Consider the following 121,896-nt stretch of genomic DNA (forward strand, 5'->3'; position numbering starts at 1 on the left):
CAGAGGGCTGAGGAAGCTCAGTCATTGAGTTTGTTCAAGGCAGAGATCGATAGATTTCTAGATAGTAAAGATATCAAGGGACGTAGGGATAGTGCAGGAAAATGGCACTGAGGTAGATCAGCCATGATCTAGTTGAATGGTGGAGCAGGCTTGAGGGGTCAAATGGCCTACTCCTGCTCCTATTTCCTATGTTCCCATGTTCCTAACCTGACTGGACTAAAGGAGAAACAATGACTGTGTGCTAAGATTGAAAAAATATTCCAAATCTAACAACCAGGATTAAAATAAACCCTTTCAGTTATAATCAAATGCTTTAGAGATACATTCAAGGATTTGATTAACCTGGTTGATAGTATCTTCACGCTGACTGGATCCGGTGCCAAGCTTTTACACGATTACTATCCAATCAATGCAACAATTGGCATTAGTGGACTATTTCAAATAAAGTAAATCAAATGGCCTGTTTCACCATTCCCCAAATATTTCACTTCCACATGATGCTCGATGATTCAATTTAGAATTGACAAAGTACAAGTATCTGAAACAAATGAACAGCTTCAGCTACCAGGCTTCCTTCAGAAGCCGCAAAATGAATGCAACATCTTGCTCACTGAAGCAATACCACAGTCTGGAGAAAGTCTGCTGTCCTGAAATAGTTTTATGGAAATTGTGCTGTAATTAATGTAGTGATGTACAGATATGGTTGCTGTGGACCATCTTTGGACCAAATGCATTTCCTGAAAGATATTTTAGATTATTTTACTCGACCCTGAGAGAAAAGTTTGGAGGCAAGAAGTCAAGGGGACAAACAAACTTAAGAGAAAAATGCGCTGGGCTGGTCTGCCAATGTTGTTCCCACCTCTGACCATTTTTCCCAGGAGCAGGCTGAGTTTGGCTTTGGGAACCTGCTTGGCAGCAAAGGGAAGCCAGTTCTGAGGTGGATAATTAGGCAATTAACTGCAATCTTCCACCGACATTGCAATTTTTCCAGTGTTGGCAACTCAGAGGAGGCAGCTGCACAATAGAAGTCAGCGCGGTATGAGAGTTAAGACTTTCTCATTTTTATTTTCAAAAAATGGCAAGGCTGATGTCTTCCACATGCAGAAACATGTCATCGTGTAAGGAGATCCTGGAGACTGATTACTCCAATAGTGCTGAAGACTGTGCCATGGCAGCCGCTCCCATCATTTTGATCGTGCCTCCTCTGTGTCTTTCCTGCTCCTGATGCATTTCCTTCAGCAGCACTCTCATTATGGACACACTAAAGGCTGCCAATTGCCCTTGCAACAGGCCGCGCTGAATCAACTTCCCACCTCCACAGGCCGCCTTCTGAAAGACTGAACCGAAGACGTGCTGCTACTGCAAATTGGGTTGGGATTCAAAAATGCTGGAAATTTTGCTGGAAATTTTCTAACATGGAAAATGCTGCCCAGTATCACTTTTAACTGAGGGTGATCTAATTCTTGTTCACTTTTAATGAAAAGTAGAGTGCTTTTAAATTTACATTTTAATATATCACTGGGTGTTTAAATTTTACAACAACAAACTGCTATTAAAATTAAATTGACTCATTGGCAGCAGCTTTATTGCTTTGCATTAGATTAATTGGAAAAAGAATTTGAGAGTAGTGGTTTTATATCAGTCGTGTTACAAACTGCAATATTGGTCCCACTCTAGGTAAACAAGCCCGTCATGAAGATGTAAAAGAGCTAACGAGTTAAACTTACCTGTTAACATTTCTCCCTGGATTTGATGAACTTATCCCATAATATTTCTGTACATATGCAAAAATATCACGTGCACAGCAATGATGTGAGCCAATTTAAAATCTCAAGGAAAAGGTGACTATTTGGGGCATAGTACAAAAAGTACAAACAGGAAGAAGAAATGCTGACAGCTCGCTCAAAAAGCAAGTCATTGTCAATATGCATCCCATCCATCTATGCATCCAACTGTCAGCACCCAGCTGGTATCAACTAACTTAGACTTTTACTGACAGCAAATATTGAAGAGAGTGAGCAGTTGGAATGAGTGCTTCAGTCTGTTTCACTGCTTTTCAGACAACAGGACTTTGAGCTGTGCTTGTTTGTGGACAAGCCTAAGTTCAAAGCTTTGTTATTTCTTGGGGAACTAGAATTGGCATTGCTGAAGGATGCTGGAAATATTGAAAACCAAACTAAGCCTAGGAAATAGAAGAAAGCAGAATGCTCATAGCAACAAGAAAAGGTCATTAGGCCCAAACAAGCTCCTCCCTTTTTGCTAATCAACTTTTTAAACCACTTTTCTCAACATATCATTCTATCACTTTCTTTCCAGAAACAGATCTTGTTGTGTCTTGAACTCATTCATGCTATCCTCCCTTGATAGGCTTCCATTTTTTTTTATTCATGGGATATGGGTTTCACTGGCTGGGCCAGCATTTATTGCCCATCCCTATTTGCCCTTGAGAAGTTAGTGGTGAGCTGCCATCTTGAGCAGCTGCAGTCCATGCGGTGTAGGTACACCCACAGTGCTGTTATGAAGGGAGTTCCAGGATTTTGACCCAGCGACAGTGAAGGAACGGCAATATATTTCCAAGTCACAATGGTGAGTGACTTGGAGGGGAACTTCCAGGTGGTGGTGTTCGCAGCTATCTGCTGCCCTTGTCCTTCTAGATGGTAGTGGTCGTGGGTTTGGAAGGTGCTGTCTAAGGAGCCTTGGTGAATCCCTGCAGTGCATCTTGTAGGTGATACACGCTGCTGCCACTGTGCGTCGGTGGTGGAGGGAGTGAATGTTTGTGGATGTGCTGCCAATCAAACAGGTTGCTTTGTCCTGGATGGTGTCAGGCTTCTTCAGTGATGTGGGAGCTGCACTCATCCAGGCAAGTGGGGAGTATTGCATCACACTCCTGACTTGTGCCTTGTAGATGGTGGACAGGCTTTGGGGAATCAGGGGGTGAGTTACTTGTCGCAGGATTCCTAGCCTCTGGCCTGCTCTTGTAGCCACAGTATTTAAATGGCTAGTCCAGTTCAGTTTTTGGTCAATGGTACCCCCAATTTGTTAATAGTGGGGGATTCAGCAGTGGCAATGCCATTGAACATCAACATCAACAGGCAATGGCTGGATTCTCTCTTGCTGGAGATGATCATTGCCTGACATTTGCGCAAATACTACTTGCCACTTGACAGCCCGAGCCTGGATATTGTTCAGGTCTTGCTGCATTTGGACATGGACTGCTTCAGTATCTGAGAAGCCACGAATGGTGCTGAACATTGTGCAATCATCAGCCAACATTCCCACTTCTAACCTTATGATGGGAGGAAGGTCATTGATGAAGCAGCTGTAGATAGTTGCGTCTAGGACACTACCCTGAGGAACTCCTGGGCTGATGTCCTGCAGCTGAGATGACTGACCTCCAACAACCTCAACCGACTTCCTTTGTGCTAGGTATGACTCTTAGCCAGTGGAGAGTTTTCCCCCAGATTCCCATTGACTCCAGTTTTGCTAGGGCGCCTTGATGCCATACTCTGTCAAATGCGGCCTTGATGTCAAGGGCAGTCGCTTTCACCTCATCTCAGGAGTTTAGCTCTTTTGTCCATATTTGAACCATGGACCCTGTAAAATTGAACCCTGTAAAATTATTTATACATCAGGTCAAAACCTTTTTTCTCTCAACTTCCCCTCTTACTCCTAACTTACTAATTTTTAAATTAACGTTTGGACCCTTCAGTTGCAGTGAGCAACTTTCTTGAATCATTATTTCCAGCTCCTGAAAACTTCAATTAGGTCCCCTTAAAGTCCCCACTTCTCCGAAAGCAAAATCCTTCAGTTTTCCCCACAACTTCTCGAATTCCTGGTACCTGAAACATATTTGTTAATCATCACCATAACTCCCCATGCGACCCCGCAACCCCGCCCCCACCCCCGACCCCACCCCACCCCACCCCCCGACCCCACCCCACTCCACCCATCAAGGGGAATGTTATCCTGATGTAGTAACCTATTACTCTTTGAGAGTGATCAGGCATCGTGTCCTACAAACTTGATTCTTGGCTTGGGGAATTGGAGGAGGAGACAAGCTATGTGCTTTCTACCATAAAGCTATCCTAGTGTTAATAACTGACAAGGAAGCTGAATTAACCTTGGTTTTAGGAAATACTGACTACAATACCGGATAATCTGTTTCCTACCTGCCCAGGGATGACAGATGGTTGCTCAACCTATTAGCTGTTATTTAAAGATATGATATAAATACTTGGCTCTTGGTGCACAGCAACTGAAAAGCTGTCAGTAATCACAGGAAAATCTCCTCACAAATACACACAAAGCTGCATGATTTAATAACCGTACCATCTGATAACTCCAGCTCAAACATTAAATTACCAACACACAACATTCACTACACGCTGCTTCCCCGTGTGATTTATTGACCAATTCATAGACTCAGTTCTTCTGCTTTCCCAATGATTGAGTAAAGGTAATGCGCAACTTCTCTACATGTGCTGAGTCGGTGACCACAGTCAGAGTCAGGTGCACTGCATTTAGTATCAAGGTCCCTCAGGTGATAGGAGAAACATCAACCAGTGACCCCGCTCCTGATCATCGTCCAGTGAGCCCTACTGAAAAGTAAACATGTGTGGATCTTGGATGAGGAAATGACTGGGCTCAACTTGTGTCCCTACCAGAATTGAATAGAGCGAAGACGCTCACTACCTAGTAGAGCTGATGACTTGGATTAGAGTCAAATTCTTTTTGACTTGTGACTTGACTTTGGCAAAACTGATTTGGTGATATTCCTCAACAACTGGCTGAGCAGCTTGTCAATCAGGTCTAAGTGCCAGATTCCCCATTCCCTCCTTTCTCACTGATCTCGTGTGAGGAGAGGTCTGTTTGTTGGCATCAGTTGAAACACCCGGAGGTGGAGGATGCAACTCCAATTCATGAGATAAATAAAGGACTTCAACCTGGTTCCCGCCAGCACACGTTACCCACCCTAAAGCCCAAACACAAAAGCTTTCCATCACCGCCCCCAATCCAACATTTCCATGGCCATCCCCGGCCTGACCCATGGCTGCCTCATGGCTGAGATGACACTAGTTTCTAGTGCTTTAAAATGACTACTCCATGCTTCAGCTCTGGCTTCCTTTTCCCTGAGTCCACACCCAGGCTTAACCAATCGATTATCCAGTCACTAATTTCAGAAGTTCATCCAACAACAGGATTAGGCCTCAGCCTATCCCTAGGATTATTATTGCTCAGTCAACAAATGGAACAGAGTAAAGGCTTCTTCAACTTCCATGTTGCTTTTTAATGCCTATCAGGTTTGCAGAGTACGATGAAATAAAACAAAAAGAGTTAGAGGACATGTTACTGATTTCCACTTTTAAAAGAAAGATCTGTGACGACTTGAGAGAAAATAACTTGTGACTTGTGTGATGAAACCTATTCTTAGTCTGAAGTTCAGAGGTCAGAAACTCTGATTCCCGATGATCCTCAGACCTTTCGCGCATGCACCTGCCAGGAACTAGCCGTACATGCGCAGTTCAATTATTTTATGTTCTGCCGGCCGAGGATCGGCGCTGCGTGCCTGCGCAGAAGGAAAAGAGAATGGTGCGAAAGGACAAGTCAGGTGACCTGGAAGAAAGCACAATTTGTTGACTGAGTATCCCAGGGAGTGGGAGAGGGTGCGATCCTAAACCTGGGAGGAGACATGGACAGGTCTCAAAAAGATGTCCCAGGCAAGGGACAATGATATGGAACAGAAATAGGTCCTGTTAAGCTAAGTTAAAAGAAAGCAGCAGAGTAAAAGGCTCTGAATTCAAGAACGAGCTGCAGGTAGCAGACTTTAAGCGCAGTGGGCACAAGAGAAGCCCTGAATATCCAAGAAGGCAGCTGAAGGTTGGTGACTCCATGCTGCGGGCCATGGGGTCAAAGGTACTCCTTTGGAGCAGTGGAGTTCTGCCTGGCACAGCTGAAGATCTGAAATTGTGCTTGTAAGGTGATGCTTGATTGTATTTGGAAATCCAGGTGAAAGGAATTTCGGAAGGCGAGATTAAAACTCTTGCGAGGCTGGTCAGTGTTGAAGCTGTCTGAGTGGGAGAGGCTTTTGGAAAGAATTCCAAGGTAGGATCTTCAATGGTGGGGATTGGAAGCCCTCATGAGAAAGACAAAGTTTCAGTGAGATTGGTTGGCTCACAATGTGAGGTGGTTGTTAAGAAATCCATGGAATCTGTTTTGGTCGCACCTGTCATCTATTGTGCATCTATGGTGTGTTCAACTACAGTTCATCTGTTAATTCACATGTACCTCATACTTACCCTGAATGTTAGAGTAGAAGATAGATATTGTAAATTGTTTTACCTTTCTGAATTTGTATAGGAACGTTTATTTTTGTTTTAGTCAAAACCCGTGGAACCCTGTGGCTTTATTCACTTAGTAAGTATCTTGAATCTCAAACTTTATCTACTTTAAAGAAAATGTTATTGGTCCCTAACCAGATCTCCCTGCCCCCATGACCCGGGGTTTGGCCAAGATCATAACACTTCAGAAAAAATGACTTGTGACTTGACTTGGGGAAAAATTGATTTGGTTACTATTGTATTGCCCAGGTGCTTGTGAAATTACAACTAAACAAGAATTTGTGACTTAAGGAGAGGAGAGCAGGAAATTGGGCATATTTAATTCTCTCGTAACACATTATCTGTTCCACATGTTTCCATGTGTAAACCAATAGCCATTCCCTGTGCAACTTCCATTCACTCCTTATAATGTTCTGTACAATCCTTTGGAATAATGGCTGTCTGATGCTGGTAATCAACAACAACTTACATTTATAAATCTCTATTTACATACTAAAACATCCCAAGACACATCACTGGAGCAAGCAACATAAGGACAGACAGAGAGATAGGTTTTTAAGGAATGCCTTAATGGAGGAGAGAGAAGCAGAGAGGTTTAGGGAGGGAATTTCAGAGCTTAGGGTTTGGGCAGCTGAATGTTTAGCTGCCAATAGTAGAGAGATTAAAATCAGGGATGTGCAAGAGGCCATAGTTGGACAAGTGCAGAGAACTCAGGCGGTTGTTGGATTGGAGGAGGTTACAGAGATAGGGAGGGGTGTTAACAATTCCAGCTAATATGGGAACGAACAAGAGAAATTGGGTGATTAGTAGTTTAGTGGGCATAGGTCAAGAGGGCAAGAGCAGTGTCTGATGGACAAGATGTGCTTGGAGAGGACATACAACAGATTGAAGATGAATGAGAGAGAGATGCGAGTTCAGGGCTAGGGTGGGGTGGGTGGGGGTTGGGCAAACCTTAGGAGAAGGCTGCCTCGGTTGGTTAGGAGAAGGGATGGAAGGGGCAGAGACAAATGAACAGATGGTCTTAGCCTTAGTGACAAAGAAATCATGCACTCCTCACATTTATTGTTGGAATTGAGGGTGGAAGAGGCTAGGGGGAGGAGTTTAAGACGACAGTTCATCATAGAGAAGAGAAACCAAATCAGAGATGGTTAAAACTTTTGTCTCTGTTGCTCTCTTGCAGCTCTCCAACAAGATGTGATCCCTACTTTCATATCTGGAGGCTCTTCTGTCACATTCCTGAACATGATATAAGAAAAAGCTTGTCTGATGGGCCATACTGCTTTCTCATTTAATTGATGCAACTATGATTGGTACTTCTTTGAGCTTTCCTTTCTTATTCTCCTAAATGTTCTCACACACTCTTCCCCTTCACCATCCTCACTATGTTCAAATCATGATTCATCACATTGCTTCCTGCTCCAATTCATTCTTTCACAGGATGCCTAAACTCTGGAACTCTTATTCTCCCTCAAACTATTCCTTCTCCAGCAATCTGCAACCTTTCAAAACTACAGATCATATCACCAGACTATATCCTAATTTACCTTGTATTCTCCTCTATTTCCATTGTTGCCCTTGATCTGTTCCATGACCTTTGCCTTTTCAGGTTGGTTTTGCAATTTAAAAAGATGCTTGACTTGACGAGTTTTTGCTTGAGCTCCTGGGTATTGTCTGATTGTCATATGTAGCATTGTATTCAGCACCATCAGCAAACAGCATCTCCTAGCAATTTACAATTGTCGTTGGATCAGTTTATATTGCAGGATATTTAATAAATCCCCATGCTTACAATGTGCTTGAATGTTCCAGCTCATGAATGAAAGGTGTCACGTACAAACTGCAACACTAATCTCACAGTATGTGCTTGCCAAATATGTTCTACGTCTGTTCTCTCATTATTTCCACAATTATTTCAATAAAAGCTCTTAATGGGTTGGGATATTATGTTGTGCATCATCATGTCCCATCTAATGACACCGTCATTGTTTACTGAAACTTCTTCTATGGGTGGTGCAAACCTAAAGATGCAGAGAGCAGGATAACACAAGGCAACAGAGTACTTGCACCTGGACCTGCTCCTGGTACATCTTTAAGCCCAATTTCAGCACTTACTATTCTGAAAGTAATCAGGGCATCTTTTGTTTGAAAGGCCTTTTTCAGCTTAGCTGTAACACACAGGCCAGGAGGGCCACAGATATGATCCTTACTGTGCTGAATTAGCTTAAGATCACCCTGATCTTAGGTAATAGGGGTGCCATAATTGTCCTTAGCATTCCTGGGTTTGGGGGGAGGCAAAACAGTCAGTTCCCAATCCTGAGCAACCTCCAGTGGCTCCTGCTGGAAAGTTAATGTGTGGGTTTTGGGTGTATTTGCCTGACTTTCTTCCCCCCAGGGAATACTCATTTCCAATAATGCAAAGGTCAAGAAACAGAAACAATGACCTGTTTTATTGACTTTCTGCCCATTTTATATTGTCCTGGGCTTCCTAACATGGCAAGGCATGGCTACAGCTGCAGAGGGTACAGGCCCATTGCATGCAAGTAAGGCTGTTCCTTCCTACGTCATTTTCTTGTCTGGGAGCAACTGGTTTGCACGAATGATTTGGGGCGGAATCGTCCCAGATTTGCACTAAGTGCAGTAGCAGGCGGATAAAACAACATTTTACCCACCGGCTGCAATGGCAGATTTTCACGCCATATCATCCCAAACCCGTCACATTAGTTATGCATTCCCAGGAAATATGCAGTTTCCATGGCGAGCGTGCTCCCATTCGCCCGCCATACCATCACCTCACCACTTCGTCACGCTGGGCACCATATTTAAAATCCAGCCATGCACACACATCTCAGTGCTTCCAGCCCACGACTACTGTAGGGAAAATGCCCATGAAAGGCAAAAAGACTGGGGTTGAAATTTACCTCGAGGGTGCTCACTTGTCAGGGTCAGTGGAACCAAGGTGAGTGGACACTTCTTCAAAGGAGTGCGCTTGCTTCTGTCCAGCCAAAGGAACGTACATATTCACTCGGTGAAGCAGCCTGTACCCCAAGTGGCTGATGAGATGGAGCAAGTGGCCTAGCACAGGCTCCTTGACCCCCAAGATCTCCAGCTGAAAATCTGGGGCTAGCAAGATAGTCACCCAGCCTGAATTGGAGGCAAGGTAGACCCCTCTTTGCCACTCCAGAAGCCACGTAGTTTGTCTACTGAAATAATGTGGGTTTCCTACAGGAAGCACACCGCATGCTTCCCCTCCTTAAGGAGCACAAAGTTGAGAAATCTATGGTATGCAGCTTTGCTGCTATTGATGTTGAGGCTGACCATGGTTAACTCCATGGCAAGAGTATAGTGCAACCATCACCAACACCCTATTGTGGGGAGAGATTGAAGTCACCCGTGATCCTCCACACCCTCAGCAGCCCTATGAGGAACATCTTGAAAAGCTTGAGTAGGCCCATGTCCTTGCTCATTGCGGTTTTTAGACAGAGCAGACGAACCTGACAAGCAGTACCACCTCCAACCACCAGGCAAGGCCCAGCTGGACTTTGTCACAGTTACCCATTCTGTCAGCAATAAATTCCCACAAGGTGGATGAGGGGAGACTCGGCAGGGGTCAGGAGGGTATCCACTCCCTCACTGGCGATGGGCTATAAATCATCCTTAGTGCCCTCCACTGAGCCCCTCTCCACCTCCAGGTCATCCCCGTCAACGACCAACCCGCCCGCTGCACAAGGAAAAACTCTGACTCCAGTGCCTGTGCGCCTGGCATTAAAGTCAGAGATGGAGAATAGGGTCTTCCGCTCCCTTACCACTGTCCTGTTACCCAGCATGTGGGGCCAATCTGGCTGAGTCTTCAACCAGGTCAAGCAGGTCTTGGAGGCTATCTGCAAGTGTCTGAGCAGTCTCAGCCTCAACGACCTTGCCCAGCTTGGTCGCCAGGACACCTGACCCTGTTTCGGTGATTGGGCCATACTAGCTGGATCATCCGCCCCCATCCCAGGCAGGAACAGGCCCTGCCAACACTCTATGATAGCAGGACAATGTCGGATCCATTAGGTATACCAACTCCTCCACCGAGGTACAACCCTTCTCTGGTCTCCCAAGAAGTGGCAACTCTTTTCCGTGAGGGATGCAGGAAGAGGGAGACATTCATGTCAGATGAGGCCTTTGGCTGCATGCCCTCTCTCTCTCCCTTGCTCTCACACCTGGGGCTGGCCACGTAATGTACAAGTCCTGCCAAAGTGGGCATGGCCCCAGGCTCGGGTGCAGTTGCAGAGTTGCAACTAACATCACTCGCAAGCACGGGGAAACACACGGGTTTGCTTGCAGGCAGTTATGAGGTGGGCTCAACTCGATGTTGTTAAATATTCGTCCTTCCGTGTGGCTGCTCACCACCAGTAAACCACCACCACCCCACCCCCCTCTCTCTCTCACTCTCTCATGCACCGGCGAGTCCATAGAGCTGGGGAGGGGATGCAATTGATAATCATTAACTCAGTAAGAGAATTTCCCAACTACAAACTGTGCCCTTCGCAATACTCCACTTATAATATACTTTATTTACAGTCTGCCTCCTCAACCCCATTGCCACTCTGAACTCTGTTCCCTCAAAACTCCACGCTGCTCCCTTGACAGCCCACACTGCACCCCAACACACAAACACTCTGCCCAATCCCGTCCCTCCCACTCACTCAGCAGCCCCTCTCCCCAAACTCCTGGCGCTGCCACCTACCCAGCCCGAGACATGGACCTGCCAGAACCCGGCCCGAGACCAGGGCCTGCTGGACCATCCCCAGGGCCTGCTAGACCAGCCTCCACCTGACACCAGGGCCTGCTAGACCAGCCTCCACCCAAGACCAGGGCCTGCTAGACCAGCCTCCACCCGAGGCAAGGGTCTGCTAGGCCAGCCTCCTCCCGAGACCAGAGCCTGCTGGACCAGTCTCCACCCAAGACCAGGGCCTGCTAGGCCAACCCCAGGGCCTGCTGGACCAGCCTCCACCCGAGACCAGGGCCTGCTGGGCTAACCCCAGGGCCTGCTAGATCAGCCTCTACCCAAGACCAGGGCCTGCTAGACCAGCCTCCACCCGAGACTCAGGCGTGCCAAACCCAGTTGGCCAGCAACCTTCCCCAACCCCAGAGACTCGGCCCCCACCGCTCTCACCTCAAGCCCCACCCAGCCACTCATCTGCCAAACTCAGTGCCATTGGCAACAACTTAACTTTCATTTGAGACACTTACAGAGAGAGTGCCTGCCTGCTGGCCGGCCTCTTGCAGACGGATCTGAGTGGGCAGTACATGCGCAGAAGCACAATGCACATGCGCAGATACTAAAGCTACTAGGGCAGTGGCAAGGGGGGACTCCCCAGCATATTCTGGAGAAATATGGCATCCTGGAAAGCCAATTTGCAGGACGCAGAACAAAACGTAAAATTACCAGACGAGCGCATAAAATATAGGTCAGTTGGTCATCCTGAATTATGCAGGCAAGCACCTACGCTTTTAGAGGCACAAAAAAACGAGTCGACTCTAACTGTCCCCTGAAGTGGCCGAACAAGCTCTTCAGCTCAGGGCAACTATGGATGGACAATAAATGCTGGCCTTGCTAGAAACGCCCAAATCCTGAGAGTGATCTAAATCACTGGGGAAGTTAGAGAAGAAATTCTAGCATCTCATGAATTTCCAAATTGCAGCTGGAATCATGCCAGTTTTCTTAAAGTGAATGCTGGACACGTTATTGCTTTCAAAATGGAAAAGAATTAATATTTGAAAAGGAAAAATTCTAAAAAGATGTGATGAAAGGGGCTAAATGGATAGCTTTTTCAGAGGGTCAGCACAAGTACGATGGGCAGAATGACTTTCTTCAACGCTCCAAAATTCTATGATTCTATTCAATGGTTTTAAACCAAGACACAAGGAAGTGAATTGAAGGTTAGATGAGTTGACAATGAAGTAATTAAGAGGGCTGTGTCTGAATGATTAATGCTGCTTTACAATAACTGGAAAGTACAATAGAGCTTGTATTTGCAGCTCAAATCCCTGTGATGCCCCAGTGGGCATTGTTGTGTTCTAATCATATCCGTGAAGTCAAATCCTGAAATGAACGCCAAATGGATATCATAGCAGTGATCCATGAATATTTAACCACATCAGCAAACATTTTCTTAGACCAAAGATTCAGTACCGAAGCACTGAGACCTGTATTTAATGATTGCATGAGCTCCTCAAAAATGAGGAGTGCCATTAAGTATGACTGATGTCATCATTGCTTCAACTGTGGTTCAGTTTGTAACGATCTCATCTCTGAGTCAGAAGCTCGTAGGCTCAAACCCCACTCCAGAGACTTGAGTTCAAAATCTAGGCTGACATTCCAGTGAAATACTGAGTTAAAGCTGCACTGTCAGAAGTGTCATCTTTTGGATGAAACTTTAAACCCAGGCCTCATCTGCCCTCGGAGGTGGATGTTAAGGATCCCATGGCACTATTTTGAAGAACAGGGAAGTTCTCCCAGCGTCCTGCCTAATATTTATCCTTCAACTAACATCAATAATAATAAAACAGATTGTCATCATATTATACTTTGTGGGAGCTTGCTGTACGTTAATTGACTGCCACGCTTCTAATATTACAACAGTGACTACACTTCAAAAGCACATAATTAACTCTAAAATCCTTTGCGACATCCTGAGGTCGTGAAAGGCTATATAAATACAACTCCTTCCTCTTCAGTATAGAGTTCCTTGTCAATTTTCTGCTGTTCTCTCATAAAAGCCTTCTTTTCTTAGGCACAGATCCACAGGCCTCATTGAACTTCATCAGTAAACCAGCACAATGAATGTTGGCAGAGTATCCAACCATAGCCAATTTCTTTCCAGCAAGACTACTGGAGTGGGAACCCTGTTTGACTCTTTTCCTTCCTAGCTCATGAACACTGAGGCTAATTGTAGCATCTCAAATGCTGTTTGTGTTGCATAGCCAACTTAGCCCAGAGCTAGGATCAAATCTGGAATCATCTGAGTTGAGTGGTTGAGCACCACCAGGAGCTGCATTTATCCATTCAGCCCAGAGCACCACAGTCCAATATTCAACATTAATTATGCAAAAGTATTGCAGGCAAGAAAATATGGCAAAAATAAACTGGTTTCCATCATTAAGCATTATTAGAAATTTTTGAAATCTTCGATCTCTGTCATACTAGGAACATTTGACTGAAGACAATATGATTTTCCTACAATTTCCTCTCACATTAGGAATCACTGCTAAATTCTCTTTTGTGATTATGGTTTAGCGCATGAAGGAAATTGCGGTTCCCTTAACATGAATGAAAGAGTCCAACAAGATGTGAAAATTCTGGGACTTTGCTCCCTCCATAACAAGTTCCAGGACCTCACTACAGAAGCTTGAGAGTGAGAACAGCCTCTGGTGGAAGGAGTTACAGGTTAGGTGTTTGGGCTGGAGGGTAAACCGCGGTAGAGGAGTGGCCAGGGAGATGTTAATAGAATAGGAACGAGAGAGACATTGGGAAACAAGGCAGGGAGGAGAGAAACTGAGGTTTCGTCTGATTTTGCAAATCTGATAATGGAGTTGAGTTACACCAGAAAGAAAGGAGGCAGGCCAGCCAAGGTTTGTAATTGGAATCTCTTCTCATAATCTGAATATGTTAATGGCACATGAAAAGCTTGCCTAAAAGACTTAGTCTGTAACAACAAAAACAGAATTACCTGGAAAAACTCAGCAGGTCTGGCAGCATCGGTGGAGAAGAAAAGAGTCAACGTTTCGGGTCCACACGACCCTTCAACAGAACTGAGTGAAGTTAGGAGAGGGGTGAAATATAAGCTGGTTTAAGGTGGGGGGCGGGGGGAGAGAAGTTGAGGGTGGGGTGGTTGTAGGGACAAGCAAGCAGTGATAGGAGCAGAGAATCAAAAGATGTCACAGACAAAAGGATCAAAGAGGTGTTGAAGGTGGTGATATTATCTAAGAAATGTGCTAATTAAGAATGGAAGGCAGGACACTCAAGGTACAGCTCTAGTGGGGGTGGGGTGGAAAGACTGACAAGGTATTAGTTGTAGATTTAAAAATAATGGAAATAGGTGGGAAAAGAAAAATCTATATAAATTATTGAAAAAAAAACAAAACAAAAGGGAGGGGGAGGAAACGGGGTGGGGATGGGGGGATGGGGAGTTTAAGATCTGAAGTTGTTCAATTCAATATTTAGCCCGGAAGGCTGTAAAGTGCCTAGTCGGAAGATGAGGTGCTGTTCCTCCAGTTTGCGTTGGGCTTGGAACAATGCAGCAAGCCAAAGACAGACATGTGGGCAAGAGAGCAGGGTGGATGTGTTAAAATGGCAAGCGACAGGGAGGTTTGGGTCTTTCTTGCGGACAGACCGCAGGTGTTCTGCAAAGCGGTCGCCCAGTTTGCGTTTGGTCTCTCCAATGTAGAGGAGACCGCATTGGGAGCAACGAATGCAGTAGACTAAGTTAGGGGAAATACAAGTGAAATGCTGCCTCACTTGAAAGGAGTGTTTAGGCCCTTGGACGGTGAGGAGAAAGGAAGTGAAGGGGCAGGTGTTGCATCTTCTGCGTGGGCATGGGGAGGTGCCATAGGTGGGGGTTGAGGAGTAGGGGGTGATGGAGGAGTGGACCAGGGTGTCCCGGAGGGAACGATCCCTACGGAATGCCGCCGGGGGTGTGAAGGGAAGATGTGTTTGGTGGTGGCATCATGCTGGAGTTGGCGGAAATGGCGGAGGATGATCCTTTGAATGCGGAGGCTGGTGGGGTAATAAGTGAGGACAAGGGGGACCCTATCATGTTTCTGGGAAGGAGGAGAAGGCGTGAGGGTGGATGCGCGGGAGATGGGCCGGACACGGTTGAGGGCCCTGTCAACGACCGTGGGTGGAAAACCTCGGTTAAGGAAGAAGGAGGACATGTCAGAGGAACTGTTTTTGAAGGTAGCGTCATCAGAACAGATGCGACGGAGGCGAAGGAACTGAGAGAATGGGATGGAGTCCTTACAGGAAGCGGGGTGTGAGGAGCTGTAGTCGAGGTAGCTGTGGGAGTTGGTAGGCTTGTAATGGATATTGGTGGACAGTCTATCATCAGAAATTGAGACAGAGAGGTCAAGGAAGGGAAGAGAAGTGTCAGAGACGGACCATGTGAAAATGATGGAGGGGTGGAGATTGGAAGCAAAATTAATAAATTTTTCCAGGTCCTGACGAGAGCATGAAGCAGCACCGAAGTAATCATCGATGTACCGGAGAAAGAGTTGTGGGAGGGGGCCGGAGTAGGACTGGAACAAGGAATGTTCCACATACCCCATAAAGAGACAGGCATAGCTGGGGCCCATGCGGGTACCCATAGCCACACCTTTTATTTGGAGGAAGTGAGAGGAGTTAAAGGAGAAATTGTTCAGTGTGAGAACAAGTTCAGCCAGACGGAGGAGAGTAGTGGTGGATGGGGATTGTTGGGGCCTCTGTTCAAGGAAGAAGCTAAGGGCCCTCAGACCATCCTGGTGGGGGATGGAGGTGTAGAGGGATTGGACATCCATGGTGAAGAGGAAGCGGTTGGGGCCAGGGAACTGGAAATTGTTGTTGTGACGTAAGGTGTCAGAGGAATCATGGATGTAGGTGGGAAGGGACTGGACAAGGGGAGAGAGAAGGGAGTCAAGATAACGAGAAATGAGTTCCATGGGGCAGGAACAGGCTGACACGACCCGCATGGGCCCCAGCTACGCCTGTCTCTTTATGGGGTATGTGGAACATTCCTTGTTCCAGTCCTACTCCGGCCCCCTCCCACAACTCTTTCTCCGGTACATCGATGATTACTTCGGTGCTGCTTCATGCTCTCGTCAGGACCTGGAAAAATTTATTAATTTTGCTTCCAATCTCCACCCCTCCATCATTTTCACATGGTCCGTCTCTGACACTTCTCTTCCCTTCCTTGACCTCTCTGTCTCAATTTCTGGTGATAGACTGTCCACCAATATCCATTACAAGCCTACCAACTCCCACAGCTACCTCGACTACAGCTCCTCACACCCCGCTTCCTGTAAGGACTCCATCCCATTCTCTCAGTTCCTTCGCCTCCGTCGCATCTGTTCTGATGACGCTACCTTCAAAAACAGTTCCTCTGACATGTCCTCCTTCTTCCTTAACCGAGGTTTTCCACCCACGGTCGTTGACAGGGCCCTCAACCGTGTCCGGCCCATCTCCCGCGCATCCACCCTCACGCCTTCTCCTCCCTCCCAGAAACATGATAGGGTCCCCCTTGTCCTCACTTATCACCCCACCAGCCTCCGCATTCAAAGGATCATCCTCCGCCATTTCCGCCAACTCCAGCATGATGCCACCACCAAACACATCTTCCCTTCACCCACCCGGCGGCATTCCGTAGGGATCGTTCCCTCCAGGACATCCTGGTCCACTCCTCCATCACCCCCTACTCCTCAACCCCCACCTATGGCACCTCCCCATGCCCACGCAGAAGATGCAACACCTGCCCCTTCACTTCCTCTCTCCTCACCGTCCAAGGGCCCAAACGCTCCTTTCAAGTGAGGCAGCATTTCACTTGTATTTCCCCTAACTTAGTCTACTGCATTCGTTGCTCCCAATGCCGTCTCCTCTACATTGGAGAGACCAAACGCAAACTGGGCGACCACTTTGCAGAACACCTGCGGTCTGTCCGCAAGAAAGACCCAAACCTCCCTGTCGCTTGCCATTTTAACACTCCACCCTGCTCTCTTGCCCACATGTCTGTCCTTGGCTTGCTGCATTGTTCCAGTGAAGCCCAACGCAAACTGGAGGAACAGCACCTCATCTTCCGACTAGGCACTTTACAGCCTTCCGGGCTGAATATTGAATTCAACAACTTTAGATCTTAAACTCCCCCCTCCCATCATCCCCACCCCGTTTCCTCCCCGTCCCTTTTGTTTTGTTTTTTTTTCAATAATTTATATAGATTTTTCTTTTCCCACCTATTTCCATTATTTTTAAATCTACAACTAATATCTTGTCAGTCTTTCCACCCCACCCCCACTAGAGCTGTACCTTGAGTGTCCTGCCTTCCATTCTTAATTAGCACATTTCTTAGATAATATCACCACCTTCAACACCTCTTTGATCCTTTTGTCTGTGACATCTTTTGATTCTCTGCTCCTATCACTGCTTGCTTGTCCCTACAACCACCCCACCCTCAACTTCTCTCCCCCCGCCCCCCACCTTAAACCAGCTTATATTTCACCCCTCTCCTAACTATACTTCAGTTCTGTTGAAGGGTCATGTGGACCCGAAACGTCGGCTCTTTTCTTCTCCACCGATGCTGCCAGACCTGCTGAGTTTTTCCAGGTAATTCTGTTTTTGTTTTGGATTTCCAGCATCCGCAGTAGTTTTTTGTTTTTAGACTTAGTCTGTAGTATGCTTCGCAGACAGCAAGCAACACAGTAAGAGGGAAGCTGTGAGAGCCACAATAAAGTGACTAATTGTTCACAATGACACAGCGGAGACCTGTACATAACAGGGAAGACTGACTATTCTTGAAAAGAGAAAACAGTGTAATATGATAAAGGTTTTAAAATTATGAAAAGTTTAAACAAACTGGATAGAAGTAAGCATTTCTGTCATATACAAAATTTAGGCACAAGGGAGTTACACTTACAAACTGTCAGCAGAAAATAATACGGGAGGAACCTTTTTGTATCAAAAGGGTGATAAGTAAATGGAACATATTACCAGCACAGGTGATGAAACCAGAAACTTTAGTGGATTTTAAGAAGGAAATAGATATTTTCTCATCAAGAAATAGCTAGGATTCCTAGCTTATTCCTAGAGTTATTTAAAATACATCAAAAGGGGGAAATCAGCCAAACTGGTCACTGCCTAATTTCACTCTCCATTATGCTTCATCAGTTTGCAGGATGTAACAGATATTAAAATTGGTGTGCATGGGAAAGAAAAAGTGAGAACAAGTGTGTGCATGCGTTTATGTTAGAGAATCTGAGGAGGTATGTAATGATGTGAATGCATGAGAATGTGTCTATGCAAAGAGACTGTGTCTTTGTGGACACGGTGTATATGAGAGATTGAGATTCTGCATCTGCGAGATTCTCAATTTCAGGCTGTTTACATGCATGTATTTTATTAATCGACCAGTCAAACTGAAAGACAACAGGCAGGTATTATTACTGAGGTTGAAATTAGAAGATGAATTGGGGAGCATTTGTTCAGTTACAACTCTTGAGTTTAAAAGCCTGCAGCTTTTAAGAGGAAGGGAAGACAGAAAGGCAAGGAGTTCTACAGTTTTGAGATTTTGAGAAATAATGAGTTACAGTAGTAGACAGTGCAGATAGCCTTGATTCAACGTAGTGAGGAAGTAAGAAGGAAGAAGATTGCATAGAATTATATACTTAGAGCTTGGGATGTACAAGAGGGGAAAATTCAGATTCCATACTAGTATCAATAAAACAGAAAAACAGTTTAGATTGGAGGATATCAATGAGAAATGACTCATGACAATACCCAACTAGATTGTTATTGCATTTTGTCCAGGAGTATTAGAATGAGACATTAGCGAAATCTCCCCAGGTGCAGAACTTAGGTTTTATCAAATGCTAAGTTCAAACACAGTCTAGACAATGGAACAAAGGACTAACTATAATAATTCTTAGGACTCCTGTGGAAATTGAATTTGTGTAGTCTTTATTTAATAAATTAAAAAATGGCAAATGGAATTCAATGAGAAGTGTGAAGTAACATTTTTGGGGAGACCAAACAAGGCAGGGTACAAGAGATGGTAGGTCATGGAAAGGTTTAGAGGAACAGAGGAACATCAGTGTGAATGTCCATAAATCCCTGAAGAAAGCAGGAAAAGATAAGGTGGTTAAGACGACCTTTGGGGTACTTTCCTTTATTAGCCAAAGCATAGAATATAAGAACAGGGAGGTTATGTTAAAACTGTATAAAATACTAGGTCACAGCTAGTACACTACGCACAGTGCAGGTCATCATATTACAGGAAGGATGTAAACACACTAAAGGCGAAGCTATTAAGAAGATATTGCCAGGACTGAAGAATTTTAGCTATGAAGAAAGATTGAATAGGGCAAGTTCATGTTCTTTGGAACAGAGGAGGCTGAAAAGAGATTTAACTTAGCTGCATAAAATTATGAGGGAGAGAGTGGACAGAAGGACCTATTTGCTTCAGCAGAGAGACCTATAACAAGGGGCACAGTTTTAAATTAATTGGTAGAAGGATCAGAGGGGAGTAAAGGAGGAACATTTTTATCCAAAGGGTGGTGGGGTTCTGGAACTCACTGCCCGGGGGGATTGTAAAGGCAGAAACCCTTAATCCTTAAAATGTACTTAGATATGCACTTGAAAGTTCCGTAATGTACAAGACGGACCAAGAGCTGGAAAGTGGATTTCAACGAGATAGCTCTTTTTCGGCCATCATGGACACAATGGACCAAATAGCTTCCTTCTATGCCATAAATTTATATCACATTATGATTCTATAAAATCCAGCATAAAATTGACCTGAATTGTGCATAAAACTAGAAAGCCCAGGAAATGGAAATGTAATACAGATATATTAGGTCTACATCCTCCACATTTTCAGTAGCTGGACAGAAAAGGCAGTTGATTGTAGCAGCTGGTGTTCAATGCACAGCCATTTTCTACATTTGTGCAGCCCCCTCAGGCAACCCCGAGTTAACATCCACTGAGTATATCAACCACAGAACAGCAGTGGGAGTTTCCTTTACCATTAATAGTTAAACCTACAAATAAACAGCATCACCATTAGCAACTTATTTGCCTGTAGCGACAGCTGGAATTTAATAACAATTGGGAATGTCAAACCATATTATGTGTGTCTTCATTCACAGCATTGCTGCACCTGAGGTATTGTACACTACAGTAAGCTTTTCACACAAGAATGACACAGGATCTTCTGTTTCTTTGAAACAAGTGATGGCCAATATGTTCAAAATGAGCACCCAATGCCTGAAGAGATCCCACAAGGATCTGTCTCTTCAGATAGTAGTTCACTCTTCACCTCTGACTGACAGAACTAAAGCTTCACAAAGAACATAATGGAAACCTACACATATTTACAAGTTCATTGAGCATAATTGCTCGGTCATTCATTTTAGATTTCTTCCCGTTTCCCTACATATTTTATTGGTTTTGATTCGTAGCTTTCTGTGGGAGCTCACCGAAACTTTATAAGCAGAAGTAAAAGTCCCCTTTCAATCAATTCTTTGTCATACTAATCAAATTCAGTAGGCTTATAAAACTATAGCCGATAAAAGAGTATTGCTGTCGAAACTTTACATCTTGCACTCATCAGGACAGATGCAAGAATACCAAACTTCCAAGGGAGCAACAATGCATGCTACATGAGAAAAGGGTGCTGATTGGTTGGCAAGTCAACTCTGATTGGTCAAGAGGTTTCCATGAGGAATGCACTAGGGAACTGTTGTTTTTGCTTATTTGAAAAAAGGCGCAATGCCTGGATATATTCTTTCCGTTTGCAGAAGACAGGGCTTTGCGTATGAATATATGTAGAGACTAGCAATTATAAGTGAGCCACATTGTGAGCCTGACTGATAAGCTTAAATTGGTTGTAAGTGCACTTCTGTAAGTAATGTCCCTTTATGTCCTATCTTATCGACGACCTGCTTGGCACAACATGAATTGGCCAAATGGTTGAGTGAGCTGCTACAACCAGTTCTGAATGAGTTTATCACATACATGATGAAGGATTGTTTCACCCTCTGGAAGACCATGCAAGACATGCATATCATTAGCAATGCTGTGTCTATGTCCTCATTCGACATTGTTAGCCTATTCACTAATGCGCCTCTCAAGGAAGTCATAGACATTTGCGCCGTGTTACTATATCATGGCAATCTAGGTGTGCCACCATTTTCTGAATCTGTATTCATTGAACTTATAAATTTAACAACTCGAGCATGTTCAGCTTTAATGGCACCATGTATGCCCAAATAATAATGTTGCCATGCGATTCCCCTTTAGGCCCAGTTCTCACTAACATTTTGTCAATTTCCATAAGATATGCGTTTTTGATTAAATGACTCATAACCTCCTATCCCTTGCATATTTCCGATATGCAGATGATACGTTCCCTATATTTGAATCTGGAGCTGCATGTATGAATTCCTTACACATCTTAATGCACTCCACCCCATGTTCAAATTCACCTTTGAAATGGAGTGTCTAACAAGCTTTCTTTGATGTGCTAGTTGAGAAATCCACTAATGGGTTCTCTACTACTGTCTACTGTAGGCCTACCTTCATTGGTCAATTTACGTGTTGGGATTCCTGCAGCTCCACACACCATAAGACTGAGCCATTTTCTCACCATGCTGAAAATAGGGTGCAACAAAACTATCTTGCGGCATAATGGCTACCCCAATTAGATCATTGTTCACTGTATATCGCACAAACTCATGAATGGACCTAAGGCCACCACTTTCGGTCCTGAAAAGTGCCATCTACCACAGATTACCTTGAAAGGTTAATGCATCTCAAAACTTTGAGCAACAGGTGAAGCAAGTCATTTGACATTGCGACTATACAGTAGCAACATGAGTGGTATTCTCCACTAATAGGATGCTGCCAACAAGCCAAAAAGATGCTCTGCTTACCACACAAATGAGTAATGTGGTATATGAATTTCAATGCTGGTGTGATGTCAGGTATATAGGCTATATGCCTAAATGACTGATGGATAGTATCAAACAGCATGTCCCTTCAGCTGTTCACAACAGGCAGAGTACTGACTGTACTCAACCAGCCTGTGCTTACAAAACTCAATGTCTAACATTAGATGCTATTCCCTTATTAGACAACATTTATTGAACAATTCAGATTGTGCTAAGAATTATACTAACAACCAATTTAAGATTATTAGTTGGGCTTGCAATGTGGCTCACTTATGCTTGCTAGGAGCTTCTGTAAACAGAAAGAATATACCCAGGCATTGTGCCATTTTCAATTAAACAAAAGCATGGGGGACAATGGTTCCCTAGTGCAATCCTCATTGCAGCCCCTTGACCAGAGTCGACATGCCTTTTTTGAATTTAAGCAAAATCTTGGGTGTTCACTGTTCCTGGAGCACCTCCATGGCAATGGCTTGACCATAGTCCACTTGCCAACCATGCAGCACTCTTTTTTCATGCAGTATAAATTGTTATTTAAGGTGCCTTTATGATTGTTGGATTAATGCCCCATATCAGAATACCAATTCTATATGTCTTCAGCTGAAAAAAAAAATCAGATAAAACACTGATGCCAGTGCATCATTATAATGCAACCCATTCCACGTGAAACTCCTCTTGGAGAATGAGGCAGTCCAACAATCCCACATATCAGACATTATATACTCCCTCCATATGTCAGTCTGAAATCCATAATCCACAAAACCAAGAACCTCACAAAAACATTTTGTGCACATTCTACAAGATAATAAACAGATAGAGGATACAATTTTAAAATTGCGAAATCATGAATGGTGTGAGATCGTGACAAGTGTAGAATTCCATCCCTGGGCTAGACTGGTCAAAATGGTGCTAGTGATTATTCAATTGGTAGTATTAGTTGTGGCATTGATCATGATGTGCCTGTTGTGAAAGAGCACCCTGAGAAGTAAAAGCTTTCAGAAATGAGAATCGGAAAGCCAAGGCAGTACAAAACTGTATCCAAAATGGAGCAGCAGACAAGGAAAGGATAGATTCAATTGCTGATTAATTACCTATGCTCAAAACAAATTATAAGTTAAGAATGTTGAAATATGGAAGGTACGAGTGTGTTAGCCTGGCAACAATTGGGTGGATTAATTGCAGTTATAAAAACACAAAACCTAGGTGATTGGATTAATTGCAATACAAAGTCAGAAAGCTACTCATGATGAAAGGTAAATCTAGACATGAAGGAAAACTACAAAAGGGGAAGCGCCACATGAACTTGTGTGGCAAAAGGAACCAACAGGGGAGAACAGGGGATTGGGCAGAAATCATTAATGTGTAGATAGGCTGCAATATTTAGATTTTAGCAGTGCAATACCCAAAGATGTGCCTGGTGCAATACCTGAAGAGTGTCCAAATCTGATGAGTGCAAGACTATGTTTGATTATACCTATGCTTACTATGCTTCAGTTCTGCCGAAGGGTCATGAAGACCCGAAACGTTAACTGATTTCTTCTCCACCGATGCTGCCAGACCTGCTGAGTTTTTCCAGGTAATTCTGTTTTTGTTTTTGATTATACCCAGCCTGTTATGAGCTCAAAGACTACAGTCTTTCTAATGTAATGCCTTTATTGAACTGAATGTAACATGGCTGCCCCCAGGCATTCTCTCATGGCAGAGGTAACATGAATATCTCAAGCCAAGTAGGACACTTAGTAATGTTTGCATTTCAAAACCCAGACTTCCCCCTTTCCATACAAACAACGGACAACTTTACATGCATTATCAAGTAACCCACTACACCACAATTGTTCTCATGCAATAACAAACTGTTCATTGCTCTTGTCAGTCTCTGCACATGCATTGCACACATAGTCATTAAATCATGCAGGTCTTTTAACGCGTGCGCATTGTCATTGACTGTTCGTCTGGATGATGTTCCTTCTCCGGGGAGTACTTGTTACCATGGTAACTGTTGTTGTTCCCCTTCCGTTGTTGGGGACCAGCGGACCTCTGGAACTGATGGTCGTTCTGTACTCTGTGCAGCTGTTATGATCCCATCTTCCTGGTCAGCCGCCTGCAATGAAGGAACAACTTTTCTAGTTGTGCTTATATGCTTGCAGTTGCGCTGGTCTATTTGGTTCTTCGCTTCTACCGCATACGATTGAGGTGACAACTGCTTTATGCATGCCCCAAGTTACCATGTGGGCTGACTCCTGAAGGTTTGCACCCTGATGGGCTCTCCAATGCTCAAATCTGGTAATGGTTTGGCAGTCTTGTCAAAATGAAAATTGGTTTTCTGCCGTTTCGCCTTGATTTTTTTTCACTCATGCCTGTTACTACTTCCGGCTTTAGTAGCTTTTTTGCTATTGGAAGAGTAGTTTGGGTGCAGTGTGACATTAGTCTTTGGACTGGACTACTTTCCATGCCTCCAGTCCGAGTGTTTCTCCACTCAAAGACTGCCTTGTATACATCCGTGCTAGATTTGCTTGATTTCATGATGATTCCTTTGGCATTTTTCACTGTCGCCTCAGCCTTTCCATTCCACTGCAGATAGTGTGAATATGATGAATAGTGTTGAATTTCCCAATCCTTTAGGAAGCAGCTGAACTCTTCACTCACGAACTGAGGGCCATTGTCACTCGTCACTATGTCTGGAATGCTGTAAGGACTAAAATGTGCTTTCAGGCATTCTACTATCTCTCCTGTCATCAATGAAGTCAGCTGGTCTAACTCCCAGTATTCAGAATAGTGGTCTACAGTGACAAGATAATCAGTTCCTGCTATAATGAAGAGGTCTACTCCCAGCTTCATCCATGGTGCGTCTGGGATGTCATGTGTCATCAATGGCTTTCTAGCTTGTTTAGCTTGGGACTCATTACAAGCACCACACTGGCCAATGTGGTCTTCAATTTCATTGCTCATGTTTGTCCAGTAAAGCACTTCTCTTGCCTTTCTCAGACTCGATTCAATTCCTTGACGGCTTGCATGGATGCACTTCAGCATCTCTCCTCTCATCTCCTTCGGGATGAAGACTCTATTTCCTTTTTACAAAATGCCATTTTGGGCTGTCACTTCATCTCAGTATGCCCAATATGCTCTTGTGACCAAAGGTGTGTGTCTTTGATGCTCTCAGGCCGTCCTTCCATCACTACTTCTTGGAGAGTTGCATCTTGTTGGGCAGTTCGCTTGATTTGAGGAAGGCGCTTGTCTGTCAGATTCAATGTCTTTGCTGGCTTGATGATTTCAAGAGCATGTCGAGTTGCTGCCTCACATTGAATCTGAAAGATTTAACATTCTTTGTAACATCCTCAACTTTCTTCATGAGGAGTGCTGCTCTTGAAAGCTTGTCAGTGATGTACATCTGTTTCCCTCGCTTGTGTGACACATCCAGATGTTATCTCTGTAAACAAAGTAACATTCTTTGCAGACTCTTTGGAGCAGATATAGCGGCTTGAGAAAAATGCTTTGAAGTGGCTTGTGGTCGGACTCCACTGTTATTTTGTCTCTTCCAAGCAGGTATTGATGAAAATGCTCACAAGCAAAAACAATAGCCAGACACTCTTTCTCAATCTGAGCGTAACATCTTTCAGCTTGCCTTAATGCCCTGGTTGTCCTTGCTGCATTAGGTTGCTCCAAGACCTGCCTCGCTGGCTTCACACTGCAAGGTGACTTCATCATTGACGTCATAGTACTTCAGCGCTGGCATTGTTGTCACCAGCTGTTTGATTTTAGTGAACGCTGCTTGACAAGTTGAGAGCTGTAGCAGTGATGCAGCGACCAACAGATGTGAAAGCAACGCAATAATTTGTTGGATTTGTGAATTATTTAGCAAATTTTTGGCTTAATTTGGTGTCGGGAGTGTGAAACATTATGCAAGCTCACTGCCAAAGATGTGCATTTGCATTGGGGCACAGAACAAGATCTAGGTGAAGGCCTTTTGCTCTCAGTACATGACCTATGTACTTGACTTCAGGTATCTTCAATTGCAATTTTTTCTTGTTCAGCTTCAGGTTCATCTGATGAGCTCTCTCTAGCAGTCGTATTAATTTCTGCTCATGGTCAGCTATAACTTCTTCCATTGTGTTGTGTCTCCACATCCATACACGAGCAGATCATCCGCTATGGCTTCCACTCCAGGAAGATCACCAACTATCTCACGCTGTCTGTGTTGATACTCTTGTGGGGCCATGGAAATGCCAAACGGCAGACGCAATCATCTGTATCTCCCAGACGGTGTCCAGAATATAGTAAGAAAGCTGCTGCTTTCATCCAGCTTCACTTGCCTCTAACCGTCCTTCATATCTAAGGTAGTAAAGATCTTTGCCTTGGCAGGTTGTGGCAAAATCCCTTTCATGTTTGGCATGGGGCAGTGAGATCCCTTCAGCACTTTGTTTAGATTCTTTGGGTCTAAGCATACTCTCAGCCTTTTCAGTTGTTTCACTGCTACCACGCTGCTAATCCAGTCTGTAGGAGTTGTCACTTTCTTGATTACTCCCTTCTTTTCCAGCTCTTCTGTCTTTTTTTTAGGCTTGACTTGAGGGCAACTGGAACTCTTCTTGGCAGATGCTGAATTGGTTTTACGCTCTCATCTACTTCTGGATGATATTCTCCAGGTAGACATCCAAATCCTGCAAATCCTAGAGGAGTACATCTTTGTACTCCTTTAGGATCTGTTCAGCAGTCAATGGTTTTGTGTGCTTTGACACATTGTAAATCTCTGTTGGCAAGTTTAGGGTTACCAGTCCAAGCTTTAGGCTTGATCCAGGTGAGCTGGGTGGCTGTTGTGTACCATCTATGATCTGGAACTCCAGATCTTCATTCTTGCCATTGCATTGGGCTCTCAGGCTAATTTGTCTTCCCGGTATGAGTATCATGCCATCATATAGCCTCAACCTTACTTTTGAGGGCTTCATTTTTGGATCACCACGTTGAGCCACTTTGCACAGATCCGTGACGATCATGGTGTTACATGACACACCAGTGTCTGGCACTCATTGTTCACTTGATGCTCTCCTTCTGCGGTCACCATTCTAATAGTCACAAACAATTTGGGGGAGACGATGGCGTAGTAATATTGTCACTGGGCTAGTAATTCAGGGACCCAGGGTAATACTCTGGAGACCTGAGTTCGAATCCCACCATGGCAGATTGTGGAATTTGAAGTCTAATGATGACCATGAAACCATTGTCAATTGTTGTAAAAACCCATCTAGTTCACTAATGTCCTTTAGAGAAAGAAATCTGCCATCCTTACCTGGTCTGGCCCATATGTGACTCCAGGCCCACAGCAATGTGGTTGACTCTTACATGCCCTCTGAACAAGGGCAATTAGGGATGGGCAATAAATGCTGACCTAGCCAGTGATGCCCACATCCCATGAATGAATAAAATAAAATTAATTAATTTATCACCTGTAGACTTGACAAAACCAACCTGTTGTATGCTGTACATTGCTTCGTCAGACTCTTCAGCTGATATCGCTCCAGTGGCCATCTGTATAGGCTTGTTTTGCTTCTTTCTAACCAAACACTTGTGTGCAAAATGATTTGGCTTCTTGCATTTAAAACACTGATTGCCTCACACTGGACAATCCTTCTTTTCCTTTGTATGATATCCTCCGCAGTATTTGCATCCTGTCTTTTGCCTGTGATTTCTCTGCTCTTTCAGCCTGGAATGTGCCTCAGCATAATGTATCTCCTGGTCTGTTCTGCCGTACATGTGCTCTGTCTGACATTTTACAATGTCATTTCTGCACGTCTATAGCTTTCTTGAGAGTACGTTTCTCCTCTCTCAGTAGACTTTCTCTCACTGTTGGATCTATTATGCCTAAGACAATTCCATCTTTAATGAGATCATCTTTTAGTTGCCCAAAGTCACATGATTCTGCGAGCTGTATTCCTGCAGTCACATACTGAACAATTGACTCTCTTTCACCTTGAGCCCTAATTTGAACACACACTGTTTGTAAGTTATGTTCACTTGGGGTTCAAAGCCTTCAAGGCTTTCAAAATTCCTGCCGTGTTTTTTTTTCTGTTCTTCGGATAGATTTAGGGCAGAATACAATTTGTAGCAGTCTCTCCCTAGCAGTGTTAAAGGTGTTGCTACTTGTATCAGCTCTGGCTTGTTCATTTCATCTGTTGCACTCACGTAGTTTTGCCATTGCAAGTGGAAAAATTGCTAGTTCTGCCACATATCTCCTTTCATTTTTACAGGAGCTGAGAATGGAAAATTTATAACCATTTTGTCTCACTCGATATTTTACTTGCAGCCTTCAACTTGTGTTAGCTTTTCCTTGTCTGTGTTTTTTTACCCCAGCAGCGTTTAGCAGGTTGAACATTTCAGTGGACCTTTTTCAGTCGCTATGGCTTCTCTTCCAGCTTTTCAAAACTCAATCTCAGCTCCACTTCTGGCACCATGTTATGAGCTCAAAGACTACAGTCTTTCTAGTATAATGTCTTTATTGAACTGAATGTATCATGGCTGCCCTCAGACATTCCCTCATGGCAGAGGTCACATGACTATAGCAAGCCAGGTAATCACTTAGTAATGATTGCATTTCAAAACCCAAACATTGCCTAGGTAATTTCCCTAAAGCTAAGCTTAATAAGGACAAAACAAAACTTTGCTTTCTAAAACCCATACTCAATTCAAGTTCATAAGTAATGAATAATTCAACAGTTGTATAGTCATAATCTGGACAATCAACATTTTTAGTCTTCTTCTAGTTCAGTAATTGATGAAATAAAGTCAGAATGTGTGTGTGAAAGATTTGTAATTTTGTCATCAGCTACCTATGAACTCCCTATTTGTCCATCTCAAACTGAGAAGGATGCAGATGTGTCCAGGCTCCCTCCTCTGCATTTGTCAGGCAGACTATTTGTGGCAGGCCACCTCCAGTCCTGTCCCCCTCCTTTGGATTTTGCTCTCTGCTTTTACAAAGTGCAAAAAAACAAACCTGCAAGTCTGTGAAGGTCATGTGCTACCACCTCCCCCCGATCGATGCAATACATTCAGTGAGAAGGGTGCATCACATTTCATTTAGATTTGGATAAGAGGCAACAGTGGGTGAACAGATGATGAAGTGCATAGAAAGTGAAGGCTGGATGTTGCTGGAAATTGAGTCGGTGATATGATGGAGAATGCTTAGCAAGACCGAGTGAAGTGAGGCAGGGTTTAAACCATAAGATCAGATGAATTCAGCAAATGTATTCACTTTTCCTGACCTGGTTAGGTCATTAAACAGCTTCCTCCATTGCATCCAAGAAGTGGGTCTAATGCTCCTGCTGCTCACTTCCTCAACTACTCCAACCACGCCTTCTTGGAAAGGCCTGTAGGTTTCTCCCCTACATTACTGAGGTGAAATGCATCTTCCCCTCCTCCTGGTTGCACCCAGCAGTAACTCCGGGTGCTTACTGTATATAAACTTCCATCATGAAGACCTCCAATTTCTATTTGAGCATTGTCCCTTTAAATGCAGCTGAGATCGCATCATGCAGGCCTGCAGCACATGTGCTGTGCAGCTTTGAGACACAAAACATGGAAGTCAAAATTAACTGATTCCATTAAGTTGCGATCTCAGATTCCAACCCAGAACAGATTTCCAGAGTTCGTCCATGCAAATCTGCCACCTGCACCCCTACTCAGAAGCCGCCTTCAGATTAATATTGGGGCCAGTGTACTTCCAGAAAGTTCTATTTCGGTTTCACTTTTCTTGTGATCTTTCTTCCATTTTACAATATCAACAGCTGTTTAACATCAGGTAGAAACCTAACTCCATTCACCTCAACAGCACTTTCATCTTCCAGGATCTTTTGATTTTAAGATCAATAGATGAACGTCCTCTTACATGTCACTTCATGAAAGGGTTTTGGAAATGTAATTATTCCAGACCTATGCTCATACCCATCTCACCATATTGATCTATGGGTTTTATAACTGTGTTGCTTTTTTTCTGAAGAGTGGTCGAAATCCAGGCACTATCCATTTACCAAACTAAGTTAACCTGGCATTGTGACTGAGGAGCGTTTAAAATAATTGGCCATATGAAATACATTAGATGATTCTGAGAGATATAAATCTTGTTAACTTAAACACCACACTGCAATTCAACTCTACAGAACCAAGGGGATGTGTTGGATCCTATACCCTGATTTGTTGGGGCTTAAGGATCTGGATTGCACGCTTGTTTCGAGATGACCGAGTTGGTACCAAAAACAGAGAAGATCAGCAGATTGTTCTTAGAAGAAACACATTCTGTTTATTTACAAAAGGAACTCAGCAGCTACACTTGTGTGCTTACAACTCAAAACTGTGTCTTTACACTTCAGACTCTAACTCAAGACTACTGACTACAGAGATAGCCTGTGCTACTCTGCTATTAGATGCCAAGATCATGTGATTTTCCATTACAACATTCGTTTTAAAGGTGTTTTACACATCAGATTACTACAGGATGCCTTTCTAACACAACATAATTCATCATGCCCAAGCCAACACAGCACAACTCTGCACATCTCAGTTCTAAACTTTCCTAATACAACACATGAAACATAATGCAACTTGTTACATTCTAGTTGTGTACAACCTAACGTACCCCAACACTACAGATTAAATTCAGGAAAGCCATTTTATTTGCTTGCGTCCTTTTATCCACAAGGACTAAATCACCGTTCTTGGAGAGAACCTGGATTTTTTTTAATGCTTGCAGGATATTGACTGAGCTTCACATAAACAGATGTAAGGGTGAGGCATTTCAAATGATGCTCAGCTTTAACTGAAGTCATGGAAAATATGAGATGTTTAATTAAAGATGATATGATAGACTGGGCGCTTTGTGATGCAGATAAACAAGGTGGATGTTGAAAGGTTAATGAAATGGAAAACTCGGTCAAAGATAAAGAATTTCAACAACAGTGCGGGATTGTTATTCAGGTACGAAGGGTAGGGGGGAGGAAGAGACCCATCATTCTGAAGTGGCACTAGCCAAAAATTAGAAGAGACAGAATTCTGAACTGAGATGGCTAACACTGAGCAGAAGTCACATTCTGAACCAAGAGAAGCTGACCATGAGGGGACGAGGCATTTTAAACAAATGCTGGCTAATGGTAATGAGAGAGGGCTTTCAGAACTGAGACGGTCTGACAGTGAGAAGATGGGGGATTCTGAATTGAGGCATCAGACTCCAAGAGAATGCAGTAGTGCAAGTGGTCAGCGGTTGGGGGATGTGCAGTGCATGAGAGTTGGATTTTCAAACATTGAAAATATCACTGGAAACTGATTGAAAAATATCTTCGACTGTAAGGGTAATTTTAGCAGTATTACTATTACTCAAATTCTCGATATGGGTTAAGCTAGTAAGGAATGCTTCCTGCTAATGCACGAATATAGTACACTCAATTATCAAAGCTGGACTTTGACAGTTAGTCTGCAATTTACCAATTTAAATTCTTACACCACCAGTACTGTAAGATACAAACTGACTATGTGTTAATACTGTTCAATATTTTTTAATGTAATTGTTTTCAAAGTTTAAGTTTGAAGTGTGAGAGATTTGACCTTAGTGCGAATGCCATTTTCTGGCTTTGTTGTTTGGCCAGTGTTTTAACAAAAAGAGAGATTATCCCTTTGTACGATCTTCCTCATTCTTTGATTGCATCCTTTGCATACCAGTGCTATTAAGTTAATTTGGATCATAGCATGGAATACAGGGTAGGAAGGCCAGCCAATTAGTACTGGGAGTGGGATTTCCACACCCAATCAGGCGCATAGGGCAGGACATTTGGCGGGAACAGGGTTATGTTGTGAACTGGAAATCAGCCACTGCCATCCATGTAAAGACCTCCCCTTGATGAAACCATGCTGACTTTGCCCGATTTTACAATGCACTTCCAAGTATTCTGAAATCTCATCTTTAATAATGGACCATAAGACCATAAGACATAGGAGCAGAAATTAGGCCATTTGGCCCATCGAATCTGCTCCGCCATTCAATCATGGCTGATAAGTTTCTCAACCCCATTCTCCCGCCTTCTCCCTGTAACCTTTGATCCCCTTACCAATCAAGAACCTATATATCTCAGTCTTAAATACACTCAATGACCTGGCCTCCACAGCCTTCTGTGGCAATGAATTCCAGAGATTCACCACTCTCTGGCTAAAGAAGTTTCTCCTCATCTCTGTTCTAAAATGTCTTCCCTTTACTCTGAGGCTGTGCCCTCGGGTCCTAGTCTCTCCTACCAATGGAAACATCTTCCCCACGTCCACTCTGTCCAGGCCTTTCAGTATTCTGTAAGTTTTAATCAGATCCCCCCTCATCCTTCTAAACTCCATCGAGTATAGACCCAGAGCTCAAACTTTCCTCATATGTTAAGCCTTTCATTCCTGGGATCGTTCTCGTGAACATCCTCTAGACCCTCTCCAGGGCCAGAACATCCTTTCTGAGATACGGGGCCCAAAATTGCTCACAATATTCTAAATGTGGTCTGACCAGAGCCTTATAAAGCCTCAGCTGCACATCCCTGCTTTTATATTCTAGTCCTCTCGAAATAAATGCCAACATTGCATTTGCCTTCCTAACTACCAACTCAACCTGCAAGTTAATCTTAAGAGAATCCTGGACTAGTACTCCCAAGTCCCTTTGCACTCCAGATTTCTGAATTCTCTCCCCATTTAGAAAATAGTCTATGCCTCTATTCTTCCTACCAAAGTGCATGACCTCACACTTCCCCATGTTGTATTCCATCTGCCACTTCTTTGCCCATTCTCCTAACCTGTCCAAATCCTTCTGCAGCCTCCCCACCTCCTCAATACTACCTGTCCCTCCACCTATCTTTGTATCATCTGCAAACTTCACCAGGATGACCTCAGTTCCTTCATCTAGATCATTAATGTATAAAGTGAAAAGTTGTGGTCCCAACACTGACCCCTGCGGAACTTCACTAGTCACCGGCCGCCATCCTGAGAAGGACCCCCTTATCCCGACTCTCTGTCTCCTGCCAGACAGCCAATCTTCTATCCATGCTAGTATCTTGCCTCTAACACCATGGGCTCTTATCTTACTGAGCAGCCTCCTGTGCGGCACCTTGTCAAAGGCCTTCTGGAAGTCCAAGTAGATAACATCCATTGGCTCTCCTTTGTCTAACCTACTCGTTACCTCCTCAAAGAATTCTAACAGATTTGTCAGGCATGACCTCCCCTTGATGAAACCATGCTGACTTTGCCCGATTTTACAATGCACTTCCAAGTATTCTGAAATCACATCCTTAATAATGGACCCTAAAATCTTACCAACGACCAAGGTCAGGCTAATCGGCCTGTAATTTCCCATCTTTTGCTTCACTCCCTTCTTAAACAGGGGGGTTACATTAGCGATTTTCCAGTGCTCTGGGACCCTCCCTGACTCAAGTGATTCCTGAAAGATCACCACTAACACCTCCACTATCTCTTCAGCTATCTCCTTCAGAACTCTGGGGTGTAATCCATCTGGTCCAGGTGGACCTTTCAGTTTTCATAGCACCTTCTCCTTGGTAATGGCCACCATACTCACCTCTGTCCCCCGACTCTCTTGAACTTTGGGGATGTTACTCGTGTCTTCCACCATGAAGACTGACGCAAAGTACCTATTCAGTTCCTCCGCCATTTCTTTTTTCCCCACTACTACTTCTCCAGCGTCATTTTCCAGTGGCCCAATGTCCACTTTTGCCTCTCTCTTACCCTTTATATATCTAAAAAAATTCTGTTGGTAACAGAATCATGAGAAATTTACTTTTGGTGACAGCGTTCTTTGAAGAGGGCAGCAACCTTAGCGACACTGAAGCAGTGGAGCAGCAGCAGGTGAGAGCATGTTTTTCCATTCTGTGGTCTGGTGTGCCAGTAATGTTTCATTCAGTATCCTTGCCAGGGAGGAAATAATATCTGAACACACCAGTCCCACTCCCCGTCTGAATAATAAGCGTTCAGAAAAAAAGTAATATTCTACCCTTTAACTCTGTTTGTCTCTTGATAGAGTCTGAAAAACAACCTATTTCCAGCACTTTCTGCCTTGAATCCTCAGCACCTCTTGCAGCTGCCAGACCAAAATATGGGGCTCAGATCACGGACAGCCTACAATTTGACAATGACTTTCTGCTTGTCCTCAGACCTGTCCTGAGATTCATTGTCAGAGAATGCAGCTAGCTCCATTAGATCATCAGAGAGGCCTTCCCTCTCTGGAGTGCCAGGTTGTGTAATGCGCAGCAGACCACAATGATTAGTGAGACATGATCCAGAGAATGTTAGAGAGAGCTGTCTGCACAGCCCAAACATCGACAACTTATTTTGAGCATCTCAGCCTCTGTCCCTGGATTTCTCAATGGAATTATTAGCCATCTCTTCAACAGGTATCCCTTGTCTCCAAGAAGCCAACTTTCAAGTGGCTCTGGTGGACAGAAAATCTGTGGCACCTGTGAGTGTCTAAAGATGTAAGATCCGTGACTATTCCCAGGATAGTGGGCACACACTTGTGTGATCCTTTGACGATGGTCGCACACAAGTTGGACATTGATGGAATGAAAAACTTTACGCAGACAAATGCCCCTGACTGGCCCAATGGAGCTTTGATGGTCACATGCATGTAATCTTATCACACCTTGAACTTTGGGAATCCAGCAATACATGCAAAGCCTCTGAATCTCTCGGCCTGACTAAATCATTGGTGTGGGAGGAGGTGAAAGTCACTTGCTCACCTAAACATTGCATCCGTGACTGCCTTTCTGCAATGGTGAGCTGAAAATGTTGAAAATATGCTGCAAATGTTTCCAGTTGGTTCCTGGAATAACCCCAATGCATAAAAGTTCAAGGCCACAGTCACCTAGAGAGTGACAGGCACAGGGTGGTCACCAGTGCAATTTGAATTGATTGCCTCAGGCAGCAATTCATAAAGGGAGGTCACTGTTTCCCTGAAGAGATGGAGTCTGTGAAAACACTGGTGCTTTGAGAGCTGAAGGTATGCCTATAGCCTCTCTGTGCAGTATAATGTCTTCTCTACCACGGACTGGACGCAATTATTGTCTGTCTTGTTCTGGCAGGTCCCTCATCTGCCTGGACTGCAGGGTGTATGTGTCCCTGGACAGCTGGCTCCTTTTCTTCATTTCTTCCTCAGTGGAGGAACCTCCTCCAGAGTGCACATCCCCATGGGGACAGCAATCTCTGGTTCCTCTGGTGGAGACCCCAGCCCAAAAATTAAGATTGAGCCTCAGTTATAATTAAATAAGTACTAATTAATAATAGTTTTATCACAAGATTGGTCTTTAAACTTACACAGGTTAATACTAGGTATGTTCCTAAAGAGGCTTTATGTTTGGTATAAAGTCTTTGCATAAACCTTAAATTAAAAAGTAGATACAAAATGGCTGCAATGTATTTAAATCAGATTAGAAGAAAGTCTAGAAACCAAAGTTATACAAAATATAAGGTCATATGTCTGAAATAAGATTAAAAGAACACATTGAACATGTTCTATTATCAAGATTAATTACACACAAAGGCCAAGACCAATTAAACTAAATTAAAGAATATGCCAGCCAATCAATGGGTGACAAGGCTGCATTAACATGTGGAGAGGGGGGGGTCCTGAACCTTCTCGAGGGGTTAAAAATCCCATCTCCAGAGACACCGTTATCTAGCCGTATTCTGACTGAAGATAAGAAGATACATGCTTTTGTAGAACTCATCGAAAGTTGTCGAGGTCTTTTGGATGTGATGAGCATGCTTATGTTCTTTTGGGTTATCTACTTGAAATTAGTTTAAGTGTAGAAAGACAAAGAATGATACTTATGAGAATTTAATTGTATGGATATATGATTCTTATATATTTTGCAATACAACTATTAATACAACTAACCTTGTATTATAATTCCATAATTCTATATCACAACTCTGCACTAATTTATATTTTTATTTAAATAAAACTTCTTTGAATTCACTTACCAAGCGGGTTTAAAGTCTCATTCAAAACCTCAGAGTTAAAACGAATTACCAGTGAATTGGGTTGATTCCAATTGGAATCCATCCAAAATTTCAACACAAAGATAAAAACAAAAAGCTAAAAGCTACTGCGGATGCTGGAAATCCAAAACAAAAACAGAATTACCTGGAAAAACTCAGCAGGTCTGGCAGCATCGGCGGAGAAGAAATCAGTTAATGTTTCGAGCCTTCATGGCCCTTCGGCAGAACTGAACTGTTCAGTTCTGCCGAAGGGCCATGAAGGCTCGAAACGTTAACTGATTTCTTCTCCGCCGATGCTGCCAGACCTGCTGAGTTTTTCCAGGTAATTCTGTTTTTGTTTCAAAATTTCAACACCCTGCCTTTTGCTTTCCAGGGAATATACCTTGACTGTGCCCAAATCATCTCTTCTTTGAAGGTTCAGCTACCGTTTTTCCTGCCAACCTTTGATTCCAATTTATTTGGCCCAGTTCTGTTCTTACCCCATTGAAGTTGGCTTTCCCCCAGTTAATTTTTCTTATCCTGGACTGTTCTTTGTCTTTTTCCACAGTGTACCTAAAACATATGATACAATGATCATTGTCCCTAAATGTTTGCCTACTCACACTTGATCTCTATGGCCCACCTCATTTCCAAGAACCAGGTCTAACAGTGCCTCCTTCCTCATTGGACTGGAAACATACTGAAGAATATTTTCCTGAACACGGTCTAGGAACATTAAGACGTGTCAAAACCAAAGCATCTATGCGTGCATGATGCTAACCTAATGTCTATGCCCATTTTCATTACAATTGTATAGGAAGTGCACTGTGGTAGAAAGTTAACCTCTGGAATGTAAATGAAACTGGATTGAATATCTCACCTCCTCTAACTCTTCCCTTTTCTAAAGGAAAAAGCCCCAATCTATTCCTGATAGATGTAATCACCTAGTTTTGATACCATCGTAAATCTTTTTTTGCACTTTTTCCAATGAATCTATGTGCAGCACATCCATTTGACCAGTCATCAAATTACAACGTGGGAGCATTGTTCCCTGTCGTTCATCCATTATCTCCATTTTATGCTTTCACATTGGATTTGCCTTCCTTTCAGCCTCACTGATCTTTCCTTTCCCTTACACCTTCTGCAATGGCTAGGAACTTTATACCATAATTTTTCCTTCAGAATATATGGTCACACCATTAATTTTGAGCAGTGAACTTTTAAAGAGCTCTTGCGTCTAACATTTTGTACTATGCACAACATTTAAAGGATGTATGATAACAGTGATGAGTGGGCCTAACAGTCCCCAGCTGAGCTAGCTCATCACAAGCACTGAATTTGGGCTTGAGGTCAGAACAACTTCATTATTTTAATTTTTATTCTCTGTGTACGACTGATGTATTTGTGCTTTCAGTGGCCTCTGTTTGACTGGCAGTACCAATTATTCAAATCTATTTTTATCCCTATATTACACACCAACTGCACAGCTTGAGAGCTGACCTATTATTGCAGCATCCAAAACTAGCAGTTAGGAGGTCCAAGAGTGCATCGTTAACCAATGGAGGAAGGACCTTTATCACCACCTCTCACCAAGCAGTTTGCAACTTGAACTGCTGGCACAAACCTATGACATACTACATCAGTACACCAAGGCATTTTCAGTCTGTAGCTGAGCTATTCCTATACATATAGTATTACAGGTTTTGAGGAGCTGCAGCATGCTATTGCAAGTCAACAGTATTTGCTGAAGTGTTTGCAACTGCTCCTTCTAGTTCAGCTTCATAGATGCATTCTCTAGAAGCTCAAGGCATCAGAGAATTTGTAACTTCGTGTAACAGGGTCCATGGTCTCACTATCTGATTATATATCTTCCTATTACTGGGCATGATAGGTGGACAAAAATGGTTTATTAAGGCAGGGCAACAGTTTAATCTGAATAAAGTGGCAGGGCAAATCTTAAATCAATTAAAACTGGAATTGGGGATACTAACATTTGCAGCTGCTGGAATGAAACATAACCTGAGCTACTTCTTCAGTCCAGCCAACATTATTTACAGTACCAAGAACACAATACCTTCTGATTTCTCCCGAACACACATCTCATCTTGACATAATGTTCTATCGTTTCATCTTATCCAATGAGAGCAGCTTTTATGCGCTGAACCACTCTTCACAACACTGCAGAACGCTTAAGAAAGAGATTACACATGAAAAAGATGTAACAATCATCAAAGCCAATGTCATTTGACCAAATCTAACTAAACTCAAGCAGAGTCCTGGATACTTGAGTTATAGAGTATCATACATCATGCATTGGGAAGCAAGATGGTGAATGTTGGCCAGCAATTCCACCATGGTGGTTAAGCAAATCTTTCTCATCTAATGTCCACTTTGTGGTGAGGACTTAATAAACTGCACTGAGGAGCAGGAACCCTCTCCCAAAACTGATTTCCTCTTCCCTAGTCCAGACTGAACTATCCACTGAAGGCATTTTGAGGTACCCTACAGCCATGCTGACTGAGATCAGTTAACTAGACAGACTGGGGGTTACTTTTGGAAGTTTTCTGTATTATAACAAACAATGCACCAATGAAATCTTCAGAGAAAGCTGATTTCCTGGCTTCTAAGAGTAAACATACACCAATTAAGCCAGTGTAACTGTATCCCCAATTCCAGTTTTAATTGATTTAAGATTTGCCCTGCCACTTTATTCAGATTAAACTGTTGCCCTACCTTAATAAACCATTTTTGCCCACCTATCATGCCTAGTAATAGGAAGATATAACTGTATTACTCTTACTTTACACAGCAGAAGTAGAGCCAGATTGAACTTTCTGAAGTCAGGAGGGGACAAAACAGACAGCGTTACTTTTTACAGTGGTTTACACAGCTTACTCAATAGCACTGCCTGATGCACAGCTATGGCCCTGGCAACAATGACTGAATAATTAATTTAGAGTGCAATAAATTCCATAATAAATGTTGTCACAGTATCTATGTACACTAGAAGAAATTGGACTAGGCTACCATCTTGGATTTTATAAATGCTGATGTAATGTAAAATGTCTTTTTGCCACAGCTTGTTACATTTGGCCGCCACTGTAAAGCTCTCTACAAGGAAATTAGAGTATAAATTTCTACCCAAGTGCTAATAACATGGTGTTCTTCCCCTTTTAGCTTGCTTTTTTGGTCAGCTTTTCTTCTGGGGAGCACACCTCACAGAAAACAGCTATTAAATAACAAAATCTATTTAGTAGTCTGTGCTATTGAGACTCTGTGTTGATATGCAGAACACCATTGGGAGAGAGCCTACATCACCTGCCTTCCCTGATAGTCAGTGCACTGTCTATGGGCAAGCATTCCACTACTTACGCTCGCCTATAGCAGTGCACCATCCACAGACAATTATGTTCCGTCTACTTTCTCCAAGCTAAACTAACTGGCAACACTCCTGTTAGAGTGATAAATATAATGTAACATAATATAAAAGGATTAGATAGATTTTTGAATGAGGAAGAACAAGGCATTTGGAGAAAAGGTTAAAAAAAGGGATTAGGGCCAATAACAATATCAGGGAAGGTTGAGAGGAGGTTCAATAGAGATGCTCAAAATTGAGGGATCTAAACAGAGTAGATAGAAACTGTTCCCAATGGCAGAAAGATCGAGAACCAGAAGACACAAATTTAAAGGTGATTGGTTAAAGAACCAAAGGTGACATGAGGTAAAACATGAGGGAATTAGATCAGTATTTGGTGGGGAAAAATGCGGGGCTAGAGGGAAAGGGTGGGGAAGTGGAACTAACTGGATTTCTTGCAGGGAGCTGGGAGAAGTTTGACAGGCCAAAAGGCCTCCTTCTGTGTTGACGCCTATGATTAAAAGTCAGTACTGGCAAAGAAGAAGTGGCCTGAATGGCTTGTTTCTGGGCTGTTAATTCACATTATGATCTGGAATGCACTATTTGAAAGAAGCAGACTCGATAGTAGCTTCCAAAAGCAAATTGGGTATATACTGTATATTGAAATTGCTTTTTGCAGACAGAGATTTGGGGATATTACAGGGAGTGGGGCTAACAGATAGTACTTTCAAAGAGCCAGCATAACACAATGGGCCAAAAGATCTCCTTCGGTAAAAATGAAAAAGACTTGCATTTATACAAGCAAAAAACTGTGGATGCTGGAAATCCAAAACAAAAACAAAAATTGTCTGTGACATCTTTTGGTTATCTCCACCTATCACTGGCTCTACTTGTCCCACCCACCCCGCCCCCCTTAAACCAGCTTATATTTCACCTCTCTTTTTTTACTTAGTTCTGTTGAAGGGTCATTCGGACTAGAAACATTAACTGTGTTCATCTCCGCAGATGCTGCCAGACTTGCATTTGTACATTGGTTTTCACAAGCACCAGATGTCTCAAAAGCACTTTACAGCCAATAAAGTACTTTTATTTTAAGTGCTTTTGTCGGAAACGTGACAGAAAATTTGTGCACTGCAAGCTCCACAAACAGCAATGTTTTAATGACCAGATAATCTGTTGCTTTGTGATATCAAGATATAAATATTGGACAGAACAATAGGGATAACTCCCCTTCTCTTTTTCAAATAGTGCCGTGGAATCTTTTACCACCTGAGGGAGCACACAGGGCCTAATTTTAATGACTCATCCGAAAGACATGATGTATTGTAAGAGTCTATAATATTGTACTGATACAGAAATCCTATTTCAGAATCCTGCTGCGAGTCGATATAGCCTCACCCCCTCTCAGTGCTTCTCTTGATTGCAGCATGGTGTCTGCAATGAAAGCACTGCTGAGTTCAGGGCAAAGACTGCAATCGTTGGGAGAAATGCAGTTCACAAATCAGTACCTACATTAGAAAAACTTCTTGGTAGAATATTTAAAGACTAGAATATTTAAAGACTTGGTTATGTGGGTCACCTCTCTAACTCATGCTCATACTGCCCTCTAAAGGCTAGTTGGCTTCCCACGTCCAATTTTGCAGCACTGAAGACATTTTTATCCAATTGTCTTCCCATTTTTTTCTAAAAGACTCTAGCTGAGATGCAAATCCACTATATGTTGGCAGTCCTCTACCTTGTTCAAATAATTACTCAATACTTATGCACAGCAGTCTATTTGACTGTGGGGCCAGCTCAATTATTTTCCCACACTTTACAGTAAGGGTCACTAATCAGAATAGGATCTCTACCTGATATTTCTTTGCCCGAATGTAGAGATGCTGAGACGATTTACCCAACTGCTACTCCAGTCAAGATCAATTAACTCAGCACTGAAGGAAGCAAACTCGAGGTCTGTTGTACAGTTTACTTCTACACTAAATAGTTCCTTATTAAGTCTTCACAAGATCTTCTTTCCTAATTCATTACAGGTATTTCTTGTTCCGGGGTGGCATGGTGGCGCAGTGGTTAGCGCTGCTGCCTCACAGCTCCACGGACCCAGGTTTGATCCTGACCTTGTGTGTCTGTCTGTGTGGAGTTTGCACGTTTTCCCAGTGCCTGCGTGGGTTTCCTCCCACCATCCAAAGACATGGTTAGGTGGATTGGCTATGGTAAACTGCCCCTCAGTGTGCGTGTATGTGCCCTGTGATGGACTGGCATCCTGTCCTGGGTGTACCCCACCTAGTGCCCATAGCCTGTCGGGATAGGCTCTGACTCCCCGCGAGCCTGAGTTGGATGAAGAGGTTCTGGAAAAGTGAACGAGTACTTCCTATTCCATTTTGTACTACCTTACCTTTTTAAATAGGAATAAAAACAAAAAAATGATGCATCTAGCATGAATTTTGCACATCGTATTAAATTCCTCATGTCATTCTTTGGTATTGTGCATGCATGCCTCAAAATCTCAAGCAGTTCACTGGTATTTTTATATTTCCATCACATTCCAATTATACCCTCCTGCCAATTGGTGACAACACTGTTGCCACTAGAGGGAGAATACAGGGAGAAGCAGCTTTACTAAGTCTTGAGAATGTGGAAATTGCTACTGTGTGTAGTGGTTGCAGAGAAACAAAGTATTTCGGGAGAAAGGAACAGAAGGATATGCTGACAGGGTGAGATGAAGCAGAAGGAGGCTCACCCATATGGGCCATTTGGGGCAAAGGATCTGTTTTTGTGCTGCAAATTTTATGCAATTACAATGTGACCAGTTTACATAGATAATTTTCATTATACATGTGGGCGCTGAAACTTATAAAGGCAAAAACTAACAAGAGATGAGTGCAGAGATTAGATTTTTTTGTATAGATATGCTCATCCCACCTATTTAATTTTTCCAACAAGTTTTTTTATTCATTCATGGAAGTCACTGGCTAGGCCAGCATTTATTGCCCATCCCTAATTGCCCTTGTTGAGAGGGCATTTAAGAGTCAACCACATTGCTGTGGGTCTGGATTCACACGTAGGCCAGACCAGGCAAGGGCAGCAGATTTCCTTCCCTAAAGGACATTAGTGAACCAGATGGGGATTTTACGGCAATCGGAATGGTTTCATGGTCATCATTAGACTTTTAAGTCCAGATTTCTTTTTATTGAATTCAAATTCCACCATTTGCTGTGGCAAGATTCAAACCTGGGTCCCCAGACCATTACCCTGGGTCTCTGGATTACTAATCCAGCAACAATACCACAATGCCATCACCTCCAATGCTATCACAGCTTGGTGTTGACACCAAACTTACCTCACCAATTCCTTCTAAAAATTTTCTGAAATGGAAAATGTCAATAATGCAGTAGAATCTTCTGAAGTTGGGAATTAAGTTCTTCAATAGGAAGTGTAGAGGGAACTGTAGGTCTCATTTCTGCTATAACTGATCAGAGTTTGCTTATGTTGTGTGTGCTTGGCTGCATTATGATAATCTGCAAGTATAGGTTATTATACTATGCATACACATTATAATCTTTCCATTTCTATACTGAAAGCACTATTGCTGAGGTATAGTTCAAGGTTGCCGGTTACCTTTTGGCCCCTTGACAAGTGGCCATTGTTCATAAGTGAATGTAAACAGGCTATTTAGTTGTGGGTGCTGTCATTGCTAAACCCAATCCTGTTCTTACCAGGTATTTAAATATATTTTATAGCAGGGGTAATTAGAAAGCCATGAGGAGGAGCAACATTAACTAAATTTTAGCTACCTAACCAAGGGGTGTTAGGTCAATTGTAGCAACCTCACTGTTGCCCTAGCCGAGATCAGCTAACCCAAGAAATCACCAGGGATGGATATTGGGAACTCCTGGCTGCTAAGTGGTTCTTTTATCCAATGCACCATTATGAAAGTGTTTTCGAAAGTGTTGTTGCAAAGATGCTGCCATTCCATGGACATTACCCTACCACTAGAAGCTAGTTAGTCACTAAAATTATCTGGGGGGACTTGTGAAAAGGCTTCAGCCAGCTAAAACATAAATGTACTTAATATACAGTAACCAATGGTTAAAACAAAAAGCAAACATTTATTAAGAAATAAACCCTCTGTGCTCAATGTCATTTCCATCAGCAGAGGTTAAATAGTCAACAGGCTAGTGCTGATGGTGCATGTTTCTAGCTTAACACCACATCATGTCTTCAGGAGGCTGCAGATGAGATGGAAGGTACAGGCTGCAGCTACACGTGCCAGTTTCCAGCCCCGAAACCGTGACTTGTCCTCAGAATCAAATAGGTGAAGGTGCAAGGTGAAACTGTTCCTGAAATGTCATATTTTCAAGAGGCTTGAGACACAGCAGAGTTCTGTCAGTAACTTCAGTCCTGGAACTTCTCACAACTGCTAGCCGTCCTCACATTTGACAGCAAGAGAAAGGAACCGCAAATATGTTGCTTAACGATCTTAATTCATCTATGAACATACAATCCTGTGATGCTCAAAAACTGTATTAAAATGACTGAAGAGGTTCAAATTCTATTCAAATGCTGTTGCGTATAGATGTGGTACCTCTGTGATTGACAAAGCAGTTGCCAGGCAACGTCTGTCAGAGGTACGTGTATTTAGACAGTTAAGGGCCCTCGGCCATCCGCTCCCCACACAGCATAGTTTTCCTCTCATTGGTGGCAACAGCTCCCAGTCAGGATCTGAGATTGGGGAATCCCAGTAATAATTGTTCCGCAGTGTCTGGTTGTATTTCTGTTAAGATGGTGTGGAACTTTTCTACCTGCAAGATATTAAATGTATCGGTCAGCAGAGAGGACTGGGAACTGAATGAAATGTAAGCAATAATTTTATTAAATCTTACTGCCTCAAATTTTTATGCTCAGGAAGTTGAAGGATGTTAGTGCTAGGGAATGGAAGACATCAGGTAAAATGTGATCAATAAGTAGTCCCAGGTTAGGTACAACAATGCAGATTAAAGCCTTCTCCACAATGCTCCATTAACCATTACAAAGTCACAAACAGCATGGATTAGATTCAGAGGAAAGCTCCCTCCCTCTACATTCTTCCATCAAGATTACTTTGGTCAGCTATGGCACAATTGGACACAGAAAAGTAGAGCAAATTTTATCCTAACAATGTTCATCAGGGGCAGCTTTGAAAGAGCATTCTCCACTTCCCAATCCCAGCTGAGACACTGATAGGACCGCAACAATTAGTTTAAGCACCACTGGTCCTGGGTAGGCAGGAAAAAAATTCAGCAACTCTCTGATTCTAATCACAATCTCGACTGGAAAGTGTGCTTAGGTGGACAGAATGAGGCATCAGGCTCACCAGTTGTTCCCTATGAACAAATGGCCTACTGACATTCATTGACAAGGCTCTGTGTTGATGTCCCAAAAGTCAATTAGTAATCATAGACCCAAGACCCAATAAGGAGTCAACAGTTTCATGTGAAATGGGACAAGTGCAGAAGATCAGCAAGAAGCAAACATCCTACCCCTTTCACACTGTAACCAGCAGGCTGCGCTAAACACATGCATGGCCCTCACAACATCAACACTTGCTTTCATTTTTTTCCTAAAGCAACCCAAAAATTGTTGCACAATTTTAGACAAAGTCTTTGAATGCAAGAAAATATAAGGCAGAGCTGGGAACATCGAAAAAGAGGTTAATGCATCACATTGATGAAAACTCTCAACCTGACATGTTACCCCATCTTCTTCTTTCAGATCCTGATGAGCCCACAATCTGATTCCACTATTTTCTGTTTGAACTTAAGCCTGATCACACCTGATGAAGATGCAGAGCTGAAACTTCAACATCCTTTTCTCTTTCACATGATCAACCTGTGATCTTGTGGTGAAACAAGGACTTTTAATCAAGTTCAGACTAATAGTAAAGGTTTGCTGGACCTTCAGATGAAGGTGCAGGGATAAGAGAGACCAAAGACAAAAAGGCCTGAAAATTTTATGTGCCAAAGAATCGTGATATAGCACCTTTTATGATCTGTAGTGAATGCAAATGCTTCTAGGCAACTTCAAATTGGTGAAATTATTAGACTTGAAGTGGGCAGAAACATTAGTTTTACCTTCTATTACTGTCATAAGTGTGGACCTATGTATTTGTATAAAATCACCAGTGATCTCAGCATTTCAACATTTCAGCGTTTAATGCAGTGAGTACATGTAATATAAATTCTGACACCAGAAAATGACTGTGAAAACTTATTAATAAATCTGTGTCAAACTTTTACAAACACTACTAACTGACTGGTTTGGTTTTTCCTTTAGCAGATGAATGCACAGCTGTAAAGTTGGGCCTTCCTAGCAGTCCATCTCCGTTTAAATAATATTCTGCTTTTCCATTCTGTTATGATCCTTGGCCAGACCCCGGTTCATGGGGGGAGATCCGGTTAGGGACCAATAACGTTTTGTTTAAAAGTAAAGTTTGAGTAAAGGCGTTTACTAATTGAATAAAGCCACAAGATTCCATGGATTTGAAACAAACAAAAATAAACTTTACAATACCAGTTCAGAAAGATAAAACAATTTACAATATCTATCTTAAACTTGAAGGGCAGAATATTACATCCCGCAGACGGGCATATATCTGACCTGATCAGGCTTAAAATTGCGCGCGATGACGTCGGGGTGAGTGTTCTTTGTGCGATATTTCAGTCAGCGGGCTTACATGGGTGCCGGGGCCACGCCCGCCATTAATTAAGAGGCTACTTAAGGCCCTTAACAGTCCAATTGACGGCAAATTTTCCTTGCCCATGCGATTTCGTGCTTGTCACATGGGCAAAACAGGCAAGTGGCCAGCCAATATTTTCAAAAACCTCATCCACAGGTGGGATAAAAAGGGTCAGCAGCGTTGCCAGGGAGAGTAGTGAGGAGTTTTGGAGATAATTTGTTGTAGGTTGCTTATTGGTACTTGGCAGCCTCATCTCTGTTCGGGCCTTCACTCTTAGCATTTCAGGACTTATTGGTGTCTGCATGGCTCCCGGAGGATTCAGACCATGTGAACCCTTCCAGGTATCAGGCGGCCTTCCTTTACCCTGGTAATGGGGATTATGGTCTCTGCTGGTGGCACCTCCTCTGAGGAAGAAGAGAGGGGCAGAAGGAAGATGAGGCCAGGTGTCCCAATGCAGCTTCCAGGGAGGGACCTATGGGAGGAACCTTTGGGAGGAGAGGCGCAGGCACAAGGGGCGCAGGGCCAGGAGGAAGTCCAAGGCGGAAGGAGCCACAGAAGGCACCGCTATCCTGCTGCCAGGGTTTACAGGCAGCGATGCAGCTGCCTCAATATGCCTGAGGTGCAATGCCAAAGGAGGCTCCACCTCTCAAGGGGAACCATGACCTCCATTTGCCAGATGATTGGGCCTGAGATCAGCTCCGACTTTGTGGGTCGACACCCCATGCTACTGGCTCTGAAGGTCACAGTGGCCCTCAACTTCTATGTCTCCGACTCTTTCCAGGGGTCAGTGGGGGATCTGTGTGGAGTCTCCCAATCAGCTGTCCACAGCTGTGTCAAGCTGGTGACAGAAGCTCTGTTCAGGCGGGTCCTGACCTTTATTCTTTACTGTATGAACGAGGTCAGCCAGACTGAGCAGGCCAGAGGGTTTGCAGCGATTGCCAGGTTTCCCCCGCCTCCAGGGTGCAATTAACTGCACGCATGTGGCCAGCCGGTCAGCCGGGTGCTTCGTCAACTGAAAGGGATTTCACTCCATGAACGTGCAGATAGTGTGTGACCACAGGATGCAGATTCTGCAAGTCTGTGCAAGATACCCTGGCAATTCCCATGACGCTTACATCTCGAGACACTCCCAGGTGTTGAGGCTCTTCAGTGCTCCAGACTGGATGGATGGCTGCTGGGTGACAAGGGCTATCCATTGAAGTGATGGCTCACGATGCCTCTGTGCACCCAAGAACAGGGGCAGAGAAGCATTACAATACGAGTTATGCCTCCACAAGGGCAGTGGTAGAGAGGACCATAGGTCTTCTCAAGATGCGCTTCCGATGCCTGGATCATTCAGCGGGGGGAACTACAATACCCCACAGAGCAGGTATCACTGATAGCGGTTGAATGCTGTACTCTCCACTATCTGGCACTGGCAAGGGGGGAAACCACTGGAGGAAGAGGATCTTGACACAGCTGCACAGGCCACAGATGATGAGTCCAGTAGTGAGTCCAAAGATGAACACAGTGAAGAGAACGCTGAGGGTGTGGAGCCAGACCTCGGTAACCTGCAGGGAGCTAGGGACACCTTGATCCAACGCTCCTTTAGCTAGGCTACCAAAGGTCAGTTTCAAACGTATGCCAGGGCTGCCGCCTCCATCCCAAATGTCTGAAAGGACTCTTTCATTTGAACACAAAGAACACTCAGTGCCTGTGCAATAAAGTTCAGAGCCACTTACACTCAGCATTACATTCTGGCATTCACCACACCAATAAATAAAAAGGTGAAGCATACTCAGGCCATGATGACAAAAACACAATTTATCTCATTCTGACAGTTCAATAATATTTACATAAGCGTTTCTGGTCTTCAACCCCAGACCAGTATACATAACCTCAACATAAATGAACATTAAATCACTTGTGACCTGTCCCTCTTGTGCTCATGGTGCCTTTAACTTACGTTTGCGAGTGCTACTTCTTGGTGCTTCCCCATCCACCACTGGCGCCAGCACTGGAGAAAGCCTTTCAACTCTGCTGTCTTGTTGGCCTTGATGACCTTGGCGGTCGTCCTCTGGCCAGTGGAGCCTGTGCTGGCCCCGCCTGGGAGGGCCCAGCTAGCGCCACGGCTGGCATCTCCCCAGTCACCGCAGCCCCGTTAGATAGCACGGTCACTAGCAGAGAGGCGGAGGAGCTGCTGCCATCATCCAGAGTGCCCTGAGAGGAGCCCGCAGAGACAACAGGCAGTTTGTGCGCCAACATGAGGTCGCTTTGGACCTCACCATTGATGGACGGGCACCTAGCTGGGAGACTGGGTGCCTCATCCATCTCCACGCGGGCACTGACCACCTGAGGTCAGTGCCTGTGTGAGGTTTGCAGGTCTGAGTGCAAGCCCAGGAACCCCCGATTCTGTTCCTGGAGCTGCCTCACCATGAGAGTGGCCACTCTCTCAATGGAGACAGTGCACTCGGCCATGACGATCAACGCTCCACATGAACTCCTCCATCACGGAGGCCATGGCACGCAGGCCCCCATGGATCTCCACCAAATCCTCCCACACATCTTGCTGGACATCCGGCATCTGCCGCCTAATGCACAACTGCAGAGATTCATCATCAACCTTCGACCCAGCATCGTCCTCCGGCTGCCAGCGCCCTGGGCACTCTCTAGATCTGCCTGCACCTCAAGCAAGTGTGAAATGCCCTCACTAATGTGCACTGAGATTCTAGCAGGCGATCTAATGCCCACCAAGGTGCTGGTATCTGCGCTGGTGCCTGCTTTAGAGAGTGGGTGTGACGTAGGTGCAACAGAAGCTCAGTGGTCCTCTGATGTCAGGGGTGGCCCTTTGGGGTCCACAGAGCGAACGCCTGCTGGTGAACCTAAAAGGGAGGGCAAGGGCATGTCATTAGTTAAAGTCATCACACTGTCACTGTGCATGCCAGTTACCCTGGTGAGACATTGGACATCTGCATCACGGTGCCCTTGTCTTCCAATGATCAATGGGGACTCCAGGTTCGAGGCTTACATCAGTGAAGAGACTACACTAGAATGGTTGCACAAACCGAAAGTCTCACCTCTGTGCGCTGCATTTTTACCTTCGTCTGGCACCCCCGCCTCTCCGTGCCTGGTTGCACAGGGTGTATGCTGGCTCTCGAGCTTCAGGGTATCTTGCTCGTATCTGGAAAAGGGTTAAGAGGCTAGCAGGGCCTCCGGAGGTCTGCAACCTTTCAACATTGTTGTGGGCTGTCTTCTCCTGAAACAGCAGAGGGGCATTGATTAGTCCACTCTGTACCTGCAGCGCCATTGCAGCCTGGCCAACCCCAGCTGAGAAGCACTTGGTAGGGCACATCGAGCTGCAAGGCACTCAGTCCAAGCAGTCAGGGCTCACCCCCTTGGCCAACTCCTGCGTCATTGACAGTTGGCACTCAGACTCTAGCACCCCTGAGGTCCACGGGAGGACGGCCACACCTTAACACTTCTACACAATGACCCATGACAACATGGTACTCACCCTTCCTGAGTGCAGCAGGTCATTGAAGCGCTTCCAGCACTGGACCCAGGTGCGCCATACATCATCATGGCTGGTCACCATTGCTTCCACATGCTCCCATGCCCTCTTGGTGAGGTGTGTGGCCTCCTCCTCCATTCCTGGGGACAAGGGTGTCCCTCCTGGCAGCCACCTCCTCTAGGAGAACAGCGAGGCGCTCATCAGGAAAGCCGGCGGCCAAGTGCTCATCCGATCTGCCCTCCTGCCTGTATCCAGCCGCAGTCAAATCCATAGCGAAAGTACAGGAGACATCCTTCCGTGGCAGCCTTCCAGGGGCTGCCTGGGCCGCTTTTAAACTGGCCGCCGGGTTGCCATTTGACCCGACAGGCCCCAACCCTACTTGACCCTTTATGGCCAGTGTGGAGCCGCATTTCATGCTGGGCGGGCCTTAAGTATGAATTACATATGAATTAACAGGCGAATTGGCGAACTATGGTCAGACACACCATACTATGCAATATCTGACAGATACGACTAAAATAGGTTCCATGGATTTCCCAACAACCCACCCAGACGTTTGTCACATTGTGAGCCAACCGATCTCACTGAAACTTCTTCCTTCTCGCGAGGGTTTCCAAGCTCCACATCTGAAGATCTCGCCTTGGAATTCTCTTCAAAAGTCGCTCCCACTTGGATGGCTTCAACGACCCACCTCACAGGGTTCCAACCTCACCTTCCAAGATTCTTTTCCCCTGGATCTCCGAACATACTCAAGTTTCAGCTTCCAAGCACAATTTCAGACCTATGGCTGTGCCAAGCAGAACACCATTGCTCCAAAGGGGTACCTCTAACCCAACTGCCTGCTTTGCTTAAAGCCTGCTCCCTGCAGATCTTCCTTAAATCCGGAGCCTATTACTCTGCTCCTTTCTTTGACTTCATTTGAGGGACCCATTTCTGTCTTCTGGCTTTATCCCTAACCTGGCACTTTTTTTTGGGACCTCTCTCTGCCCCCCTCCCTGGTTTTGGACCTTCTCCCTGTCCCCCTCCCATGTCCTGTTCTCTTACACACACTCCTACACTTGCATTCCCTTCCAGGTCATTTGACCTGCCTCTTTGCACCATTTTCTCTCTCTCTTATCTGTGCAGGCACGCAGGGCCAGTCCTCAGCTTAAAGAACGCAAAACCACCGAATTGCACAAGTAAGGCCATTTGCCTGCTGGTGCTTGCACAGGAATCCCGAGGTTCATTGGGAATGGAACGGAAGTTCCCAGCCTCTGAACTTCAAACTAAGTATTTGAGTTTCTTAGCAATTCTTCCTATCAAAATGAATAATTTCAAACTTTGCCACATTATACACCATCTGTCACCTTAATGTTCAATCACTTAACCAGTCTATATCTTTTTGCAGCTGATTTTCATCATCCTCGCAGCTTATTATCCCACTTCGCAAGGTAACTTCGGCAAACTTGGAGAGTGTCCCTTCATCTAAGTCTTTGATTATAGATAATACAGCGTAAAAATATATTGGTTCCAACAGGCTCCAGTCCTGCCTTCTGTTCTGATGACTGCAACAAGAAACCAGCAGGGGAAAATGATGATCTTTCTAATAAAGTACCAACGAGTTGACAATGGTTACAATATTATGGTTGGCATGTATACTATCATTGCGTTTCAGAAACTAGAAAATACTGGAAACACACTGCAGGTCTGTGAGCAAGTTAAAGAGAAAAAAGAGATTCACATTTCAGATATAAACCTTCATCAAAATTGAATACTGAAAAATAAGCAAACATTTTGTAATTTTTGGGGAAAGCGTAATAGTACTATTTATCCAGCTTTATCTCCCAGTTTTCTGATCATCCTAAGTATTAATGTCTTCTTCTTTATACATGCTGTTGTGTATTCTCAGCATTCTCTATTTTCATTTTTGATTGCCAGCTTGTAAAGTCTCCTCCAATTTATGCCAGGGACTCCTCTGCGCAAAGTTGCTTCTAAATTCAGGATTCTAAATCTGCCTTCTACTGAACCCCTCCCTCATACCTTTGCTCTGAGCTTCTGGGTGGGTTGTTTCCTGCTCATTGGTTCATACTAGTGTAAGGGCAGGGCTGAGAGGGGCGTTTGCTGCCCTCTTCTCCGAGCTCAATCCCTCTTCGCCCGGATCTGCTGCTCCGCTCCAATTGCTCCCACTGCAAATTGAAACGACTCAGCTGATTCGGCACAACCAATCAATCAAGTCCCTTCATTGACGTAAACTGCAATCAACTGGATGGAAGTGTGCTGTGATTGATGTGTCTCCGGATTAGAGGCCTGGATGGAGCGAGGCCTCACCTCTCCTCCTACCTGTAAGTTCAGAGTCGCAATGTGTTCTTTTTAAAATGCTTAAAGCCCAAAATATTTCAAACATACCTCTGCAAGATGGAGGAAGGAAAAAACATTAAAAGGGCAGAATTCCATGATCCCAAAGTTGGAATTCCGCCAAATGGCAGAAATTTCTCACCCATGAAGGGAACAGTCATGTAAAAATACTCACAGCAGTGTGGTACAGAGGGAGGAGGTGCTGAAAGGCACAGGTACACATCTCCTGGCTCAAGTATCCTTCTTTAAAGCTTTTTAACACAATCTCCTACAAGCATAGCAGAGAGAATCATAATTAACACAGTGCAATGTGATAGTGCCTGACCAAAGCCTGAGCAGTTACATGAACTGAGGAGTTGTCGGTCACAATGTGGCTCATGGTTGGTTTATGAGCAGTGGATTCAACATGTAAAAATTTTCAGAAGAAATAATCTAGTACAACTCACTGATCCCTACATCCTCATTCCCATCTTCCCTTTCACATTCTCACATACAACCTCACCTCCCACAGCCTCCACTAATTTCCTCCATCCCCAGTGGGGCTCTCACTCAATCCTTTTTTTCCTCCCCTTCCCCCTGCACCCCCCCCAACAATGTCACCTCCTCCTCCAGCATGCTATATTTCAGAAAGTCAGCTAGTGAATGATAGAACTGCAGCCAATCGTTATACATTTTTATAAGCTAATTTACAGAATACACACATGTACCTTCCAACCCTCAACAACCAGAGTCTCTATAGAGGCACAAATGAATTCCCTGTTAATGCCTATCATCTGCATACAATTAAACACAATTAATATACAATTAATGCATCACACTGTTAATCCTCTGATGTTCCCAGTATACAACCATACCTTTGAGATGTCCATGAAGATTTCAGAAAGAAATTCACAGCAGATATCCAGGAGAATTTTCAGGTGAAAGTCTCTTTCCCGCCGTTTCCCCTTCTGGGCACCAGATACTGGAGATGGGACAGACCATTTGTCTGCACTGGGTCTTCTTGTTCCCTCTGACGGTTTCTTCTGACATTCCTCTGCATAGAACAAAACTCGCAGCAGTGTACTGAGCAAAGGAAGATCTGCACCAGAAATAATACATAAGCTGAAGAATGTCACAACAAAACCAACCAAACTGAGCAAAGCATACACTTCAGACAGCGGGGCCATAAATAAGCATACACTTCAGATAGGAGTTAAACTTGGATATATGGTACAATTGTTAAGCAGATCAACTGGATAGGATTAACAGCAAATAGTCACAATTGTTACTCAGTCCTTTCTGTGGACTTTGCTTCAGCCAGTTTGAGCTCCATGCTAATAATTCTCAGTGGAGAATGAACTACGTCAACAATAACTCGCATTGATATAAGGCCCTTAAACTTAGAATAATGTCCCAAAGCACATTGGGGATGTAATCAAAAGAAAATGGGCATACAGTCAAAGGAGCCATAAGGAGAAGTCACCAAAGGCTTGGTTAAAGAGGTGGGTTAAAGAGGAAGGTCTTAAAGGAGGAATTTATAGAATCATACAGCACAGAAGGCAGCCAATGTGGCTGTGTTGTTCTTTGAAAGAGCTATCCAATTAGTTCCACTCCCCTGCTTTTTCCCAATAGCCCTGCAAATCTTTTCTGTATATCCAAATCCCTTTGGGGTTTTGGGACAACCTCTGTAAAGTGGGGTTGTGGAAGGTGGTCTGTAAAGGAGTTGTGGGAGGTGGTCTCTAAAGTGGGTGTGTAAGGTGCTCTGTAACATGGGGGTGTGGAAGGTGGTCTGTAAAGGGTGGGTGTGGAGGGTGGTCTGTAAATTGGGAAAAAAAAAGTGTACAAGATTATGAGGGGCATGGACAGGGTGGATAGGGAGCAGCTGTTCCCCTTAGTTAAAGGATCAGTCACGAGGGGAAATAAGTTCAAGGTGAGGGGCAGGAGGTTTAGGGGGGATGTGAGGAAAAAAGGGTGGTGATGGTCTGGAATGCACTTCCTGGGAGGGTGGTGGAGGCGGGTTGTCTCACATCCTTTAAAAAGTACCTGGATGAGCACTTGGCCCATAGCCTTGAATGTTATGACGTGCCAAGTGCTGATAAATGGGATTAGGTAGGTAGGTCAGGTGTTTCTCACGTGTCGGTGCAGACTCGATGGGCTGAAGGGCCTCTTCTGCACTGTAATTCTGTGAAGGTTCTATTGGATCTGCTTCCAGCAGGTAGTGCATTCCAGATCATAACTCAATGCATTAAAACATATCTCATTTCCCCATATGATTCTTTGGCTAATTACCTTCTGATTACCAACATTCCTGCTAGTGACAATAGTTTGTCATTATTTACTCTATCAAAATCCTTCATAATTTTTAACACTTCTGCTAAATCTCCTCTTAACATTCTCTGTTCTAAGCAGAATAATCCCAGTTGCTCCAGTCTCTCCACATAACCTAAGTCCTTATCCTTGGTATCATTCTAGTAAATTGCCTCTGCATAATAATGTAATGAAGTTTTCTGGAGATAAGTTGCTCCTTCACATTGAGGTTTGAAGTTCAGAGGTTGAGTATTTATCAATTACAAGACCAATATAAGTATAGGTGATTGTAAGAGGTCAGTAGCAAAGTAGAGCTTTTAAGAAGAGATTACCAGTCAGGTTATGACTCGACTCAAGAAAGGAACAGGGTAATATTGTTCTGCTCTTATAACTATTGTTCAAGGATTGTAATTATCTTAATTTGGGCTTGGTTTGATCACCTCAATAAGGAACGTCATCACCACCCACATGATGTCATGTACGATTTATTATACCCTGTCTCCCATCATCTTTCCCAGTATATGCTGAACTCACTCACTCTGTTCAATTTTGGCGTAATTCTCTTCCATATATGAAGCAAACATTGCTGAAAGGACAGCCAGTGTGGAGGACAGCACACTTGCCTGCTCCTCTACAATGATCAATGGGTCATCATCTTGGCAAAGGTCAGTCCGAACAATGTCATACAGAAGAGTCCAGGTTGCTTCTCCCTTGTCTGGAGTTTTCACTATAAGGAGAGAGATTCATTTGGAAGTAGTTAGCAAATGAAACTCTGTCAGGTGCACATTTAAAAGGCGAGGAAAGTCTGAACAGTACTTTTTGAACAAAATACCCCTCCGTTATGCAGTGAAAACTACACTGGCAAGTATCCTGTTTTGACATCCCCTTCAAAAATAAAACCACATTTTCTGTTTTCCATTAAAACCAAGTTCTCATTCTCAATGTTGTTGGCGATGAGAATTATCCCAGTGTTGTTCCACTAACTACATAGGGGGAGCCAGACTTCAGACTAACCCAAGAGTTCACCAAGAGCCACCAGATACCAAGAATAAAACATGTTTCACACTCTGTTCATTTTGATATATTTCATAAGGCAGCCTCTACTCACTCCCCTCCCATTCACATTATGGCCCACTACTCTCATTAATCCTGCAAAACGGCAGTTGAGATTATAGGAATCCAATCTGGCATTATAGATTTCAACTGGCACATTCTAATGGAGCTTCTGTAGCTCCAAATGAAAAATAATTATACCCCAGATATTCCTGCTTTGGATGGCTTTCCACTACTATAATCAGACATAGTGAACCCATACTGTATAGTCAGCCAGGAGCTTAACCGACAAAAGTACACAAGACCTTTAAAAACGAGGTTTCCACTGACACAAACAGAATAGATTGAATCATTTAATTACACTTACAAAAGCAACAAATGCTCAAGAGAAATGCCCAGTCGCCATTGATTGCCACAAATGCAGCTAAAATAATTCTGAAAGAAAACTTTTAATGAGTTATTTCATTTTCTGCATTTTTTAAAAATTGGTGGGTTTTCCTCAGTTTTTGAGATCACCAAAGTTCTGATTTGTTGAATGAATTTCAGCTCAGTGTGACATATTTGCACAATGAAGTCATGACACAAGGATTAGGAACAAGAAATGTGCACACTACTTTAATGCTGGAGAGAGAAATTGATGTAATTTGAAAAAAAAGTGAAAGTCACTGTTAGTAAATGTTAATAACACTGGACTGAATGTGGAAGAACTGCAGATAAGAATGTGGAGAATAAGAAAGTTACCTATTGCCTGGATTCCTTCATCTGTTGTAGTGAGCAGCTGCAGTATATGCATGTAAACCTCTAAGCCCTCAATGCTGTCTGACCTAAACAACAGCAAACAGCAATGAGACCAAAATACACCAACCTGCATCCTATGCATACAACAGAAACCACAGCCCTCAGTAATTGGACAGGTTAGGTCCCAGGAACATTTGGAAGTTTAGTGTCCTCACTTCTTCCATCCCAATTTTACATGCATGCAACAATGCATCTTCCCATCTCACAGATCCTCCAACCTGGGAACACCACCACCTGCAAGTTCCCCTCCAAGTCACTAACAACCTGACTCGGAACCATATCGCTGTTCCTTCATCGTCGCTGGGTCCAAATCCTGGAATTCCCTCCTAACAGCACTGTGGGTGTATCTACACCACATGGACTGCAGTAGTTCAAGACGGTGGCTCACCACCACCTTCTCAAGGACAATTAGGGATGGGCAATAAATACTGGCTTTGCCAGTGACACTCACATTTCAAGATCAAATAAAAAAGAACCTCAGTTACTGATGATTTGACACCTCACTGGTCCAGGTGAGTGATATTTCATTCTGTGTCAGCAGGCTCTCCTACTACCTGTAGCTCTAGGCTTTCTTTGTATTAGTTTTTGTGTCCATCAAGCCAAACGGTTTTAGCGCTGGAAAATGAATGCACTCCATCTGAGGCACCCATCATTAGCACCAAGCACCAAGGTCAGGTATAGCACAAGTTCGATGTTGCTCCAACAGTAATCCTCAGCATTAAACTCAGGATAATATTCCCTACTTCATAGAGATGACATTTTACCATTCTCTAAACCGACCACCCTGTGGTCTCTTGACGACATTGTCAATTCAATACTGCATTAAGCACAGTTTCGTGCCATGATTTCCTAAAGACCACACAGTCAACAGATGGGAGGCTTTCACACTACCAAGCCAAGCTGCATCGAGGCCAATTCAGAGGTGAAATGCCATTGTTCAACAAGAGACTCATCCAACCCTAGAGACAGATCTGTACTTTATTGTCGTGCATTTTAATATTAATCTAATTTTGTACATATTTCAATTTCCACTTGATTTTATAAATACATTCAATTGGTTGTTTTAGCCCAGGCTGGTATGTAATATTTTCAGCTATTGGAGTAGTTTGGAAACATAATGGGCATTCTACATAAATTGAAATTTAGCTGGGATAACAGTCTCTAAATTAGGGCAATAAAGTGAAACAGCACATATTTCTGATAGTTAAGTGACACAGATTGCTTAAGAACTATTGCCAATCCTTTCAGTGAGAAAACAGCAAGAACTTTCCAAGATTGTAACAGTGCTTCATAATGCTTTTTACGCTGTTCAACTGGACCTAGTATGAAATTTCATACATCCGTTACTGAAATTCAAGTGACAACTACCCCCACCCCCTAAACTCAATCCCCAGACAATTCTTCAACTACTGGGATGGGGGAAAATATGAAAAAGGGACAGAAAATGTCACTGGGTTTACATTCACTACACCAAGCTACTCTGGCGCCCTGGATACTGTGACCATATCCCTTTTCCCAAAACTTACCTGAGTTGTTTGGCTGCTTCCAATAAGCAAGGGACCATTGAAGTCTCAGCTGTTTTCTCCTGTTCTGTAGTCGATGCATCAGGCAACTCTTTTGAGTCCCTGACCCAGCTTAGCATTAGCTCCTTGTCCAAGTCGAAGAGTTTATCGACCATCTCTCCAATCTTCCCCAACAAGTCAGCTTAATCGGAGAAAAGACAAATGATCACCAACCTTATAAAACAATGCTGTCCAGATTGATTCTTTGCAACTGCACCCAGGCTTAGTCAGCAACACTACAGGTAAGATTGCAGCAATCATAGGTCTGGGCAGCATACATCAAAAACTGTATACTGATAACAACACCATCCAGAAAGGAAGAAGGGCTTGCATTTATATAATGCCTTTCGTGACCTCAGGTCGTCCCAAAGTGCTTTACAACCAATTAAGTATTTTTGAAGTGTAATCACTGTTGTAATGTAGGAAACACAGCAGCCAATTTGTGCACACCAAGGTCCCACAACATTAGTGCAATAAGGACCAGATAACCTGTTCTTTTGGGTGTTGGCTGAGGGATAAATATTGGTCAGGATATTGGGGAGAACTCCCCTGTTCTTTTTCAAAGTAGTGACATGGAATCTTTTATAATCACCTGAGGAGGCAAACATCGCCTTGATTTAAAGATAGCACCTCCAACAGTAGGGCACTCCCTTAGCTGCTGCACTGAAGTTTCAGTCTAGATTTTGTGCTGAAACTCCTGGAGTGGGCTTGAACCCACAATCTTCTGACTCAACAGTGAGGGTGGTACTATTGAGCCATGACTGAGTACCTCCCACAGATCACTAACACTGCAAGCATGTCACCAGAAGAATGCAACAGTCCACACTCTGTTTCAATTTCACATACATGCACATGTGCACCTTCTTCTTCAACCTCACAATCTTCCACCCCACAAAACCTCAGACACACATTGTCCCACTGTAGATAAGAACTGAGAAAATAAAAATAAGCATAATAATGATGCAGACTCCTCCATTCACATGCATCTTGACTAACTCATTTGCATGAAAATTAAGTCACTTACCATTTGTGGAGCTCTGCATTATGAAGCATACATTCTCCCGAACAGAGCGTTGCTTGTGGATTTGGTCAACCCAGATGCTGGACACATCTGGTTGAGAAAGACAGCTCAATATTAACCTGCCAAACAGAGACATTAGCCATAACATTTACCATTACTGAGAAGTCATAAGTGGTATCAGTGTATCCTAGTATTGTGACTGTATCAATCCAGCGGCAAACCTGTAGATATAGTATTTCATTCTACAGTTCAAAATACTCCTTCCATATACAATCACAGTTTGGAAGGATGCTATTTAATTCTACTGTTGGTTGCTACTCACAGTTCAAGTAGGCACATTTCACCATACATTTCACATTTATATTTTACTGAAATCATGTCAGCCCATACCAATAAATAATACCAATTATTTGCAATGAAACAATCATGTCTATGTGCATGATCAGGATCAGGATCATGATCAAACCTACTGTGGCAACAGGTAACCAGCTCCAGGCCAGTAAATATATTGCCAGTCAGGATTAGACACTTTGTCCAATACATACTGACAATTGATTCATATCAAAGTCAGAGCGCACAACCCATCTATGAAAAAGGGCTAGACAGCAATTCCAAAAATAACAGAAAAAAAACAAATCAGTCAGTATCTGAAAGAGAAAGACAGGTTAACACTTCCATCAGGACTCTGCATTTCTGCCAGTTTTGATGAAATGCCTGATCTAAAACATTAACCACACTTCGATACACTGACTGATTTGCTGCACATTTCTAGTTGTACTTTCAATTTCCTCCCACCTGCATGACCTTAATACAGGAACAAATGCCGCAACATCATCGAAACAACATTAGCTCCAAATTCTCATATAAATTACTCACTATCTTGACTTGGATCCAAATTGTTGGGTCAAATTCTTAGGATTCCCTACTAACAGAATCATAGGAGTACTTTCACTATAAGGACTGTAGCAGTTTCCAGAGAAGGCCTATTACTGCCATAATAAAATTGTATAATTTTAGGTTTTCTGTATGTATACAGCTAATTCATGAAGTGATTTGGCTGGAAAGTAATGAAGTAGCATGCGATCTTCACAACTTCAGTGCTCAGAACAATACATGGTACAGCAACATAAAACTATTCAAAGAAGCTACCTGCTGGTCTCCAAAAGAGTAGGTGGGTCAGTGTCTCCTAGTAGCAACAACAACACCTCACTGTGGAACAGGAAAGAAACAGGACAATCAGCAAAACAAACCAATTATTGCCAGCTAAGACCCCCCTCATTCCCAACTAACATTTTTCCTGAATTTCCTTCCCTCTCACATCCCTAGGATAATTATAATAATAGCCTTTTTAAATAACCGGCCAAACAGAAACAATGAAGAAACAGGGAATAAAATCTCAAATTCCTTCACCCAACCCTTTTAGGTTCAATAAATTATACTGCCTCCCAGTATTCAATATCTTACACTCTGCTGCTACAAATAGCAACTTCTTGCTGGAAAAGATCTACAAATAAAATGAGGATTTCCAATGCAAGTTGGTATGCAGAATGGCTCTTAAATACCAATCATTGATTGAGTGGATATTTAGAAGAGGAACTTTGGAATTCATTTTGAGACATCAAGTCTGTGGTGAAAATACAAAATAAATCCTTAAAAGATGCAACACCTGGTGTCGCACCTCACGCCAGCTCTAGGCAACTCTCATTTCATCGTAGGACAAATTCACTCCGTCTAGATGCTTAACGTATGCTAACTGAAATATTTTTAGCAGGTGTTAAAAGGCAAAATAGATGTCACAATTATCTGACAGGATCTGCAACTGAAGCAAAATTGCAAAAAGCAGGAGCTTATATTGTCTACACCTATTTGAGTATCTCAAAAGTTTCCACACATCTGTATCACCGATATCATACACTGAAACAGCTATCAATGTTATTATTGGGAGCCTTCACACTTCTGATCACTTTTGGGGGTTTTTAATACAATTTTGGCAAAGTCTGCATTATTCAAGGCAATGCCAAGTAATCACAGGTCAGGTACAGCACAGTTAGATACAGAGCAAAGTTCACTTCACATTGCTCCATCAGACACAGGAAATAGATCCAGGGTGAAGCACCTTCTACTCTATCCTTCAACTAGAAATAGTAGAGTTTACTGGTGAATTGATTCTATCTAGAAAGTAGAAAGGACTTTTTGGTGATTAACTTCACATAGGAAGCAGCTACGTGGAGCTCATAAATCATTTAAAATGTCAATTATAAGATTTCACAAGCTCTTTGTGAATGTTGGGAGGTTACAGAGGGATTGCTTCTTTTATGTGAGATCAAGCCTCTGGTGCATCAATGATAACTGAAAATCTCAACTATGATTTGCCCTGCTTATGCTATCATACACTGTTCCATTTGCAGGAAAACAGAGGAGAACAGAGTTAACACAAAACAGAAGAGGAGAATTCTAAGCAATGGGCTTATCTTAATCCAGTTTTCCCAAAAATCCCACTGCACCAGCAAAGCTCACTAAGGATGGGAGTTAATATTTTTACTAGTTCTTGATGCAATAATATGCAGCATAGCACATGTACCAGTACTCACACGAGATTATCATTGTTAGTGATTGACTGGCAGGTCTCCTTGTAACAAGCCATGTTCCCCAGGATACCAACGCAAATCTCCTGTCCTCAAAAAAGAGCAGACTTTATCAGCAATTCCACAACATTGTTGCAGAAGCAAAACATGGAATAAGAAATGACTATTTGTCTGAAGATAGCTCCTTCCACTATTTACACACTACCCAAGAGTGAATTCTGCCCCACTATTTAATTTCCTAAGGGAAAGTTCTGCAAAAATACTCTCCAATCCTCAAAAATATTTTTTAAAAATCAGGCAATACATTCTGTCTCCAGAAGCACAGAAAACGGTGCCCTGTGCAGAATGTAATCATAAGCATTAATCTCATTTCCAGAAAAATAATTATACAGCTCATTTTTAACACATCACTATATGTTTCCGCCCCCTCATCCCGAGAGTCTACTCCATAGAAATACTGTTCTGTGAGTGTTGCATGTTTAGTTTAAACATATATCTTTTACTTAACCACTTACATATCTGCACCTCTCAGTATTTTAAAGTGGAACATTACAACAACAAAAACAACTTATATTTATATAACACCTTAAACATAATAAAACTCCCAAGGTGCTTCTTAGGAGCATTATAAAACAAAAAAATGACACCAAGCCACATTAGGAGATGTTAGGTCAGATGGTCAAAGCTTGGTCAAAGAAGTAGGTTTTAAGGAGTATCATAAAAGGAGGAAAGAGAGAAGTACAGAGTCAGAGAGGTGAAGATCAGTGAGCACAGGGGTGACAGGTGAATGGGGTTTGCTGCGAGTTAAGGCAAGGGCAGCAGATTGTTGGATTTAGAGAGGGTAGAATGTGGGAGGCCAGCCAGGGGTGCATTGGAATAGTTACATTGAGAGGTAACAATGGCATGAGGAGGGTTTCAGCAGCTCAAGCTGAGAAAGAGACCAAATCGGGCGATGTTACAGAAATGAAAAATTGAGGCCTTAGTGTTCGCATGCATATGTGGTCACTCAGGGTCAAATACGACACCAAGGTTATGAACGGTCTGATTTAGTCTCAGACTGTTGCCAGGGAGAGCGATAGAATTGGTAGCTGGGAATGGATTTTGTTGCTGGGACCAAAAACAATGGCTTCAGTCATCCCAATATTCAATTAGAGGGAATTTCCGTTCATCCAGTACTGGATGTCAGATAAGTCTGATAATTTAGCAACAGCGAAGGGAGTCAAGAGAGGTAATGTTGAAGTAGAGATTAATGTCATAACATGCATGTGAAAACTAATGCTGTGCTTTCGGATGATGTCGCTGAGGGGGAGCAGATAGATGAGAAATAGGAGGCCAAGGATAGATCCTTGGCGGACACCAGAGGTAATGTGAGAGGAGGAAAAGAGGCCATTGCAGGTGATACTCTGGATGCGCTTAACTTTGTGTGCTTCAGAATGGAACCAAGCAAGTGCAGTCCCACCCAGCTGTAAAACAGGTCAATAAGGATGAGGAGGGATAACTTACTTTTGTTACAGTTACACAGGATGTCATTTATGACTTTGATAAGAGCCCTTTTAGTACTCTGGCATAGGCAGAAACTTGATTGGAGGGATTGAGGGATTCAAAAATGGAGTTCTGGACATGGATTTAGGAAGCAACAACACATTGAAGGGTTTTTAAAGAGGACAGGAAGGCTGGAGATGGGACAGTTATTTGCAAGGATGGTAGGGTCAAGGATTTTTGAGGAGAGGAATGATGATGGCAGATCTAAAGTAGAGAGGGACAATACCTGAAGAGAGAGGGCCATTAACAATATCGACCAACATGGAGACCAGGAGGGGAAATTGGGGTGGTCAGCCGTTTAGAGAGAATAAGGTGAAGGGAACAGGAGGTGGGTCTCATGGTTAAGATGAACTCGGAGAGGGCATATGGGGAAATAGGAGAGAAACAGGAGAAAGGTGCAAGTTCAAGGCTAGGGAAAGGGGGAGCTTCAGGGGAAGTTTGACCCAGTGGGTTGCTGGGAAGGTGGCAGAGGCAACTGAGCGGATGGTTTCGATCTTAGTGACAAATAAGTCCATGAGCCCCTTGCACTTATTGCTGGTGGTGAAAGTTCAGGAAACAAGGGAGAGGGGTTTAAGGAGATAGTTTGCAGGAGAGAAAAGCCAGGAAGTTGGGTTGTCATTCCAGGATAGTCCTGGAATAGTGGAAGGGGGCCAGTAATGCTATATGTGAATCAGTCAGATGTGACAGTGGATGGCTAAGCCACTTGTCCACCATATCCTTTCAAGTCTACATCCCATGGGCTTAAGGCCCATACTGGGGTAACAGCCAGGGTGAGAGTGTAATAGTTTTAATGGAGACTAGGGCATCAAAGGTGGAGGTTAGGGTGTAGTTGAGCAAATCAGTAGCTGCAGAAATGTGACGCGAGAAAGTATTTCCAGGGTGAAATACGCCACCTTTAAATTGATAGTCTAAAGTTGCTGTTCTGCTCCTAACTATTTTCCCCACATAACTGCAAGACAGATAACAGGGAAAGATATTCAGCTCAAGTCAGTAGAAATCATTCAGGCAGATGCCTCCAGATTTGTCAGGGGTAATCAGATTTCTTTTTGATCTGGAACACTAACTAATTGCTAGTTGGGCACCAGCGAATTACCCTGTCATCAAAACAGTGAGAGGGGAACCATATCTCATTTGAAACTAGAGACTTGCTATGCCCAAGAGCCAGAAGATATAACCAACATTCATATTAGGGAAAACATCATTACAAACTAGATATGATTGGCATGGGTGATATTCTAAGATTAGATACCTATGCTGGAGAAATTTGATTGGCAGGTCACGCTATCTGCCAACAACCAGAAGTATTGAGACTATTATACAGCTGACTGGACATAACATTGCATAACATTGTAAGTAACCCCTCACTTACTGCACGCTTCACTCACCGTTAGTCGGGGACATTTGGATTTACCAATGATCCCTAACAAAATATCTGTAGCATTAAATTCCTGAAGAAATACAGCAACATCCTGCAACAGAAAACACAAAGCTTAATGAGCAGGCAATCATGACACTCATCTGAGTTAGGGGACAGTGACCATGCACCTCACAGGGTCAGGGGGCAGTGGTCATACATCTCATAGGATCAAGCGCAGTGACCATGCAGCTCAAAGGGCCAGGCTTGTGCAGCAACAGCTGCTGCATCTTGCAGGGTCAGAGGCACCAGCCACTTACACCTTGGGGAACATGGGCTGGCAAGCATCAGTTCTTTCCAGAATATAAACTGTGAAGCTATGACTGCAAAACAAAATTTCCACATTATCAATCCAGAGCAGAGTCTTCTCATTGAAGAATTCATCTGGGTTTTCAATGTGCCATGCCACAGTGCAAGGGGGAAAATAACAGGCTCGTAAATTCTCCACACAAGTTGCCCATCTCTCTTGAACCTTCCGTGGGGAAGTGAAGCAACAGCGAAGTAGAAAATCAGAAGCTTCAGATTAAGAGATCCTCTTACCTACCTCCAAAGCTAGAGATTAGTTCATCTTGCTCTCTCATTGCAAGGATAGAGTTTAGAGCCAGAGAAGGGAATTTACAGATGGAAAAGCAAATAGAAAAGGGATTTTGAGAGTTGGGACACAATAATAGATAGGATAGGATCACATGCTTCCAAATAGATAACAATCACCGTCATATTTAAGGCCTCCACAGAGCTCTATGATTACCTCATCCATTGACATGTCCCACACTTTACAAATCTCATTCTCCAGATCTTCATCCAGCTCTGTCTCTGCTCTGGAACCTGACACTTCTGTCTCTTCACCTTCTGGGGAGACAATCTGAGAAAGTGAAACAGTTAATATATTTTGCGTGTCCCTGGCACTCGCTCTATGTTATGCATGCCTTTCCTTGTTAGATGCCCTGGTGAAAACCTGAGACTACAATAAAAGTTCTGTGCTTGGGACACAAGAATTATGATATCTCACAGATATGGTTCAACTGCATCTGCATCCTCTCCATGGTCTTGATATGCTTCCTACCAATAGGCTACTCAATCATGTAGAACATAATTGTTAAGATAACTCAGTCATACGTGCACACACACACCCTTTTCTCAAGGATTACTTGACATTGAACAGCAACATGAACTCTGGCTGACTTATTCCCTCTACCCACACCCCCATGCCACTATAACTGAGATTAGGTGGCTCAGCACAGACCAAGATTTCAACCCACAACCTTACAATTTGCACGATTGAGTCAAGGATCATTCTCAGAGTCTTCAGAGGTGCCAAAAGGTCCAATTGTAATTGATCAAATCTGCATTAGCAATTTTAAAATAGCAGCTCCTTTTTTTCATACAGCACACAAGCACACAATGTTTAAGGTTACCTCAATCAGCCTCATAAGTGTGCTGAACAACCAGTGTTTGCTGTAGACCGTGTTTCCAATTGCATCAACTCTAGTTGTCTCTTCATCGCTTTCATAACTTGGTGGAGGGGATGGGTTACGATCCATCCCAGCATTCAAAACATCCAGACTGTGGGAAGCACAGAAAATGCTGCATTAATCCATCAGGGGGGTATAATGGATAGGAAGAGAAACTGGATGTCAGTTTGCACAACCTCTGTAGACATTAAAAAAAGCAACCGCAACATGCACCCAGATAACCTTGTCATAGAGAAAAAATAAGGCTAGAGAAGAACAACATGTTGTTGCAGTTTAACCAACTAAAACTACTCTGTTTAACAAAGTAGTTTCCCATTACTTCTTTAACCAGAACCACCCTACCTGCTACATCCAGAGTCAAGTGAGAAAAGCCCCCATCCTTAATGATATAACTATCCCTCCAGGTTTCGGTCATAAAACGGACTGATTGCTAAATTATCAACAGTGCATCTGTGAAGTACAATGGATTTGCATGGCTCATGGGCTTATCATAATTGCCATAGAGGGTTGACGTAGTTCCAAAGTTTCATTGACAAATATATCATCTTGCATCCAGCTCAAATCTAGAGAGATCCCAGTTATTTCTGCCTCCATCCCAGCAATGGAAACTGATTTGTTGGGTTATTATTGACAAAAGGTCAGGGATCTCTCAGGGTGGGCAGCCAGTGCCAAGAGCTTCTGGTGAGCAGCACAACTTGCCATAAAATGCTCCAAAGAAGCGGCATATGGACTCGAAACGTTAACTCTGTTTCTCTCCCCACAGATGCTGCCAGACTTGCTGAGTTTTTCCACCATTTTCTGTTTTTATTTCAGATTTTCAACATCCGCAACTTGTTGCTTTTGTGTCCCATAAAATGTACTCCTTACACAAAGCAGATACAGAAATTAAACACTGACCAAAGATAACTATGATAAACAGTTTCTGAATGAAGTTGCAGCCGGGTAATCATTCATATGAGCACTCAGACTGGCTGAGAGCAGAGCTGGACGGTCATCTTAACCATAGACTCCACAAAGTATTGAACTCAGACAGACTCACTCTCTGCAACAACTGCTCCTCTCTCCCAGACTCAGGCTCTCTCATACACCAAAGTAAAGGCTAAAATCAAACTGTGATCAACAAATAATATAGTCTCGATCCTCTGCTCTCAACAAATCCGAAACATGACAGGCCCTGACAACCGTTTCAGCCTCCCCTCACACTGCCACCCCCCGGCTGGGTGTAAATTCACATCCTCCCCTTACAGCGCCATCCCCCGGCTCGGAGTCAATTCACATCCTCCCCTCACACCGCCATCCCCTGGCTGGGTGTCAATTCACACGACCCCACACAGCACTACCCCCACCCCGGCTCGGAGTCAATTCTCTTTACTTAGTTCTGTTGAAGGGTCATGAGGACTCGAAACGTCAACTTTGTTCTTCCCCGCCGATGCTGCCAGACCTGCTGAGTTTTTCCAGGTATTTCTGTTTTTGTTCATCCACCCTCAGAGCGCCATCCCCTGCTCGGAGTCAATTCACATCCTCCCCTCACAGCGCCATCCCCCGGCTCGGAGTCAATTCACATCCTCCCCTCACAGCGCCATCCCCCGGCTCGGAGCCAATTCACATCCTCCCCTCACAGCGCCATCCCCCGGCTCGGAGTCAATTTACATCCTCCCCTCACACCGCCACCCCTTGGCTGGGTGTCAATTCACATGACCCCACACAGCACCACCCCCACCCCGGCTCTGAATCAATTCACATCCTCCCCTCACAGCGCCATCTCCCGGCTCGAAGTCAATTTTCATCCACCCTCACAGCGCCATCCCATGCTCGGAGTCAATTCATATCCTCCCCTGACAGCGCCACCCCCCGGCTCGGAGCCAATGCACATCCTCCCATCAGAGCGCCACCCCCCGGCTGATTGGCAACTTGTATAACCCTCGCCTCAGCCGCATCTGCTGGCTGGACATCGCAATTCTTCCTCCCTTATCTTATATCTGCTTTCTTCTCTAATTCTCATTTGCTGGTGCGATAAATCTCTTAATTCTGCCAAATGACTTCTTGGATGCAGACAGGTCACCTGTCCCTTTTGAGGCGGCTATGCTTTGTTTCCTTCAAAACACGACAAGATAGCAAAAGTCACCGCAAGCAGACCGGCACCTGGTTCCCAGTTCCGTATCCATTGTCAATAGCAGCAGTTTGCACAGTGCAGAGCAGAACAATATTAAAGAGTCATACGGAGTCTTTCTCTCCACAGATGCTGTCAGACCTGCTGAGTTTTTCCAGCATTTTTAACTTTTATTTCAGATTTCCAGCATCCGCAGTATTTTGCCTTAATCACAGCAGAACAATCGCTGCCGGACAAATATTGCATGTGCTTAGCTCGACTAAGGTAACTCGACCAGTCCTGAGTACCTCGCCCTCTGCCTGCAGTCTCTAGCATCTGGCAAAGCATGGGGAGAAATAAAATTAAACATTTTACTGTCAAACCAGACCAGTTCTCGCTTTTCAGTCGGGTAAATATACAAGTGCCTAGCGTTTTCTGCTTTGGATTTCTTGGATTCAGTTTCTTGTTACATTTCATTTTGCTGTCTATTTTTATGCATCTAAATGTTTTTGAGAACTTCAATAATTGTTTATGGCAGATGATTCTACATTCTAACCACCATAATTATTCTTTCTAGCCTTCCTTTTAATAGTTTCTGGTTATCTTAAATTGAATTCTATTATTATCTCACTGTTATATTTGACTTTGCTGTGCCACCACCACTGGACTGCATGCCACAGACAATACGTTGGTGGTTGCTGTTGAATCAAAGTTGAAAGCTTCAGTCCCACTTATAACCATCCCCTTGCTGTCAAACTGATAGCATCAAAACACCTATCACTGGCCCTCTATCCAGCTCTACCTGTCCCACCCCCTTAACCCAGCTTATATTTCACCTCTCTTCTATTTTGCCTTAGTTCTGATGAAGAGTCTTGCGGACTCGAAACGTTAACTGGGTTCCTCTCCGCAGATGCTGTCAGACCTGCTGAGTTTTTCCAGGTAATTTTATTTTTCTTTTCGGATTGCCAGCATCCGCAGTTTTTTGCTTTTAGCATCAAAACAACTTGTGCCTTTAACACCAAATGTAGGGTCATTGGTATCAAAAATGATTGAAGGTGGAGGTTTAAGGAGTGAATTGCAGAGAAATCCTATGCTGTCTAAAGCCAAAGCTGGGGGCAAAAGGGGATGGATGGGTGGGGAAAGGACAGGGATCTAATTTAGAGGGATTCAAACAGAGTTACAGCAGGGATGCACTTGGAGCAGAAAAGGAGATAGGTGATGAGAATAGTAGTTAATGAAAATAAAGTCGTTGAAAGTGTTTTTTTGAGGCAAGGGTAACAATAGCAATATTGAAATGGAGGGGTAACCAGTTACAATATCAGCTAGCATAGGGGTAAGGAGTTCAGTGGGAACTAATTGAACTGGACGAGCTTGGAGAAAGCAATGGAGTGAGATTTTAGAAAACAGATGGCGGTTTCAGTGCTCTCAACCAAGTAGGGAGGTGATGGGGGTGGGGTAGGAAATATCTAGTCATGAATAGTCTGGGCATCATGTATGTGGGTCAGTCTTGATCAATCAGCTGTTCTTTTCCTGTACATCATTTTGATGTGCTTGTGTGTTATGGGTTTAAGCCCCAATCCAGGATTTAAGTAATCTAGGTTAGCACACTGGTGCAGAAGTAATGAAACATAGGAAGAGTAGGCCATTCGGCCCCTCAAGTCTTTTCTGGCATGCAATTAAATCATGGATGATCTGTACCTCAAGTCCATTTATCTGCCTTTGCTACCTGATATCCTTACCTAACAAATATCTACCAGTCTTGAAAATTTCAGTTGAATTAGCACGCACAGTCTTTTGGGGAAGGGAAAGATCCAGATTACCTTTTCTGAAAAAGTGCTTCCTAATTACATTCCTAAATGTCCTAGCTCTATTCTAAGAGTATTTCCTCGTTCTGATTTCCTCACCAGAGATAATAGTTTCTCTGTATCTAACCTATCAAATCACTACCTTGAAAATGTCAAATAGATGACCCCTCAACCTTACATACTCTGAACAATACAAACCAAGTACATGCAACCTGTTCTTAAATTTTAACTATAAGTCCTGGTGAGAGTCTGCTGAATCTGCACTGTAATCTGTTCAAGGCCAATATCTCCTCAAGAGGTTTATTTACAAAAAGCTGAATGCAGTACTCCAGACATCTGACCTAGCTTTTCAAAGGCAATTAGTGATGTGCAACAAATGCTGGTCTTACCAACAATGCCCTCATCCCATGAATGAAAGAAAACACACGACTTCTAATCAGAGTTTAGACATTTTTATTCAAAAGTCTTTGACAACTTTTCTCTCCTCCGATAAAGAAAGTGTACTTGTGCTATTTGCAATTAATCAGTGCCCATGGCATCTGGTGTTTAAAGCAAATATGCTTTCCCACCATACAACAAATTCAAAACAACAGAGATTTTGAGCCCAGTGAACAGATTATCTAGTCCTCTGCTAATTATTAAGTGTAAGGCACAGGTAAACCATTGCATTTCTGTACAAGTCTCTTTGGCAGACAAGCATCAAGGAATAAACCAGCTACAGAGCAAATCACTTCGGAGTTAATATTCCTAAAGCAGCAATTGAACAGGGAAATCAAATTAGTAGATTATTGCACATTGGAGATGAGCAAAGTTGTACAAAACTGGCAGCTTTTTCTCTGGAAGGTAGCTGTAAGTGTCCCCCATCCCATTTCACTTGGCTCCTCTATGCCTGCTGAGACAACAGGAAACGATCACATCGCTCCAGCATGGACTGGACAAGGGCCCTGCAACAGAAAACTAGGCTGTCAGTCACAACACAGGGCATATAATCACATGATTTTTTGCTTTGCCCATTTTTACCTGTCCTTTCTCAAACCTGGGCAGTAATTGAACTGAGTAGTTTATTCTATTGTGGGGAAATCACAAACAAACCCAATCTTCTCACTGAACATCCACAGACATGCCATTTTCCAGTTGGAATCACTGGCTAGTACTCTCAAACAACCTGCACATACAGAAACATCCCAAAAACCTTCAAGAGGGGAAAGAGAACAGATGCCAAGCCTGTATCAAAGAGTTAGGAGAGATGACCAAAAGTTTGTTCAAAGCAGTGGTTTCGAGAAGCCTTTTAAAGTTAGAGCAGGGGGGGCACAATAGGAAGTTTGAGAGAGTTGGGGTAAGACAGCTAAGATATGTGGATACCAACGTTGGAGTGACGGCAGAAGGATTTGCAAGTGAATCCAGATTTAGAGGATTATATTGATAAATCAATAAGATTGCAGAGGTGTGGTGGGAAGAGGTCAGACAAGGATCTGTAGATTAGGATTTTAGATTCAATGCATTGGGAAACAAGGACAAGGTTACAGAATTTTGGTTGATTTGCAGTTGCAGAGAACAGAGATTAGGAAGCATTGCAGGCATTAGAGAAAAAAACCCGTGTATCAAAGACCGGAATAACAGTCCCAGCAAGTCATGATGAAAGAAATAAAGAGTCTTGGTGATAGAATACTGGAGAGGAAGTTTAGCTCCAAATCACATTAGACACTGAATTTGTAAACAACCTGACCAAACAGCCAGCGAGAGTAAAGGAATCAGTGACAAGGGTGCAGACAGGTTGAAAATGAAAATTGTGGATTCCTTGATCTTCAACAGAAGGAAATTCTGGTTCTTCCACGACTTGTAAAACAGGTAGTATGACAGAATTGAATCAGTCATGGGAAATGGTGGAGAGGTAGAGCTAGTGACATACAGAGCTGATCCTGCATCTACAGATGACAGGCATATAGATAATGAAAAGTGACCAACTATGATTCTTTGGCCAATACATATCTTTCCATGTGGACAGGATTCAAAGCCAACTCTCTCAAAGAGTGGCGTAGGCATGATGGGCCAAATGGTCTCCTTCTGTACTTGATGGCTCTATGACTGCTGGAGATGCGCTGCCTGTGTTGGGACAGCCTGGGAGTGAAACTGGCAATTCCACAAAAGTCGACCTCAGAAGAGAGGTGGTGGGAGGACAGTGTGGTTATGTCAAATTCTATGGAGAGATCAAAGCGCAATAGAGAAGCAGAGCCATAATCACAGAGGATATCCTTAGTAACTTGGCACAGAGCAATCTCATTGTTGTGTAGGGAAGAAATCAGACTGAAGAAATTCGAACAGTTATAGGACAGGTAAGCAGAGCTGAAAAGTGACAACGCGTTCAAGAGCTTGAGAGAGGAACAGGAGGTTGGAGAAGGAGCAACAGTTGGAAATGATGCATGGGTAACTCCAGCTGATATTCCTTCCCTAACCCAGAGGCACATAGGCCAGTTGTCCAAGCACCCTAGCTGACACCAGCTAACACATCACAGACTAGAAATCTGGAATCTTCTACTCTGCGTGGCTTAATGATACACTGGAAATACCTTAATTGACTAGGATAGCAAAATATATATGAACAGGTTTATCTAAGCAGGGATTGGAGCCCCTTCTCACCTCTGTCTTTTCTCTGCAATTCTTAGGATGTCACATACTCTGACAAATCTTTCAGACATATCCCCTTGCAGGCCTCTGTCATGTAACACGGTGAGTGCTCGATCTGGCCCAACTGTCTTCGCAAGAAGAAGAGCTATATTCTCCAGGCTGATACTATTTGACCTATCAGAGTCACCATTGGCTACACTGTCTCCATTCTGCATAGCAGGACAGCGAGTGATGTCACGGTGATTCCGAACCAGCTCCAGAACAAAATTCCATTCCTCCAGAGTCTCAGGCATCAGACCTAAACAAAAGAACCATGACTTTTAGAATTTTCCCTAAACCAGTTTAGTTAGTTAATATTGGGATAGCACAACAGGCATAGTCACTCCAGCCAGGTTTACTCAAAGACAATTCACTCTGGGCAAACTTAGTCAAACCTGAGTTACTTCACTGGGGACAGACTAGGTCCAGTTAGAGTTCTTCTGACAGGACAGTAGTATGAACAGATTTCTTGTGCCCAGAATTACACAGACCCAGGGCCACATGGGCAGATTGGCTGTCACGATACTCAAGACAGAGCACTGTACTAGGATTGCTAGCAACAGTAAGTGGCCACATTTCAATACTTCACTTACCGCTCGCCTGAGTCACAAGGTTCCTGGTTTAAGTCCCACTCCAGGACTTGAGCACAAAAATCAATTCTGATACTCCAGTACAGTGCTGAGGGAGGGAGAGAGTGTAGGGTGTACTACATTGGAGGAGGTGTCATCTTTCATGTGAAACATTAAACTGAAGCCCCATCTGCCTGGTGGATGCAAATAGATAGCACCACTTTGAAGGACAGGGAGTTATCCCCAGTGTCCTGGCCAATACTTATCCCTCAATAAACATCACAAAAACAGATTATCTAGTCATTGTCACATGATTATTTGTGGGACTTTGCACATATTGGCTGCTGTGCTTCCTAATTACAACAGTGACTACACGTCAAAAGTACCTCTTTGGTTGTAAAGCACTGAGACGTTCAGTGGTCAAGAAAATTGTTATATAAACGTCTTTCTTTTCTTTTCTTCTTTCTCTACTGTCTGGCTCCACTGTCTGATTAGAAATCCTAAATGAAAACTAAGTTGAGTTCTGCCAGATCTGCTTCTGCCTCAATCCGCACCAGTACAGCAAATCTACTGGGGGAAACTATGTGGATGTCCAAAACCCTCAATAATTACTTGAGAAAGAAATTTGTTAAAAATGGGAAGACTTTGGCAACTGTGTTTAAAGATACAAACTCAAAAAAACCCAAGCAATTTGATTAGACATTGAAATACAAACCATTCTGTTCATCAAATAGGCTGATATCATCCAGGTAAACAATGATAGTGAAAGCTTCAACTCTGTAGCCGAGCTGCAGACAAAGTGACAGGTAAGCAGGCCAAAACCTGTGAATGTAAAGAAGCCCATATTAAAACATCAGCCACTTGTCCATCTAGAGTTATGGAATAAGCTGTTTGTAAACTACTGAACATGCTTGTATTCCCCAATAATTAAACAAACTTCACCTTGAGATAGTCACTTAGTTTTTTGACTTGCTGACACCACTTTCTCCCCATTACTCAGCCCCTCCACTTCATTCAATGTGCTACCTGTGCATTACCCACCTCTCCTTACTGATCCCTCCTCCTCTGCCTTTCCCAATACTTGTGCTCCTCCCCCTACTTATCCTGTGACCCCAGACTCTGCTCTTCCCCCCGACTTTATGGATTCTGCTTTCTTTCTTTTACGCAGCCTATCTCGCCACCTCCCACCACCGCACTTCCTCTTTCTGTTACTCACCATGGCACTCCTCCTGTTCTCTCTAATAGCCTCCTTGTGTAATACCCCACTTCCCTCCAAAACACAACAATGGTACTCTCTGTGCCCACTCAATGCCCACCCTATGGTACTCCTTACTTGCTACTTATACTTTTATTTGACTCAGTGAAAGTCTTTACATACTTCAGAAACTGCCGATGATTTAACATGAGGCCATTTGTACTAAGGATTACCATCCTCAATCTGCCAACATCAGCTTTTGTGACGCTGCAGCTAAAGAATGAATCTGATAAGATTTATCCACATCTCCAAGCCATTAGCCATCTGTCCCCCAATGCACTGTGAATGACCCATCTTTTATGACCTATTGCCGTTCTCATTTCCTTCTTTCATCTCTTCATTGACAGTAAGTTCTAATTCATCACATTTAGGATGAACTTCCTTTCTTTAAGCTCAGCTGACAGCTTTCGGCATTTGCGCATGATCTCTACTCACAGGGAGGAATAAACTTTGACTATCTCTCTTAACAGTACTGATTCTTTCAGGGACAAAGCTTCACAAATACAGATTTTCAGTACTTCAGACAATTAGTGATTCTTTGCGCAAGTCTAGACAGTGAGAGTGTTGAGGGGCAATTCAACAGCTGCGACATTGCAGCTGGTATCCACACCCATACTCCAGTAGGATAATAATTTGGAAGGCACACAGAAATGGTGGACAAGAAAAGGCCCACTGGTCTATTGGGAGCAGGAATCCTTATTTTTCAGATGTAATTCAGGCTAATTATAGTGCTTCAGCAGAAATAAGCCAATTCAGCACTGACTGGAACTGGAACTCTCTGGTCTGTACAGTTTAGCACTACCCATGTACCACTGGCAGAAAACCAATTAAATCATTTTCAGTCTTGTATGAGCAGAGATACAGCAACACAGTACCAGCGGGAGGGATGTTGGTGAACTTACCCATAGGATTTACAGATGTCTAACATTTTCTTCTTTGTTTCAAGATCTCCTGGAAGCTGAGTAAAGTAACCGATCAGCTGAGCGTAGCCCCAGGTAAATCGATGGGAATGAGGCCTGGGGAGTAAATCAACAACACCATTGACTTAAACTTCAAACGCACATTGTTAGATTGGGTTTCCCATTCTCCTATTCTTACTTCCTCAGCCCTGCAGTAGCCCTCCCACCTCGAGCAAGAAGGTTGAGAGTTCAGGTCCCACTCCAGGGATTTGAGCACAAAAGCTAGCCTGACACTCCAGGGAGTGCTGCTCTGTTGGAGGCACAATCTTTCAGATGAGATGAGGTGTGGTTTCTCAAGTGGGCATAAAAGATCCCATGGCACTATTTTAAAGAACAAGGGGGTTGTGGCCAACATTTATCCCTCAACCAACAACTAAAAAAAAAATCATTACCACATTCACGTTTGCGGACTTTGCTGTGCACAAATTGTTTGCCATGTTTCTTACCTTATAACAGTGTTACAGATGGGGAGAGATGTGGGATAAGTTCTCCCTTTTCTCACATAAAAGCCAACTATAATAAGATATATTTTTGAGAAAGTGTTTTTCCCCTTTTTAATACTGTGACTTTAAAGAACAGACACGAAACAGAGACTTACAACTTACAAGAAGACTTTCTTGTAAGTTTAAATCAAAAGGATAAATATTTATTTTTCACACCACCTGAAAAGTAAACGTCCAACACTCACTCCACAAACACACAGGCACTTACACAAGAAAAGATGATTTCTATAGATGTAATGTGCACTTAGATTACTAACAGAATAAAAAGAAATAGATCACTTGTTTACACAGTCTTTAAGATGATGGTTGAAACATTACAGGCCTAAAGGGTGCTCTTTTGATTCACTGGAGACAATGGAGGTCGGAAGTTTCTGGCTGTGTCAGATGAAATTGTGGCGGAACTCCAGTAGTGAAGAAATATAATCTTGCAGAAAAACATATAAGCCCCTTTTCTCTGCCTAGGGTGACTTTTGAGGTAGGGTCTTCCCTTGTGCTGGGTGAGAGATGGTTTCTCTCTCTGATCTTCATATCCCAAACTAACCCACTGGGCTGCCATTATGGATCAATAAGGTATTGGCTATCATCATCCAGTTTCAGTCATGTGACAAGAGTATCAATATATTCCATTATCCACACATTGGGCTGACGACAGATGTAATTGGAACACAGTGGGGAATGAATGATATCCTATCAACATTGATTAGCCTCTGAAAAGTCTTTATTTGAAATTCCATCTTCATGGGGCCAGTCAGTCTGGCAGCCATTGTCATTTCAAGTCTCTTCCGTTGAAATGGTGAGGGGTAGTCAATCAGCACCTGGGAAGGCCATTTGTATTTTTAAGTAACTTCCCAAAGATATGCTCAGGCATGCCTGTCTCTGTCTGAACAGAAACCACAAAATAAGTCACCTGACTCTGCGAGGTCCATTTCAGTGTCCATATCCCTTGTTGCTTCTTAGTCGAGTGTCCATCTCCTAACAAGCTTTATGGGCATATGACCATCTGACCATAACAACTGTGACTACACTGCAAAAAATAGTTCATTGGCAGTAAAGCACGCTGGGCACCCCAAAAGGCTATATAAAGAAGAAATAAAGATTTGCATTAAGTGATTTTTTCTCTCCTGCTTGGGTGCTTGACAAATGTTGCTCTGCAAGGTCAAAAGATGTGCCAGGCGTGTGGTTTTGATTCAATCGCTCTCTCCTTCGCCCTTTCTCTAAAAAGTTAAATGCAAAGAATAGCAGGACTGCAACAGAAACAGAAATTTCCGTTTGTATTTCATTAGAAACAAAGCTTCAGAACGAGAGATTAGAAATAGTTATCTGCTTGCAATCCTGCGTTTTGCAATCAACCGAGATAAAGTTACTTGAATGAATGATGGACCTTGCTTGGAATGCTAATATGTGCAGTTGGATAGATGGAAATGTAATTTCTAATCATAACTGATTGTGAAGACAAGCCTCAGCAAAGTATGTTCAGGAAGCTTATATTTCAAGCTATAGTCTTAAAAATTTAACTCGTTGATTAACAAACTATCTGGAAAAGTCAATATTCAAAGAAACTACTTCTAAGTCAAAGAAAAAAAGCCCCATTATAAATAATCCAGCAGCCCTCTTGTTCTTCAATTTTATTTCCAACAGAACAACTTAAAGTACTTCATTGGCTTCAAAGCACTTTGGGACACCCCAAGGTTGTGCAATGTGCTATATAAATGCTAGTCTTTCTTTCCTTTCAAGCCTCTTTTGTGTAAAGCTGGTTATGGGAACTCAGAAATTCTCTCACATAACATGCCATCAAAGTCCACGTTGTGAGAATTCACCAGTAAGAGGTCATAAGACAAAAGGGCACATTAATCTCTTTTGGGGCGATTCCAAATTTATTGTACAAGCATTGTGTTGTTTAGTATCTTACTATATAATTCTGCTTCAATGTTACTTTAGCTCAAATCACACTAAGTAGTATAGTTTTACTGTATGTTATTATTCTGAGCAAACATAAAAGCAGGCGAGCCAATCCATCTATTCCCCAGTATGAGATTTACTATAAATTCAGGATTATATTTCTAAACTTAGGCTTTGCTAACCTATTTCCAGCAGAGGATAAAGACACAAATTTCAGTTCACAAGAGATGCAGCCCGTTTACTATAACCTAACAAGGAATAAAAGAAAGCTATTGAGGAATAAATACAACTTGTACCAAGGAGACTCAGGATCCTCTGCTCTACACAAATTACACAAATCGAACTCCTGACAGCTTTCCTCAGAGCAACATTAAACACACCCTCACTAACCCCTTCCTTTAATTATGCCATTTGGAAGTCAGTCATTCATTAAGAGCTATAATGAAATATTACAGGATTTTATGCAGTTCACACATTAGACAAGTCAGTTGTTGCTGCAAATGATTAGTTACCACTCAGAACTTTCAATTTTCAAGAATTTGAAGCAAAATTGCAGAATCTGAGAAACAAATCACACTACACATGATAACCACGGCTCTACAGAATGTATGGCAGACCTCACAGCATGTCACATCATTTACCTTGTGCATTGTGCCACAGGCCTTAGTGAACTGCACATTATATTAGAGGGTACCATGTAGTATGTAGCATTACATCCAACAGTGAGCCTCAGAGCACATAAATGTGACTCCTCCTTACCTGGGATTTCCATCAATATCGGTGGTGTCAGTCCTCTGGGGAGCATCGTGAGACACAGCAAGTTGCAGCCAATCCAATTTTCGTGATTTAGGCTGAAGAATGGCCTCTAACAGATGCAATCTACTCATAGAAAACAGACAGAAAATCTTTAGTTCAGGGTTAGCCAATTAGTTGCAAAACACATCATTTCTCTGACCTCCGTAGTGGACGAAGACCACTTTCATTATATTTTTTAAAACTTCCCCTAGTTATGTCCTGTTCTCTTTCAAAGCTGGGTATGGCTCCACAGCATTTTGTCCACGTGGCCATTCCTCACACAAAAGTTTAGAGAGTGGGGGATAAACAGGCAAATTAGATAAGTCACCCTTTATACTTCTCTGCCAATTTTGATTTCCATTCAGGGCTAATCTGAAATTGCCCGAAGTCAAAATTAGTCCCAGTGAACGCTGTCAAGAATTTTGACTGTGGACAATGTAGCATAGCTGAGCATGATCATCCCTTAACCCAAAGTGAACAACACACACCTTTCAGTGGGGGTCACTGGATAGTAATGAGGAGCACAGACGCTGATTAATTTTTGCCTTTCCCTTACTCTTAGGTTCAGAGGTCAAATTTAGCATACCTGACATCGCCACGGCTGACACCACCCAATGTAACAGATATCAGGAATTGAAAACTGAACCAAAGAATTTCACTAATATTTGTGCTCTCAAAGTGGCTCTTCAGCTTGTTGCCACACATTTTAAATTCTTGAGACTGCCAGAATAATCAAAGGAAAAGGTTGAATTTTGCTCTCCTGGAGAATGTATACTGAATGCACGTTACAGTCTTTTCCCAGATACAGAATTGCTGTACGGCTAGAGGGAAACTCATCTATAAAGCTTTCAATGATTTACAGAGTACTAACTGAATAAACTGGAAACCACAGTACACAGCACATACTGTGTACATACAAACAATATAGTTATATGTGCACATCAAGCCTAAGAGAATTGGGCTGATCAAACACTAACCTCTGGTCCTCTGGCTTGGATTTAACCAGGTTGTCGACATATGCTAAGAAGTGAGCTGGTTGCTTCTGACACAACTCCTTGATGTCTGACGGGAGAATGTGGGGATGGAACTGGACAAGAGACCTCAATGCAATTTCACCAAATTTCTCGTACAATCTGCAGAGATCACACATACAGTTCAACAGGGAGACATGGCCATCAACAGTCTTAAATATGGTCCTCCATAGCAGACCAAAATCTCAATCAGGAACCCATTGGATTGTTGCAACAGATTACATCTGTGATTCCCTTCACAGTATCACTTCCATGCAGAAGAGAAACCACAACAATAGGATCAATAGTTCTATTAAATCACTATTTTTATAAGGTCTTTTCATTTCCTGTAAGGAAGCTGGCTCTTAATAGGATTCAACTGTCTTCATTTCATGGGAACCAAGAAAAGGTTGACAAACAGAATAGAAGCCCAGCTTAGTCAACATCCCATAGCCAGAAATGGAAGCCCAAAGTCTAGGAGTACAAAGGTCTGCAAATAGTTACAGAGGCCATATATACTGTGAATACCAATCCTGTGATTTCTTCGCTAAATCTAACAATGTTTGGTCAGTCAAGTCCTGAAAGGAGGAAATTAGGAAATAATGAAGCTAGGAAACACAGCATGATGAAGCCAGAACAACACACTCAAAATGCAGGGAGAGTTGGACCAGAGCAATATTCTCACAATGCAAGAAGGGTGACTAATAGCATGATAATAGTAGTAGATGGTACACACTGCAGCCACAGTGCGCTGGTGGTGCAGACAGAAAGCTTCCTATGAAATTCCTAGAAGAGTGAATCCTTTTAGGAGCCAACTTCCTGACAGGAAGTGGAACAGCCTATTAAAATAGAATGTCATTATAGCATAATAGTGCAGGTTTACCTGGCTGCATGTGCCAGTAGGAAAGGACTTCCTGACTGCTTCTCACCAAGCAATAACTTCAGGACTTTTCGCAGATCTCCATTCTTAATGGTATTGGAGATTGGGTGCGACTGTGTTATCTCTGTAACAGAAATTGATCAAATCAGTCAATACTACTTTACAGTCTGCCCTGGTCCCAATACCTGCCTAAGCAACACCTAGCACCTGAATCAAACCAATTCATCAGTTACTGCATTTAATAATCACCATCCTAGCCACTACTAGCTGCAACCAGCCAGTTTCAAATTACAGCTCTTCCGGCCCCTGGTCACTCCAGTTATAGTCTGGGCTCTAAGCCTGGGCTTCACGCAACCCTGATGCGCAGCAACCAGTGCCAAGGGGAAGTCCTCCTTCCACCCACACCACTGTTGCAATCTTTCACATCCCTAGAAAGAATGAAAAAAATGTCAGTCAGATAGTCCCACCACAACCAGCATCATATCAACAAGTTAGTCCTTCTTCTACCATCAGCTGTTGTGAACCTAGACATTTATACGTGTAGGTAATGCTTACATCACTGCTCACTGAATAACAATCAGGAGTAGGAAATTTGACTGCTTTTCCTTTCCCTAACCCAGGGTACCAAAGTCAACTGTAGCACTAGCTAAAAATCAGCAAACCTAACAGGCAAACATTTCCAACAAAGATTGAACCTTAAATTCTCCTGGTTTGTATGGTTCAGCTATTCAGTGGATAAGCTTGCCAAGAATAAACTGGTATTTTCAATCAAAGCAAATCCAGCAGTGCCCACGGGAAATCAACGTAGGCAAAGACAGAAGGTGCTTTTGATCTTCATTAAGTTCAAATTGAAACCAGGTCAGGAGACAGAAAATGGAAGATCAGTGCTGCCTCATCAATAGTGGTGAGGAAAAGCTTTTTACATCAAATAAGGAAGAAATATTGAGCTAACTACTCTCCTAGTGTATGATCACACAACATGGATCAACAAATGGCTGGAAGCACGTAGCATATGATAAGGAAGAGTGCAAGTGAGAGAGAGCAAGGCCACTACAGAATAAACAGCACAGGTATAAAATCAGTGCATAGAAACCAGAGGTTTGCAGTTACCTTGTAATCCTAGGATGAGTGTCTGCCACACCAGAGGAGTGGACCAGTTATGAGCCGTGATGCTGCGCTTTACTCTCATTAAGTCCAACAGGAAGAAATAATTTCGCATATAGAGACAGGCCTGAGTTGCAGTGCCAATTTCAGGCAATTCTGTTGCTGGGAATTTATCTTCAGTCATACTATCAAATATTCCCATCTCAAAACACAAAGTGCTCAGTTCTGTCATGTCCTTAAAGAGATCTGTTGGTATGCTGCAGAAAGGGATTGTCACAAAGGGCACATTCGACAACTCAACTGAAAATGGCTCATCATCTACCACTGGATCCTTGGGTGTGACTCCCTCTTTCATCATTTCTTCTCCATGGTTTAGGATTGGTCCCTCCTGCTCTTGATGGGCAAATGGTACTGATTCTTCTCTCTGCTCTTGATGGCTAATCAAATCCGAATCCACCTCTGGCTCTCGATGGCTAAGAACAGATGTTGGCTGTTTCTCTTCTTCTTGAAAACATAGTGACATTGACCCCCCCTCTTCCTCTTGTTGAAGGAATGCTGCTGGTTCCTCCTCACCCTCTTGATGGCTAAAGGTTGCTAACTCCTCTTCCCCACCTTGGTGACTGAGTACTGCTGGCACCTCCAATTCCTTATGGTCAAATGCTGATGACTTCTCTTCCTCTCGATGGCTGAATACTGTTGAATCCTCCTGTGAAGTGCTAATGTCATGCACAGTTTGAGTTTTCACTTTGAACCGAAATGTTTTTTCCAAATGAGGGAGCCAGCACTGGAGTGCTTCCTTCAGAAGAGAAGTGTCAAACAAAACAAGGGGATCCTGTAGCTTAACGCTGTAAAATAAAAGGACGATCCTCAGTTCAAACTAATCACAGACCAGCCAGCCAACTCCAGTCACAGTTACAAAAATTACTGATCCAAGTGGTTATAATTCATATTAAATTTTAAACATAAGTGACCCGAAATCCTTCACCTGATTCACATTAATCTACCATATTTAACAGGGTTTACTATTAACCAATATAGAAAATCTCTGGTTCAAATAGTGGCCTGTGGCAAATTAACTGACCTCAGTCAAGGCAGCAGTATGGATGCTACATTAGTCAAATATACTGGTGCCAGAACTGGTGCAGGAAAGAGAAAAAAAGGAAGGGGGAGAAATCAGGTGGGGACAGATTCAGCTTCAGCCACAATGTCCACTATTGATTAAAGCTGATGCTCCCTGTCCATAATAACAGAAGAAAAAGTACTTGGCTGAGGTATTTTCCTCCAGTAAGTCAGGGCCTTCTGGAGACAAAATTGCAGTGGGAAAAACAGAACGGCGCCGTTTCATGTACACAAGATTTGCATGGGTGCTTTGAATGTACTGTATCATATCTTGTCTGATCATGGTCAATGGAGTGGTGCAAAGGGCATTTAACTCTCAATAGTGTGTTATCTGCTCTGGGATTGATTAACAGAAGCAGAGTAACTCCCCCTCTACCCTGCTCTAACAATGCTCTGTCTGTTCTGGGACTGATTGATGGGGCAGGGAAAAAGGGATTTTACCCTACTTCTAACAGTGCTGTATCAGTCCTGGGAGTTACAGAACAGTGTAGAGGGAGGCTTACTTTCCATAAAACCTGTGCTTTAAACTTACACAAAAGCACTTGATACCAACAGTGAATGCCCAAAATGGAAAGTGTTTCATTCCTCAGCACTCATTAAACATATAACATTCGCAGAAAAATCAAAGAAACACCGGTATTCACACTCACACAGCCTCTGCTGTTGCCAGTCGCAGCTCCTGCAGTTTGTCCACCTCCTGAGACTTGTCACCAATGCTCAAGCTGCGATGAGACAGCAAATTATAGTTTTAATTAACATCCATCACTACGTTCAGACAAGTTTAACCCTGACACTTTAGGCCTTGCTCTGATCCTGTACTCTACATCCACTTCTGGCTTCTGAACTTCTTTCAATAATTATCCTTAAATTTACATAATTTTTCCCTAACTTAAGAGTCAGATTACTAGAATAAACTTTTGCCTTCTGGGCTTTGTAAACAGCATTAGGAATCATGGGTTGATCCGAAGCTTTGAAGGATGTCAGCTTTTGAGTGTCAATAGATAAAAGAGATGATAGAGGCCCCTTCCCTGATGGCCTACTGGGTAAAGACATCATTTACTATAGTACTAAGCAGCAGGGATCTGTGTTGAAATAGCTGATCACACTTAGTGTACCACAGCCATTCTGCTTTGTCTAGCTGGGAGTGGGGATGCAGGGAGGGAGTTGGGAAGGAAAACACTCATAATTATAGTCATTGGTGACCCATGCTGGATTTGCGTGAGGCCATTGGACAAGTAGCAAATCAGGCTTAACTATGAGGTTTCTAAAGGAAAGAATCCTGCCTAGACTCAAAGTTAAGTGAATTCAACAATTTCAGACTGTAAACTCCATCACCCATTTTGTTTCCTTCTCTTTGCTTGTTTTTTTTCATTCAGCCAGCAGCACACCTGCTCTAGGTACATCTTTCTTTTCTTTTTGTGCCCAATCATCATTCCCTTTGGCCCTGGAGGACCAAATTTTGTCATTCAATCTCTCCTGTCTTCCACCCTATCACAGACCTTCCTTTAGTCTTTGTCCCACCTTCCCCTTGTTCAAAACCTATTACATTTCTAACTTTTCCCAGTCCGAATGAAAGGTCACAGACCTGAATTGTTAACTCTGTTTCTCTCTCTACACAGACGCAGCCTAACCTCCTGAGTTTTTTTTTCCCAGCATTTTCTGTTTATTATTTTGGATTTCCAGCACTCACAGTATTCTACTTTTTGATTAGGAGGATAGAAAGCCTGACTTGTACCAAGATCACAGCCAGGAGTGGTGGCCCATGTTTCTGTAGCTGAGAGTCAGGAAAGAATTGTAACTTTGTGACTAAATGGGTCTTCTGGTTTCAGATTAATATTGGTAAACAATTATGTCAAAACAATAGAGCTGCTAAATCACTCATGAGAAAAGGGCTCTCTTACTGGTGCTCCAAATCCTGCATACGTGCTGCTGGAGTGACTAGAACTTCACACTGTAGCTCACCATCTTTTATTTCTGGTTTGATTCGGAAGTCAGAGTTGGGATGAAGTGTACTGATAGTTTCTTTTGTTTTCTTGACAAAGCTGGAGACACTGCAAAACAGGTCAAAGGGTTCAAGAGAAATGTACAAATTGTTGCTTCTGCAGAAGCACAGGGCAGCTAATCAGGCATGTTGTTAGGTTTATACATGGACATGTGCTTACCTTGCCAGCTCCCACAATAACAATCGTAAGATATGTTTGGACAAAGATGACTCTTCTGCCCATCTGATCTCAACCTTCCCAAATGCCAACCCTGCTTTTCTCCTCATGACAGAGGCCACATGAATCAAACATCATGGTGTCTGATTCATGTGGCCTCTGTCATGAGGAGAAAAGCAGGGTTGGCATTTGGGAAGGTTGAGATCCTGGCAACTTATTCCAGCCATTACTATCTTTTGGGTAAAAACAAATACTTCTTGGCATTTGTCCGAAGCTCGCTGCTCACAACCCTGAACTTGTACCCTTCTCTGTCTGCTGCCTGACACAAATGAAATTACTGTTCTGGTTTTACCTTTCCTGGACTATCTTGTTCTTTCCTGTCCAGTACCACATCTACCTGTCAAGTTCCCTCAAGACATTCCAGATATTCACTGTCCTCTGAAAGCAGACATGCAAGAGATTACATGCACAATGCATTTGAGCTCAACATGGGGATGTAATCCATCAGCGGCTGAAAGTGAGTGCACAATTCTTCAGAAGGTTGAAAGGAGGAAATAATTAATCAAAAGGATGAGAGCCTGACACGTGGAGACAGTCCATCAGAGCCTTACCAGTGGGGTGTTTCATCTCCTCGGCAAGAAGAACAGGCAGCGCTGCAATAAGGCTGCTTCCGCCTAATGGGAGATTTCATTAGAGCTTAAGAAATAAGAGCTGGAGTGGGCTATCTGCCCCTTCGAGCCTGCTCGGCTATTCAATAAAATCATGGCTAATCTTCTACCTCAACACCTTCCCATACTGTCTCTAATTTCCCTTAATTCTCTATTGACCTTTGTCTTGAATATATTGAATGACTAAGTATCCACAGCACTCTGCAGTAGAGAATTCCAACATTCACAATCATGTGAGTGAAGAAATTCTAGGGAACTTAGGCTTAGCCTGTTCAAAGCTGAAGAGAACTTAAAATGAAAAATAATATATAAATATGAATGAAGTGCAGTGAACAGAAAACAAGGATCAATGTTTTTTTTTGGCAATGTTTTCTCCTCCTCGTCATTCCTACTGGGGGTACAACTCCACAGACACCAATCACATCTGGTAGCCCACGCAATCTAGCCTAATGTGAGGATTGGAAGTACAAGTGGGCTATTTGATCACTGATACATCACAGCACAGGCCAATCCTGTCTTCACCCAATTTGTTACATGTGTGCATTCCAGTAGTAGTCAATGACTGATGTTTTTCCCTACATAGCTCAATTGTACTAAAACAAAATGCCCTAAATGCTATCGACCCTGCCCAGGAGATACAGATGACGAATCGATCCCAGAATCTCATGCTCATCTGATTCAACTACACATACTTTACCAGGAGTAACTGTGTTTATTGGTGTCTCATGTCAACATTTGCGCTGGTGTTGGCGGCAATCGTTGCATTTACCTTTCCTTCATAGCCTGCAAAGAGACTCGTGGAGATGTGGAACGGAATGACAATGGAAGATGAAATGGAATCAGTGTCTCACTCCGATCACCTTCAATATTCAAAGAACAATGGGAGACATTGTCTAATAAATGGAAACAGAAACAAAACAACATCAATGGAGAACAGCACACCTCCCATTTGGCACAGGTCCAAGCCATATACCAGATGATGTGCTACAATAATAAAAAAAATGCAACAAATGAATGTTCCAAGCAGCATTCCTATTAATCTGCAGTGTGCTATAAAGGTGGATTTAGGGTTAAAATTTGGTGGCAATGCATGTTGAACTGACAAGTGGGCTAATTTTCTGTGTGGCATTTCTCAATGGCACTGTCCTCAGTTAAGTAAATCAATCAGAGTTCCAGCAAAGCACAGATTTAGCCACAGTTAAATTGTCTTCCCCAAGGGTCATCACCTGTCCTTACCCTGCTCTCTTTGCTCTTCCTCCTGTACTGAAGTAAATTCCCTCAGTCTCTCCTCTTCAGACAGATGGCTGTGTAATGAACCAGAATCCTCATCCGATTGGCTGCCTCGACGGCTAATCACGCGATAAATGCCTGAATCTAGGACATTAAAACTCTCCTGATGGAAAGGAAGCTTCAAAATTTAAATACAGCAGCTTTTCACAATTTTAAGTTGCAATGCAGAAACTTCACTGAGGTGAAAAGGGTCATGTTAAACTCATGTTAGCAGGAAAAAGCTCCAATCACACCTGGGGAGCACATTCTCCTTCCCCCTGTGTCCCCTCAGCTGACACAAAGAAAAGGAAGACTTCATCAACCATGGTGCCAGGAAGGTATTCTCCAAGCAGGGAGCACCCATTCCCTCCAGCTTCATATTTTGTTAACGATGATTTAAAAAAAAGCAGAGGCCAAGCCAGAAAGGCCAAACAGGGAGAGGCAGTCCATTATAATTCTCTTCTTTAAAAAATGATTGCTCCACATTCCAACTTCCACACCGTCTGCCCCGAGAACACGGACCATTTTCTGGATACATTTCCCTGGGATACATTTCCTCATTCAAGCGGTTACTGTTCCTGCATGAACCTAGATCAGTGTTGTCCAACACAAATCAGCCATAGACATATGGCAAATTCATGCTGTTCATTTTTAGAGCCACACGATATGAACATGGGTGTCACTCACTAGACCATGTTGCTATTAGACAGGAGTCACATATCAGTCAGACTGCGATTATGTTTATCAGTATCTATTCTGATGGAAGGTTTTTCTCTCCACAGATGCCACCTGACCTGCTAAGTTTTGTTTTATTCGTTCATGAGATGTGGTCATTGCTGACTAGGCCAGCATTTCTTGCCCATCCCTAATTGCCCTTGTTCAGAGGGCATTTAAGAGTCAACCAGACCAGACAAGGATGGCAAATTTTCTTCCCTAAAGGACATTAGTGAACCAGATGGGTTTTTACGACAATTGGCAATGAATGGCTTCATGGTCATCATCAGACTTTTAATTCCAGATTTTTATTGAATTCAAATTTCACCATTTGCCGTGGTGGGATTCGAACCCTGGGGCCAGGATTTTACAGCCCATCCCGTCCAGTGGGATATTACGGTCCCAACGAACTGAATGGAGATTTAAATGGCTTGCCGCATCCTCCGAGAGGAGACACGCCACAACAGGGGCTGTAAAATCTTGGCCTGGGCTCTGGATTACTAGTCCAGTGATAATACCACTATGCCACCACGACCTCAGCATTCTGTGTTTCTATTTTTTAAAATCAGAATATAGTGCAGTTGTCAGGTTTCTAGTGGCCTGGAAACTGAAAACTCACTTGCTGATTGAAACAAAAGAAATAGTCTGCCATTTGTACCTTCTCTCTCCCTGTTCTCCATGGGTGCCTCCATTTAGATCTGCGAGGTCACTGAGTGAAGTGCTATTAAAGGACAGGCCTTCGGAAGGCCAGCAGTCCAATTGCTCCCAAAAGTTTCTTGGGAAACCCAGTGACACAGGATGCTAAGTGAAGAACTTGGTTTTGATTAGCTGGTAGTTTGTGGTTTTCACAAAACAGTTGCAGTGCATAGCTGCCAATGAGAGCTAAAATGTGCAATTTTGGAAAGTTGGGGTGGTACAGCACCATCCAAATGTGCTTAGCCTTCATCTTAATAGATCTGTTGAAAGGAGTGATTGAAAGGATTAAGGCACTATTTGTTTAAAAGGAGAGATTACAGGATGTTGGCCATGAGTAAAAGGTCTATTAATTGTTTGGACACGGTGTTCAGAAATGGCAGGGAACAGAGTAAGGCAAGAGTCAGAGTGCAGGAGCTAATATGTGGAGATTTGACAATTCCTGTCCTTCCCTGAGTCTCCTACTATATTAATTCTGATAAAATAGAGACAGTTTAATCGTGAAGAAATTTGTTTTTTTTGGAAATAAACTGGAACACACTGTTAGAAACAGGGCACATTAGTTAACAGATTGTCACCGCCCTTAAGAGTGTAAACAGCAGGCTTACTTTACTAAGCACTTGGATTGCAAAGTCCTTCTGATGGTATTCCCCTGGCTCTGGCAATGAGTGTACCGGTCTTGATTGCTGAAGGTTTAAAACCTCAGACTATTTTCAAAAGGTTGTTCATTAGTTTTACCAATATTGCATATAATTTTGTATCATTTGGAGAATATGGGAACCTGATCACCACAAATATGGCAAGCACGGAAATCCTATTGGACAACACTCGCCTAGCTGATGCATGTTAATAGGCTGCTTAACCCCTTGGAGCAGCACTGCAAAGCTGCAATTCACAGCCACTTTCCAATTTACCCACCAAATCAGTTCTGAAATCAACAGATATTTCTCAAGAGCTAAAGTTGACTGAGTGCAGAATATTTTCAAGATTCAATACATATTGAAACCCCACCATGAAACCCTCACCCCGAACTAAAAGCCAGTAAGCTCAGCAGATATCTTGTACTCAAATATTGCATTACGGTGAAAGGTCATCACAAACCACATACATGAGAGGAAAAGCTGCTCCTGCGACTACTGCAGGCTGAGTCAAAGGGCTCCAACTTCACCAATACCTCTTCCAATCGGGCAACAAGGTGGCTCTGCGTGTCAGCATCCAGCTGTGACTTCAGGTGTTCCAGTCTGTCCACAGGCAACAGCTTACGGGTCTGAAAACACGAGCACCAACAATAAGTTCATTGTCATAAAACAATATGGCTCAATCAAAACTGCATTTTGGAGGCCATTTCTACAGGGGACTCTGATTACTCAACTCCTCAAACATTGCCACCCACTGGGTCCTTTTTAATAAAAAAAACTGTCATAGTCCAACCTATGTAATAGTGATCATATTACACAATATCCCTCACTCCCCACAACAGTGACTATATTATAATACACGGTCCTTCCCACATCAGGGAATCCATTACACACTGCCCACTTTCGCCATGTGAGAGTTACTCCATCATACAGGGGCCCCTGTGTACAGTGGCCCATATAATGAGATCTTTCCTCAATCTACATCTAATTGGGGTACATTACCCTGTAATTCTCATGTAATAACTTCATTAGAGGGAAGCCAAGTATTAAGGGGAGTTCAAGATTATCAAGATTCCAACCAAGGTGCCAACCCTTGGGCATGCATGGTGAGAAAGCCCTCCCATGTTTCAACAACCCTCAAACTGCAGACTCTGAATATTTAGCACAAATCCTGTCTGCTTCAAGGGTTTCTACATTAATCCTTGACAAAAATAGCTCTTTAAAATTGCTTTAAGAGCTCAAATATCAAGCGTCACAAACATATTGCGAGCTCAAGGTAACTGGATTCAAGTGTAACACTGGCAGCAGATGCTCACCCTGCTTGCAATAATGCAGTGCTGGAAGAGACAGCAGACTTGAGCAGCCAGGGTCCACATGTCTCGCCGAAGCAGACGCTCTATGCATCGCTCTCCTGACCACAGACATAGGTGAGTTACCCGCCCATCAGCGTGGAGACAGAACAGTTCGTTCTTGTAAACAGATATATTCTGTACATCTGGAAAGAAAAAAGAAAAGAGGAGTGAGGACAAATCAGAGACTAAACGGTCTGGAGTTACAAGGAGCTTGCTGAACAGCTTCATGTGTATTACATTCACAGAGAGAAACCAACTTGAATATGTCTGTTCATTCTCTCAGTTGCAATAAAAATATCCACACTCCATACCAAAAGCATGCCGAGCTTGTGAGGGGGCTCTCAAAGTTCTAGTGATTTAGCTAGAGTCTCTGCAATTGGTGAGGAAACAGGATCCCAACCATCCCTGCTCAAGTAATCAGCTACAAGGGACATCCCATTAATTGATTTCAAGGTACTTAGTTGCCTTCAATACCAACGCTTTCAATAAATCAACAGGAACTGTACATTGCTGGCCCTATGAAGGGATAGCCACTCTCCCTCTAATGCAGCCATCAAAACTTCAACTTTGCCATCACCAACAGGAACTGCTTCCTTTTGTAAGTATGACTGAGCAAGAGTAACACAGAATTGAATTTTCCAGTCAACAGGCTTCCCAACAATAATGGGAGTTGGAACCTCCCAGATAACATGTAACATATACTTTATTGTACCAGGAGAGGGAGAAAGAGAGGCAAGCAGAATATAGGGTGCATGTATGGTAAATTTTTTATTCATTTACGGGATGTGGACATCACTGGCTAGGCCATCATTTTATTGCCCATCCTTAATTGCCCTCAAGATGGTGGTGAGCTGCCTTCTTGAACTGCTGCAGTCCCTGTATTTGGTTGATTGACTCAGTATCTGGTAGGAGGACACTTGGCCCAAGATTCATCCTGCTGGTTAATACTGACTCAAGTACAGTTGGTCATGGAGTATAAGACAGCCCCATTTTTTAGCACCAAAAATCACATTTAGGCCTATACCCGCTGTATAATCCGACCCCTCTTTGCTGCTAAGAAATGCTATACACACATTAGGAGCCGGACTCAATTTTTCACCTGAGAAATGCATGTTTTACTCACTTTTAAGTCAGCACACGGGATCAAGCAGGCAATACAGACCATGTTGCCAAGAAGATGCACAGGAGTTTAAGACACACTCACACAGACCATACCGCACATGGCAAGCAACAAACAGATATATGTGTCCTCCAACAAACAGTACGAAGCTTGTTTCAAGCTAAAAATTGTAACATTTACTGATTCATAATAACTGTGCTGCAGCGAGGGAATTCAGTGTTAGTGAAAAGCTGGTGCAAGAATGTAAAGAGGAGGAATCCGCCCTGAAGAAGATGCCCAAGGCCAAATGCACCATCACAACAGAGACCAGCCACTACCCTTGAGAAACATGTATCAGAATGGGTCCTTGAAAGTTGTCAGAATGATTACATTGTCACCTGAAATGCAATGCACGTATTTGCACTTAAGCAGGCCAAATCAAACCTGGAGTTCAGCAAAGATTTCACAGCAACAGCTAGTTGATGTAGCACTTTAAGGAACAAAAATGTCCAGTGTTGCGGCACAAGATCAAGGTCGCTCAGAGACTACAAGAAGATCTTGATAAAAGCAAAATACTGTGGATTCTGGAAATCTGAAAAAAACAAAGTGCTAGTAAAGCTCAGCCGGTCTGGCAGCATCTGCGAAGACAGAAACAGAGTTAACATTTCGAGTCCATATGACTCTTCTTCAAAGTTAAAGAGCTCTGAAGAGTCATGTGGACTCAAAATGTTAACTCTGTTTCTCTATCCAGACGCTGCCAGGCCTGCTGAGTTTTACCAACATTTTCTATTTTCATTAAAAAAGATCTTGATGTCAAAGTTACCAGCTTCCAGCGATTCATCAGACAGCAGCAAAAACACTAGTACCCATTATGGCACATCAGCAACATGAATGAAATGTCAAGAATTTCAACATGCCCAGCAACTGTATCTTGAAGTTTAAAAGTTGCAAAACAGTTCTGATGAAAACCACAGGACACGAGAAGACAAGATTCACAGTGGTACTAGCCTACGGTGTAGCCGATGGAACAAACTTAAAGCCTATGGTAATTTTCAAATTTAAAACCATGCCGAAAATCAAGTTCCCTGCAGGAGTTTTTATGTACATCCATGACAACAGTTGGATGGATGAGGGTGGAGTGAAATTGTGGATCAACAATGTGTGGAATAGGTGTCCCGGTGGCTTACTCAGAGAACACAGCTTGTTAGTGTGGGACATGCTCAGGACCCATATAACCAGTGAAATCAAGAGGTGCCTGCGAAGAAATAACACCCAAATTTCAGTTATACCAGGGGGTCTAACAACTATAGTTCAACCTTTGGATGTGTGCCTCCATGTGCTATGCAAGGAACATATCTGCGCCGAATAGAATAAGTGGATGGTTGATGGAGAGAAACATCTTCACAAAGAATGGAAATATGCATGCTGCCCCCCCTTGATTTTTATGTGCTTTCGCCATCAAATCGTGGGATGCTATTAATGTGCAAACTGTCATCAGATCACTCAAAAAATGCAGAATATCCAATTCAATGGGCGGAGAGGAAAATGATTTGTTGTGGAGGGATGGTTCTAAAACTGAAGTGCCACATCCAATCCATAGTGGGATCCTTACGATGATGCCATAGCCAAAGAGACTCAGAATGAATTCAATGTACTCTGCACCAGATGTTGAAGACAATGTATTTGTCGGTTTTAAAAACATTTTGATTGTGGTTAAAGGTATCGTTGTAGAACTAATTCATTCAATAAGACATGACAGATTGATTTAATTTGGATTCCAGGAGTTTTTCTTTCCACATTTCAAAATGGCGACCACTTACACCAACACCAGCAGTTCACATTTTATACTTGGCATATAAGTCGGCAATCATTTTTGGAAGGATTTTGAGGTTCAAATGTCAATTTGTGCGCCTCAAACTACAGTAGTCCAAATCCATCCATCCATCTAAAGACAGAAGTGCCGAGTGGATAATCCATTTCAGCCTCCTCCTGAACGCCCACCATCACAGGTCTTCAGACAATTCGTTGCATTCCTCATGATATTGAAAAATGGCTGAAGGCAATGGATACAGCAAACACTACAGGCCCTGACAACATCTCAGCTATAGTGCCAAAGATTTATGTTCCAGAACTAACTGCATCCCTACCCCTGCTGTGCAAGCATAGTTACAATGCTGGCATCTACCCAACAATGTGGAAAATTAGCATAGTATGTCCTTCCACAAAAGACAGGACAAATCCAATCATGCCCATTCCACCCGATCAGTCTACTCTCAAATCAAAGTGACGTAAGGTGTAATTGACAGTGCTTTCAAGCAGCATTTTCAGAGCACTAACATGCTCATTAGTACTTAGTTTAGGTTTCACCTGGGCCATTCCAACCTTAGTCCAAACATAGACAAAAGAGCTGAATTTCAGAGATAACATAAGAGGGACATGCCCTTGACATCAGGGAAGCATTTGACCGAGAGTGGGAAGCCCTCACCGACAACATCCTGGGAGTTACCATTGACCAGAAACTTACCTGGACCAGCCATACAAATACTGGGGCTACAAGAACAGGTCAGAAGCAGGGAATTGTGTGGCCAGTAACTTCACCTCCCAACTCCCAAAGCCTGGCAACCATTTACAAGGCACAATTCAGGAGCGTGATGGAACACTTTCCACTCACCTGGATGAGTGCAGCTTCAATAACACTCAAGTAACTTGACACTTGTTGTGAATACAATATCTAGTTCATAAGTCATATGTTTTTGAATATAACTTCTGTGAATTAAAATTTTAACTGTAGAAAATGGGGGGCATAGGATTGAAAAACTGATAAGCAACCCTGAAGTAAATGCAATTCAAACAAGCTTGGAGTTTATTACACTTAAAAAAGGTTGGGGCCACATTAACTTAAGAAGTCAGAGCTAGCAATTCTGGGAAAGAGGGTTGTAAAACTCAAATAGGGATAGAAATTATTCGTATGGGTGCAGAGTTAAAGAGATACATTGAAGGTAAAATAATTTGTTTGCATTTCCGCTTGGATCATCCCTAGGCATGCCACATCATGGAGATGGGATGTGTTTAATTTATCTGTTCTTTGTTGTATCTGCAGACAGAAGTAGGTTGTCCAGCTTGGGAACAGACAAAGGCAGTTGTGGCTTTGCTTTGGTGAACACTGCAACTCACCAGATTGAGAGTGCCGGAGGAGATGATAGTCAGTTAGGCCTGCATTATCAGCAGAGAAAATACTAACTTCATCTTTCACTGCATGGAGACAGGTGGGGCTCTCAGTTTGGATTTGGCTCCACAAATATCCCCATCTTCAATGATCAGGGGGGAAAACTCTCCACCGGTTGGAGTCATACCTAGCACAAAGGAAGATAGTTGTGGTTGTTGGAGGTCAGTCATCTCAGCTCCAGGACATCACTGCAGGAGTTCCTCAGGGTAGTGTCCGAGGCCCAACCATCTTCAGCTGCTTCATCAATGATCTTCTTCCTATCATTTGGTGGGGATATTCGCTGATGATTGCACAATGTTCAGCACCATTTGCGACTCCTCAGATACTGAAGCAGTCCATGTCCAAGTGCAGCAAGACCTGGACAATATCCAGGCTTAGGCTGACAAGTGGCAAGTCACATTCGCGCCATACAAATGCCATCTCCAAAAAGAGAGAATCTAATCATCACCTCTTGATGTTCAATGGCATTACCATCACTGAATCCCCCACTATCAACACCCTGGGGATTACCATTGACCAGAAACTGAATGGGCCAACCATATAAATACTGTGGCTACAAAAGCAGGTCAGAAGCTAAGAATCCTGTGATGAGTAACTCACCTCTTGACTCCCCAAAGCCAGTTCACCATCTACAAAACACAAGTCAGGAGTGTGATGGAATACTCCCCACTTGCCTGGATGAGTGCAGCTCCCACAACACTCAAGAGGCTTGACACCGTCCAGGACAAAGCAGCCCACTTGATTGGCACCACATCCACAAACTTGCACTCCCTCCACCACCGCGCACAGGAGCAGCAGTGTGTACCATCCACAAGATGCATTGTGGGAATTCACCAAGGCTCCTTAGACAGCACTTTCCAAACCCATGACCACTACCATCTAGAAGGGCAAGGGTAGCAGTTAGATTGGAACATCACCACCTGAAGTTCCGCTCCAAGTCACTCATCATCCTGACCTGAAATATATCACCATTCCTTCACTAGGTTGCTAGGTCAAAATCCTGGAACTCCCTTCCTAACAGCACTGTTGGTGTACCTAAACCACATGGACTGCAGCGGTTCAAGAAGGCAGCTCACCACCACCTTCTCAAAGGCAACTAGGAATCAGCAATAAATGCTGGCCCAGCCAGCAAAGGCCACATCTCCTGAATGAATTAAAAAGAAAAGCAACTGGAAGATTTGCTCTAGCTTGCAACTAGTGGAAGAAATCTACAGTGGTGTTCATAGAGCCTTGTTACAGAAAGTAGTCAATAGAGTTAGCCTGGTAAGCTGTGGGAAGGCAGGATATCTGTCAACAACCCAAACAAGGAGCTGAGGCCTGTAAAGAAAAGTGGAGGGTCGTGCAGCTAAAAGCTAATAGAAATGCCCCCATAGAAGCTTACTTCAGAAGAATAGTTGGAATACTAAGAAAGATTAAAGTAAATTGCAGGGTTCTATGGCATACTGTTTGGGTTCCAAAAAAAGTGAATGCACATTTAAGATATCAAGAACCTTTGTATCTGAAGGGTGGTGGGGGGGGGGAAATAAAAAGTAAAACTGAGTTTATAGCATAAATAATTATAATCTACAGTGTTAATAGTGCTTACTTTGTTTAATGTTTTTGATATGCAATAAAATTGTTCTTGTTTAAAAAAGTAAAATCTTGTGGTGTAATTCGATCGATTAATAGCTTGGTATTCGGATCCTTCTTTAAACGTCAATGGTCCCTAACAGAATCATAACACACCATCCAGAACAAAGCAGCCTGCTTGATCAGCACTCCCACCACTATTGGTGCACAGTGGCAACAATGTGTACCATTTACAGATGAACTCCAACAACTCGTCAAGCCTCCTTCGACATCCAAACCTGCGATCTCTACCACTAAGGGGGACAAGGGCAGCAGACACATGGGGACACCACCAGCTGCAATTTCTCCTCCAAGTCAGACATTCTGACTCAACCATCTAATCCCCAGAGTTGAATGACTTGCCAACACTAATTGCCTAAGCTACAGCTCAAGAAAAGGTAATGGATGACGCCCAGTTCAAGTGAACAGTGTCCCAACAAGACAGTGACTTGGGGAGAGCAAGGAGTGAATGGTAAGAATTTATATCAAAGACAAAATAATTTTTTTTAACATTGCATCACAACTCAGAATGAAAGTGTAGCTGCTTCAATAGCTCACCTTTCAACTCACTCCAGAGCAACACCTGAACAGTCTGTGGGATGAACACATAGATCCCTCGGTCTGTCCAGCTCAGAACATAATTTTCACTATGGGAGGGAAAAAAATAGAACTGTCAAATGTTAATGTTGGTGTCTAATAACTAGTCAACATTCTGTGCAATATTCTTTACTCTGCTTCTCACCTCAAGCACAAGAGCCTGGGAAAAGAGATGGATTGTGGAGAACAGGAAGTCATGTTGTAGTGTAGTTCAGATCTGGAAAGGAAATCAACATCTTTCTGAATGAGTACCAAAGTGCAAATGAAAATGAACAACACAAGCTGAAATCAGTGCTTCATGTACTTCTACAGGGCAAACATGTCATTGGAGGCAACCCTGCAAACAACTCAGACAACAAAGCTGCTCCTGGGAGCAGCCTTCCTGAAACATCCACTACACTTGGGATGGATCAGCTACAACAAGTTTCCACTGACGTGCAAGAAAATCTCTGTTGTGACTGTCACCAACTATGCACATAGACGTTTTACAGCATCCATTACTGTTGAATCTGTTCCACAGTATAAATGGGACAGATTGAGTACCAAGAGAATTGGTATTATCAATTGCTTTCAAATAGAAATAGCTTCATGATATAAATGGAACGATAGACCTACTAGTCAAAGGGAACTCAGTACATGTTATATATTTAGATTTTAGCAAGTATCTGATATGGTGCACAGGAGAATGTTTCACAAAGTCAGATGCACAGCTTCTGGAGTAGATTAGAAATTGGATCAAAGTATATCGAGCTGTAGCAGACTGAGCAAGGTCACTGTTAAAATTATAGATAAATGATTAGGAACAGAAACAAAACTGTTCAAGGATGATTGTACATTCTAATATCCATGTTAGTTCTGATATCCATCTCTTGCATAACCAGCTAGAATCTAAAAATAACTTTGCTGGAATTCACCAAGACTGGAAAGCCAGGTAAAAATCTTGGCAAGTTTAATTTTGGGTTGTGGCTTTTGCATTGTACAACACTAACACATCAGAGTTGGGGGGCACCAGCACGCACTTTGTGGTTCTATAAAAACAGCTTAAATATTATAATATTAATAGAGGTGGAGGGGGTAGTCTGCCAATAGCAGCAACAAGCAGGCCAAGTAGATGAAGCCATCCAGATTAGGGGTTACAATACAGGGCACATAACCACAGATACTGGCAAGTGGTTCCGAAGACCTTTGGAGCATATGACCAGAGGTATAAAACATGAATCACTGGAGTGATTAACTTGGAAAAAGCACCTTTTTTGACCCCACCTGCAGTTCTCTGTGCACCATACTGCAGTTTTACAGAGGGCAAATAAGATCTACAACTGAATTGATACCAAGGATTGGGGACCTAACCTATGGAAGAAGCTGGGAATGTTGACATAGGGAACAAATAAACTTGGGAATACCTTAACAAAGTTCTCAATATTCAGTTTTTAATATTTTAAGAGCTGTAGGTTAAGTGAACCCTAATAATTCTTTGAAATAACCACAGACAATAAACTGGGAGTACAGACCTACGTTCAGAACAGGAAAGGTGAAAAGGCATTTGGATTTAAATACTTTACCAAGAGTATAACATAAATATAACAAGCTGCTCAGGGAAGCAATGGAGCCAGTTAGTTTTGGGGAATTAAAAAAGATGCTGGATAGTTAAGGGATGATACTTTTTGAACTTTGTAATGGTCAGTTATGGGCCTGAACATTTCGCAATATCTAAATGACAAATCATAAATAACATGCAGAGCACAAAAACACGAACAGGACCAGTGAACACTGCAGTGCAGTAATATAAGTACAAGAATGGGCATTCATGAAATGAACCGCAATAAAAACATTGCACTTCAATAGCACAAATACAGTGAACACATGCTGAAAGAAACAGATGAGGAAACTGCAAATGTATTAGTCATAATTGTGCATAGCTCTCTAGATTGAGGAACTGTGCCTTTACATTGGAAAATTTCAAATGGCACTATTTTTTAAGAAGTGAAAGAGAGAAGCCCATCAGTTTAATGTCTATTGTGGGAAAGTTAAATTGAATATATCAAAGGCAGAGACACTGACTGAGTACTTGGGCAGATACCAGTTCATCAGAAAGAGTCAACTTGAATTTGTGAAGAGTGGGTAATTCCTGATCAATGTATTGTTTTGAAGGGGGTCACTAGCATGAAGAATAGGGGAGTACCTAAGGACACTGTATGGGCTTTCAGAAAAGGCACACAAGATTATTAGCAAAATTGAGAATTGGAGGATTGACAATTGTTGGTAATTGGTGGGGAGTAGGAGACAGAATAGGAATAAAGAGCTAGTTCGCTGGAGAGATGCAACAAGTTCCATTCCCCTTGGATCTGTACTGGGACCTCAACTTTTCACCATATACATTAATGATTTGAATGAAGGAAGAGAGTGTTGTACATCCAAACTTACCAATGACACCAAGTTAGGAGATGCAGGCAATTAAAGGAACAGGCAGGCTAACTGAATGCGCAAAGCTATGGCAGATGTGGGTAAGTTTGAGGTTATCCACTTTAGATCAGCGAAAGACAAATCGAAATAGTCCTTTCCCCATTAAGAAACTAAGAGCTGTGGAGAAGCAAAGGTGCCTATGTGCACAAGTTACTATAAGCTAATGCACCAGATAAAAAAAGGAATCAAAAAGGTCAATAGAATGCTTGCTTGCCTTTTTATAAAGGGGATCGGAATTGAAAAATGAGGAAGTAATGCTTCTGTTGTATAGAGCCTTGTCAGACCCCATCTGGATTCAGCATTCAATTTTAGGCACCAAACCTGAGGTAAGTTATATTTATTTGAAAGGGATACTGTGTAGGTTCATCATAATTATACCACAGATTAAAGGGATAAATTTCAAGGTTGCATAAACTTGGCTTGTATTCCCTGGAATTTGGATCTGAGATTTGAGTCATGAGGCCTTTAAAATGATTAAGGGTTTTGATACGGTAAAAATAAATAATCTATTTCATCTGGTGGGGAAATCCAGAACAAGGGCGCACAATCTGACGATTAGATTCTGGTTTTCAGGAAGTACTTTATTCCACCACCCCCCCCGAGGAGTGGGAATCTGAAACTATCATCCCAAAAGGCTGTGAAACCTGGGTCAATTGAAATTCTTATGACTGAGATCAATAAATGGCCTACACCTGTCCCTGTTGGCAATAGCTGAAAGAAACGACAGGCAGTTAAGGAGACAAAAGAAACTGTGTCCATGGGGACTTCAGGAATTTCAGTAATGACAGTGAGTAAATGAGACAAGCACCATTTGACGAGCAATGACAAGGGGCATAGAAGACAACACAGGAGTTACCAGAAACGTGTAAAATAATCAGACAGTAGTAGAAGTAGAGATTTCAGAAGCATTCAAAACACAGCTGGAAGCCTAGCTAGAGTGTCTAGGATACTAGGGTGATGGGTTTGGATGCCTTTTCTGACTCTTAACATTTATTATTTTCTTATAAGCAATGATTGTAAATGAAGGAGACACTTGACAGATGAGCAACTGGATACCTGTGAGTGATGATGGGAAGTGGAGGTGATCCCAATAACTGTTTGAATTGGTGTGTGCTCATCACCTCCCCTTCAAAGTTTACCTCCCACATACGTGAACCCGGGCGTGCACAGAATATCAGTGGCTGTAGGAATCCAACGTTCTTTGATCCTGGTAAGAAACAGGCTCCAAATTCTCCATCTCGCTCCTTGCTCCCAATTTTCCAGAACTTCTCTCTGCCATCCAAGAAGAATTTGAAAAAGTAGATCTGATTATGCTAAACTCTTCACAGTTTTATTCACTGTGTAATGATTGTGGCTATCACCCATCCAACAAGGATACAATCCCTCAAAAGGTATGCATCCTAATCGGTTTATATTAGCACCACTCTTACTCAAAGTTTCATGTCATTTCTCTGGCATCGAAAATTTATTCGTGCTTTCTTTTTCTTCAACTTGTAGAATGCAATGGAATACTTCGGAGACAGAGCTACCTCAGCAACCAGTGCTAGTGAAAGCCCTGCGTCAAAAATCAAGCTTCTCCAGCGAAAGAAAATTGGAGCCAGATTGTGACCCTGAATAGGAAAAATGGTGAGAATTTGTGATGCAAGAGAGATCAGTCCAGTGTCCATCTGACAATGTAAAGTCAAAATTGTCAGAACATGGGGTAATAACAAATTGATTCAAATTGTTTTAAACTGTTTATAAAAAGTACCTTTAGAATTTTTATAAACTGAATAGCCCTATTTCTTTTGGCTGAAGCGAGAAACTCTTAAGTATAAGGTGCAGTTTCACTTTACCTTCCAATGAGCCAATCGAAGCAACTGGCAAAATAGAGCAACTATTCACATAAAACATTAGTTGAGTACATAGCCTACTATAACACTGAAGCCATGCTTCATGGTGCAATTTCTGATTTGTTATGAGTTAGCTAATAATGCTGCAGTTGGGCCTCAGTGTCCTTGGATTAAGGGTGACGAATAGAGCATGGTAAGACTTTTGAGCACTAATCAATTAACTTTGCTGAAAAGTGTAGTTACCTGTATAGCATCAGGTAAGGACAAGCTCAGGCTTTGATAGTCAAATAGCCTCCAACATTAACTGCATAGGTTCACACATGAAGAATGGCATCCTCGGTAAATAGAGATGGCTGGATGGCGCTCATGATGGGGTACAGGTTGGGAAAAACATTTTTATAAAGAAGTACTGGTAAAGTAACAGGGATGGTTGAAAACTGAGAGCCCCCAAGCTAAAATACATGTCAATTGCTCTGCCATTCTCCTCCTACTCATCACCTTTACACCTGCTGGCAAGATGAGCAAGCACAACAGTTTATCCATCAGATAATCTGCAAGTTGACCCTTTCACAGTTAGTTATCTACTAGTTGTGTTTAATTGTGGCAGGTGGTGGGCATCAATCTAGGATTCATTTGTGCCCCTGAAAATAGATACTGACTTAACACTATGGTTGTTGGGGCTAGGAGGTATTTGCTTGTAATCTGTAACAGTGTAAATAAATGTTTTTAAAAGTGTGTAAAGATTGGCTCCAGTTATATCCATCACCAACTGGTTTTTCACAATATAATATGCATCCCCTGCAAATGCAGCCAGCACACCTGCCACATGGAGAAAGACAGCAAAAACTGCAATGCCCAGTTAGAGGTAAATGTTGACGTCAGCACGGTCTCACCTCCAGCAATCTTATCACATTATCAACAGAGCTAATATGCAGGTATATTCCATGTTAAGAACATGAAAAAGTCACCTAATTTAATGTATGTAGAATATTGGCAAATACCTGTCAGTGTCACACAGATAGCAGCGAGTGAGAGATGAGACCAATAACTTTCCCTCTAGATAGTCAAGTTGCACCACTCTAGAGTCCACTGTTGTAATCACCTGAACTGGAAACATCACAAATGCAGCAGCCTGAGACAGGATAGAAAGCAATCAATAAAGTAGCTCTGCATAATAATAACAACAACAATAATAATGAGAAATGAGAGTCAGAGAATGACAGGAAGGGACAGAGAGAAAAAAACCTAAGAATACATCAACAATCAAGACTAGATGTTAGAGGTAACAAAAAGACAAAACTGAAGGCTCTCTATCCAAATACACGTAGCATTCATAACAAAGTAAAATGAATTGATGGCCCACATTGAAATAAATATGATCTGATACATGGTTGCAGGACAACAAAGACTGGGTCCTTAATATTATGGGGTACATGACATTCAAGAAGATTAAGAAGCTAGGTAAAGGTGGAGGGGTAGCACTGTTAATCCAAGAGGGCATTGGTGCAATAGTTAGAGATGACCTTGGTTCATGACGTCAGAGCATTGAATCGGTTTGGGTGGAGATGAGCAATAGTAGGGGGAAAAGGTCAATAGTGGGAGTGGTCTACAGGCCCCCTAACAGTAGCCACAGTGTAGGACAAAGCATTCAAGAGAAAATATTGTGTGCTTGTGATAAAGGGACAATAATAATCATGGGTGATTTTAATCTACACATAAAATGGAAAAATCAGATTGACAGTAGTAGTCTGGATGAGGAATTCTTAGAATGCTTTCGAGATAGTTTCTCAGAGCAGCTCGTTCTGGAACCAACCAGAGAGCAGGTTATATTAGACTTGATATTATGTAATGTGACAGGATTAATTTATGACCTCAGAGTAAAGACACTCCTAGGTAGCAGTGACCACAAGCCAGTTTGAAAGGAAGAAGAGTGGGTCTAAGACGAGTTTCTTAAACTTAAATAAGGGCAACTATGTGGGGATGAAAGCGGAGCTAGCTGAAGTGAACTGGGAAGCTAGGCTAGAGGATAGATCAATACAGAAGCAGTGGCAGACATTTAAGGGGATATTTCAAAATACTCAGAATAAGTACATTCCTATTATAAAGAAAAGCTCTAAGGGAAGGACCCACCATCCGTGGTTAACTAAAGATGTTAAGGAACGCATCAAACTTAAGGAAAAAGCACACAACTCCGCAAAGATGAGTGGCAGGACAGATGATTGGACAGAATATAAAGAACGGCAGAGAATGACTAAAAGGTTAATCAGGATAAAGAAATTAGAGTATGAGAGGAAGCGAGCTAGAAATGTAAAAACAGATAGCAAGAGTTTCTGCAGATATTTAAAAAGGAAAAGAGTAAGTAAAGTTAGTGTTGGTCCTCTAGAGAGTGACAGTGGGGAGTTAATAGTAGATAATAAGGAAACGGCAGAAGAAACAAACAAATATTTTGCTTCTGTGTTCACTACAGATACAAAAAACATTCCAGTAATAGCTGCAAATCAGGTGGTGAATGGGAGAAAGGAACTTGATGAAATTGAAATCATTAGGGAAACAGTACTGAGCAAATTGATGGAGCTGCGGGCTGGCAAGTCTCTGGATCCCGATGGACTACATCCTATTAAAAGAGGTGGCTAATGAGGTAGTCAATACGCTAGTGTTAATTTTGCAAAATTCGTTAGATTCTGGAAAGGTTCCATCATATTGGAAAGTAGCAAATATAACACCTCTATTCAAGAAGGGAGAGAGGCAGAAAACAGGAAATTATAGGCCAGTTAGGTTGACATCTGTCGTGGGGAAGTTATTAGAATCGATCATTAAGGAGGTTAGAGCTGGGCACTTAGAAGAGCTCAAAGCAATCGGGAAGAGTCAGCATGGTTTTGTGAAAGGAAAATCATGTTTAACCAATTTATTGGAGTTTATTTTTGAAGGAGTAACATGCGCAGTGAATAAAAGGGAGCCTGTAGATGTACTGTACTTGGATATCCAGAAGGCATTTGATAAGGTATCGCATCAAAGGTTATTACAGAAAATAAAAGCGCATGGTGTAGGGGGTAACATATTAGCATGGATAGAAGATTGGCTGGCTGGCAGAAAGCAGAGAGTATACATAAATGGGTCTTTTTCGGATTGGCAGGATGTGACGAGTGGAGTCCCACAGGGATCTGTGCTGGGGCCTCAACTATTTACGATTTACTTCAATGACTTAGATGAGGGGAGAGAAGACATGGTGACTAAATTTGCAGATGACACAAAGATAGGTAAGAAAGTATGTTGCAAAGAGGTCGCAGATGGATATAGACAGGTAGAGCGAGTGGGCAAAAATCTGGCAAATGGAGTTTAATGTGGGAAAATGTGAAGTTGTTCACTCTGACAGGAAGAGCAAAAAAGTGGAGTATTGCTTAAATGGCGAACGGCTGCATAATTCTGAGATGCAGAGGGATCTAGGTGTTCTAATACATGAGTCATAAAAAGTTAGTATGCAGTTACAGCAAGCAATTAAAAAGGCTAATGGAATGCTATCCCTTAGTACTAGAGGGATTGAACATAAAAATAAGGATAAAAACAAAAAAACTACTGCGGATGCTGGAAATCCAAAACAAAAACAAAAACAGAATTACCTGGAAAAACTCAGCAGGTCTGGCAGCATCGGTGGAGAAGAGAAGAGTTGACGTTTCGAGTCCAATGACCCTTCAACAGAACTGAGTGTAGTTAGGAGAGGGGTGAAATATAAGATGGTTTAAGGTGGGGGTGGGGTGGGGGGAGAGAAGTTGAGGGTGGGGTGGTTGTAGGGACCAGCAAGCAGTGATAGGAGCAGAGAATCAAAAGATGTCACAGACAAAAGGATCAAAGAGGTGTTGAAGTTGGTGATATTATCTAAGAGAATGTGCTAATTAAGAATGGATGGCAGGACACTCAAGGTACAGCTCTAGTGGGGGTGGGATGGAAAGATTGACAAGTTATTAGTTGTAGATTTAAAAATAATGGAAATAGGTGGGACAAGAAAAATCTATATAAATTATTGAAAAAAACAAAAGGGAGGGGGAAGAAACGGGGTGGGGATGGGGGGAGGGAGTTTAAGATCTAAAGTTGTTGAATTCAACATTCAGCCCGGAAGGCTGTAAAGTGCCTAGTCGGAAGATGAGGTGCTGTTCCTCCAGTTTGCGTTGGGCTTCACTGGAACAATGTAGCAAGCGTAGGGATCGTTCCCTCCGGGACACCCTGGTCCACTCCTCCATCACCCCCTACTCCTCAACCCCCACCTATGGCACCTCCCCAAGCCCACGCAGAAGTTGCAACACCTGCCCCTTCACTTCCTCTCTCCTCACCGTCCAAGGGCCCAAACACTCCTTTCAAGTGAAGCAGCATTTCACTTGTATTTCCCCTAACTTAGTCTACTGCATTCGTTGCTCCCAATGCGGTCTCCTCTACACTGGAGAGACCAAACGTAAACTGGGCGACCGCTTTGCAGAACACCTGCGGTCTGTCCACAAGAAAGACCCAAACCTCCCTGTCGCTTGCCATTTTAACACTCCACCCTGTTCTCTTGCCCACATGTCTGTCCTTGGCTTGCTGCATTGTTCCAGTGAAGGCCAACGCAAACTGGAGGAACAGCACCTCATCTTCCGACTAGGCACTTTACAGCCTTCCGGGCTGAATATTGAATTCAACAACTTTAGATCTTAAACTCCCTCCCCCCATCCCCACCCCGTTCCTTCCCCCTGCCTTTTGTTTTTTTCAATAATTTATATAGATTTTTCTTTTCCCACCTATTTCCATTATTTTTAAATCTACAACTAATACCTTGTCAATCTTTCCATCCCACCCCCACTAGAGCTGTACCTTGAGTGTCCTGCCATCCATTCTTAATTAGCACATTCTCTTAGATAATATCACCACCTTCAACACCTCTTTGATCCTTTTGTCTGTGACATCTTTTGATTCTCTGCTCCTATCACTGCTTGCTGGTCCCTACAACCACCCCACCCTCAACTTCTCTCCCCCCACCTTAAACCAGCTTATATTTCACCCCTCTCCTAACTACACTCAGTTCTGTTGAAGGGTCATTGGACTCGAAACGTCAACTCTTCTCTTCTCCACCGATGCTGCCAGACCTGCTGAGTTTTTCCAGGTAATTCTGTTTTTGTTTTTATAAAAGTAAGGATGTTATGTTTCATTTATACAGGGCATTGGTGAGACCGCACCTCAAATACTATGTGCAGTTTTTGTCCCCTTATTTAAGGAAGGATGCAAGTGCATTGGAGGCGGTTCAAAGGAGTTTTATTAGATTGATACCTTGGAGTGAGTGGGTTGTCTTATGAGAAAAGGTTGGACAGACTGGGCTCGTTTCCACTGGGGTTTAGAAGAGTGACGGTGATTTGATTGAGGTATACAAGATCCTGAAAGGCCTTGACAAGGTGGACGTCGAAAGGATGTTTCCTCTTGCGAGTGAGTCCAGGACCAGGGGGCACTGTTTTAAAATTAGGGGTCACCCTTTTAGGACAGATATGAGGAGGAATTTTTTCTCTCAGAGGGTTGTGCGACTTTGGAACTCTCTAGCTCAGGTGGTGGTGGAGGCGGGGTCATTGAATATTTTTAAGACAGAGGTAGGTTGATTCCATTGCCTAACAAGAACCTAAGGTTATCGGGGTTAGATGGGAATGTGGAAATCAAAACACAAGAAGATCAAGCCATGATCTTATTGACTAGTGGAGCAGGCTTGAGGGGCTGAATGGTCTACTCCTGTTCCTGTTTCTTATGTTCTTATAACCCACGCAACACCAAGTTGTTACGGCATGGCGGATGGTAAGTGTCGAGCTGCTCAAATCCCAGAGGGAAACTTGAAACAGCTGCCAAAACAGTTTTTGCAGCTTGTATAGTATGATGAGTAGTTCTGAAATCAGGAAATTATTTCCCTATTTGTGATGATTTTATAGTAAAGTAAACATTTATTAAAAGAATAAAGGAAAAGATAAAATACAACTACATTTAAACACAAGAATGGCTTCACACAGTAAACAGTACTTTCAAACAGTTCCACAAATCTTAACTTAGCTACCCTCAGAGCTAACCTTTCACTTTTCTGTTCAGCAACTATCCTTATAGATTTTAAAATCTATAGAAGTCCAGTAATTTTACCACACAGTGCTTTTTCCTTGGGGTGTACTCTGAGGCTGACAGCAACTGGGTCTTCAGGTCTGGCCTTGTTCACACTGTCTTCCGGAAGTTCTGACCAGCTACCATGCTGTCTTCTGGGAGATCTAAGCAGCTACCCCCTCACATAGGCTCCAGTATTTCCTAAAATGCGTTGGTCTCTCTTGTTTCAACCAGTCTCTTCAGAAATGCTTTCTTCCCAGAATTGATTAAATCATTCTTTACTTTAGCTCTTAGACTTGTAAAAAAAAACTTACCCCATCTTTACCTCACTTCCTTACACCTTTTTACAACCTGCATATATAACCCTTTGAACTAAAACAACTCAGTTCAAATTATAAAAGCAAGAAACTGCGGATGCTGGAAATCCAAAACAAAAACAAAAATACCTGGAAAAACTCAGCAGGTCTGGCAGCATCTGCGGAGAGGAACACAGTTGACGTTTCGAGTCTGAATGACCCTTCAACAGAACTGTTCTGTTGAAGGGTCATTCGGACTCGAAACGTTAACTGTGTTCCTCTCCGCAGATGCTGCCAGACCTGCTGAGTTTTTCCAGGTATTTTTGTTTTTGTTTCAGTTCAAATTATTCCTGTTACTGTTTTATGTAAAACTCTGATTGGAGTTCCGCTTGGTTCATTAATATATCAAAAGCACTTCTTACTGTTGACTTTAGACCCTGCCGTCACTCTAGCTCTTAATCCAATTACAGCCTGTTATATGCCAGGGTTATTACCAGAAGAAAAATATTAATTCCTTGTTTTCTTGAAAAAGTCTTGCACCCTCAGTCCTCTTCCTGAATATAAATTGCAGATTAAATTCGTGGCTCAATAACCTTTCCTCTTCTCATCTCCGGACACTCTCCATCTAAATCTATATTATTGGTAGTGGAGTATTATTGCTACTAATTTGCACATCATCTCATATTCTATTTGTAAAACTCCTGACTTCCCTCAAAATTTTCCTTCTTACTTCAAGACTTAAGCTTGGCATTGCCTAATCACCACTACTTCATCCAATTGTTTCCTCAATTACATTTTTTTATTCATTCATAGGATGTGGGTGTCGCTGGATAGGCCAGCATTTATTGCCCATCCCTAATTTCCCTTGAGAATTACATATGCTTTAACTGTCCTGCATTCTGTGTCTTTGCCCTTCACCTAGGTTTCTCAACTTAAAAATGAAATGGAACTCAAGTAGAACCCACAGCAACATTACAGATCACACAGGCAAGAATCTGCATTCCACCAATAACTTTGTGCACTCACACATCCTCGCAAATGTCCTCCAAATGCATTGGCACACATTCAATGCCCAAATTCACTGCATACACCCATCTGCACATTTGTTTATTAATCAGGAAGACCATGGATGCTCATATGCCAGTCACTATCCCATACATTAACATGTGGCACAGTCTAACCTAAACCCAATCATGCTTAGCCAGAACACAACTCAACCCAATGGGCCTCACCCTGTCATCTGTACAGCTACACTAAGCCCCAAAATATTAGTGCCCAACTGCTGCTAGTTTGTATCATAACAGTTATTTTTTCCCTTCTTCTCTTGAATGCATCAACTCTGAGCAGGGTACTATTTGACAGGCAGGTACTGTTACCCTCCAACACATCAGTCAAGTGGCCACTGTTCAGGAAGCCTCAACAGCAACTGCTAGCTCTTTGAACTAGAGCTATCGCATAACTTAATCTCATCTTCCATCATGTACATCCATACACACATACTTTTCAGGAGTCACTGGATAACAGTCCAGAACCCCCAATTGATTTTTTTCTCCCTATCTCTGGTTTTGAGGTCAATTGGAGCACCTCTGTTGCTGTACCAGCTGAACACACAGCACACACCGGAAGTTAACTTTATGACCTGCTGGTCCATATGGCTCAGTTATATCACGCATTTATCAACAGAGCCATCAAGGAGTTCTTTAGAAATGTGAGCAATAATGTTAGGCTGTGCAAATTGGGTAAAATGAGTATCCTAGTATGATTTGTTCATCCCATTCCATTCCCACATTATGTACATATATAAGAGTACATCACATAAAAGAAAAATACAGACCTTTCCCTGTTTGGAGGAATTAACCTTCAGACCAGAAACTTTTCCCAGATTGTCTCCCACAAAGACACGGAGAGCAGTGGTATCCCAGCAGAGAGCCGTGACCTGTCTGCCTTTGTGTTCTGATGACACATAAATACGCTCAGGTTTCCCACGCCGCTCCTGATGCAGCTCCCACACAATCACATGTCCCTGGCTAAACAAGGAAAAAAATACAATAAAATAATGAGGACTTGGTCACCCTAAGGATTTATTTAATGGAGACTAACAACTCTCTGTAGTGGACATTTCCCAGTAGGCAGAATATTTCTCTCTGCAGCACGCATTAGTCACAACATGCATTCCTGCTATCTATCACTAAAAATATTCATACTTCCTGCAAAGATTTGCTCATCACTTTGCAACATGCATCATTCAGCACATGCATTTTCTCTGTCCTTTTATGCAGGTCTCCCTTTCTTTCAAACAGGGTATCATCTGTTACACATCCAATGATGGGCACATTCGCCAGCTACATGGAGTCATTTTGCACTGACTTGAAAATGTGAAATTCTGTTATTCGATGTAATTCAATAAATCGATTTTGCAAGCTCACCAAACCTGTGCCCTTTAACCTTGTTTAACATTGGCCCTCCCTAATTAAAACAACATATTTGAAAGGTACACACAAAGTCCAATTCTTTTACGTGAATTATTCAGTACACATTATACACCACACTCAAGTTATTCAGTAAAATAAAGCTGTGACCATGGGGTAAGAGTTATGAGGAAAAAGCAATGGAGTGGGATTGATTGCATAGTTTTATCAAAGAGCTAGCTCAGGCATGTTGGTCCGAATGACCTCTTCCTGTGCTGGATGATTCTATAACAAAAATGAAACATTTCTGTCCAGAGTATCGTGATATGATCTTCTTTACTTCTGTAATGGTGCAAAAATGGTTAAAAATCCAGTTTCACTCAAATCATATGCCAGCTTAACTTGTTACATTTGTTTCAACTCTGACCACAATCTTCCTTGGATATTGTGGGATTGTGCCAGAGAATTGCAACTGTTACTCCCCAATTCAAAAGAGGGGAGAGGGATAAATTGGGAAACTACAGGTCAGTCTAACAGTCTGGTAGGAAAACTACTACAGTCAAGGACAAAATTAATTCTCACTTGGAGAAGCATGGGTTAATAAGGTACAACCAGCAAAGATCTGTTAAAAGCAAATCGTGTCTGACCAACTTGATTCCATTCCTTGAGGAAGTAATAGAGAGGGTTGATGAAGGTAGTGCAGTAAATGTATATGTAGACTTTCAAAAGGCAATTGATAAATGTCACATATCAGATTTATTCGCTAAATAGAAGCACATGGTATTAAAGGGACTGTGGTAGCTTGGGTGCGGGTTAAGGGATAGGAGACAGAACAGCAGTGAACAGGTATTTTACTGACTGGGGAGAAGTATGTGATGAGGTCCCCATGGGTTCAGTATTAAGACCATTGATTTTCTTGTTTTATATAAAAGCTGGATTTGAGTACAGGAAGTAAAATTTCAAAGTTTGCAGTTAATAGCAGACTTGGCAATGTAGTAAATAGCAAGCAGGATAGCAGCAGACTTAAGGAGGACAGATTGGTGAAATGGGCAGATACACTTTAATGCAGGTAAGTGTGAAGCAATGGATTTTTGGGAGAATTAACTAAATAGGCAGTATTATATAAATGGTACAATTTTGAGAGAAGTTCAAGAACAGAGGAAGCTAAGGGTGCAAGTTCAAAAATCCTTGAAGGTGGCAGGGCAAGTTGATAAGGCAGTTAAGAAAGCATATGGGATACTTGGCTCTGTAAATAGGGGCATTGAATACAAAAACAAGATAGTCGTGCTTAACATTTAAAAATCACTGGTTAAGCTTTAACTGGAGTATTGTGTATAATTCTGGGCACCAGACTTTAAGGAGGAATGCACAGAACAGGTTTACGAGGATGATACCTGGGATGAGGGCCTTTAGTTATATGGAGAATTTAGAGGTGGTATTGTTCACCTTGCAGCAGAGAAGGTTAAAAGGAGATTTGATAGAGGTATTCAAAATTATAAAGGGCTTTGGTAATGCAAGTAAGGAAAATCTCTTTACTGTGGCAAGTGGGTTAGTAGTTAAAGGGCATATATTTAAAATAATTGACAGAAGTGCCAGAGGGAGATGAGGAGACTTTTGTCTCCCCAACAAAGGGTTGTTCTTCTCTCGAAGGTACCACCCGAAACAACGGTGAAATCAGGTTCCACAGAACTGTCAAAAGGCAACGGGACATGTATTTGAAGAGAACTAATTTTGCAGGGTTATGAGGAAAAAGCTGATGTGTGGAACTAAATCGAACAACTCTTTCAAAGAGCTGGCACAGGTACAGTGACCCAAACAGCCCCTTCTGTGCTGTAAAATTCTATAATTCTATGACTTAGCTGAGGGTTTCTACTCAACTCACCTGAGAGAGAGAGAGAGAGAGTTGTTAAGCCATTTAATTCAAATTCAAATAACTTGTGTGATTTGAAACAAAAACAAAAATAGCTGGAAAAACTCAGCAGGTCTGACAGCATCTGCGGAGAGGAACACAGTTAACGTTTCGAGTCCGTAAGATTCTTCATCAGAACTAAGGAAATAGAGAAATGAGGTGAAATATAAGCTGGTAGAGGTGGGTGGGAGAGCTGGATAGAGAGCCAGTGATAGGTGGAGGCAAAGAAGAGATTGCCAAAGATGTCATAGACAAAAGGACAAAGGGGTGTTGACGGTGCTGATATTATCTAAGGAATATGCTAATGGGGACATTAAGGGTAGAAAGCAGGACAAGCAAGTGGCAGACGGCCCTAGTGGGGGTGGGGTGGGGGGAAGGGATCGAAATGGGCTAAAAGGTGGAGATAAAACAACAGATTGAAATAAATTTAAAAATAGGTGGGAAAAGAAAAATATATTTTTTTAAATTATAAATTATTGGAAAAAGGGGGATCGGAAAGGGGGTGGGGATGGAGCAGAGAGTTCATGATCTGAAGTTGTTGAAGTCAACATTAAGTCCGGAAGGCTGTAAAGTGCCTAGTCGGAAGATAAGGTGCTGTTCCTCCAGTTTGCATTGAGCTTCACTGGAACATTGCAGCAGGCCAAAGACAGACACGTGGGCATGAGAGCAGGGTGGTGTGTTGAAATGGCAAGTGACAGGGAGGTCTGGGTTATGCTTGCGGACAGACCGAAGGTGTTCTGCAAAGCAGTCACTCAGTCTACGTTTGGTCTCTCCAATGTAGAGGAGATCGCATTGGGAGCAGCGAATGCAGTAGACTAAATTGAGGGAGTGCAAGTGAAGTGCTGCTTCACTTGAAAGGAGTGTTTGGGCCCTTGGACGGTGAGGAGGGGTGAAGTAAAGGGGCAGCTGTTGCACCTTCTGCGGTTGCATGGGAAGGTGCCGTGGGAGGGGGTTGAGGTGTAGGGGGTGATGGAGGAGTGGACCAGGGTGTCCCGGAGGGAACGATCCCTGTGGAAAGCCGCCAGGGCTCACGTATGTTTTACAGGAATATCTCTTCTTAAAACTGGCAGCTATTTAAATTGCCTGGGTTCCAGTCATTGTTCTGAAGAAATTTATCAATCATTTTTTTTTGTTAAATTGGTATGTGTGGCTGGAAGCTTTCAAGGAAGTTAATCAGACTAGATAGCTTTAGTAGCTGATTTAAGAGAGGAAAGAATAGCCACTACATAAGAAAACTACCTCTGCTTGTCATCCCCGGGGTGAGGGAGTTGTCCTATGATCAGAGGAGAGTAAATTGGGCCTGTATTCTCTGGATTGAAAAGAATGAGAGGTGATCTCATTGAAACATACATGGAATAAAAGGGATGGTAGCAGCATGGACACAAAATTGGCTGAGTAATAGTAAACAGTGAGTAATGGTTAATGGATATTTTTCGGGCTGGAGAAAGGTTTGTAGTTGAGTTCCCCAGGGTCAGTATTGGGACCCTTGCTTTTCCTGAGATATATTAATGATGTAGATCTTGGTGTGCAGGGGACAATTTCAAAGTTTGCAGATGATATAAAACTTGGAAGCATTGTAAACTGTGAGAAGGACAGTGTAGAATTTCAAAAGGACATAGACAAGTTGGTGGAGTGGGCAGATAGGTGGCAGATAAAGTTCATTGCAGAAGTGTGAGAAGAGGTGATTCATTTTGGTAGGAAGAACATGAAGAGACAATATAAAATAAGGGGTACAACTCTGAAGCGTATGCAGGAGTAGAGGGACATGGGTGTATATGTGCATTAGTCATTAAAGGTGACAGGACAGGTAGAGAGAACAGTTCATAAAGGATACAGTATCCTAGGCTTAATAAATAAGGCATAGAGTACAAGTGCAAGTAGGTTATGCTGAACTTGTATAGGACATTAGTTAGACCTCAGCTGGAGTACTGTGCACAGTTCTTGTTGCCACACGTTAGGAAGGGTGTCAACACATTGGAGAGAGTGCAGAAGAGGTTTACAAAAATGGTACCAGGGATGAGAAACTTCAGCTACGGAGATATATTGGAGAAGTTGGGACTGTTCTCCTTGGAGAGGAGAAGGCTAAAAGGAGATTTGATAGAGGCGTTCAAAATCATGAGGGGGCTGGACAGAGTAGATAGGGGAAAACTGTTCCTACTCGTAAAACGAATGAGAATGACAGGGCACATATTTAAAGTGATTTGCAAAAGAAGCAAATGTGATGTGAGAAAAACTTTTTCACACGGCGAGTGGTTCGGTTCTGGAATGTACTGCTTGGAAGTGTGATGGAGGCAGGTTCAATCGAGGCATTCAAAAGGGCATTAGCTGGTTATTTAAATAGAAACAATGTGCATGGTTATACAGAAAAGGCAGGAGAATGGCACCAAATCATAATTCTCAGTCAGCGAGCAAGTGCAGAAATGATAGACCAAATGGCCTCCTTCTGCACCTAACAATTCTGCGATTCTGTGATTTGAAGGGGCTTGACAGGGTTGACACAGAGGTTGTTCCCACTGGCTGGGGAATCTAAAACATGGCGGCACAGTCTCAGGATAAGGAGACAATTATTTAGGACCGAGATGAGGAGAAATTTCTTCACTCAAAGGATTGTGGATCTTTTGAATTCTATACCCCAGAGGGTTTTGGATGCTCTATCGTTGACTGTTTTTAAGGCTGGGATAACCAGAATTTTGGTCTCTAAGGGAACCAAGGGATATGGGAGTTGACTGGAAAGTGGAATTGAAGCTCAAGATCAACTATGATCGTATTGAATGGTGGAGTAGGCTTGACGGACTGAATGGTCTACTCCTGCTCATATCTCTTGTGTTCTTGTATAACCAGATAAGCTTAGTATCAACTGCAAAGATGCACGTTGTTACTATTACTGGCACATCCTAGCACTGTAATATATTCATTTCTCAGTTAAAGCCTTGGGGAAGGCTTAGTGTAGCATTATTCTGCTGTTCTTGAACATAATGTGAAGGCATAGGCTACAACCATCAATTGAAATAATCTAAAATGGTTACTAAAATATGCTATAAATTTTAGCTGGATATCAGTGAAGCGAGTGAAAACACTTTCTTGGACATGGGGAACTAGGCCCCACCTTTGAAAGTGATACAAAACATTAAAGGAAAATAAATCGAGATTGAAAAAGAGGTTAAAGAAAATAAAGTAAGTGTGAAGCAACAGAGGCTGCAACAGGGTACAGGAAGAGTCCAGAATCGAAAGTCTAATAATGAAGTATATTTACCTAGTTGCTACAGCAACATAATCCTCATCATGCTGACAGCAAGCAACACGAGTGAGAGCTCCTTCCTGAAGGACAATAAGTTTATTATAAATTCACATTACTCATATGCCAACGTAGAGCTTCTCCAAAGCCCCCACCTTTTCTTAAGCATTTATATTATTTGGTTTTCTCTCCTGACCTCTCATGCAGCTTTCTGGTTGGCAGCGGAAAATTGTTGCTTAAGGCATTGAGAGCAGGGAAAGAAGTGCCTACACCAACTTAAAATTCAGCATTTGGGAGAAAGTGCCTTTTTGCTAAAGAACCAATCCTTAGGATGGGTCAAGACATTAGAATGGTGGGGTTGAGAAATGTCTAAATTTACAAACTAGTCAGGTTTACTTTTTAAAATGTTACTTGCCCCATTTCTTCCCCTGTTTGAAAGAATGACCTTGCACTTGTATAGCACCTTATCAAACCCTTGATGCCCAAATTAATTACTTTTGAACACACTTACTGCTGTTTTGCAGGTAAACACAATGTACAATTTGCTCACAAGGTCCCCAAATAATAAACAAATTAAATCATGTGTTAGTTGAGGGAAGAATGTTGACCAGGACACCAAGGCAATCCTCACTCTTTGAATAACGCCAATCTTTTACATCTATCAGGATAAGCAGGTTTGCTCTTAGTTTAACGTACCATCAGAAAAACAGTTCCAGAAAACAGGACTGTCTTGGTACTGCCAAGTACTCAAGTATCAGCCCAGATTATCTGTTCAAACCACAGTGGAGTTCTAACCCACGGCTTTCTCCAATTAATGGAGAGCACAACCAGTGACCCTAGTGGGCATTTTCTGGATTATAGTAAGGTAACAATACTTCACCTTTGACCATTCTTCATGTTTGAACCTGCACAATGAGCAATGGCAGATTATTCAGCTATGGAGGTCATTACAGCTGAGTCTGATAATGAAAACATTTTCTAGCAGAAGTCATCTCAGTGAAAAATAGCAAGAAGACTGGTTGATGTTGTTTCTTTCCTCACTAAATTACTAAGGACAATTGTAGCAGCCCCACTGCTGGCCTAATTAAAACAAGCAAATGCAGTAAAGACTGAGAAACAGAACTGGGGCCCAGGTTTGTGTGGTTCAGTTATGCACTGCCTTTAATAAATGAGCTATCAGAGAGGTAAAGATAATGTAAGTGTTACCAAGCTATGAGATACTTTAGTGTAATACTCTACCAGTTTGCCCTTGGCTGTGTTAGAATGTATTCTACAAGATTATACACAAACATTCAATAATTTTGCATCTCGCTGATGTCTCATGTACAATATACAAGAGACCAGGACTGTGCAACATGCTTTTTGTGTTCAACCTTTTCCAGTCCTCACCTTGTGCGTTAACATGAATCGCTGCTTCCAGCCTTCCTTCTGAATGAGATGTAGTCCACCAGCTGAGCTGCCCAGTGCCAGCCATTTCCGAGACACCGACAAACAGGCACACTGAGAAAAGATAGGATCCTTCAAATCCACATTTTAATATTTCCACAGGCACAATGCCAAAGTCGACTTTTCACTTTCCAGCCCCCTCCCTTTCCAACTGATCCCTATTAGAATCTCACTCCACTTACTCCCTGAAACCTATCCTGTCTGTGACCAGTTTCCATCAATTCAGGTGTGAAAAAAGCTTCCTGATTTTACTTCTAAATGGCTTTGCTCTGTTTTAAGATTATGTCCTTTTGCTGTAGAATCTCCTACTAAAGGAAACGGCTTGTCCATAGCAATCCTATCTGTCCCCTTGATATTCTAATTACCCCAATTAGATCACCTTCTAAATGCAAGGAAATAAAGCGAAACTTATGCAGCCTTCGCTTATATTTTAATCTTTTAAGCCTGGTAGCATTCTTATGAATGAATGGCACTAGAGGCAGTACAGTGCACAATATATCCTTCCTGACGTTCGTGCCCAAACTGAATGCAGTATTCAAGATGGAATGTGACCAGGGCTCTGTACAATTGAAGCATCACGTTGTACAATTGAAACATCGCTTTGTGTGCAAGTCCTGTTGAGATAAAGGCACACATTCCATTTGCCCTTTTGATTAATATTTATACCTCTTTTTAGTGATCCATGTACAATCCCTTTATCCCTTATCTTGCCCAATTAATATTACAATTGTCTTTTTCAGATTCAAAGTGGAGAACCTCAAACTTGCATACATCTGCCAGTTTTGCCCACTCACTTGTCTATGTTGCGCCGTAACTTGCTACTCCCATCCACACAACTTATCATATCGCCTAACTTCAAGTCACCTGCAACTATGGATATATAAACTTAAAAACAATAATGAATTTATATTATAAATGGTGAAAAGCGCAGGCCCCTGTACAGATCCTTGGGAGTTTTCACTTGTCACATCTTGCCAATCAGAAAATGGACCCGTTTCCTCTCCTCCCCATGTCACAATCTTTAATAGGAGGAGTATGGTACACCCCATACCTTTACCTGTAAAAGGAGGCTGCAAGATTGGTGAGCACCAATGGCAGATGAGTATGTGTTCAGTTCCGCATCCCACCCTTCCACTTTAAGAGAAGGGTACAGACTCATCTTTATCTCTAAGAGGAGCACTGTACTACTTCCCTACCACTGCGGGTGAATTATTTCACAGGCCCAGAGTATAGGACATAAAGGAAAGGTAGTTGCAAACTATTGCACCTGTGGAGTTGATCTAAATGTTGCCACTGTTCATCTCGAAGGAGAGCTCTATAATTTCCACTGGTTCCGGACAGTCGTGAGTGACAAAAACCCAGAACAAAAGCAACACAAAGCAGACCACTGTATTACCCAACAATTTGATCAGTTCAACACAGCTTCAACCTGGATCAATATAATCACCAAATTTCTGTCCCATAAAAATATAAAACTTCAGCCCTTTCATTTAATGGGAGCAGTGTTGTCCGTGCCTTTCTCTCACTCACCTTCAATCTGCTTGAATCTAACCGGAGAGCAGATAATAGGGGATCCAGTGAGTCCAGCTCAGCCAGGACATGGCTACATGATTCTGGGAGCAATGGCAGCGACATTGTAAGGGTGCACAAATACGTTTCAATGGAAATAAGGAAACTAGCAAAAGATATGATTTGCAACCTCTGTAATCTTGTTCACGTTCTCTCTTATGGATACTTCATGTTCATGCTGTGGATAGTAAACAGATGCAATCACTGTAACCAATTTGACTTTAGCCAAAAAGTCTACGCCATCCTCAGAGCAATACAATTTAACATTATATCAGACACGATTGTTTTAAAATGTATAAAAATAGCCCCTGATAGCTAGTGGTCAGAGAAAATAGCAAATTTGAAGCAAGGCATGAATACACACTCCCTGGCTCCCAAACCAGGAGGGGCCAGAAATAACAGCACCTCCTTCCCTTTCCCAGTCATGAGTATACAAATCGATAAGCACACAAATAACCATTTCCCAGATACCAGGAGTATATGGGTGATGTTTGAGGGGGCTAGTACCTTTGATTCCCTGCCAAGCCACACACCACATCAGAAGGGGTGTGGGTAGGGAAAACCGGTGTCCCACAGCTCTCCAACTCTTAAGTAGCTGGTTGTGCACATCAGCAGCCACATCCTGGGATATGACTCGGCAGTCGTGCAAAACTAGGTGAAGGGCCCATCAGCTTTGGCTGGTGTAGTATGGGGATGTCACATCTTCTATGTGCACGAAGGATGGGAACGGCAGAAGAGGAAGATCATCCTAGCAAGTTTGGACAATGGCTCAGAAGGCAGAGACCAGCAAAATGTGAGACACACCCAAGGCACAGTCATGATGTTTAGTAAAGCAAGTGGCCAGTCATCTGTGAAGAGTCTGGGACCTCGCACAGTATAAGCCCCATAGTCATGGAAAGTCACAGACCAGCGTGATATACAATGACAGATCTCCTGATAGTATAGCTGCAAGCAGACAGACAGAGACAAGGGCATACTCATGCCTGCAAAGAACAGGGCACTACCTTGGTGCGTGTGCAGAGATAAGGTTCATCCACTTAGACAATGGTGCTCATGAAAACAAAGTCTTTCAACTTTTGGTTATAGTGTAAAGCAAGCGACATTGGTGGTCACCCATTGTACAGTTTCCTCAGCTTCCTTTCCACGAAAGTAAACTATTGCCAAAAGTTAAAATAACACACATCAAATGCAGCTTAGAGCACAGGAAATGCCACAGAAGTTTGGAACAGGTTTAACACCCAACCCCAGCATCATCTACAAAGCAGAGTCAGGCATGGATCAGATACAATCAATATGCAGATTCTCAGCCTTAATAGGCTATTTAACAAGGTGGGATTTTGCTTTGTTGGCTGGCAGATCTTGAATTGTATAAGGAATTGTTTACCTTCCCCCAAATAGAAGATTTATTATTGGTGGTGGTTGTGTGTGCAGTCATAAGTGGAGACCCACAGGGATCAGTGTCAAGTCTACTGCTTGTCACAATCTTTATTAATCATCTGGTTGAAGATAATGTGAAAACCATCTGTAAAACAATTCTTAGAATGAAAAAAGAGGTTACAATCAGATCCAGATGTGATGGTACATATCTGGAGCCACATCTGGCAGGTGACATTTAGCATAGATAATTGAAGTATTTTGCACATGGGTAGCGCTAACACCAAGCATATATCTACTGCGCAGGGCTCTGAACAAAAATCCCAGTAGGAAAGAGACCTGGGTATAATGGTGCATGAGTCTCTAAAGGCTCAAGATATGTGCCGTGAGAGTATAGAAAAAGTAAACATAGTATTTGTATGTCTTGCTAGGACGACCATAAGTTAGGTAGGCCAGAGACACCTCCGGTGCCCATATAAGGTGTGTAAATATGGAATGGGTCAGGAATGTGTTTTCCAAAGGGTCATTGACCTTTGAAACAAGTTGCCAACTTGTACAGTGAGTGCGAATTTGGCACACGAATTCAACAAAGAGCTGGATATTTCATGACATCACAGCATGTAAAAAGGATGATATGTATTGCACTCTCAGTAGAACTCCTGGACCCAATTTAAATCAGCCTTGGGGTTAGAGGGGAAATTCCAGATTTAAATTTTCCCCTAAATTGGTGGTGTTTTTTATTTTTAAAAAGCTGTCCTTTTACCTCCCCCAGAACATTCGGTGGTTATTGGTGGGTGGGGGTCACACTGGAATCCTGATGCTCAGTTGAGCCATGATTGTATGGAATATGTTTTGGGACCAACTTTTCTTTCTTGTTTGCCATTTTCATGTGACATGAGGCCCTGGGTAGGAGGGTCTTATGATTCTAGTTTTAGAAGAGTAATTGGTAGATGTGAGAAGCCTTTTGAGACTCTGTAATCTTGGTTTCTACAGCAGCTGCATGTGACACCCATTTTCTTCCTCATGCCGGTTACACAGCTTGCATCCTCACAGCTTTGCAAAGACATAGCAGGTGTTGAACAATATCTCACTGTAAAAACTGACTAATATAAAACACAGTATAGGCATGACAAGCCAGTCCTAGACAGGCCCACATCACCTAATTCAACATTGCACCAAGCTGCCCAATGAACTGAGCGAACAGGAATTCTAACAAACCAAATTGTCAAACGCAACCAACACCAACAAAATCCACCAGCTGAAGGAAAATTATAATACCCATCTTCAAACAAAATATAAACACTAACAACCACCATGTGGGACCAATCACAGTCAACAAATGGACATAATGAGTAACAAAATATCATGCAGGCTTGCAGCAGGCAGAGAGGTATCATTCGCCATTGAAGTCTTGGGGAGGGTGAAATATCTCTTATCAGTGAACAGAGTGATGTACAATATCATAAAGTCAATGAGAAGCCTAGAAATACCCCAAAGTCAATGACTAAGGAATTGGATAGCCGACAGTTGTTGAACAAAGGGAGGAATGAAATCCCACAGTTGGTGAAGGAGGGGGTGGAATGTCCATCATGAGTTAGGAAGGCAGGATATCAAACAGTGACTAGGGTGGGTATATCACAAGGCCATTGGGAGGAGGAAGAGAATATCTGACAGCTGGTGACCAGAAGAAGCACATACACACACACACATACCCTAGTCAGACTCCCTGAGTAAATGAAGAGGATTGCGAATGGGGGTAGAGACAAGTGTGTCCTGGGAGGGTGCGGGAGTGAAGGGGATGCAGCTCGTACCGGGGTCGGGGAGAGAGGGCTGCTCCTGAGTTCCAGTCACTTTCAGTTCCTGAGCTTTGGTGACAGCTGGAGGCAGTGGAAAGGCTGCGGGCCCGGCCCACGAACAGAGCTTCCCGGTAACGGGTTTCAGGAAATTACCCAGTCCGGAGCGGGACGCGGTAACCAATACCTAGCCCAATGAAACCGGCCCCGGGGTAGCTAAGGACACTCACACCAGCACCAAGTCCCGCAATCCCTCCCGGATCCAGCCTGCTTCTACCTGAAACCAGCCCACAAGCCGCTAAGCTACTCCCGACCCGGTCCAACTCCGATCAGCCGCTCAACCCAGCCGAAGGCCTGCCCCCAGCCGCGGACTTCCCTAAATAGGCCCCGCCCCGGGGCAACGCGCCCCGCCCCGGAGACTAGGTTTGGGAACGCGTCCTGCCCCGGGCTCTTCAGCTACGTGAAGCATCACCACTAAGCAGCCCTTTTTTTTCCCAGCTGGGAGTCCCGTATGAGATCTTGCCAAGGTCTCATCTCCATACAACGACGCTGAGAAAAGCTAATTTTTCCATCTGAGATTTGCAATCATCACAGACCAGGAAATAAATCTAGGATCTTCCTGGCTGCATAAAGCAGCAGCAGCAACACACCGGCTGTGTAATTATGTACTGAATCCTTGGATTAATGGTTCAGAGCTTTTGCAGATTTTTTGTGTCAGATGTGAAAAGTAAAAAATAGAGCTTTATCTTAAAAGTTTTTGGATGATTGCTTCCTTCTCTCAATAGACTGGCCATATGAAATATGTGTATGAGGGCTAATTGGCCAAAAGGTAATTAAGTACTTTGTGTTCTTAATTCTTTATATACATCCTCCGCATGCCATAGGAATTAAGCCTAACCTGAGGTAGATAACGCTGCTTCTGGTCTCTGTAAAAATCCCAGCAGGTTAGCACTAAGTTATTTTGATATCAGGCAACTAAACTGACAGCAACTAAGAACCAAAAACCTACATCTCAAGTCATGCCTCATAATCAACATTGTAAAAATTGAGATCCAAAGAGTTCCCAACAAAACTCTGCACCCTTACTCACAGTCCTTTTTCCCATTTTGCTCCACCACACTTAACATTCGGTAATACTAGGTCCTATTCAATCCGAGCTGAGATTCAAACCCCCCACCCAATCTACT

The 121,896-nt window shown here is 42.8% G+C and overlaps 2 protein-coding genes across 11 annotated transcripts; both read right to left on the reverse strand.

Moving 5' to 3' along the window:
* Positions 1 to 43,434: 43,434 nt before the first annotated feature.
* Positions 43,435 to 66,995, reverse strand: saal1 (serum amyloid A-like 1). 5 transcript variants are annotated; one of them, XM_078548995.1, is made up of 13 exons: positions 66,964 to 66,995; positions 65,561 to 65,708; positions 64,894 to 65,007; positions 64,117 to 64,200; positions 61,196 to 61,275; positions 59,754 to 59,813; positions 58,608 to 58,723; positions 57,548 to 57,725; positions 55,965 to 56,047; positions 54,709 to 54,897; positions 52,739 to 52,962; positions 52,060 to 52,152; positions 43,435 to 44,147 (listed from the first exon to the last, which is right to left on the reverse strand). In XM_078548995.1, the coding sequence occupies exons 2-13, from the start codon at positions 65,684 to 65,686 to the stop codon at positions 44,061 to 44,063; spliced, it is 1,434 nt and encodes a 477-aa protein (XP_078405121.1). In that variant the 5' UTR covers positions 65,687 to 65,708; positions 66,964 to 66,995; the 3' UTR covers positions 43,435 to 44,060. The 5 variants fall into 5 exon arrangements, with proteins under 5 accessions (XP_078405121.1, XP_078405117.1, XP_078405118.1 ...); XM_078548991.1 differs by lacking the exon at positions 66,964 to 66,995 and adding an exon at positions 66,643 to 66,853; XM_078548992.1 differs by lacking the exon at positions 66,964 to 66,995 and adding an exon at positions 66,657 to 66,849.
* Positions 66,996 to 69,947: 2,952 nt separating this feature from the next.
* hps5 (HPS5 biogenesis of lysosomal organelles complex 2 subunit 2) lies at positions 69,948 to 121,095 on the reverse strand. 6 transcript variants are annotated; one of them, XM_078548998.1, is made up of 24 exons: positions 120,987 to 121,030; positions 118,927 to 119,038; positions 117,504 to 117,720; positions 115,917 to 116,027; positions 114,546 to 114,610; positions 108,810 to 109,002; positions 101,588 to 101,718; positions 99,811 to 100,026; positions 96,437 to 96,508; positions 96,253 to 96,341; positions 89,726 to 89,904; positions 88,880 to 89,038; positions 86,332 to 86,488; positions 85,865 to 85,988; positions 84,170 to 84,319; positions 82,919 to 82,990; positions 81,156 to 81,994; positions 80,049 to 80,169; positions 79,133 to 79,288; positions 78,120 to 78,239; positions 74,902 to 75,015; positions 73,460 to 73,566; positions 72,149 to 72,434; positions 69,948 to 70,455 (listed from the first exon to the last, which is right to left on the reverse strand). In XM_078548998.1, exons 3-24 carry the CDS (start codon positions 117,606 to 117,608, stop codon positions 70,395 to 70,397), a joined length of 3,627 nt encoding a protein of 1,208 aa, XP_078405124.1. In that variant the 5' UTR covers positions 117,609 to 117,720; positions 118,927 to 119,038; positions 120,987 to 121,030; the 3' UTR covers positions 69,948 to 70,394. The 6 variants fall into 6 exon arrangements, with proteins under 6 accessions (XP_078405124.1, XP_078405122.1, XP_078405123.1 ...); XM_078548996.1 differs by lacking the exon at positions 118,927 to 119,038 and having other exon boundaries at positions 120,987 to 121,095; XM_078548997.1 differs by lacking the exons at positions 118,927 to 119,038; positions 120,987 to 121,030 and adding an exon at positions 120,728 to 120,864.
* Positions 121,096 to 121,896: the final 801 nt, after the last annotated feature.

This window comes from Cetorhinus maximus, chromosome 9 (genome assembly GCF_964194155.1).
Source record: "Cetorhinus maximus chromosome 9, sCetMax3.hap1.1, whole genome shotgun sequence".
NCBI lineage: Eukaryota > Metazoa > Chordata > Chondrichthyes > Lamniformes > Cetorhinidae > Cetorhinus > Cetorhinus maximus.

Bases quoted from the DNA above. Each gene is read 5' to 3' on its own strand.
- saal1 (XM_078548991.1), bottom strand. From the start codon at position 66,701: ATGAGAGAGCCTGAGTCTGGGAGAGAGGAGCAGTTGTTGCAGAGAGTG. The intron at 65,008-65,560 runs GTAACCTTAAAC...TCACTTTCTCAG, and splicing joins CACTTATGAGGCTGATTGAG to ATTGTCTCCCCAGAAGGTGA. The intron at 58,724-59,753 runs GTAGCTTCTTTG...TCTGTTTGGCAG, and splicing joins ACTCTTTTGGAGACCAGCAG to GTTAATATTGAGCTGTCTTT.
- hps5 (XM_078548996.1), bottom strand. From the start codon at position 117,608: ATGTCGCTGCCATTGCTCCCAGAATCATGTAGCCATGTCCTGGCTGAG. The intron at 116,028-117,503 runs GTGAGTGAGAGA...ATCTTTTCTCAG, and splicing joins TAGATTCAAGCAGATTGAAG to TGTGCCTGTTTGTCGGTGTC. The intron at 96,342-96,436 runs GTGAGAAGCAGA...TCCCTCCCATAG, and splicing joins CCCAGGCTCTTGTGCTTGAG to TGAAAATTATGTTCTGAGCT.